Below are 144,179 nucleotides of genomic sequence, written 5' to 3' on the forward strand. Positions count from 1 at the left end.
GGCATGCTGGTGGCTCAGGGACCAAGACTGGGCTTCGCTGCACTCTCTGAGGGTTCCCTGCCAGCGGTGGCCATCCTGGGTCCATGGGCTTAAGTCCCTGTCCCTAACTGCCCAATTCCAACAATTTCCCCTTAAGATCTTTTGCTCATTTTGAGTGCTTTCAACCAGACTCCAAGTTAATGCTGGTCCCCAATCATAAGGCACTCTCTTATTGGGGTATTACTTTCCAGTGGGTCACTTTCCAATGGGGTCTGGTGGTTCCCTCTCCTTTTTGTTTATCTTATGATATCAGTCTGATGTTCCCACTCTGATTTACCTGTCCACTGGCATCTTTTGCCCCCATAGAGATCCAGAAGTGTATAATTCTAATCTCAGGCTGATTTCATGGGTGATCAGAGTTCTTTTGTAGGTAATCAGCTCACTTTAGGGGACAGGTTGAAACGGTGTGTCCTATTTCTCTGCCATTTTGTCTCCTCCCCCCTTTATCAGTGGTTTTGAGCAATTTGATTACTGTATGCTTTGGTGTAGTTTTCTTCATAATTTTTGTGCCTGGAATTTTTACATTTTTGGAGCTGTAGTTTTGTACCATTTATCAAACTAGGAAATTTTTTTTTGCTATTCTTTCCTCGAAAGTTTTTTCTTTTTTTTTGGTCTTTTCTCTCTTTTGTCCTTTGGCGACTCCGAATTTGTATATGTAGTCAATCCTCTTGAAATTGGCCACAGTTCACTGATATTCCATTCTTTTTTTCTGTCTATCTTAGTGTAATTTCTATTTTCAAATTCAATAATTTATTTCTTTTGCAATGTGTAGTCTCCTGTTAATTATATTCAGTGTAATTTTCACTTCATATAATGTAGCATTCATCTTTAGAAATATAATTTGGGTCTCAGTTAATGTATTGCATATGTTGAATTAACCTTTGGAACATATGGATGATAGTAATATTGTAATGACTTTTAGTGTCTTTGTCCACTATATCATTCATCCGTGTTAATTTTGAATTAGTTTTAATTGAATGTCTTCTTTTCTGACTTTGCATTGCATTTTCCTGTTTCTCTGTGTACTTTATATTTTTTGTAAATATTCATAACATAAAATGACCATTTTAACTACTTTTAAGTGTACAGTTTAGTGATATTAAGTACATTCTCACTGTTGTGTGCATTTTAGGTAGGTATTTTGTTACATATCATGTTATCTGTAAGGTTTTTTCCGGCGAGATAAACACAACACCAGGCAAAGTGGGTGCAAGGCAAGATTTATTAAAAACACTCTCCGGCGAAGTTTCAGGGCTCAGGAGAAGGGGAGCCAGGAAAGTTGCGCCGGGAGGAGGTGGGCACCCTCGGGTGAGGTTCCGCCACTCTGGAGGAGGGGGCTTTTAAGGGGTCTTGGGGAAAGCTCAGGGGTCTTTTGGCAAGTTTCCCTTATTTGGATATCCCGCCGCTCATCGGGATCCCATTGGTCCACAGGAGCCCGGGGCGGGGTTCTCAGATTCCTGCTTGGGCCTTTGTTCTCCTGTCCGAGCTCAGGTGGTGTGGCGGGAACTTTCGCCATCTTGGTCTTTTGTTCTCCTGTCCGAGTTCAGGTCTTGTGGCGGGAATTTTCGCCATCTTTGGTAGCCCTTCCTGCCAGCCCAACATTATCTAGGTTCAAAAATAATGACAATTTCAATATTTATTGTTATTTTAATGTTTAATTGATATAATATTAAATATTAATATATTATATTTTATATTTTCCTGATTTTTCTGTGCTTATCCTTTCCCCCTTCCCTTTAGACTTCACACAGCATTCAAAGTTCTGTTTTTATTGTACTGGAAATCACATACTGCATACCTATTCTTTGAGATTCCCCTTCAGTATATATATACTTAAAATCTAAAATTAATCAATATTATCTTACCTAAATAATTAAAATATCTTAGAATATTTTTACTCCAATTACTTAATCTTCCATCTAGGAGTTACATTATCTATTTTTGAAATTTTACGTTTTAAAAAAACATTCTCCAAACTAGATATTATTATAATGTTTTATAAAAGTTTATTTATGTATTTAACAATTTGGTTTGTTCAGCATTTCTTCCTAAAACTTAGATCTTTTTGATACCATTTTCCTTCTTCCCTTCCTAAATTGAAAGATTTTTCCAGAGTCTTGGTAGTGAGGTCTGTATTTGTTGGTAATAAGTTCTCAGTTTTTGTTTGTCTCAAGAAGAGATCTTTATTTTCTCCTCATTTGTGAAAAATATGTTTTTCTAGATAAGTCGATCTAAACAGTTATTTTCCTTCAGCACTTTGAAGATATTGGATATCTGAAGTATTTAGAATAGACATATACATAGAGACAGAAAGCAGATTAGTGATTGGCAGTGGCTATGGGTTGAGCACTTATGAGTATGGAGTTTCCTTTTAGAATGATGAAAGTCCCCTGGAACTTGGTAGTGATGATTTCTTTACATTGAGAATGTACTAAATGTGCAAATGTGAATTGTACACTTTAAAATGGGTAAAACTGGTGAAATTTAAGTTATATATATTCACCATAACAAAAAAAGTACACTTCAGTTACTTGTTAACACCTGAGAGAAAATTATTTAGGCAATCTTACAAATAAGAGAATGGAATTTTTTGGGAAGGGTTTTATTTATTTATTTGAAAGAGAGAGAAATCACAAGTAGGCAGAGAGGAAGGCAGAGAGAGAGGGAGGAAGCAGGCTCCCTGCTGAGCAGAGAGCCTGACATAGGGCTCGATCCCAGGACCCTGAGATCATGACCTGAGCTGAAAGCAGAAGCTTTAACCCACTAAGCCATCAGGTGCCCCAAGAATGGGATTTTCACTTTATATTATTATTATTTTTTAAATTTTGAGATGATTGGAGATACACAAGCCACTGTAAGAAATAAGCTAGATATGGGGCACTTAGGTCACTCAATTGGTTAAATGGTCTGACGCTTGATCTTAGCTTAGGTGTTGATCTCAGGGTTTTGAGTTCAAGCCCTTCCTTAGCCTTGATGAAGTCCCCAAACTTCATTTTTGCTTTTGTTTCCTTTGCCTTTGGAGACATATTTTGAAAGAAGTTGCTGTGGCTGATATCAAAGAGGTTACTGCTTATGTTTTCCTCTAGGATTCTGATGGATTCCTGTCTCACATTGAGGTCTTTTATCCATTTTGAGTTTATCTTTGTGTGTGGTGTAAGAGAATGGTTGAGTTTCATTCTTCTACATATAGCTGTCCAATTTTCCTAGCACCATTTATTGAAAAGACTACCTTTTTTCCACTGTATAATTTTTTCTTGCTTTGTCGAAGATGATTTGCCCATAGAGTTGAGGGTCCATGTCTGGGCTCTCTACTCTGTTCCACTGGTCTATGTGTCTGTTTTTATGCCAGTACCATGTTGTCTTGATGATCCACAGTTTTGTAGTAAAGCTTGAAATCAGGTAACATGATGCTGTCAGTTTTATTTTTGTTTTTCAACATTTCCTCAGCAATTTGGGGTCTCTTCTGATTCTAAATTTTAGGATTATTTGCTCCAGCTCTTTGAAAAATACTGGTGGAATTTTGATCAGAATGGCATTAAAAGTATAGATTGCTCTAGATAGTATAGACACTTTAATAATGTTTATTCTTCTGATCCAAGAGTGTGGAATGGTCTTCCATCTTTTTGTGTCTTCTTCAATTTCTTTCATGAGTGTTCTGTAGTTCCTTGATTACAGATCCTTTACCTCTTTGGTTAGGTTTATTCCCAGGTATCTTATGGTTCTTGGTGCTATAGTAAATGGAATCAATTCTCTAATTTCCCTTTCTGTATTTTCATTGTTAGTGTATAAGAAAGCCACTGATTTCTGTACAATGACTTTGTATTCTGCCACGTTACTGAGCTGCTGTGGAATCTCTTAAAAAAAGAAGAAATAATCTAGAGATCCTATGCACCTTAGCCCTGTTTTTTCCAATAGTAACATTTTGTAAAACTATATTATAATAATTACTATTTTATTTTATTTTTTTAACATCTTAATTTAATTTTATTTTTTCAGTGTTCCAAGATTCATTGTTTATGCACCACACCCTGTGCTCCTTGCAATACATGCTCTCTTTAATACCCACCACCAGACTTATCCATTCCTTTACCCACCTCCCTTCCAAAACCCTCAGTTTCTTTTTCAGAGTCCATAGTCTCTCAAAATCACTATTATATTGACATTGACATTGATCAAGATATAAAGTAGTTCACTCGTGTTCTTTTCAAATAGGAACAGATTTCTTTTTTTCCTTTATCATCTGTAGTCTTTTTTTTTTTTCCCCTGCCTTTTTGCACTGGCTAGAACTTTCAACACTGTGAATAAGAGTTCTGAGAATAGGCATCCTTGCCTTGTTCACTACTTAAGGTGCAAAACATCCAGTCTTCAACAATTAATTATAAGGTGAGATGTAGGTTTTTATAGATGCCCTTTATCAAAATGGGGAAGTTTCCTTTATTGCTATTTTTCTGAAAGTTTTCATCACAAGTTTGTGTTATGGCAGTAGGTGTGTTGAAGTCCTATCACTGGTGTGACTGTGTTAAGAAGTAGGTATTTAGCTGTCTTAGGTCTTTAGAAGTAGGTCTTCTCCTACTTTACTTTACTTCTCCTACTTCTCCTACTTTAGAAGTAGGTTTCCTCCACAGAGAAGTAGCAGGCGGAGACGACATAGGTAGCAGGAGATCAGCTAGATAGCTTATCTAACCATTGAGAACACCTACAAATCCAATGGTAAATCAAAGAGAAGAAGAGCAACAATTCTAGGAACAGAAAATCGATCACTTTCTGAAAGGTAGGACCTGAGGAGAAGTGAATCCAAAGTGATGGGAAGATAGACCATAGGGAGAAGGTCCGGCTCCCGGCAAGTGGCGGAGCAACAGAGCACAAAATCAGGACTTTTAAAAGTATGCTCCACAGAGGGACATCGCTCCAGAGGCTAAACTGGGGGGAAGCCCACATGGGGTCAGTGTAACTCCGGGTCCTGTGGGGTCACAGAAGGACTGGGGGTGTCTGAGTGCTGCAGAGCTTGCAGGTATTAGAGCAGGGAAGCTGGCTACAGTGACAAAGTCGAGGAGTGAGCGCTCAGCTCGGGGTTACCTTGAACCTGTCACAGCTGGGTGAGCTCAGAGCACGGCCAGAGGCCACGGTGACAGAAGTGACCAGTGCTTTTCTCCAAGTGTGAGTGATTGAGTGCTTTCCTCCAAGCATGACAAGAGGCCAGGGAGACAGGGGCTGTTGGGCACTTTTCTCTGAGGGCGCACTGAGGAGCGGAATCCCGAGCTCTCAGCTCTTCTGGGTCGGAGATTGGGAGGCCTCCATCTTCATTCCCACCCTCCAGATCTCTACAGAAATCGCTCAGGGAACAAAAGTTCCTAAAAGCAAACCCAAGAGGATTACTTAGCCCGGCCCCTGGTAAGGGTGGTACAATTCTGCCTGGGGCAAAGACACTTGAGAATCACTACAACAGGCCCTTCCCCCAGAAAATCAACAAGAAACCCAGCCAAGACCAACTTCACTCACCAAGGAGAATAGTGGAATTCCAGAGGAGGAGAAAGCAAATCTTATCTGGACAAAATGACAAGGCAGAAAAACTCACCACAAAAAAAAGAACAAGAGGCAGTAACGAAGGCTGGGGACCTAATCAATACAGATATTGGTAATATGACAGATCTAGAGTTCAGAATGACAATTCTCAGGGTTCTAGCCAGGCTCAAAAAAGGCATAGAAGATATTAGAGAAACCTTCTCCAGAGAGATAAAAGCCCTTTCTGGAGAAATAAAAGAACTAAAATCTAACCAAGTTTAAATAAAAAAGCTATTAATGAAGTGCAATAAAAAATGGAAGCTCTGACTGCTAGGATAAATGAGGCAGAAGAAAGAATTAGTGACATAGAAGACCAAATGACAGAGAATAAAGAAGCTGAGCAAAAAAGACAAACAAATACTGGACCACAAGGAGAGAATTAGAGAGATAAGTGACACCATAAGACAACACATTAGAATAATTGGGATTTCAAAAGAAGAAGAGAGAGGGAGCAGAAGGTATATTGGAGAGAATTATTGTAGAGAATTTCCCTAATATGGCAAAGGGAACAAACATCAAAATCCAGGAGATGCTAAGAACGCCCCCCAAAATCAATAAAAATAGGTCCACACCTCGTCACCTGATAGTAAAATTTACAAGTCTTAGTGACAAAGAGAAAATCCTGAAAGCAGTCTGGGAAAATAAGTCTGTAACATACAAGGGTAAAAACATTAGATTGGCAGCAGACTTATCCACAGAGACCTGGCAGGCCAGAAAGAGCTGGCATGATCTATTCAGAGCACTAAATGAGAAAAACATGCAGCCAAAAATACTATATCCAGCGAGGTTATCATTGAAAGTAGAAGGAGAGATAAAAAGCTTCCAGGACAAACAAAAACTGAAAGAATTTGCAAACACCAAACCAACTCTACAGGAAATATTGAAAGGGGTCCTCAGAAAGAAACAGAGACAATATAAAGTAACAGTCATCTTACAGGCAATACAATGGCACTAAATTCATATCTCTCAATAGTTACCCTGAGTGTTAATGGGCTAAATGTCCCAATCAAAAGATACAGGGTATCAGAATGGATAAAAAAACAAAACCCATCAATATGCTGCCTACAAGAAACTCATTTTAGACCTGAAGACACCTCCAGATTTAAAGCGAGGGGGTGGAAAACAATTTACCATGCTAATGGACATCAAAAGAAAGCTGGGGTGGCAATCCTTATATCAGATCAATTAGATTTTAAGCCAAAGACTATAATAAGAGATGAGGAAGGACACTATATCATACTCAAAGGATCTGTCCAACAAGAAGACCTAACAATTTTAAATATCTATGCCCCTAACAAGGGAGCAGCCAACTATATAAACCAATTAATAATAAAATCAAAGAAATACATTGACATTAATACAATAATAGTAGGGGACTTTAACACTCCCCACACTGAAATGTACAGATCATCTAAGCAAAAAATCAACAAGGAAATAAAGGCCTTAAATGACACACACTGGACCAGATGGACATCACAGATATATTCAGAACATTCCATCCCAAAGTAACAGAATACACATTCTTCTCTAGTGCACATGGAACATTCTCCAGAATAGATCACATCCTGGGTCATAAATCAGGTATCAACCAGTATCAAACGATTGGGATCATTCCCTGCATATTTTCAGATCACAATGCTCTGAAGCTAGAACTCAATCACAAGAGGAAATTTGGAAGGAACCCAAATACATGGAGACTAAACAGCATGTTTCTAAAGAATGAATGGGTCAACCAGGAAATTAAAGAAGAATTGAAAAAATTCATGGAAACAAATGATAATGAAAACATGGTTCGAAATCTGTGGGACACAACAAAGGCAGTCCTGAGAGGAAAATATATAGCGGTCCAAGCTTTTCTCAAGAAACAAGAAAGGTCCCAAATACACAACTTAACCCTACACCTAAAGGAGCTGGAGAAAGAACAACAAAGAAAGCCTAAACCCAGCAGGAGAAGAGAAATCATAAAGATCAGAGCAGAAATCAATGAAATAGAAACAAACAAACAAACAAAAAACAATAGAACAAATCAATGCAACTAGGAGCTGGTTCTTTGAAAGGATTAATCAGATTGACAAACCCTAGCCAGACTTATCAAAAAGAAAAGAGAAAGGACCCAAATTAATAAAATCATGAATGAAAGAGGAGAGATAACACCAAAGAAATACAAACAATTATAAGAACATGCTATGAGCAACTCTATGCCAACAAATTTGACAATCTGGAAGAAATGGATACATTTCTAGAGACATATAAACTACCACAACTGAACCAGGAAGAAAAGGAAAACCTGAACAAACCCATAACCAGTAAGGAGATTGAAACAGTCATCAAAAATCTCCAAACAAACAAAAGTCCAGGACCAGATGGCTTCCCAGGGGAATTCTACCAAACATTTAAAGAAGAACTAATTCCTATTCTCCTGAAACTGTTCCAAAAAATAGAAAAAAGGAGAATTTCCAAACTCATTTTATGAGGCCAGCATCACCTTGATCCCAAAACCAGACAAGGATCCCATAAAAAAAGAGAATTACAGACCAATATCCTTGATGAACATAGATGCGAAAATTCTCACCAAAATACTGGCCAATAGGATCCAACAGTACATTAAAAGGATTATTCACCACGACCAAGTGGGATTTATTCCAGGGCTACAAAGTTGGTTCAACATCCGCAAATCAATCAATGTGTTACAATACATTAATAAAAGAAAGAATAAGAACCATATGATACTCTCAATAGATGCTGAAAAAGCATTTGACAAAGTGCTGTATCCCTTCCTGATTAAAACTCTTCAAAGTGTAAGGATAGAGGGTACATACCTCAATATTATCAAAGCCATCTATGAAAAACCCACTGCAAATATAATTTTCAATGGAGAAAAGCTGAAAGCTTTTCCGCTAAGGTCAGGAACATGGCAAGGATGTCTGTTATCACCACTGCTGTTCAACATAGTACTAGAAGTCCTAGCCCCAGCAATCAGACAACAAAAGGAAATTAAAGGCATCCAAATTTGCAAAAAAGAAGTCAAACTACCACTCTTCACAGAGGATATGATACTATATGTGGAAAACCGAAAAGGCTCCACTCCAAAACTGCTAGAACTTGTACAGGAATTCAGTAAAGTGTCAGGATATGAAGTCAATGCACAGAAATCTGTTGCATTTCTTTACACTAAAACAAGACAGAAGAAAGAAAAATTAAGGAGTCAGGGTCCATTTACAATTAAGGGTCCATTTACAATTGCACCCAAAACCATAAGATACCTAGGAATAAACCTAACCAAAGAGGCAAAGAATCTATACTCAGAAAACTGTAAAGTACTCATGAAAGAAACTGAGGAAGACACAAAGAAATGGAAAAATGTTCCATGCTCATGGATTGGAAGAACAAATATTGTGAAAATGTCCATGCTATCCAAAGCAATCTACACATTTAATGCAATCCGTATCAAAATCCCATCCATTTTTTTCAAAGAAATGGAACAAACTATCCTAAAATTTATATGGAACCAGAAAAGACCTTGAATAGCCAAAGGAAAATTGAAAAAGAAAGCCAAAGTTGGTGGCATCCCAATTCCAAACTTCAAGCTCTATTACAAAGCTGTCATCATCAAGACAGTATGGTACTTGCACAAAAACAGACACATAGATCAATGGAACATAGTAGAGAGCCCAGAAATAGACCCTCAACTCTATGGTCAGCTAATCTTCAACAAAGCAGGAAAGAATGCTGATTGGAAAAAAGAGAGCCTCTTCAACAAATGATGTTGGGAAAATTGGACAGCCACATGCAGAAAAATGAAATTGTACTGTTTCCTTATACCATACACGAAAATAGACTCAAAATGGATGAAGGACCTCAATGTGAGAAAGGAATCCATCAAAATCCTTGAGGAGAACACAGGCAAAAACACAGGTCTCTTTGACCTCAACCGCAGCAACTTCTTCCTAGGAACATCCCCAAAGGCAACTCAAACAAGGGCAAAAATTAACTACTGGGATTTCATCAAGATCAAAAGCTTTTGCATAGCAAAGGAAACAGTTAACAAAACCAAAAGACAACTGACAGAATGGGAGAAGATATTTGCAAACAACATATCAGATAAAGGGCTAGTATCCAAAATCTATAAAGAGCTCATCAAACTCAACACCCAAAGAACAAATAATCCGATCAAGAAATGGGCAGAGGATATGAACAGACTTTTCTGCAAAGAAGACATCCAGACGGCCAACAGACATGAAAAAATGCTCCACATTACTTGGCATCAGGGAAATACAAATCAAAACCACAATAAGATACCACCTCACACCAGTCAGAATGGCTAAAATTAACAAGTCAAGAAATGACAAATGTTGGCAAGGATGCGGAGAGAGGGGAACCCTCTTACACTGTTGGTGGGAATGCAAGCTGGTGCAGCTACTCTGGAAAACAGTGTGAAGGTTCCTCAAAAAACTGAAAATAGAGCTACCCTATGACCCAGTGATTGCACTACTGGGTATATATACTAACGATACAAACGTGGTGCTCCAAAGGGGCACGTGCACCCAAATGTTTATAGCAGCAATGTCCACAATAGCCAAACTATGGAAAGAACCTAGAGGTCCATCAACAGATGAATGGATAAAGAAGTTGTGGTATATATGCACAATGGAATACTATGCAGCCACAAAAGGAATGAAATCTTGCCATTTGAGATGGCATGGATAGAACTAGAGGGTATTATGCTTAATGAAATAACTCAATCAGAGAAAGACAACTATCATATGATCTCCCTGATATGAGGAAGTGGAGATGCAATGTGGGGGGTTTAGGGGGTTAGAAAAGAAAAAAATGAAAAAAGATGAGATTGGGAGGGAGAAAAACCATCAAAGACTCAATCTCAAAAAACAGACTGAGGGTTGCTGGGGGGAGAGGGGATGGGAGAGGGTGATGGGGATATGGACATTAGGGAGGGGAGGTGCTATGATGAGTGCTGCAAAATGTGTAAACCTGGCAATTTACAGACCTGTACCCCTGGGGATAAAAATACATTATATGTTTATTAAAAAAATAAATTAATTAATTTAAAAAAAGAAGTATGTCTTTAATGTGGTTTTAAAGACAGAGTCCTAATCTAATATAACTGTTATTCTTAAAGGACGAAGAGACACCAGAAACATATTTCACTCAAGCACATACACAGAAGAAAGCCATCTGAAAACATGATGAGAAGACAGCTGTCTGCCAGGAAGAGAAGCCTCAGCAGAGCCCTGCTGGTACTAAGTTTGTGATATTTTCCTATAGTAGCCCTAGTGGACTGAGACAATTGATTGTAGAAGTGATTGATAAATGCACTTTAGTTACGTGTAGCATATGGAAGAGAGAAAAAAAAAAAGAGAGAGAGAGAAACTTTAAGGAAATTTAAAGAGAAGGGAATTTTCTTTCTCTTCCTTCTTCTCCCCCTCCTTATTTTCCTCCCCCTCCTCTTCTCCCTCCTCTTCTTCCTCCTTTTTTTTTCTCCTTCTCCTTCTCTTCCTCCTCCTCCCTCCTCCCTCTTCCTCTTCCTCCTCCTCCCCTCCTCCTCCTCCTCCTCTTCTTCTTCTTCTTCTTCTTCTTCTTCTTCTTCTTCTTCTTCTTCTTCTTCTTCCTCTTCCTCTTCTTCCTCTTCTTCTTCTTCTTCACTCCGTTGTTACCAAGGTCATGCATAAACTCATTTAGGTTTTATTGCAAATTTTGATTATTCAGAATTTATACATATTTTGATGGTTGTTTTATGAACTGCATCTCTACCATTTAAAATTTTATGTTGAAAGATATTAGAATATTTTTGCAATATTTTCAAGTTCTGAGAAAGGATTAAGTATATTTGTTCCTTTGTCAAAAAATTTTAGAGCATCAGAATGACCATAACGATAAATAATGCTCTTGAATGATGATGTCCTATATGTTAGTTGGCAGCCAGAGGGCTGTTGACCACTTGAATTGTAGCTAATCTTAGTTGAGATGTAAGAAGCAGCAAATTGTGCTGGAAAATGTGGTGAAGATGTGTGTAACTGGCTATATGCAATGGTAGGAATAAAAATGGCACTATTAGCTTGGAAATGTGTTAGTTTTCTAGAGCTGCCTTAACAAAGTACCACAACTAAGTGGCTAAATCAACAGAAAATACTCTGTCACAGTTCTAAAAGCTAGAAGTCCAAGATCATGGTGTCAGCAGAGTTGCTTCTTTCTGAGATCTATTTGACAGAGTTTTCTTAATGCTGTTTTTATTTAGTTTTAATGCCTTGGTCAGAAGCCAGTTAGTTCCCCTTCTTATTAAACACTTGATTAAATCTCACCTCTCAACAACTTCCTTGCTAGAATTCCCACTCTGGGCCACCATGCACCTGCCTTAATTGTCCCAGGACCAACACCAGACAACTAGGAACAGCCCTTGTGCCCTGGAGCCAATGAAATTATTCAAATTAGCCAATTCACCAAGATAAAAATCTTTTGCACAGCAAAGAAAACAGTCGGCAAAACCAAAAAGACAACCTACAGAATGGGAGAAGATATTTGCAAATGTCTTATTGGATAATGGGGGTAATATCCAGGTCTATAAATAACTTAACAAACTTGACACCTAAGAAACAAATAATCCAGTCAAGAAATGGGCAGAAGACATGAGCAGACATTTTTCTAATAAGACATAAAAATGGCCAAAGGATACATGACAAAATGCTCTACATCACTTGGTGTCAAGGAAATAACAAATCAAAACCACAGTTAGATAGCACCTCACACCAGTCAGAATGGCTAAAATTAACAAGTCAGGAAATGACAAACATTGGTAAGGATGTGGCTAAAAGAGAACCCTCTTACAGTGTTGGGGTTTGGGAATGCAAACTAGTACAGCCACTGTGGAAAACAGTATAGAGGTTCCTCAAAAAGTTAAAAATAGAGCTACCCTATGACCCAGCAACTGCATTTCTAGGTATTTACCCTAAAGATACAGTGAATTGAAGGGGTTCCTGCACACCAATGTTTATAGCAACAATGTCCATAATAGCTAAAATACGGAAAAAGCCTTGATGTTCATTGACAGATGAATGGATAAAGAAAGTGTGAGATACATATATCTATATATATCTACATAGATATATAAATATTACTCAACCCTCAAAGAAAATGAAATCTTACATTTGTAATGACGTGGATGGAACTAGGGGATATTATGCTAAGTGAAATAAATTAATCATAGAAATAATTTATCACATGATTTCACTCATATTTGGAGTTTAAAAGTAAAACAGATGAACATAAGGGAAGGGAGGGAAAAAAAAAAAGATGAAATCAGAGAGAGAGACAAACCATAATCATTCTTAACTATAGCAACTGAGGGTTGCTGAAGGGGAGGGGGTGGGTGTTGAGGTAACTGGGTGATGGGCATTAAGGAGGGTACCTGATATAATGAGCATTGGGTGTTAAATGCAATGGATAAATAACTGAACTCTATCTCTGAAACTAATGATACACTAATTAATTGAATTTAAATATAATAATTTTTTTTAAAAAAAGAACAAAGTAGCCAATGTGTGGGAAACCAGGAAATCTAGTTAACTCTGCTCTACTTGCCATACACAAACTTCTCCCTACAGTTCTCACTATTACCCTGAACCTAGTTCATCCTCTGTGTGACTCTGTATGTCAGCCTTCTTTAATATGGAATTGTCACAGAGAGTCTGCCTTTCATCTATGCTGAGTATCATTTGTTGTGTCCCACCATCAAAATAAAAAATTTTTCAATCTTATAAATTTTTTGTCACTGTGAGCAAGAAAGCATCACCATGATTCTTGCATAGCTTCTTGGGGTCTGTTCTTGGCTTACTAATTAACTCCAAACCACCAGAGAAGAGCTTGAGAAGGAACTGTTGCCTGTTGGTGAGTGGGGACTTTAACCCTGCAGCTTGCTGCTGTGTCTGTTGGTGGTTTCCATGTCTCTCCTTACCCAGATTTTCTTGGTTTTGGAAGGTTAATAAAAAAACAAACAGTCCTCAATGGCTAAACTCCACTGGCTAGATACTAGCCCAGGTGGCAGCCACCTTGGAGCTAGGCCACTTGAGCAACACTTTCCAGGGTCCACCCTTCAGTTGTGTTTTCAGTCTACTACAGACTGAATATTCGTGTCCCCCTCATCCAAATTTACATATTGAAACCAGTTTTTCTGAAAGGCAGTATTTGGAGGTGTGGCCTTTGGGGGCTGATTATATCAGAATGACAGAGACTTCGTGAATGAGATGAATGTCCTTAGAAAAGATGTCCTAGAAAGCTAGCTCTTCCCTTCTACCATGTGAGGAGGAAATGTAAAATTGGTCTATGAACTAGAAAGCAGGTCTTCAGCAGTACTGAATGTACTGGTGACTTGTTTGTAGACTTCCCAGCATACACAAGTATGAGGAAGAAATTCCTATTGTTTATATGTTACCCAGCCTATAATGTTTTGTTGTCTTAGCCCCAACAGACTAAAATAGAAGCCATACACACTCTGATACAATAAGTAATAAAAAATGAATGAATTAATTAGTTATGTCATCAATTAAATTTGACAAAATGGGACCTGGTGACCTTCAGTGAAAATAGTTAATATGGCTCAGTGCAAGTTAAAACAGTCTCCTGATAGACTGAAACATTCTGTAAGACCTAATCATGAGAGACTATGGACTCTGAAAAACAATCTGAGGGGTTTGAAGTGGCAGGGGGGTGGGAGGCTGGGGTACCAGGTAGTGGGTATTATAGAGGGCACGGATTGCATGGAGCACTGGGTGTGGTGAAAAAAATAATGAATACTGTTATGCTGAAAATAAATAATTTAATTAAAAAAAAGAATAAGAAAAAAAAATCAGAGAGGTTAAAAAAAAAAAAAAAAGACCTAATCAATAAATAGGGGATTATTCCCACTGCTTCTGCGTTGGACAGCTCAATTTGCCTGGTTCTTAAATCTGCAAAGAATGAATGGTTCCTCATGGTAAATTATTGCGAACTTAATACCATTGCTACATCCATTAAAGGTTACATGTCCAATATCCAACATTATTAAAATTAGTAATATCATCTAGTATCTTTCATTCAGTGCTTATTTCAACAGCCTCTCAGTTTGCCTTCTTATCCAAAGGGACACAATACATCCTCACTTGACTACCCATGGAGTACTTCAGCAGACCTGCCATCACACATGGGCTTTGCATACAGGAGTCTAAGTGCATCCACCTTTCCCCATGAACACACATAGTACATTACAGTAATAACATTCTCATACAAAGAATTTTGTTTAATGTACTCATTAAATGCATAGTCAGACCAAAAGGTACGTACAAAACAGAGGTGTTCATAGAAGTTTCATTTGTGTTATTTTTGAACTGAAAAATCCAGGTCCACAGCAAAATGGATTAATAAGTTATGGCATGGTCAGACCAAAAAAACACTATACAGTGTTACAAAAATGAACTATCTAAACAGTTTCATTTATATTTAGGCAAAATGGTGATAGATGTCAGTGCAGTGTTTCTCTTTGGAGAAGGGCTATTGACAGAGAAGGAACAAGAAAGAAAATTTTGAATAGTGTAATGGTCTTACCTTGGTTTTGGAGGTCATTATCTGAATTCATGCATATGTAAAAATTCATCAAGCTTTACACTAAATATTTTTGCATTTTTCCATATGTAATTTATGTTTCCTGAAATGCTACTTTCTAAATAAATTGTGTGTTACTTCAGCACTGTGGAAGAACCAATGAATCATTAGTATTGGCTTTTTGGTTTATCGCTCAACAAAACTCAGTGAGATTTCCTGTCCTTGGCCAGTCGGCAGCTAACCACTTTAAATGCATACTCTGGGGACTTCAGCTTTGAGGGTACTGATGTCCGTCAACATCCTGGTATCTGGTAAGTCTGATGCTGTGATATTTTTTAGCAAAATGTAATGTATTTTGAAGTGCCAAGATTGCTCTTTAGCCACTCATGAAATGTGTTCTAATTTGTTCTAGTAGCAGTGATAAATTTGTATATTATCTGGAAAACCTTCATATTTACCTTATGTCATTCATACACTGACTAGTTGTCTAGCTGAGCCCAGGGAAATACTGGGGATCCTGGAATGGAGTGAAACTGAACTTGTGTAACTAGACAAAATGTAGTGTTTCCTCTAGTTTCTTGGTTTGTATTTTTTTTTGTCTCCTTGAAATCTTGTTTTTTGAACCTTATATTTATTAATGTGTAATTATTTTTTCTCCTTTGATATTTCTAATATTTCTAGCACACAGATTAAGAAGGAAATCCTGTTTCTTTTTGGGGTTGTTAAGTTTTAAAATAGGGACAAAAAGTGAATGGGTAATTTTGTTTAAGAAAATGAGGGTCAGAGAATATAAGAATATATAAATGGTTATTCAAAGTTAATAATTTCAAGTTCACACCAGAACACTTTATATGATGGATCTTATCCTGAAACATGAACAAGTAGAAGAAATGAGTAGAGCAGTCTGAATTTAGAGCAGTCATAGGCAGGTGAAAATAAGGTTGAATCCATTCTGTGTTTCCTTGCCATCATTCCAAAGAAGTTCCAAAACATTCTGAGAAAGCCTGGCTTCCACATTTCCATATTATGTCTAGTTATGAGAGAAGAGAACCAGTTCTTAGGAGAAAGAAAATTGGAAATCTAAGGTGAGGAAAAGGTGAAAGAAATTGGGAGGAGCGGGGAACACTTGGGGAGAACTCAAAAGACAGGGAATAACAGATTTGACTCATAACAAGTGCTAGAGAAATATTTAGACATGGCAGGAAATAGATGGCAACGAAAGGATGTAATTGAAAAGAGTGTCATTAAAACCTGTTAATGTCTATTTCTGGGCTCTCTATTGTTTCATAGATCAATGTGTCAGTTTTTGTGCCAGTACCGTATTGTCTTGATGATGACAGCTTTGTAATAGAGCTTGAATACAGGCAATGTGATGCCCCCAGATTTGTTTTTCTTTTTCAATATTTCTTTAGCAATTTGAGGTCTTTTCTGGTTCCATACAAATTTTAGGATTGTTTGTTCTACCACTTCGAAAAATGCTGATGGTATTTTGATTGGGATGACATTGAATGTATAGATTGTTCTGGGCAGCATAGACATTTTAACCATGTTTATTCTTCCAATTCATGAGCATGCAATGTTTTTCCTATCTTTTTGTGTCTTCTTCAGTTTCTTTCATGAGTGTTCTGCAGTTCTTTGAATATGGATCCTTACCTCATTGGTTATGTTTATTCTAGGGTATCTTATGGGTTTTGGTGCTATTGCAAATGGAATTGATTCTCTAATTTCCCTTTCTACAGTTTCATTGTTAGTGTATAAGAAAGCAACTGATTTCTGTGCACTGATTTTGTATACTGCCATATTACCAAATTGCTGTATGAGTTCTAGTAATTTGGGGATGGAGTCTTTTGGGCTTTCCACATAAAGTATCATGTCATCTGGGAAGAGAGTTTGACTTCTTTGCCAATTTGAATACCTTATCCTTCTTTTTGTTGTCCGATTGCTGTTGCTAACACTTCTGTACTATGTTGAACAACAGTGGTGAGAGTGGACATCCTTGTTGTGTTCCTGAAGCCAACATTTCTTTCAAGTCAGGTCCACTGGAATCAACTGACCTCAATTTTTGTTTGTTTGAGAAAGACTTCCATTTCTCCATCCCTTTAGAAGGGAAGGTAATTTTCTAGGGTACAGAATTCTAGTGTGGTGAGGTCTTTTCCTATTAACATTTTTAAAAATTAATTTTTTTAGTAAAAAACAGTGTCCCTATTTCTACAGAGAAGTTTAAAGTATTTAGTTTACATTTTTCTTTTATCTTTGTCTTTTTTTTTTTTAATGTAGAGTCGACACACAATGTTAAATATTTTATTTCATTCTTTTTTCTTGTCTGATTTCCTAGGAGAAGTTGGATATAATTCTCATCTTTGTTCCTCTATAAGATATTTTGTTTTTCTGGCTTTTTTCACAATTTTTTCTTTATCTTTGATTTTCTGTAGTTTCAATTAATATCACAGGTCTAAGATTTTCCTGGCATTTATTCTGCTTGGTATTCTCGAACCTTCCTAGAACTTTGGTTTGGTATCTGAGTAACTTAAGGAAATTCTCAGTCATTTCTTCAGATATTTCTAGTCTTCCTTTCTCTCTTTCTTTTCCTTCTGATTTTTTCATTACATGTGTTTACATGTTTTCATAGTGGTCCCATAGTCCTTGGATATGCTGTGTTTTGTTGTTGTTGTTGTTTGTTTGTTTGTTTTACTGTGTGTGTGTCCTCTTTGCTTTTCAGTTTTGGTGGTTTCTATTGATATACTCTCTAGCTTAGAGATTCTTTCCTCAGCCATATCCCATCTATAAATAAGCTCATCAAAGACATTCTTCATTTCTACTACAGTATTTTTGATTTAATTCTGTCAACTTTGCCTCATGTATTTTGAAGCTCTTATTAGGTATATGGGCATGTCTTGTTTTATTGTGTTTCATTTTAATGCACTTCACAGACATTGTGGTTTTAGTAAATGAAGGTTTGTGGCAACCCTGCATGGAGGGTATTAGCAAAATTTTTCCAACAGCCTTTGTTCATTTTGTCTCATTGTGTTACATTTTGGCAATTCTTGCAATATTTGAAACTTTACTATTATATTACATTTTGTGCGGTGATCTATGATCAGTGGTCTTTAATATTGCTATTGTAATTGTTTCACCATGTCACTAACCATGCCCATAGAAGTTGGTGAACTTAAGTTATATTTGTGTGTGTTATGGTTCTTCGACTGACTCTCCCTCTCTCTCTCTGTCCCTTTCCTTGGGCCTCCCTCTTCCCTAGGACACAACAATGTTGAAATTAGGCCAATTGATAACCTCATAATGACCCCTAAATATTCAAGTGAAAGGACGAGTCATATACTTCTCACTAAATCAAAAGTTAGAAGTGATTAAGCTTTGTGAAGAAGACATGTTGAAAATCGAAATAGACCAAAAGCTATTTGTGTGTCTTGTGCCAAGTATTTAGCCAGGTTGTGAATGTGAAGGAAAAATTCTTGAAGGAAATAAAAAACACTACTCAAGTGAATACACTAATGATAAGAAAGTGAAAGAGCCTTATTGCTGATAAGGAGAAAGTTTCAGTGGCCTGGAAAGAAGACCAACATTTCCCTAAACCAAAGCCTAATCTAGACCACGGCACTTATTTTCTTTGATTCTGTGGAGGTGGAGAGAGCTGAAGAAGCTGCAAAAGAAAAATGGGAAGCCAGCAGGGGTTAGTTCATGAGGTTTAAGGAAAGAAGCCATTTCCATGGCTTCACGGTAAGGCATAGTAAAGCAGGTAAAGCAGGATATGTCAATGTAGAAGCTATAACAAGTTCACCAGAAGATCTAGCTGAGATAATTTATAAAGGCAACTACACTAAACAACAGATTTTTTTTTTAATGGAGATGAAACTGCTTTGTATTGGAAGAAGATGTCATCTAGGACTTTCTGAAATTCTCCCTTTCTCATATCATTTATGTTTGTTCTTCATCCTAGTTTTCCAGTTTAAGAAAGTAGACAATGAGTAAATTGAACTCTGTTGTGTTCTTTTAATCTGCCTAGGGCTTTTAGGAGGACAGGTGGGACATATATATTTGTTCTTTTATTTCTTTAAACGTTCTCAACACATTTAATTTATACCCTATATTCAATAATTCCAAACTCTGAAGTTCTGAATCTTTTTTTTTAAAGATTTTATTTATTTATTTGACATAGAGAGAGATCAGGCAGAGATAGGTAGGCAGAGAGGCAGGCAAGGTTGGGTGGAAAGAAGACTCCCTGCTGAGCAGAGAGCCTGATGCGGGGTTCGATCCCAGGACCCTGAGATCATGATCTGAGCTGAAGGCAGAGGCTTTAACTCACTGAGCCACACAGGCGCCCTTGAAGTTCTGAATCTTATTCATCTCTTTAAGAAAAAGAGAGGGCAGCCAATAAAAAGAACATTATCCAGGAGCACCTGGGTCACAGAGTCAGTTAAGCATCTGACTCTTGGTTCTGGCTCAGGTCATGATCTCTCTGTGGTGGGATTGAGCCCCATGTTGGGCTATGTATTCCGTATGGGGTCTGTTTCAGATTCTTTCTCTCTCCCCCTCTTCTCCCCCCACCCCAAAAGAAAGATTTTTAAAAATCTTTTAAAAAGTACATTATCTGATTTTATGGTTTCTTGTTTTTTCCTGGTTTTTAAATTTTGGAATGTGGCTCACAATTGTGTTGGTTTGAGTCTGAGAACTGGTTTGAGTATAAAAACGTGGTGAAAGATCATCATCTTCCGTTATGGCAACTAACGTAAGTCTTTACTCACTGCTGTGGATTGAATGCCAAAATTCATATGTTGGAACCTATTCTCCATGTTATTTGGAGGTGGAAGTTTTAGGAAGTAATTAGGTCATAATGGTGAAGTTTCCAGATTAGGACACTTATAAGAAGAGAGCCAGGTGAGCTTTCTTTTTCTCTCTCTCCCTTTGGCCCTCCCATGTGAGAATATAGTGAGAAGGTTGCTATCTACAAGCCAGGAAGTGGGCTATCACTGGACAACATATCTGCCACTGCTTTCATTTTCGACTTCTCAGCCTCTAGAACTGTGAGAAAAAATGCTTGTTATCTAAGCCACTCTATGGTGTTTTTGTTGCAGCAGGCAAAACTAAGATACTCATTTACCCTTGATTTGATTATATAGGGCAAACCATACCCATAAATGGCAGGATTTCAGAATTCTGTCTGTTTTTGTGGGGTTGAGAGAAGACGCATAATCGTAAGACTTCCACCCTGAAGGATCCAGGAGGATGGAGAAAGTGTGCCTCTTGAAGAACAATCTGAGAGACCCCCTAGAATCTCTAGTTGGGCTAGAGTGAAGATTTTTTCTGAAGCAGCCAATCAGTAAATACTGGGGGAAGGGGGAATGACAGCTTCTACAACTGTGAAGACACTAACAGTGTAAATCTTCCAAAGGATCAAGGAAACATGATACCACTCAAGGAACAAAATAAAGCTCCAGTGCCTCATCTCAAAGAAATAGAGATCTGTATGTCTGACAAAGAATTACAAAATAGACTACTCAAAGAAGCTCAGTGAGCTACAAGAAAACACAGATAGACAATTAAACAAACTCTAGAAAAGAGCACATGAACAAAGGGAAACTTCAAGGAAGAGATAGAGATCATGACAAAGAACCAAACACAAATTCTGGAGCTGAATAATACAATGACTGCACTGAAAAATTCAATAGAGAACTTCAGCAACGTATTTGTCAGGTAGAAGAGAGAATTAGTGAACATAAAGACATAACTTGAGGGTGCCTGGGTGGCTCAGTTGGTTGGGCATCTACCTTTGGCTCAGATCATGATCCCAGGATCCTGGGACCAAGTCCTGTGGTGAGCTCCCTGCTCCCTGGGGGAGCCTGCTTCTCCCTCTGCCTCTGCTTCTCTCTCCCTACTCTGTCATGCATGAATAAATAAATAAAATGATAAAAAAAGGACATAATTTGAAACCGGCTACTAAGAGATGAAAAGCAAACAAACTAAAAGAATGGAAGTGAGTCAAGAAAGTCTGTAGGTCTTATGAAATACCAACATACAAAATAACATAGGCATGGGAGCCCCAGATAAACATAAAAGAGAAAGGAGCAGAAAACTAATTTAAAATAAAAACAAGAGACAACTTCCCAGTAGTGCATTGGCAGGGTCATAGGGAAATTCTATTTTTAATTTCTTGAGGAATCTCCACACTGTTCTCCAAAGAGGCTGCACCAACTTGCATTCCCACCAACAATGTAAGAGGGTTCCCCTTTCTCCACATCCTCTCCAACACATATTGTTTCCTGTCTGGCTAATTCTGGCCATTCTAACTGGTGTAAGGTGATATCTCAATGTAGTTTTAATTTGAATCTCCCTGATGGCTAGTGATGGTAAACATTTTTTCATGTGTCTGATACCCATTTGTATGTCTTCATTGGAAAATTGTCTGTCCATATCTTCTGCCCATTTTTTGATATGATTGTCTGTTTTGTGTGTGTTGAGTTTGAGGAATTCATTATAGATCCTGGATATCAACCTTTTGTCTGTACTGTCATTTGCAAATATCTTCTCCCATTCCGTGGGTTGCCTCTTTGTTTTGTTGACTGTTTCCTTTGCTGTGCAGAAGCTTTTGATTTTGATGAAGTCCCAAAAGTTTATTTTCGCTTTTGTTTCCTTTGTCTTTGGAGACATATCTTGAAAGAAGTTGCTGTGGCTGATATTGAAGAGATTACTGCCTATTCTCCTCTAGGATTCTGATGAATTCCTGTCTCACATTGAGGTCTTTTATCCATTTTGAGTTTATCTTTGTATATGGTATAAGAGAATTGTCGAGTTTCATTCTTCTACATATAGCTGTCCAGGTTTCCCAGCACCATTTATTGAAGAGACTGTCTTTTTTCCACTGTATATTTTTTCCTGTTTTGTCGAAGATTATTTGCCCATAGAGTTGAGGGTCCATATTTGGGCTCTCTACTCTGTTCCACTGGTTTATGTGTCTGTTTTTATGCCAGTACCATGCTGTCTTGGTGATCACAGCTTTGTAGTAAAGCTTGAAATCAGGTAACGTGATGCCCCCCATTTTATTTTTGTTTTTCAACATTTCCTTAGCGATTCGGGGTCTCTTCTGATTCCATACAAATTTTAGGATTATTTGCTCCAGCTCTTCCCTGTGGGGAATGAACATTCAGATCCATGAAGCTCAAAGAACTTGACTGACCTAAAGAAATCTTCGCTGAGGGGTGCCTGAGTAGCTCAGTCAGTTAAGTGTCTGCCTTCAGGTCATGATCTCAGGGTCCTGGGACCCTGCTTCTCCTTCTCCCTCTACTACTCCCCCTGCTTGTTCTCTCTCTCTCTCTCTCTCTCTCTCAAATATATTAAAAAATCTTACATTACCCCTAACAACAACAACAACAACAAATCTTCACGGATAAACATTATACTCAAATGGAAATGAGAGACTTGAATGAAGGAGGGGAAAGGTGACTGGTCACCTATGAAGGAGCCCCATAAAACTAGCATATTTCTCAGCAGAAATTTTGCAGACCAGGAGAGTGGGATGGTAAATTCAAAGTACTGAAAAAAAAAATCCTGTCATGGAAGAATACTTTACTTGGCAAACCAGACATAAAGTGAGATGAAGAATTTCCTAGAAAAAAAAACAAAGTAAATGGACTAGATTTGCTTAAAATTAATTCTAAAGAGAGCTTTTCAAATTGTTATGAGAGGATACTAATCAGCATAATGAAGACATATAGACAATAAAACACACTAATAAAATCAAATTTATAATTGAATTCAGAATAGTCTAATATTGTAATGGGCAAATATAAAACTGAATTCAGAATAGTCTAATACTGTAATGGTGGTACATAATTCACTTTTTACTCTAGTACAAATGCTAAAAAGAAAATCATTAAAAACAATTATAGCTATAATAATCTGTTAGTGATTACACAAACTAAAAATATGTAAATTGTGACATTAATAAAAATTGGAGAGGAGAAGTAAAAGTATTCAGTATTATATGCAAGGCACTAAGTTATAATTGGCTTAAAATAAGTCCAAGGTATTTTTATAAAAAATTATTTATTTAAGAGAAAGAGAGAAAACATGAGCTGGGGGAGGGGCAGAGGGAGAGGGAGAGAGAATATCAAGCAAATTTCCCTCTGATTGTGGAACAAGACACAGGGCTCAATCTCAGGATCCCAAGATCATGACCTAAGCCAAATCTTGATTTGGATGCTTAACTGACCCACTCAGGCATCCTTATTCCAAGATGTTTTATGTAATTCTCACAGTAACTACGAAGAAAAACATCTGGTAAATACACAAAAGATATAGAAAAAGAAATCAAAGCACACCACTACAAAAAACTAGCAAATCACAAAGGAACAGAAAGAGAGGAAGAAAATAATAAAGGGACTTCAAAGCAGTGAGAAAACAAAGAACAAAATGGGGTGCTAAGTACATAGCTACCACTTATATTAATATAAACAGACTAAGTACTCCAATCAAAAGGTACATAATGTCTGAACAGATGAAATAATGAGTCAACAATATGCTACCTGTAAGAGACTGGCTTTAGCTGTATGCATACACTAGGCTGAAAGTGAAGGGATACAAAAAGGTGTTCAATGCAAATGAAAACCAAAAGAGAGTAGAGATAGCCATATATACATAAGAGAAAAGAGACTTTAAGTCAAAAACTGTAACTAATGGCAAAGAATGTCATTTTCTAATGGTAAAGGAGTAGATTCATCAAGAGGATATAACACTTGTAAATATTTATGCATCCAACATTGGAGCACCTAAATATGTAGAGCAGATAGTAAAAGACCTGAAGGAGAAATAGACAACAATATAGGGTTTTAGGGAACTGTAATACCCCACACTGAAAAATGGATAGATCATTCTGACATAAAATTACTAAAGAAGTAGTGCACTTGAACAACACTGTAGACCCAGTGGCCCAACAGACATGTACAGAACATTCCTTCCAACAACAGCAGAACACATTCTTCTCATGCACACACAGATTATTCCACAGAATAAATCATAGTTTCAAAAAAAAAGTTTCTACAAAAATTACTTCAATACAGAATTTTTCAGAACCTGGATTTGAAGTATATTAGGAGTACTTTGATTCCCAGAAAACTTGGTAGAACCTAAATGAAGGAATGCTTGTGGATCTCAGGAACTGTGGAATTAGAAACAAGTGAGGTGAGGAGTATCATTCTCTTTCTGCTTCTGGTTCATTCTTCCCAAGATGAGTGTATTAATCAGTTCCTCAGAGAAACAGAATAACAGAGAGAGAGAGAGAGAGAGAGAGAGAGAGAGAGATGGGGAGAGAGAAAGGAAGGAGGATGGAGGAGGAATTGAGGAGGAGAAAAAAAAGAGATTGATTTTAAAGAATTGACTCACATGATTGCAGAGCCTTGGAAAGTCCAGAATCTGCAGGGTGGGCCAGAGCTAGAGACCCAGAGAGCACAGAAGTTTGAGTCTGAAGGCAATATGCTATAGAACTCACTTTCCCAGGAGGCCACTCTTTTTTCACTAGAGGCCTTCGACTGATTGGACAAAGCCCACTCACATATGGAGGGTAATTTACTTTACTGAAAGTCTACTCATTTAAATGTTAATCTTACTTAAAAAATTACTTTCACAGAAACCTCTAGAATATTGTTTAACTGAATACATGGGAACCATGTCCAAGCCAGGTTGACACATAAAATTAGCAGTCACAGTAGGAAAAATGGGGTAAAAAGGAATGAACTATTCTTCTCAAACTGGTTCCAAATTTTCCTGAAAGCAATCTCATTTGTGAAGCTGGGTGAGGCCCACCACTGGATTAAACAACTTTAATCCTGGGGATGGCACCTGGAGAAAGCACTACTCAGCCTGGCTCATAATGGGCCAAACCAGTGGCTAGGAAAGAAGTGGAAGCAGGGTTACCTTGGAGAAAATGGTGGTCAAGTATACAGCATAGTGTCCCATCAATGGGAAATCACTGATTAAGAAATTATAACGTAATTTTAAGTGTTAACGTGGTTTTTTCCACTTAAGGATGGAATAATTTCTAATTTTCATTTTGCAATGTTTTTTATGGAATTAGTTATAGTTAACTGATGTTCTATCATGATATGTGTAAGATTTGTGGATACATACTGGCTTGTGCTCCTTTTAAGCACCTAAAATTGATTTTTTTACTTTTCTCTGAATATTTTCTAGCCTCAACATTCAGTTCATCTGTGAAAGGCAAGCAGAGAAGTCTCACACTTCCTGCAGAAGGTAAAGTGATTTTTAATTTTTTATAGAGACCAGTACTAAAGGGGAGAAGAGGGGAACTTCTTTAGAAATATATCTGATGGGGGCACTTGGATGGCTCAGTGGGTTAAAGCCTTTGCCTTTGGTTCAGGTAATGGTCTCAGGGTCCTGGGATCGAGCCCCGTGTTGGGCTCTTTGCTCGGTGGGGAGCCTCCTTCCCCCTTTCACTCTGCCTGCCTCTCTGCCTAATTGTGATCTCTGTCTGTCAAATAAATAAAATCTTAAAAAAAAAAAAAAAAAAACATGTCTGATGGGCTGGTCAGGGGGCCAGCCTTGAGCCCAGTTGAAGAGTGTGGTGAACTGAATGCTGCAATGTGGGGGACCCGGTCCTCCTCCCCCAAGGCAGTTCAATTCCATGTGAAGATTTTGGAGTTCTCTCTCTATCACGCTCTGTGCCAGGTTTTGTGGGGAACACAGAGATGAACAAGGTGAGCTACACTGCCAGAGCATCCTAAGGGGCTCAGTTTTGTGGGGAGCCCAGAAATAAACACAGATGCCATATAAAGTAGGGGAGATAAGCCTTCACATCAAGTGTGCTGGGAATGTAGAGGAGGGAGCGTGAGCACCAAGGTTCTGGGAAGGCATCACGGAGGAAGCAGCATGTGAATTAGCTCTTAAAGGAAGAGGAACATTTTCATAGACAGAAGTGCTGTGCAGGCATCCCAGACTGCAAGGACCAGAGGGAAGACCTAGTTATTCAGTCATGCTTGCTGTTTCCTTTCTGAAGTGTGGGGGCGACAGAGGGGTGATAAAATTGCCAAGGTGAGTCAATTTGAAAAAGAGGAATTTCAAAGCCAGCACAAAGACATGCCAGTGTTGTCTTCAGGCAGTGAGAGATCTCTGAAGGGTGTCAGAGTGGAGGGGATCACCCCTGAGTTACAGAATCCTGGACCTGGCTGCAAGGTAAGGTGAGAGCTGAGGAGAGGAGAGTTTCGAGACAGAGAAGATGGTAGGAGCCTTCTGTAGTAACCCAGGTGTGGTGATGGGGTCTTAAAGTAGGGTATGGCAGTGAGAAGAGAAAGGAAAAGGGATTGTCTGTGTGCAGAAGGCGGCAGGAGACTGGAGGGGAGTCAGAGACACAGGATGCAGCAACGCTGGGACATCGCTGCTCTTCTGGAGCAAATATGAGAATCTACCTGCTACCCCTCTGTGAAGGGGGAGCAGAAGTCACCATAGCTGATCACAGGGCCGTGTGGAGATTATATTTGTTGGACAAGGGCCAACCCATTGAGTGTGGGGGAGGGACTGGGCATTGGCAAATTATCACAACAGGTATGAAAAAAGGAAGAAGAGGATTAGGACAAGGTGAATAACAGAAATCAGGTAAGAAGTCACACTGAGAGTGAAGGAGGAATGCTGGAGGGTCACAGAGCAGAGCATGGAGAAAGAGCAGAGACTACGCATGGTACGTGGGATCCTCACTGATGGAGCTCCTTCACAGGAGATGGTGCTCTTGTTAAAATGCATATGTTTGATCAGCTTATAGGTTCCTTTAAAATAATAGAGCCAGATCTTGAGAATAAGTATCAGGCAAAATATAAAAGCTGAAGATTGCTCACAAGCTGAAGTGCAAACAGAGAACACACTCAACCTGCTTCTCACCAGCCTCTTCTCTTTCTGGGTTCATCTTCTGCATCCTGCCCTTGAGCACCTGTGTGCTTACCCACACCTACCTCTAGCTGATCTCCAAGCCCCTGTGTTGCTGCTCACCTCTAAGCCTTGACCAAATTGCAGGTTCTGTGTTCATGAAGTAGGGACACACTTGCAGTGGGGGAAGGAACATGGATTCAAGTGCCTCTCAGGTCTGCTCTAAAATCCATCCCCACTTGCTTCCTATAGCTGTGGGATCTTGATTTGGCTGTGAAATTCAAGGGCTTGAGTCCATCACAGAAGAGGCAAATGAACCAAAGGAGAGGAGAGACCACACATGCACAGTTTAGCATTAGGAACTCCATCCACATAACAGCTTTGCTCCACCTAAGCTGGCTCTGCTCCTATTAAGGTGATGAGCTCACTGCCATTCACCCGGGTTGCAGGTATGTTGTACCTGATGAACCCTCTCTCAGCAAAGCCAGTCATGGATGCATTATGAGTATTTATGGGAGAGCTGGAGCTTCTAGATTGGAGAATAATTGTAGATTTCAGAGTTAATTTTTTACACTGAAGGTGGGCAAAAGCAGTAACCTTCTTCATTTAATCCTCATAATTAGGTTGAACATAAATAATATCTGTAAACAAAGTTCACAGTTGGACTGTTTGGCAGTCCATGAATAGGAAGGAAGGAAGGAAGGTTGGTTCATTGATTTTACTGACTTTGTGAATCTCCAAATAAAGAGTAGTTTATGAAAGTCCAGTTTGTTCAACCTGAATGTCATCCTATAGTTTTTATTTTGGTTTGTCCAAAGGGGTACCCTTTGGTAGAGGCATTTCATTCTTCTACTACTGATTTATTGTCTCTGATAAAAACTTAGGAGGAGAAAAGCACATCACCAGTTTTTCCACTTTCTGTGGAAGGAGCATGAGTTATAAGTCTAATAGTTTCTTAGACTGAAGGATTAGATGTAGATGACTTTGTCCTTTAATTTTTATTGTGTTTTCTTATTTGTTTTCAATAAAATTCCTGATGCTATTTTAAGCCCTTACAATATTTTTCACACATAAAATAAATGTAGCTTATCTAATAATACAAATATAGGAGAAAAACAAGTTTATCTTTGGATTAGGTTATACACATTTTGTACATGTTTAATTATTTTTATGTAACCGTAGTATTTTGGAATAGGATGACCAGCAAAGTCATGCGTTAGTACACTTTATGTACTAATATGTAGTAGAAAATGTAGCACTTGAAGTGTTTTTAATCCAGCTTTTCTTTCATCATTCTCCTTGTGTGTGTGTCCAGCTAACTCTTCTCTGTCCGTACTTGTGGATACAAAGGCTATGCTCCTTTGTCCTGACAACCCCACACTTTGGTGGTAACATGGACAATAAGCCCCAGAGACCAGCCTCCCTGCACTAGAGTCCACAGGAGAGACAACAATGAGACCAGTGTAAGAAGCTGTACTGATGCGAGAATATCCTGGGAGTCCAGACCTGATCAGAATCCTGCCCTTCAGATTGACCCCGTGGCCCTCACTCATGATGGATATTACAGGTGTGAAGTGGCTGCAGCTGATGGGCATTTCGGTCATACATATTACCTCCAAGTGTTAGGTAAGGAGCATGACATATTGTGGTACGTCACATAACCAGATCTGGGATTGAATCAGATGTGTCTCTGTATTCCATACCCCATGTGTTAAGCCTGAAGCATTTTCCCCTGTGTCTCTGCAGTACCCCCCAAGATGACCCTGTTTCGAGGCAGCAATGGAACCATCGTGTGCAGGGCAGCTGCAGGGAAGCCATCTGCACAGATCTTCTGGACCCCAGAGGGAGATTGTCACACTGAGGAAGAGCCGCTGGGCAATGGTACAGTGACCGTCCAGAGTACATGCCACTGGGAGGGCCGCCAGGTGTCTAATGTGTTCTGCTCTGTCTCCCATGTGACTGGCAACAAGAGTCTGTCCTTAGAGCTGGAAACAGGTTAGTAATTCCAGTGTTTGCTTGTATGTTCATTCTTTCAGGGAAGTTATAGAAGAATGAAAAAGGAGAGTGTGGAGAATTTCACTCTAGTATAGTCTCCCCACACTCTTCCTTTTGTCCTTCTCTTCCATCATTAAGAGTTATAACCAGAAGAATGACACAGAAATTTGTTTTCAAGAAGCCAGATTTTAGAATGAAATTTATTATTTAATAAAGTAAAATGAAAAATAATTTAATAATTTCGCATCCGCTGTATACAAGCAGTAAGTTGGCTTGGGTAGTGTAGTTTTAAATTAATACTTATGGATTTAGGAGAAGAATAAATTGTATTTTAAAAAAAATCTTTGTGCTTTTAGAAGAAGAATCAAGTCACTCATAAGTTTTCTTTACATATTTTTAGTTTGGTGAGATTTCTCCTCTAGGTTTTTCCTAGAATTTCTTGGCTATATTATAATAACCTCTATGATTGATTTAAATTTTACTCTTTAGTTTCCTTAAAAATATATGTACTTATTGTTAATTGTCACTAAGCTCAGTGACAAAATTAGAAAACTCCTATTAATCTTAATTTCCACATGGTCAAATTTATTGGGTAATCCATCAGTTCTATTTCTTTTTTTCTTGTAGACTTCCCTTCTTGAATTTTACATACTCTTGTTTATGGTCTCGGTAGTCACTAGACTGCACAACTATGGTCCTGGGCACTCTCTTTCCCACAGTGCTCTGCTTGATTCCATGTCTGTTTATTCTGAGTTCCTTCTGCCTTCCAGACACTTGCTAGTTTTAATCTCTTTGTTTTATGCATGTAGCATTCCGTTACTCTCTGGTAATCCTTGGCTATCCATTAATTTCAAAGTGAACATTCAAAAATGAACTTATTGGAAGCTATGTCATCTGTGGGTGGTTCTGTCAGCTAGTTAGCTTCAGTAGGCTAAAAGGAAGTAAATGAAAAAAAAGTTTTTAAAATATGGATTCTTTAGTTATCTGAAATTCTTTTCTCTGAGATTGTCCAGTTTCTGCAGAAAATAACTCTCCAGTCTATTGTCTTAGAGGAATAGACCTATTAGTGTTATGAGAGCAGGAAATAAGAGGGGAACATGTTTGTGTGTTTGTGTGTGTGTGTGTGTGTGTGTGAGAGAGAGAGAGAGAGAGAGAGAGAGAGAGACTGTTCAGAATTCAGACTTTTCTTTAATGTCTCTCTTCAGTCTGGTACTTCCTCTCCATCTTCCATTATATTTGGATCCTTGACTCTGGAATCTCTCCAGTTCACCTTTTCTGGGCAAACTTCCTGTTTCTTGAAGTTTAGGAAGGTGTGGTGACGTGGTGACCTGGCTGCTCAGGGTGGGAGTGGACTTGGCTGCCTATCTTTTCTTAATATAGACCTTCAAAGGAGTTTCCAACTTTTAACTCACACTTTACCCCTCACTTATCCCATTTAATATATTTAGACCTTCTTGATCTAGAGTCTTTTTGGTGTTCTGTGAACACTAAGATTCTTACTTATTCTACCCCAAATTATTTGCCTTCATCTGTTCATTTTTCACCTAAACACAAGTTGAAAATTTTTATCTGCTCATCTCATCCATATTCAACGTCTTTGCAAGTTTTATGGAAAAAATTTTTCTATTGGTAATTTAGGGAAATTTAAGAAGGGAGAAGAGAAAAAACCCATATATTTAAACCACCATTTTCTAATATCCATTATTAAAGTGATTTTTTAAAAAAAGATTTTGGGAGTATTAACTGAGGAGAGTAATGCTTATGTATGCAATCTGACCACCTGGTATTAGAATATGTTGTCATGTTTATGGATGCTTAGACTTGAAGGGACTGTCTCACTCATTCTCAGCCAGTGCTGGGGTCTCCTCCTGCCTCCTTGCAGGGCAGGTCCTTAGCCTGTGTGGCTATACTTCCAATGAAAGAGAATGTATTAATTTGCAAGATAAGGTTTCAAAACAATACTGTTGATTATAAGTGTAAAAAAATTTTTTTCAAATAAAAGAGAGAAATGCCATGTTTAAAAAACAAACTTTTGGGGTGCCTGAGTGGCTCGTGGCTTAAAGCCTCTGCCTTCGGCTCAGGTCATGATCCCAGCATCCTGGGCTTTCTGCTCTGCAGGGAGCCTGCTACCTCCTCTCTGCCTGCCTCTCTGCCTACTTGTGATCTCTGTCTGTCAAATAAATAAATAAAATCTTAAAAAAAAAAACCAAACTGTTGAAAGGATGTGGAGGGAGAGGACATCAGTCAACTAAGCCTCCACTTACCTCTGTCTGCTGCCCTTAGCCCCATTCAGGGTACAGCAGGAGCAAGGTCCTAGACCACTGCCTCTTAAAATGGTTGAAAGATCTAAATGTGAGACAAGAATCCATCAAAATCCTACAGGAGAATACAGATAGCCCCCTCTTTGACCTTGGCTACAGCAACTTCTTGCTGGACATGTCTCCAAGGCAAGGGAAACAAAAGAAAAAATGAACTACTGGGACGTAATCAGGATAAAAGGCTTTTGCACAACAAAGGAAACAGTCAACAAAACTGGAAGACAACTGCCAGAATGGCAGATAATATTTGCAAATGACTTACCAGATGAAAGACTAGTATATAAAGTCTATAAAGAGCTTATGAAACTCAACACCCAAAGAAATAAAAAAATTCAGTGAAGAAATGGGCAGAAGACATGAAAAGATGTTTCTCCAAAAAAGACAAAGAAATGGCCAATGGACACACAAAAAAGTACTCAACATCACTCCGCATCAGGGAAATACAGATCAAAACCGCAATGAGATACCACCTTATATCAGTCAGAATGGCTAAAGTTAACAACACAGGAACCAGGAGATCTTGGTGAGGATGCAGAGAAAGGGTGACCCTCTTACACTGTTGATAGGAATGCACACTGCTGCATCCACTCTGGAAAACAGTATGGAGGTTCCTCAAAAAGTTAAAAATAGAGCTACCCTATGACCCCCCAATTGTATTACTAGGTATTTATCTAAAGGATACAAACATAGCAATTCAAATGGGCATCTGCATCCCAAAGTTTATAGCAGCAATGCCCATAATGGCTCAAGCATGGAAAGAATCCAGATGTCCATCGACAGATGAATGGATAAAGAAGATGTGGCATATATATATGGGGGGGGGAATTACTCAGCCATCATAGAGAATGAAATCTTGCCCCTTGCAACAATGTAGATGGAACTAGAGGGCATTATGTTAAGATAAATAAGTCCGTCAGAAAAAGACAAATACCATATATGATTGCAGTTATATGTGGAATTTAAGAAACAAAACAGATGAACATAGAGGAAGGGAAGGAAAAATAAACCAAGATGAAAACAGCAAGAGGCAAACTATAAGAGACTCAATGCTGGGAAAGAAACTGAGGGTTGCTGGAGGGGAGATAGGTGGGGAAAATGGTGTAACTGGGTTATGGGCATTAAAGAGGGTACATTATGGAACGAACACTTGTGTTATAAGCAACTGATAAATCATTAAATTCTATGCTTAGAACTAATAATACAGTAGATGTTAACTAAGTTGAATTTAAACACACAAGTTGCGCCTTTCAAAGCTGGCAATTCCTTTGTTGACATCTCCTTTTATCAGACTGAGCTTGATACTGCCGCCAGAGTTTATAAATGATTGAAAGTTGCTGCCATGCGCTCATGTCAGTTTCAAGGACCTGGAAGAAAGCTGATTTCAGGATTAGGTTGTTTTCCAATTACCTCCTTTACAACTCCCCATTTACTTCTGAATGATGGAGATGAGAAACATCCTGCTATTAACTGAAAAATCTAGTCTGCATGTCTCTCCTATATGAATTCACTATTCATGAATCCTTAAAGCCACAAAAACTTTACTTAGGATGATGTCTTGCTAAACACCCTAGAATTAGAATTAATAAAGCAATTTTATTATAACAGTGATTTGACCTATTAATGAATCAAAATCTTTAAAATAAAATGACAAAAGTGAACTTCATGAACTCTGGGACATCCTTGAACATATATTTTATTTTGCAGTTATATATATATAAAATTTATATGATTTGTATTTATATTATATATTTAAATATTCATTTAATGTTATATGTTAATATATGTTAATGTTAATATAAAATACATTTTAAAAGATATATATTAGAATTTATATATATAATATTTAATTAATTTAATTATATATATAATATATATATATTAGAATTTAGTTTTCAGGGCAGTTTTTGGATCATAGCAAAATTGAGTGGAAAGTGCAGAGTTCCCATATTACCCCTGCCCCAACACACGCACTGTCTCCCCCTCTCTTTACATCCCCCATGCCACACTGGTACATTTATTTGAGAATTGATGAACCTAAGTTAACACAACATTACCACTCACAATTTGTGGTTTACATTATGGTTCACTCTAGGTGTGCATCTATGAGTTTTAACAAATGTGGAAGTGGCATCTATCCATCATAGTTTCACTCGGAGCAGTTGCACCTTTCTATAAATTCTTTATGCTCCACTTACTCATCCCTCCCTCCACCCTAACCTCTAGAAACCCTGATCCTTACTCTGTCTTCATAGTTTTGCCTTTTCTAGAATGTCATATACTTGGAAACATACAGAATGTAGCATTGCTAGATTGGTTTCTTTCACCGAGTGCTATGCATTTAAATTTCCTCCATGTCTTTTCATGGCTTGATAGCTCATTTCTTTTTAGTGCTAAATAATATTTCATTGTCTGGATATACCACAGATTAACCATACCCTTTTGTGTCTATGTTTACAGGTGACCAATTATCACTAAACTTAACTATTTTATATATCACCTCCTCTATTTCGGTTGCCTTGGTCATTGTGGGATCCATTTGGCTTTGGAGAATCGGTTGCTGCAGGTATTCAGTAATGCTTTTTCTTCAGCTTTATTGGGCTAGAAGGGGTAAGGTATATGGAATTGATGGGGTAGAATTAATATGCTAACATCAACTCCCCCATAATCAAGAAGCATGTCCTAAAGGTGTCATATTTGGACTACTCTAAATGACAAGAGGGTTTTACTTGGTTACTTAGACATATAAGCATAGTGAAATAGGACATTTAGGGCAAGATCTTGGTAGAGACATTGTATGCTAATCTGTATTTGAGAAAAGAATTACAATAATTCATTTTATGTACCAAAAATGATGTGCCACATTTATTTCATGTTTTAGGTTTCTGTTGCATAATTCCACTTCCTTTCCCCATATCCAGAATTATCTTGTTTAGGTGTATTAATTGCAGGCAACATTCTATTTCTTGTAGTCCTTTTCCGACTTATAATGATTTCTATATAAAATAAACCACACATCAATAGTATACTTTTTTGTTTCCCCACTTTTCAAAAATGATGTTTATTACATTCACCCCAGCTTATTTTTATTTTTGCAGAAAATGCTAATTAAAAAACAAACCACTTCAGATGTTGAGGAGGTAAGATAACATTAAAAAGTATTTTTGCAAACTTTTAAGACACAAAGTCAAAATATAGCCATGAAATTTATAACTTACATCAATGTTAGTATTTTATAAATATTAGTATTTTAATTAAAAAGCAAAAATTCTAATTTATAATGCTAACACTCAAGTGTACTTGTTTTGTTAATTATATACCATGTACTACTTCTACAAATTCTGAACAATATTGTAATTTCAAGAACTGTATCCTATATAGTACATAATATTTGTCAAATTTGGACTGTAACATTTGGAGAAACTGAATTGGTCTTTTCTCTGGCATGAAACCATCTCCAATCCTTGACTTCCTTTTCTCCATACCATCTTCATTTCCCTCTTGTGCTTCCCTCTCCTGTTCCATTATCTCTTATAACCAGTAACTTACCAAGTCTCTGACCTTCTCCATTGAAATACTTCACATATTACTTCATTTTTCTCCATTCCTACTGTCAAGCAAATGTTATCATCTCACACTGAGACTTAAGTAATCAGTAAATTTTTTGACAAAATAATAGAAAACAGCCTTTTTCTTATATCCATGTAAGCCCAGAGACACAAATATAAGTACTCTTATGAAAACAAAAGCTATGTGTACCTTTGAGAAAAACATAGGTAGTTGATGACTTCTGTTTTTTTTTTTTTTAATTTGATTTGACTTTAAGTTCTTTCTTAGAGTGAAATGCAGTCTTATGTCAGCTATACAGAGAATACTCCACTCAATGATGCTGTGAGCAAGTGAAGAGGTCTCAGGTGTTACAAAGTGAAGTTGAAAGGCTGTGACTTTACAGTTCTTCATAAGTTACTGGAATCTAACAGCAGGACAAATGAATAAAGGTACAGCAGAGCTACCACTTTGATTTTCTTAGATTTCTAGGATGGAAAACCCGTTTTGAAATTAGCTTTTCAAAGATTCTTTTTTTTTTCCCCCAAAGATTCTGAGAAGACAGACACATTTTAAAGGGCTTTAATTCATATTCTTATACAACTGAGAAATTTTAGAATGTTAGCTGCTTTTAGCTAGATATTGAAGAATTGATATTCATACAGAGAAAGCAAATGCTCATGATAAAATACTCAAATTTTTCAGTATAGTAGATAATGAAAACTGAGTTTCCTCACGAAAGAACTCTGCAGAAGGAACCATCAACAGCTTTTATATAATCTTCCAGAAAATTTTAGGGTACATATGTCTATACACCCCAGGTATGTATGTACATTTGTGAGTCTATTTACATATATAGCCATATGCTTGTCAAGACACGAATGGAAACATACCATGATACTGTTCTGTACTTACTAATAATATGATAAGTCTTAGAGATCTATATCAACACAAGCAAAGCAGTTTTATTCATTTTAATGATTACAAAGATTCCATTGTATGGTTATGTAATAATTAGTAAACCATAGACCTATTGATAGACATTTAGATTATTTGTTTTGCTATTATAAACAATAACACATAGAATGTTTCTTGTGGGTAGATCTCTTTGTATTTATTTGAGTGTATTTATAAAAATATTCCTGAGTGGAATTACATGGTCAAAGGGGTGCATTTTTATTTTGACTGATATTTCAAATTGTATCAGTTTTCATTCCCATCAACTGTGTTTGAATGTGCCTTTCCATATACTGTTATTTTTTTTTCTGTAATTTGACACTTCTTTTTTTAACAACAAACTAACTAATGTGATGTAACATTATAATAAGAATTGTACCAATAAAACCAGATGAATTATACCAATAAAAGCAGATTTATGATTTTCTGTCATGTTTATGAGAAAGAGTAGGACTAAGACAGAGGGAACACACTAGGAGTTAGCTTTCTGAACTTGTTATATTGCTATCGAGGTATTGATAGCTACAGCCTAACAGTTTCTCAGATGTGATAAATTGAAATTGTGTGTTTTAACGATGTACATTTTATTGTGAGGTATTTAACAAATAACAGATGTTCATTGACTGTATAAGCAGATGAATGAATATGCATTGTAAAGAACTTGGGTATCCATAAAATAAGTTCTCTGTGTTAAGACAATTGTGAAGGGATGACATGATTTTCTGTCAATTTTTCTGTGGAATACAGTCTTACAAATGTGTATATTAATTGTTTTTAATCTTATGAAAAATATATCTTATTTATGGAAGTTTATGAAAAGAACCAGTCTGCTTCTCCACTAAAGAAAAAACATTAATTTTTTAATCATGGTAGAAATTAAAACAAAATCCATTTATTTTTCCGTTTTGCCATGTGAAACATTTAAGACAGAGGTTTTGTCACTGTTTTCCTCCCTTCAGACATTTTGGTTATACTAGGCTTTATTGTTAAAAAGATTCTTAGTTTCTTTTGGAGGTAAACTAGTCTCATCACATTGAGCGCATAATTATGACCAAACCATTTTGACACCATCTGACTATGCCCCCAAACCAGTCCATTAACCTCCCCTCATATAAATATTATATGAGGGCGCCGCTGGGGGCGGTGGAGCAGGCCGGCGGCGGCGAGGCTGGTGCCCTGGCGCGGGGGCCGCGCGTACTTGAGAAAGAAGGCGGCACGGCCGGGAGCGGGGCCTTGGAGCGCGGCGCGGGCCATGCACGGCTCGAGCGGGCGCAGCTCTGCGGGGCATTTTCTCTCACACCCAGAAAAGTCAAGTCTGGGCCCCGCCTCTCCGCCATGGTCTCTCATATCTGTAAAGCGAGGGCTCGAGGCTGGAGCCCGCCCCTTCGAGCAAGCGATGCGCCAGGCTCAGCACCGCAGGTGCGCGCCGACCGGGCTCCCATCCTGCAGCCTCGGCCTCCAGCAGAGACAGTTCCAGAAAGAAGGTGGCAAGTAGCATCACCTGGGGGCTGCACCGGGCCAGCGCAGCCAGTAGCCCAAGGCAAAGTAGCGGCCCGGGTGCACTACCGAGCAGTGCACTACAATAGACATCAAACCATGTCCTTGACTTTTTATTAATTCTTCATCCATCTCTGGGCGGGACGAGGCTCACAGTTAACTGGGTTCAAAAATATATGAACCATGAGAGACTATGGACTCTGAAAAACAATCTGAGGCGTTTGAAGTGGCGGGGGGGGGGGGGGAGGTTGGGGTACCAGGTGGTGGGTATTATAGAGGGCACGGATTGCATGGAGCACTGGGTGTGGTGAAAAAATAATGAATACTGTTATGCTGAAAATAAATAAAAAATAAATTTAAAAAATATGCTTAAATATCGCTGAAAAACAAAAAAGCAAAATTGTGTTTACACCTAATCTTGATAATATATGTCAAAATACCATGTAATAAAGACTTCAAGATAGTTAAATACTAAATTATGATACACAGTAGACAAATGTATTACAGTCTTCCACTACAGGGGTGCTAAATGTGGTTGAACCTGAGAATTATGTGGGGAAATAAAAAGTTAGATAGATTACCCAAATCCACTTTAGACCTGCCGAATCAGGAGAAATCTAGAAACTAAAACGGGTGTATCAGGCCAGGAAGTGGAGGCTGAGATGGAGTTAGGAGCAATAAAGGTTATTTGGGAGAGAGGGGTTTTCTGTGTGTAAGATTAAAGGGGCAGGAAGTAGGATTGGGAAGGGAGAGGCTTCAGACCATGACACTGATCTGAATGAGACCTGTGAAAGGAAAGGGAAAGAAGCAGGATACAAGAGCCTCAGATCCAGATATAGAACTGCTAACGTCTTAGCCAAACCAATGAGAAACCCTGGAGAAAAAAAGACTGCTTCTAAGAAGAATCTTTCATGAACAGAAGTGCAAAACGTTTAATCAATGGCTGGGAAGTTTGAGCTGAGGTCTCAGCTCAAAAGCTGAAACGGATCCTGAAGGCCTTAGCAACTGGAGGGCATCAGCTGATTGCACTCCTTGCATGTGAATGGTAAGTTCTCTCTTGATGGGAAATCTGAACCCTTTACCTCCATGGCTGCCCAGTCCATCCTTTCACTAGTTAGTATTTGCTGGGTATGTTGTCACCTGTCTCTCTTCAACTTCTATGTGATGCTTAATTTTATTTTTTTATTATTTTTTTTATTGTGTTACGTTAGTCACCATACAACACATCATTAGTTGTTGACATGGTGTATAACATTGTGTATAACACCCAGTGTTCAATGCAATCCACGCCCTCCTTAACACCCATCACCAGTCTCACCCATCTGCCCAATCACCCTTCTTTCTAGGTATACCTTTAACAAAGAAACTCTAGCTTTTTAATAGACAGGGTAAAGGTGATTTTTATTAATTATTTGAGAATTTAAACTTTTAATAAGAATTTAAACCATCCACATTTGTTGTGGTTAATTACATGTATTTGGTCATATTTTTACAATTTTAATTTGTATGTCTTGTTTTCTATGTTTACTCTCCATGTTCTGTGTCACCTATTTCTTTCACACTGCTTTGCTAGAGTGGCTAATATTTTTTCTCTTTTTTTTATTTTACCTCTTGTAGTTCAAAAAAATCCATTGTAGTGGTTATGCTTTATTTTAGAACACCTAAAAACAGCTCGGTTTTGTTATTATTTTCTCAACAAATTTTTTCTGTCCCTTTTCTCTCTTCTGTCTTTTGGGTATTCCAAATTTAAATATGTAACCAGGGTATTCAAAAAATATATATGTAATCAGGCTTCTTGAAATTGGCCCATAGCTGACTGATACTCCTTTCATGTTAATGTAATCTTTTCTCTCCTTTTATCTTTGCAGAATTTCTATTATCAAGGTCAATATTTTTTCTTTTGCAGTGTATAATCTGCTGTTAGTTCTATTCAGTGTATTTTTCACCTCACATATTGTAGTACTCATCTTTAGAAATCTGATTTTGGTCTATTTAATTCCCTCTGTATGTTGAATAAACCTTTGGAATTTATGGAGGATAGTAATATAATGACTTTTAGTGTCCTTGTCCACTTATCTTTCATCTGTGTCAGTTTTGAGTTGGTTTAATTGAATGTCTTTTTTCCTCATTGTGAATTGCATTTTCTTGTTTCTTTGAATACCTTGTAATTAAAAATATTTTTTGTAATAATTCATAATATGAAATTGACCATTTTAGCCATTTTTAAGTGTACAGTTCAGTAGTACATTACTACTGTTAAATGTATAGGATTTAGGTAAGTTTTTTATTATATATCATATATTGGGTTAAGAAATTGTGATAATTTTAATATTTATTGTTGTTATATATTTGAAATAATAACATTTATATATTAACATATAATCATTTTTATTTATCCTGATTTTTCTGTGGTTATGTTTTTCCCTTCCTCTTAGACTTACTGAGCATGAAAAGTTCTATTTTTTATTGTACTGGAAATTTCACACTCTAGTTTTATTCTTTTGAGATTCCCCTTCAATATTTATGCTTGAAATCTAGAGCTAATCAATATTACTTTATTCAAAGTGTTAAAATATCTTAGTACATTTTAACTCATATTACTTCATCTTCCATCTAGAGGTTGAGACTTTATAATTTTTTTTTAGAAACCATTCTCCAAACTAGATATTACTATAATTACTAAGAGTTTATCCCTACATTTACCAATTTTGTTTGTTCCGTATTTCTTTCTGAAACGTAGACATTCCTCTTGACATCAGTTTCCTTTTTCCATTCCTCATTTTTAAATTTTGTTCAAGAGTTTATTTAGTGAGGTTCTATATTTATTGGTAATAAGCTGTCAGTTTTTGTTTGTCTAGAAGAAAGGTCTTTAGTTTCTCCTCATTTGTAAAAAGTATATATTTTCTGGATAACTAAATCTAAAGAGTTATTTTCCTTGAGCAGTTTGAAGATATTCCATGTATTTTGGCCTTCATATTTGTTGTTAAGAATTCTAATGTCAGTACAAGTGTTATTGCCTGGTAAGTAATCTGTCTTTTCTTCCTCATTGCTTTTAAGATCATCTCTTTGTCATCAGTGTTTTGTAATTTTACTGCTGTGTACCTAAATATGCATTTCTTTTTATTATTCTGGCTTATGATTTTCTCTGTATCCCAAATTTGGAAATTCTGGATTTTTAAAAATTAATTCAATACTGGAAAACTCTTAGTTATTATCTCCTTTGACATTAGGTTTCATTACTTTTTTAAAAAGCTTTTATTTATTTATTTGTTAGCGAGAGAGAGAGAGAGAGAGAGAGAGCGCGCAAAAGCTGTGGGAGCAGCAGGCAGAGCAGGCAGAGTAGGCAGAGGGAAAAGCCAGTTCCCCACTGAGCAAGGGGTCCAGTGCGGGACTTAATCCCAGGATTCTAGGTTTCATTACTTTTATCTGTTCTCTTCTTCTGGAAATCTAATGAAGTCTTCTCTATCTTCCATGACTCAACATGTTTCATATTTTCTATATCTTTGTCTAGCTATATAGTAGTATTTGTGATATTTTTCAGGTTTCTCTTAGAGATCACAAATTTTTCCTCACTTGTTTTTTATCTACTATTTGGGCTGTTCTTAGCATTTTAACTTTTAACATTAAATTTTATTTCTAAGTTCTACTAAGTTTCTTTAAATCTCTTTTTTAGTTTGAGTATCATTTTGAATTCTTATAAACATGTTAAAAATAACCATTTTCTAAATATTTTAAGTATATATTCTATAAATCTATTTGAATGTTATAATACTTTTATCTTTTTGTAAGTCTGCTTACTTTATTTTTATTTGTCATGTCCTGCTATGAATATTTGCCTTGATGTTATTTCTGTTGTAATTTTGGATCTTGTTCTCATATTTCACTAATTTATATCTGGAATCTTGAGACAGTGATATTTTCCAAAGAGGATTTTCTGCTCTTGGGATCGCTAGTAAGATGAGGATAGTGCATTTTAATTTCTGAGATTAAAGTTGCTTTGACATAAGCAATATAAATTCAACCCCTAGACCCATGTGAGGGCAGTGTGGTAACACACTCATGGTGGAAAACTTTCCATTGTTCTTATAAAAATAAGAAATAAAGGTATGGCAAGTAATTTCCTCTTTTTTCTTTTCAAATAATAAGTTATTTAAACTTTATTCTGGCCTTTATTCAGAGGAGGGGAATCTCAGTTTCTACTTTCTGCTTTGCCTGGGTCCAGTATTCTTCTGTTTCTTAAATGGGTCTTAAAATCCCAGTGTCTATGTTCCTAATATCAGTTTTGATGGTTTGGGTTAAATCAATCTTTATACTCCATGTTTGCTGATTTTCACTTTTGATTCCAGAAATTCTCCTTAATTACTTGTGAGCTTAGTTAAGCATTAAAAATTTATATATACTTAAGCTCTTATTTTTGGTGTTTTGAACTGTAGATTTTTTTTCAGGGTATATGATGAACTGTATTTCCAGAAAGAGAAGTCCTAAACAGAACTGAAATCAGATTCTACATTAGATCAAACTTTTCAACAATCAGTTGTTACTAATATGAAGATATGTAAAAGTATAAAACACACTGATAATGGTAAGTATATATTCAAATTCGGACTACCCTAACACTGTAATGCTGGAGTGTGTAAACACTCCAGAACCACTAATGGGTAAAAGAAGAAATAAAAAGGAAAATCAAAAAATATCTGGAAGGAAGTGAGAATGGAAACACAATACACCAAAACTCACACGTTGCCACAAAATAAGTTCCAAGAGGGATGAAAGAATCAATAACCATCATATTTACTGGTGAAAAAATGGAAGCTTTCTTTCTAAGATCATGAGTAAGACAAGAATGTCCACTTTTGCTACTCCTATTCAACATCATGCCAGAAATTTTAGCCAGAGCAATTGCACAAGGAAAAAAGGTGAAAAGTATCCAAATTGCAGAGGAAGACCTAGGACCAGCTCTTCACATATGACATGACTTACATATAGAAAATCCGAAGCATACTACCAATTCCCATCCCCCAATACATTTAGAGCTAATAAACAAATTCAACAAAGTTCCAGGATACGAAGTCAAAATCAACATGCAGAAACATGTATTTCTATACATTAGCAATGAATAACCTGGAAAGGAAATTAAGAAAATTGTTCCACTTACAATAGCATCAGAAAGAATAAGATATTGAAGAGAAAATGTAACTAAGGAGTTGCAAGACTTATACATTGAAAACTGTAAGACATAGCTAAAAGAAAGTAAAATATATTTAAACAGATGGACATATATTCCTATATTCATAGATTAGAAGCAATATTGATAAAACAGCAATACTTCTCAAAGAGATCTATATATTCAATGCAATTACTATCAAAATCAGAAATGATCTTATTTGGCAGAAACAGAAAATCATCTAATTCATATGGAATGTCAAGAGACCCCAAATAATAGAAACAATATTGAAATATAAGAATAAGTGTGGAGAATTGACATTCCCAATTTTAAAACTTCTACAAAGCTATAATAAAACAGTTTGGTACTGACCAAAGCCTAGACATGCAGACCAGTGGAAAATGAACTTGAGGAGTCCACAAATAAAACCACACTTTTATGGCTCATTAATTTTCAGCAAAGATGCCAAGACCATTCACAGGGAGGTAAGAATGGTCCTTTCAACAAATGAACAAACTAGATAATCACCTACAAAAGAATGAAGTTGGGTTTTTATCTGACACTCTATTAAGAAGCTAACCCCAAGTATGTTAAAGTCCAAACATGATTGCTAAAATGATCAAATTCATAGAAGGAAAGGTTTTCATTACTTTAAGATTTGGTAATCATTTTTAAGTGTGGCATCAAAGGGACAAACATCCAAGGAAAACATAGAGAAATCAGAGTTCAACAATATTAAGAGGTTTTATGTACAAAATTTTGTGTATCAGAGTACACTACACTATCAGGAGTGGAAAACAACCCATAGAATGTGAAAATATAATTGCAAATGATCTGACAAGATTCAAATATCCAGAATACATAAAATTTTTTTACTACTGGAAGGCAAACAATCAAATTTAAAAAAATGGATGAAAGACTTGAATAGGCATTTTGCCAAAAAAGAAGAACAAATAGCCAATAAATACATGATAAGATGGTCAATGTTATTTGTTATTAGGAAAATGCAAATTGAAACTGCAATGAGATAACACTTCACACTAACTAGGGTGGTTAATAATAATGAAAATAACAAGTATGGGAAAGGATGTAGAGGAATTGGAACTCTCATGTATTGCTAATAGAAATATACAGTGGTGTAGCCATGATGAACAATAATTTGGCAAGTACATAAATAAGTTAAATGTAGAATTACACATAGTTCAGCAATTCGACTTATAGGTACATAGCCAAGAGAATTGAAAACTGATGTTCAAACAAAAACTTGTACCTAATGTTCATAGCAGCACTATTTATAACAGTCAACGTAGTACTCAATCTAAAAGCTCATCAGTTGTTGGATGTTTACAGAAAGGTGGTAGATCCATATATGAACTATTACTGAGCCACAAAAAGAAAAGAAGTACTGATACATGCCACAACATGGATAAACCTTTAAAACACTATCATACATGAATGAAGCCAAACACAAAATGCTACATATTAGGATTCCATTTATCTGAAATATCTATAATAGGCAAATCCATAGAGACAGAAAGAAGATTAGTGATTGCCAGGTGGTATGGGATTAGTACTGATGACTACAGTTTCCTTTAGGGTGACAAAAATTTTCTGGAACTTGGTAGTGGTGATGGCTTCTTTACATTGTGAATGGACTAAAGGCTACTGAATTGTACAGTTTAAAATGGATAAACTGGTAAAATTTAAATTATGCATATTTGCTACAAAAAGGCATTTTATTTTCTTGTAACAACTGAAGGGAAATTGTTTAGGCAATCTTACAAATACAAGAATGGAATCTTTTTAAAAGTTTCCACTTTTATCCATGTTGATGAAAAAGTTGGATATTCATCCTTTCTGATGGCTGAGTAATATTCCATTGTATATATGGACCACATCTTTAACCATTTGTCTGTTGAAGGGAATCTCAGCTCTTTCCATAGTTTGGTTATTGTGGAAATTGCTGCTATGAACATTATGCTAAGTGAAATCAGTCAAACAGAGAAAGTTGATTATTATATGGTTTCACTTATTTATGGAACATAAGGAATAGCATGAAGGATGTTAGGAGCACAAAGGGAAAAATGAAGCAGACGAATGAAAGAGGGAGATGAACCATGAAGGACTATGGACTCTGGAAAACAAGGTTTTAGAAGGGAGAGGGGTAGAGGGATGGATTAGTCTGGTATGGGTATTAAGAAGGGCACATATTGCATAGAACACTGGGTGTTATACATAAACAATGAATCATGGAACACTACATCAAAAACTAATGATGTACTGTATAGTGACTAACATAACATTAAAAAAAAGAATCCCCCCAAATAAAAATAAATAAATAAAAATTTTCACTTTAAATTTTTTTGAGATGATTATAGATTCACAAATAGTTGTGAGAAATAATCTATAGATCTTATGTGCTTTTAATCCAGTTTTCTACAACAATAACATTTTGCAAAAGTATAGGTTTTATATCTAGGTATTTATAACAATACAACTAGGATATTGACATTGATTAAAATACAAAACAGTTCTCTCACGTAATCTTCAAATAGGAACAGTTTTCCTTTTTTCTTTCTCATTTGTATTCCCTTTATTTAGTTTTCTTGCCTTGTTGCACTGTTCACAACTTATTCAACACTGTTGAATAAGAGTTGTGAGACTAGGCATCCTTCCCTCATTCACTCTTTTAGGTGGAAAACATTCAGTCTTCCATAATTATTTATAGTGTGAGCTGTAGGTTTTTATAGATGCTCTTTATCAAAATGGAAAACTTTCCCAAATTGCTATTTTTTAGAGTTTTTATCACAAATTTGTGTTATGCCAATAGATATGTTGATGTCCTATCCCCAATGTGACTGTATTAGGAAGTGGGGTCTTTAATGAAGTCATAAGGATGGGGCCATCTGTACCCCAATGTTTATAGCAGCAATGGCCACGGTCACCAAACTGTGGAAAGAACCAAGATGCCCTTCAATGGACGAATGAATAAGGAAGATGTGGTGCATATACACTATGGAGTATTATGCCTCCATCAGAAAGGACGAATACCCAACTTTTGTAGCAACATGGATGGGACTGGAAGAGATTATGCTGAGTGAAATAAGTCAAGCAGAGAGAGTCAATTATCATATGGTTTCACTTATTTGTGGAGCATAACAAATAGCATGAAGGACATGGGGAGATAGAGAGGAGAAGGGAGTTGGGGGAAATTGGAAGGGGAGGTGAACTATGAGAGACTATGGACTCTGAAAAACAATATGAGGGTTTTGAAGGGGCGGGGGGTGAGAGGTCGGGGTACCAGGTGGTGGGTATTATAGAGGGCACGGATTGCATGGAGCACTGGGTGTGCTGCAAAAATAATGAATACTGTTATGCTGAAAATTAATAAATTAAAAAAATTTTTAAAAAAAGGATGGGGCCCTAACCTAATGTACCTGTTATTCTTTATTTTTAAAAATATTTTATTTGTTTGAGAGAGAGAGAGAGAGTAAGAGAGAGAGCGTGAGTGGGGGGAAGGGACAGAGAGAGAGAGGGATAAGCAGGGATAAGCAGAATCCCTGCTGAGCAGGGAGCCTGATGTGGGGTTCTATCCCAGGATCCTGGGATCATAACCTGAACTAAAGACAGTTGCTTAACTGTTTCTGTAACTGTTGTTCTTAAAGGAATAAACTGTTATTCTTAAAGGAAGAACAAAAGAGGCGAGAGGTATCTCTCACACATACACAGAAGAAAGCCATCTGAAAACATGATGAGAGAAGGCAGATTTCTTTCAGCCAGGAAGAGATGCCCCAATCAGATCCTTGCTGATTCTTTGATCTTGGACATCTATCCTCCAGAGTACTGAGAAATTCCTCTGAAGTCATTAAGGTTGTGATATTTTGCCTAGCAGCCCTACCGGACAAAGACAATTTGTTGTTGAATATTGTCAAATTCTTCTAAATGCTCTTTAGTTACCTGTACTAAAACCAAACCAAACCTAACAAAAATCCAAACAAAACAAAACCAAAACCAAAATAAAAACCAAAACTAAAAGAGAATGGGCTTTTCTTTCTTCCTCCCCCTCTTCCTCTTTTTTCTTCTGAATTTTTTTTTCTATGTTTCCTACCAAAATCATGTATCAACTCGTTTAAGTTCTACTGCAAAACTTGTGTAAATAATTTCAGGAGAATTCAAAATTTGTGTATGTTTTAATGGCTGTGTTATAAACTGTATATCTACCATTTAAAATTGTATGTTGAAAAATAGTTCAAAATAATTTTTTGGCAATATTTTCTAGTTCTGAGAAAAGATTAAACGTATTTGTTTCTTTAAGAAATAATTTTATCAGAAAACTTTAGAGCATTGTATTGACCATAAAAACAATTAATGCTCTAGAATGATGGTGTCCAATATGTTAGTTGGCAGCCACAAATGCTGTTGACCACTTGAATTGTGGCTATTCTGAGCTGAGATGTAAGATGTGGCAAATTATCTTGGGAGATGGTGAGTATGTGTGTAACTGGCTCTCTGCAATGGTAGGAATGAAAATGGCACTATTAGCTGGAAGTGTATTAGTTTTCTAGGGTTGCCTTAACAAAGTACCACAAACTTAAGTGGCTGAAGCAACAAAAAATTCTGTGTCACAGTTCTGAGGGCTAGAAGTCCAAGATCATGGCTTTAGCAGGGTTGGTTCTTTCTAAGAAGTATTTGATACAGTGTTGTTTTTTTTTTTTTTACAGTGTTTTTTTAAATGCTATTTTTATTTGGTTTGAGGCCCTAGTTAGAGGTCTGTCAGTTCTTCTTCTTGAACACTTGATTAAGTCCACCTCTCAACCACTTCCTTATTAGAGCTGCCATTCTGGGACACCATGCACCTGCCCTGATTGCCAGGACCAACACCAGACAACTAGGGACTACCCTTGTGCCCTGATCCCATGAAATTATTCAAACTGACCAATTCATGAGAACTCAGGGAATCTAGTGAACTCTGCTCTACTGCCATACATAAGCGTCTCCCTACAGTTCTCACTGTTACTCTGAGCCCAGTTTATTTTCTGTATGGCCCTGTATGGCAGCCTTATTTCATTTGGAATTGTCACAGAGTCTGCCTTTCATTTATTGTGTCATTTGTTGAGTTCCGCCATCAACAAACAAACAAACAAAACAACAAAAGAACAAAACTCTCAATCTTATAAAACATTTGGCACTGTGAACAAGAAAGCATCACTAAGACTCCTTACTCTTGCATAGCTTCTTGGGGCTCTGTTTTGGGCTTACTAATTTACTCCAAATCACCAGAAGAAGAGCATGGGAAGGAACTGTTTCCTGTTGGTAAGTGGGAGTTTTAACCTTGCAACTTACTGCTGTGTCTGCTGGTGGTTTCCATGTCTCTCCTTACTCAGATATTCTTGGTTTTGGAAGGTTAATAAAAAACAAACAACAGTCCTCAATGGTTAAATTCCACAGGCTAGTTACTAGCCCAGGTGGCAGTCACCTTGGAGCAGCGGGAGTGATAGGCCACCTGTGCCACGTTTTCCAGGGTCCACCCTTAAGCTGTGTTTTCAGTCTACTGTAGACTGAATATTTGTGTCCCCCTTATCCAAATTTACATATTGAAACCAGTTTTTCTAAAAGGCAGTATTTGGAGTTGTAGTCTTTTGGAGCTGATTAGATCATAACTACAGAACCTTCACAAGAGGGATGAATGCCCTTATAAAAGAAATCCTAGAGAGTTAGCTCTTCCCTTCTACCATGTGAGGACACAATGTAAATCTGTTTCTTGCTTTTCTCTTACCTTCTGGTGGTTTTCTGGAAATCTTTGGAGTTCACTGGGTTGCAGAGGATCTGCCTTGATCTCTCTATCTTTATATGGCATTTTTCCTGTGCATGCATCTGTGTCCAATTTCCCTCTTTTTATAATGATACGAGTCATTGGATTAGGGTTCACCTGACTCTAGAGTGGCCTTACGATGACTAATTACATCTGCAATGACCCTGTTCAAAATAAGATCACATTCTGGGGTACTGAGCGTTAGAATTTCAACACATGAATTCTGAGAGGACAAAAGTCAACTCATAACAGGAAGTAGTTATCAAAGCCACACATTACTCCTATCATGTGATCCTCTGGTTTTATTCCTGGTATACATGCAAGAAACAAATGCATAAATAGATTAAAAGATATGTACAAAACAGGAATGTTCATGGAAGATTTATTCGTGTTAGTCTTAAAATAGAAAATCCAAGTACACAGCAAAATGGCTGAAAAAATTATGGCATGATCAGATTAGAAAACCACTACACAGTATTTTACAAAAATGAACTATGTAAATTTCATTTATATGGAATTTAAAAACTGGAAAAATGGTGATAGATATCAGAGTAATATTTCTCTCTGAAGAAGGGTTATTGACAGAGAAATAGCATGAAGGAAATATCTTAAATAGTGGAAACGGTCTTACCTTGGTTTTTGGAAACCATTATCTGAATTCATTCATATATAAAAATTCATCAATCTGTACACTAAATATTTTTGCATTTTACCATATGTAATTTATGCATCCTAAAATGCTGCTTTCTAAGTAAATTGCTCTATAATTTATTGTGTTACTTCAGTACTGTGGGAGAACCAATGATCTTAAGTATTGGCTTTTTTGCTTCATTGCTTCATTGCTCAACAAAACTCAGTGACATTTCCTGTTCTTGGCTACTTGGTGGCTAACCACTCCAAATGCATACTCTGGGGAGGATTTCAACTTTGAGAGTAGTGATCTCTATTAATATCATCATATCTGGTAAGTATGATGCTGTAGCATTTTCAGCAAAATGTAAAGCTGTATTTCAATATTGACAAGGAGGCTCTTTAGCCACTCATAAAATGTTTTCTAATTTGTCCTAGTAGCAGTGATAAATATGTGTATTATCCAGCAAACCTTCATATTTACCTTATGCCATTCGTGCATGGACTAGTTGTCTAGCTGAGTCCAGGGTAATACTAGGGGCCCTGGAATGGAGTGAAACTGAACTTGTGTGACTAGACAAAATGCAGTGTTTCCTTCTGTTTCTAGGTTTGTATTTTTATTGTCTCCCTGAATTCTTATTTTTTTGCCTTATATTTATTAATGTGTATTTTTTCTCCTTTGATATTTCTAATGTTTCTAGCACACAGGCTAAGAAGGAAACCCTATGTTTCCATTTGGGGTTGTTAAATTTTAAAATAGAAGCAAAAATGAATGGGTAAAATTTGTTTCATAAAATGAGGATCAGAGAATATAAGAATATATAAATGATAAATAATTACTTGAAGTCAAGGATTTCATGTCTACACCAGAATATATTAGATAAAGGGAATCTTATCCCACAGCATGAGCAGATAGAAGAAATGACTAGAGTGACTAAAATTAGAGCAGTCTTAGAAGTGGAAACAAACTTGAATACATTCTGTGTTCCTTGCAATTATTGCAAAAAAAGTTCCAAAACATTCTGAAAAACACTGGTTTTCACATTTCCATATTATGTCTAGTTAAGGGAGAAGAGACCAGCTCTTAGGAGAAAGACAAGTGGGAATCTAAGGTGAGGAAAAGGTAAAAGAAATTGGAAGGGAGGGGGGAACACTTGGGAAGAACTCAAAACACAGGGAATAACAGAACTGACTCATGACAAGTGCTAGAGAAGTATTGAGACATGGCAGGAAAGAGATGGCAACAAAAGGGTGTAATTGAAGAGTGTAATTAAAACCAGTTAATGTAATTGACTCCATTCCCTGTTTGAAGGAGAATAAACATAAGGTTGCACAATGTATGTGATAAAATTAAACATCCATTTATTATAAAAAGATTTTTTTTTAAATTTTAAGACCCCCCACCTTTTAAAGGCAGTTTTATGTTGACAGCAACCTTGAGAGGAAAGCAAAAGATTTCCCAAATCCCTCCTGACCCCACCTGTGCATAGCCTATATCTCATTATCAACATCCCTACCAGACTTTTACATTTGTTATAAGTGGTGAACCTGCACTGACATATAATTATCACCCAAAGGCCATAGTTTACACAGGGTTCATTCTTGGTGGTACATTCTATAAGTTTGAACAAAAGTATAATAACACATATCCACAACTATAGTATTATATAGCATAGTTCCACTGCACCCAAATTCCTCTGTGTTCTGTGTATGCATCCTCGCTTGCCACTAAACCATGAAAACCACTAATCTTTTTAGTGTCTCCACAGTTTCTGCCTTTTGCATAATATCAGTTAGAATTTCACAGTATGTAGCCTTCCAAAGGTTTTTTTTTTTTTTTTTTTCACTTTGTAATATGTATTTCAGTTTCCTCTTAGTCTTTTCATGGCTTGATAGCTCATTGACTTTAGCTCTGAATAATATTCCAGTATCTGGATTTACCTCCATTTATCTGGCCACTTACCTACTGAAGGGCATCTTAGTTGCTTCCAAGGGTTGACAATGTTGCCATTGCATTGAATCAACATGAATAAAGTTGTTACAAACATCTGGGTGCAGGTTTTCATGAAGACATACATCTTCAATCCCACTGGATAAATACCAAGCAATGCTGTTGATTGATCATATTGTAAGAGGATGTTTAGTATATTAAGAAACTGCCAACCTATCTTCCAAAGTTGCTGTAGCATTTTTCAATTCACTGGTAATCATTGAGTCCATGCTGCTTCACAACATTGCCAATATTTGGTTTTATTAGTGACCCACTAATAGATTTTGGACATTTCTTGTATTATTGATGTCACTCATTTCAATTGTATATAAATATACTTTATCTAATTAAACATATATAAATGTATTTCTATGTTGTATATATTTATACTTAGGTTAAATATTTATATAATATATAAATATATCTGACATATTTATATAGTACATATATAATATAGAGAGAGCATAGAAGTATATACCTAAAGAATATGTCATTGTTTTATTATTTTGAATAAACTGTTATCTGCTAGATCAATTAAGAAGAAAATAAAATCTATTATTTTTCCTATACTTATTTATTCTCCAGTATTCTTTCTTCCTTCATATACATCCGAGTTTCTTGTTACATTATTTCCTTATTCCTAAAAAACTCTTAACATTTCTTGCAAGGCAAGTCCACTGGAATCAACTGACCACAATTTTTGTTTGCTTGAGAAAGTCTTTTATTTCTCCTTCACTTTTAAAGGGTAAGTTCATAAGATATAGAATTCTAGGTTGCAGTTTTTTCCCTCTTAACATTTAAAACTGGATGTTATAAGCAACTAATTAATCATTGACCAACTACATCCCCACCAGACTTTTACATAATGATGTACTATAATGGTGATTAGAAACAAATTGAGGGTTTTAGAGGGAAGGGATGATGGGTTATCCCCGTGATGGGTATTAAGGAGGGCACATATTGTATGGAGCACTGAGTGTTATATGAAAACAATGAATCATGGGACATTACATCAAAAACTAATGATGTACTGTATGGGGACTAACTTAACATAAAAAAAAAAAAAAAAGAACTGGGGCTCCTGGATGACTCAGTGGATTAAGCCACTGCCTTTGGCTCAGGTCATGGTCTCAGGGTCCTGGGATGAAACCCCACATTGGGCTTTCTGCTCAGCAGGGAGCCTGCTTCCCCCTCTGTCTCTGCCTATCTCCCTACCTACTTCTCATCCCTGTCAAATAAATAAAATCTTTTAAAAAATTTAAAAAAGAAAAAATAAATAAATAAAGCACTAATGATGTACTCTATGTTGATTAATAGACCTTAATAAAAAAATAAAATTTAAAAAAATGTTACTTCTTTCTCTTTTTCTTGCCTGGCTTCCTAGGAGAAGTTGGATATAATTCTCACCTTTGTTCCTCTATAAGATGTTTTGTTTTTCTAGCTTTGTTCAGAATTTGTACTTTATCTTTGATTTTCTGTAGTTTGAATATAATATGTCAGGCTCTGTTTGTTTTGTTTTGTTTTATTTTATGTTTCTGGACTTTTGTTGTTGTTGTTTGACATTTTGCCTGCTTGGTGTCTCCAAGTTTCCTAGAACTTTGGTTTGGTATCTGATAGTAACTTGGGGAAATTCTCAATTATTGTTTCAAAGATTTCTTCTGTTTTTTTTTTTTTTTCTTTCTTCTCCTTCTAATTTTTCCATTACATGTGTTTTGCATGTTTTCTTTTTTTTTTCTTTTTAAATTAACATATAATGTATTATTTCAGGGGTACAAGTCTGTGATTCTTCAGCCTTACACAATTCACAGCACTCCCCATAGCACATATCCTCCCCATTGCCCATGACCCTTCCCCCATCTTACCCCACCCTCTCCACTCCAGCAATGCTCAGTTGGTTTTCTGAGATGAAGAGTCTCTTAAGGTTTGTCACCCTCTCTGATTTTGTCCTGTTTCTTCCCTCCCTACACTTATGACCCTCTGTCTTTTTACTCAAATTTCTCATATTAGTGAGATCATATGATAATTGTCTTTCTCTGATTGACTTATTTTGCTTAGCATAATACCCTCTAGTTCCATCCACATCATTGCAAATGACAAGATTTCATTTCTTTTTGATGGCTGCATTATATCTATATCTATATCTATATCTATATCTATATCTATATCTATCTAATCTATATCTATATCTATATATCTCTATCTATCTATCTATCTATCTCACACAGGCCTTTATCCATCATCTGTTGATGGACATCTAGGCTCTTCCCATGGTTTGGCTGTTGTGAACATTGCTGCTATAAACATTGGGGTGTACATGCCCCTTTGGATCACTACATTTGTATCTTAGGGTAAATACCCAGTAGTGCAATTGCTGGGTCATAGGGTAATTATATTTTCAACTTTTTGAGGAACCTCCATACTGTTTTCCATAGTGAAAACCAATCCGCTTTACCACCAACAGTGTAGGAGGGTACCCCTTTCTCCGCATTCTTGCCAATACCTGTTGTTCCCTGATTTGTCAATTTTAACCATTCTGACTGGTGCAAGGTAGTATCTCACTGTGGTTTTGATTTGTATTTCCCTGGTGCCGAGTGCTGCCAAGCACTTTTTCATGTGTCTCTTGGCCATTTGGATGTCTTCTTTGCAGAAATGTCTGTTCGTGTCCTCTGCCCATTTCTTTTTTTTTTCTTTTTTTTTTTTAAATTTTTTATTTTTTATAAACATGTATTTTTATCCCAAGGGGTACAGGTCTGTGAATCAGCACTCACCAAAGCACATACCCTCCCCAATGTCCATAACCCCACCCCCCTTCTCCCAATCCCCCTGCCCCCAGCAACCCTCAGTTTGTTTTGTAAGATTAAGAGTCACTTATGGTTTGTCTCCCTCCCAATCCCATCTTGTTTCACTGATTCTTCTCCTACCCACTTCAGCCCCCATGTTGCATCACCACTTCCTCATATCAGGGAGATCATATGATAGTTGTCTTTCTCTGCTTGACTTATTTCGCTAAGCATGATACGCTCTAGTTCCATCCATGTTGTCGCAAATGGCAAGATTTCATTTCTTTTGATGGCTGCATAGTATTCCATTGTGTATATATACCACATCTTCTTGATCCATTCATCTGTTGATGGACATCTAGGTTCTTTCCATAGTTTGGCTATTGTGGACATTGCTGCTATAAACATTCGGGTGCACGTGCCCCTTTGGATCACTATGTTTGTATCTTTAGGGTAAATACCCAGTAGTGCAATTGCTGGGTCATAGGGCAGTTCTATTTTCAACATTTTGAGGAACCTCCATGCTATTTTCCAGAGTGGCTGCACCAGCTTGCATTCCCACCAACAGTGTAGGAGGGTTCCCCTTTCTCCGCATCCTCGCCAGCATCTATCATTTCCTGACTTGTTGATTTTAGCCATTCTGACTGGTGTGAGGTGATATCTCATTGTGGTTTTGATTTGTATTTCCCTGATGCCGAGTGATATGGAGCACTTTTTCATGTGTCTGTTGGCCATCTGGATGTCTTCTTTGCAGAAATGACTGTTCATGTCCTCTGCCCATTTCTTGATTGGATTATTTGTTCTTTGGGTGTTGAGTTTGCTAAGTTCTTCATAGATTTTGGACACTAGTCCTTTATCTGATATGTCGTTTGCAAATATCTTCTCCCATTCTGTCAGTTGTCTTTTGATTTTGTTAACTGTTTCCTTTGCTGTGCAAAAGCTTTTGATCTTGATGAAATCCCAATAGTTCATTTTTGCCCTTGCTTCTCTTGCCTTTGGCGATGTTCCTAGGAAGATGTTGCTGAGGCTGAGGTCGAAGAGGTTGCTGCCTGTGTTCTCCTCAAGGATTTTGATGGATTCCTTTCTCACATTGAAGTCCTTCATCCATTTTGAGTCTATTTTTGTGTGTGGTGTAAGGAAATGGTCCAAATTCATTTATCTGCATGTGACTGTCCAATTTTCCCAACACCATTTATTGAAGAGGCTTTTTTCCATTGGACATTCTTTCCTGCTTTATCGAAGATTAGTTGACCATAGAGTTGAGGGTCTATTTCTGGGCTCTGTATTCTGTTCCATTGATCTATGTGTCTGTTTTTGTGCCAGTACCATGCTGTCTTGATGATGACAGCTTTGTAATAGAGCTTGAAGTCCGGAATTGTGATGCCACCAACGTTGGCTTTCTTTTTCAATATTTCTTTGGCTATTCGAGGTCTTTTCTGGTTCCATATGAATTTTAGAATTATTTGTTCCCTTTCTTTGAAAAAGATGGATGGTACTTTGATAGCTATTGCATTAAATGTGTAGATTGCTTTAGGGAGCATAGACATTTTCACAATATTTATTCTTCCAATCCAGGAGCATGGAACATTTTTCCATTTCTTTGTGTCTTCCTCAATTTCTTTCATGAGTACTTTATAGTTTTCTGAGTATAGATTCTGTGCCTCTTTGGTTAGGTTTATTCCTAGGTATCTTATGGTTTGGGGTGCAATTGTAAATGGGATGGACTCCTTAATTTCTCTTTCTTCTGTCTTGTTGTTGGTGTAGAGAAATGCAACTGATTTCTGTGCATTGATTTTATATCCTGACAGTTTACTGAATTTCTGTACAAGTTCTAGCAGTTTTGGAGTGGAGTCTTTTGGGTTTTCCACATATAGTATCATATCATCTGCAAAGAGTGATAATTTGACTACTTCTTTGCTGATTTGGATGCCTTTAATTTCCTTTTGTTGTCTGATTGCTGAGGCTAGGACTTCTAGTACTATGTTGAGTAGCAATGGTGATAATGGACATCCCTGCCTTGTTCCTGACCTTAGCGGAAAAGCTTTCAGTTTTTCTCCATTGAGAATGATATTTGCGGTGGGTTTTTCATAGATGGCTTTGATGATATTGAGGTATGTGCCCTCTATCCCTACACTTTGAAGAGTTTTGATCAGGAAGGGATGCTGTACTTTGTCAAATGCTTTTTCAGCATCTATTGAGAGTATCGTATGGTTCTTGTTCTTTCTTTTATTGATGTGTTGTATCACATTGACTGATTTGTGGATGTTGAACCAACCTTGCATCCCTGGAATAAATCCCACTTGGTCGTGGTGAATAATCCTTTTAATGTACTGTTGAATCCTATTGGCTAGTATTTTGGTGAGAATTTTTGCATCTGTGTTCATCGGGGATATTGGTCTGTAATTCTCTTTTTTGATGGGATCCTTGTCTGGTTTTGGGATCAAGGTGATGCTGGCCTCGTAAAATGAGTTTGGAAGTTTTCCTTCCATTGCTATTTTTTGGAACAGTTTCAGGAGAATAGGAATTAGTTCTTCTTTAAATGTTTGGTAGAATTCCCTCGGGAAGCCGTCTGGCCCTGGGCTTTTGTTTGTTTGGAGATTTTTAATGACTGTTTCAATCTCCTTACTGGTTATGAGTCTGTTCAGGCTTTCTACTTCTTCCTGGTCCATTTTGGTAGTTTATATGTTTCTAGGAATGCATCCATTTCTTCCAGATTGTCAAATTTGTTGGCGTAGAGTTGCTCATAGTATGTTCTTATAATAGTTTGTATTTCTTTGGTGTTAGTTGTGATCTCTCCTCTTTCATTCATGATTTTATTTATTTGGGTCCTTTCTCTTTTCTTTTTGATAAGTCTGGCCAGGGGTTTATCAATTTTATTAATTCTTTCAAGAACTAGCTCCTAGTTTCATTGATTTGCTCTATTGTCTTTTTGGTTTCTATTTCATTGATTTCTGCTCTGATCTTTATGATTTCTCTTCTCCTGCTGGGCTTAGGGTTTCTTTCTTGTTCTTTCTCCAGCTCCTTTAGGTGTAGGGTTAGGTTTTGTACCTGAGACCTTTCTTGTTTCTTGAGGAAGGCTTGTACCGCTATATATTTTCCTCTCAGGACTGCCTTTGTTGTGTTCCACAGATTTTGAACCGTTGTATTTTCATTATCATTTGTTTCCATGATTTTTTTCAATTCTTCTTTAATTTCCCGGTTGACCCATTCATTCTTTAGAAGGATGCTGTTTAGTCTCCATGTATTTGGGTTCTTTCCAACTTCCTCTTGTGGTTGAGTTCTAGCTTCAGAGCATTGTGGTCTGAAAATATGCAGGGAATGATCCCAATCTTTTGATACCAGTTGAGTCCTGTTTTAGGACCGAGGATGTGATCTATTCTGGAGAATATTTCATGTGCACTAGAGAAGAATGTGTATTCTGTTGCTTTGGGATGAAATATTCTGAATATATCTGTGATGTCCATCTGGTCCAGTGTGTCATTTAAGGCCTTTATTTCCTTGCTGATCTTTTGCCTGGACGATCTGTCCATTTCAGTGAGGGGAGTGTTAAAGTCCCCTACTATTATTGTATTATTGTTGATGTGTTTCTTTGATTTTGTTTTTAATTGGTTTATATAGTTGGCTGCTCCCACGTTGGGGGCATAGATATTTAAAATTGTTAGATCTTCTTGTTGGACAGACCCTTTGAGTATGATATAGTGTCCTTCCTCATCTCTTATTATAGTCTTTGGTTTAAAATCTAATTGATCTGATATAAGGATTGCCATTCCTGCTTTCTTCTGATGTCCATTAGCATGGTAAATTCTTTTCCACCCTCTCACTTTAAATCTGGAGGTGTCTTCGGGCTTAAAATGAGTTTATTGGAGGCAACATATAGATGGGTTTTGTTTTTTATCCATTCTGATACCCTGTGTCTTTTGACTGGGGCATTTAGCACATTAACATTCAGAGTAACTATTGAGAGATATGAATTTAGTGCCATTGTATTGCCTGTAAGGTGACTGTTATTGTATATTGTCTCTGTTCCTTACTGATCTACCACTTTTAGGCTCTCTCTTTGCTTAGAGGACCCCTTTCAAGATTTCCTGTAGAGCTGGTTTGGTGTTTGCAAATTCTTTCAGTTTTTGTTTGTCCTGGAAGCTTTTAATCTCTCCTTCTATTTTCAATGATAACCTAGCTGGATATACTATTCTTGGCTGCATGTTTTTCTCGTTTAATACTCTGAAAATATCATGTCAGCTCTTTCTGGCCTGCCAGGTCTCTGTGGATAAGTCAGTTGCCAATCTAATATTTTTACCATTGTATGTTACAGACTTCTTTTCCCGGGCTGCTTTCAGGATTTTCTCTTTGTCACTGAGACTTGTAAATTTTACTATTAGGTGGCGGGGTGTGGACCTATTCTTATTGATTTTGAGGGGTGTTCTCTGAACCTCCTGAATTTTGATGCTCGTTCCCTTTGCCATATTGGGGAAATTCTCTCCAATAATTCTCTCCAATATACCTTCTGCTCCCCTCTCTTTCTTCTTCTTCTGGAATCCCAATTACTCTAAAGTTGTTTCGTCTTATGGTGTCACTTATCTCTCGAATTCTCCCCTTGTGGTCCAGTAGATGTTTGTCCCTCTTTTGCTCAGCTTATTTATTCTCTCTCATTTGGTCTTCTATATCACTAATTCTTTCTTCTGCCTCATTTATCCTAGCAGCGAGAGCCTCCATTTTTTATTGCACCTCATTAATAGCTTTTTTGATTTCAACTTGGTTAGATTTTAGTTCTTTTATTTCTCCAGAAAGGGCTTTTATATCTCCCGAGAGGGTTTCTCTAATATCTCCATGCCTTTTTCGAGCCCGGCTAGAACCTTGAGAATTGTTATTCTGAACTCTAGTTCTGACATATTACCAATGTCTGTATTGATTAGGTCCCTAGCCTTCGGTACTGCCTCTTGTTCTTTTTTTTGTGGTGAATTTTTCTGCCTTGTCATTTTGTCCAGATGAGAGTATATGAAGGAACAAGTAAAATACTAAAAGGGTGGCAACAATCCCAGGACAATATGCTTAACCAAATCCAAAGAGTTCCCAAATCGTGAGGGGGGATAAAGGGGATAAAAAGAGGTTCAAAAAGAAAGAAAGGAAAAAAAATAAAAGAATTTAAAAGAAGAAAATGAATAAAGAAAAATATAAAAAGGAAAAAATATATATATTAGATAAACTAGTTAAAAAACGTTAAAAAAGAAAAGTGTAAAAATTAAAAAAATTTTTAGCAGAAGAAGAAAAAAAATGAAAAAGAAAAAAATTAACATATATATATATATATATACACATATATATGTATATATACACACAAAAGATAAGGGTAAGTATGATAAAGGGATGGAATATGACTGTAAAGATGAAAATTGAAAAATATTTTTAAAAAGGAATTGATAAGAAGTTGGTTGAAGAAAGAAAGAGAAACTTTTTTTTTTAAGGGAGAGAATGTGTTCAGGCAGGAGCCTAGAACAAAGCCAGACACTAGATTTAGGGTATATTTTGGTATGTTAGAAAAAACTGTATCCCTAAAATCTTTAAGAATGAAAAACTTGCATATATATAAAAAAATAAGATCAAATGCAATGGAGGGATATAACTTGACTGTAAAAATGAAAATTAAAAAAGATTTTTAAAAAGAGTATTTGTAAGTTGTTTCTTAAAATAGGAAAGTGGAAAAATTAAAAAAAAGAAAAAGAATAAAATAAAGAAAATTTAAATATTTACTTTTGAAAGACTAAATAATCATGGGATAAAAAGCTATGAATTCCATGTGCTGTATTTCCCTAGTGCTGGACTTTTGCAGTTCTCATTGATCAGCTGGATGCTCTTTCTGATCTTCTGGGGGATGGGCCTGTTGGAATGATTCTCAAATATCTTTGCCCAAGGTGGAATTGCACTGCCCTTGCCAGGGGCCAGGCTAAGGAATCTGCTTGGGTTTGCTCTCAGTAACTTTTGTTCTCTGAAAGATCTGTACAGCTTTGGAGGACAAAAATGAAAATGGTGGCCTCCCAGTCTCTGGCCCAGAGATGCCAAGAGCTCAGGGCCCCACTCCTCAGTGCACCCTCAGAGAAAAGCAATCAATCACTCCTGTCTCCCTGGTCTCTGGCCACACTCTGAGTTCTCCCAGTTTGTGACCAAACATTTCTATCTGGCACATGACCCCATTTGTCATCTCCAAACCCAGCAGATTCCTGCAGCACACTTTTGTGCTACTCTTCCTGGTGGGGGAAGGAGAGTCTCCCTGGATCTGACACTTGTGGGGTTCCTGCTCAAAGAGCAGTGGCCTGACTGTGACTTGGATCATGGTTTATGGAAACCCTGAGCTGAAAGCCCACTCCTTGTCTCTGTCCTTGCAGCTGGTTTCTCCGCTCTGAAACCTGGGAGCTCTGCCACAGTTAGGCACCCTTGGTCTTTCTGTGACTCCAAGGGTCCTGAGACCACACTGTCCCATCAAGGATTCCACCCCCCACTTATTCACTGGAGTGATGTCCCCCCATGGAACAGACTTCCAAAAGTTCCGATTTTGTGCTCTGTTGCCCTGTCACTTGCCAGGAGCTGGCCCCTCCCCCATGGTCTATCTTCCAGTATATCATCTCTGATTCATTAATCTGCATGTCCTACCTTCCAGAAAATGGTTTATGTTCATAGAATTGATGATATTCTTTTCTTTGATCTCCTGTTGAGTTTGAGGGTATTCAGAATGGTTTGATAACCACCTACCTGAATTCCTGGATCAGATGAAATTTAGGTCTCCTACTCCTCCACCATCTTGCTGCTCCCCTGTTTTACATGTTTTCATGGTTATCCCATAATCCTTGGATATTCTTTGTATGGGGGGATTTGTTATTTGTTTTTTGGTTTTTGGTTTTTTGTTGTTGTTGTTGTTGTTGTTGCTGTTTTTAGTGTTCTCTTTGCTTTTCAGTTTTGGAGGTTTATATTGTTATATTCTCTAGCTTAGCAATTTTTCCTCAGCCATAGCCAATTTATTAATAAGCTCATCAAAGACATTCTTCATTTTTGTTACAGTTTTTTTTAATTTAATTTTGTCAACTTTGCCTTATGTGTTTTGAAAGTCTTATTAGGTTTATGGGCATATCTTGTTTTATTGTGTTTCACTTCACTGCACTTTGCAGATATTGTGGTTTTTTAGAAATTGAAGGTTTGTGGCAATCCTGCATGGAGTAACACGATCAGCACCATTTTGCCAACAGCATTTGCACACTTTGCCTCTCTGCGTCTCATTTTGGTAATTCTATAAATATTTGAAAATTTGTTATTACTTTAAATTTGTTGTAGTGATCTGTGGTCAATGATCTATGATGTTACTATTTTAATTTTTTGTTGTGTCACTAACCATGTCCATAGAAGATGGTGAACCCAAATGACACATATGTGTGTGTGTTCTAGCTCTATCACCAACTGGTCATTCCCCATGTCTCTCTCCCTCTCCTCAAGCCTCTTTCTTTCCTGAGACACAACAATATTGAACATGAAGCTCAAAATGACCTCTAAATATTCATGTAGAAGGAGGAGTAACATTTCTCACTTTAAATTAGAAGTTAAAAAGGATTAAGCTTAGTGAGGAAGGCATGTTGAAAGCTGAGACAGATCAAAATCTAATCCTCTTGTGCAAAGAAGTAGTCAAGTTGTGAATGTGAAGGGAAAATTCTTGAAGGAAATTAAAAGTGCTACTCTAAGGAACACACTAATGATGAGAAAATGAAACAGCTTTATTGTTAATTTGGAGAAAGCTTGAGTGATCTGGATAGAGTGTCAAATCAGCCACAACATTCCCTGAAACCAAAACCTAATCTAGAGCAAGACCTTACTCTCTTCAATTCTGTGGAGGTTAAAAGAGATGAAGAAGCTGCAGAAATAAAAGTGGGAAGCTAGAAGAGGTTGGTTCATGAGGTTTAAAGAAAAAAGCCATCTCCAAACCATAAAAGTGCCAGGTAAAACAGCAACTGCTGATGTAGAAGCTGCAGCAAGTTATCCAGAAGATCTAGCTCAAAAAATTCATGAAGGTGGCTACAATAAACAACAGATTTTTAATCGAAAGGAAACCATCTTATATTGAAAGAAGAGGTCCTAAAGGACTTTGTGAAATTCTATTGCCTTTTTCTTTTCATGTATATTTGTGTTGTTCTCTCTCATTTTTCAGTTTGGGTAAGTAAAGAATCAATGAGTAACAATGAGACCTCTGCTGTGTTCTTGTAATTGGTATAGTTTTTGGGGGGTGAGAGTATGGGAAGAGAGTATATATTTTTTCTTTTTTTTTTTTAAATTCTGCTTTTATTTCTTTAAACACTCTCCATATATTTATTTTATACCCTACATTTAATAATTCTAAACTCAGAAGTTCTGAATCTTATTCTCCTGTTTAGGAAAGGGAGGGCAGCCAATAAAAAGTACATTATCTCATTTTGTGGTTGCATTCCCCCCCCATGTTTTGTAACTTTGGAATATGAACTCATAATTATGTGACTTTGTGTCTGAGAACTGGGTTATAGAAACCTGGTGAAGGATCATCATTTTCCATTATGATAGTTAACCTGAGTCTTTACTCACTGCTATGGACTGAATATGTCCTCCAAATTTCATATGTTGGAATGTAATCTCCAATGTGATGGTATTTGGAGACGAAAGCTTTGTGAGGGAATTTTGTCATGAGGGTGGTGCTTTTGATCAGTACCCTTACAAAAGGAGACCCAAGAGAGCTTGCTTTATGTCTTTCTCTCCCCTTCTGGCCCTGCCGTATTAGAATACAGTAAGAAGGCAGCTGTCCACAAGCCAGGAAGTGGGCTTTCACCAGACACCATATCTGCCGGTGATTTGATCTTATACTACCCAGCCTCTAGAACTGTGAAGAAAAAAAAAATGTTTGTTATCTAAGCCACTCTGTGGTGGCTTTTTTGCAGGAGGCAAAACTAAGATGCTTGTTTACACTTGATTTAGTTATATAAGGCAAACCATACCCTCTTTGGCTGCCCTTTCATCTTATCCCAGGTTAAGGTTTACTTAACTTTTTTCACAAATCCTTTAGGTCAGAGCCTCTTCATTGTCATTCTGGCCTTGTTAGTGTTTATGGTTATCCACTTTCCTGTGATTGTTAAGTGCTGTCACCTTGTCTTGGTACTACAGAATCGTATCACCCTCTCTATGGCCAGCACCACTATACCACAGGTGGTGTGCACCTCCTTAGTTAGTGTGCATGGATAAGAGTACTCACTTTATTCTGATGAATAGGGAGATGGCACACAACCCTGAACACTTCAGGGTAATTCTCTAGTGTAAATAAATGGAAGACTTTCAGAATTCTGTCTGTTTTTGTGGATTTAAAAGAAGACACAAAATCTTAAGACTTCTGCCCTGAGAAGGAGCTAGAGGGAATGGAGAAGGAATGCATCTTTAGGAAAGGTCTTAGAAACCTACCAGAATCACTACCTGGGCTGACAGGTGAAGACCTTTTTTTCCCTGAAGCCAGTCAGTAAAGACAGAAGGAAGTGACAGCGTCCACAAATGTGAAGACCCTAGCAATGCAAAATTCCAAAAAATTAAAGAAAGGTGACATCACCAAAGGAAAAAAAATAAAACTCTAGGGTCTAATAACAAAGAAATGGATATCTGCATGTCTGACAAAGAAATCAAAAACAGTCTATGTAAGGAAGCTCAGTGAGCTGTAAGAAAACACAGATAGACAACAAAACAAAATCTGGAAAACAGTACATGAACAAAACAAAGTTTCAAGAAAATGATAGAAGTCATGAAAAGAAACACAAATTTTGGGGCTGAATAATTCAATGACTTCATTGAAAAATTCAATATAGAGTTTCAACAGCAAATTCTTCAAGCAGAAGAAAGAATCAGTGAATGTAAAGATATAATTTGTAATCACCTAGTCAGAGATAGAAAAGCAAGAACAAAATAATGAGTGGTGAAATTCTATGGGTCTTATGAAACACCAATAAACAAAATAATGTGAGCATTATGGGAGCCTCAAATGGACATAAAAAAGAATAGAGCCCACATCTAATTTAAAGAAATAATGAGACAACTTCATAAAACTTTGGGGGCAATGGGTATGGAGAATTAACATCAAAATCCAGAAACCCAAATACTTGACTGACCATAAAGGAATCTTCACTGAGATACATTATGATCAAATGGAAAAGAGAGACTTTTAAACCAGGAGGGGATAGGTGACTCATCACATATAAAGTAGCCCCATAAAACTAGATTTCTCAGCATAGACCTTACAGACTAGAAGAGTGGGATGATATATTCAAAGAGCTGAAAGAAAAAGCCTGGCATGGAAGAATACTTTATTTGACAAACCAAAAAATAAAGATGGGATAATAACTTTCTTTGAAAAATAAAATATGACAAAATTTGTCAGTACTAGACCTGCTTACAAGAAATTATAAAGGGAGGGCACCTTGGTGGTTCAGTTGGTTAAGTGTCCCAGGTTCCTGGAATCAAGCCAAGGTTGGGGGTCTCAGCTCAGTGGAGAGTCTGCTTCTCCCTCTCCCTCTGCCTGCTGCTCCTCTTGTTTGTGCTCTCTCTCAAAAAAATAAATAAAATCTTAAGAAAAGAAGAAATCCTAAAGGGAGCTCTTCAAGTTTAATGAGAGAATGCTAATGAAGACATATGAAAAATATGGAAAATAAAACACATTGTTAAAGGTAAATACATAGTTGAATTCAGAATAGTCTAATACTGTAACAGTGTTGTGGAAAGCACTTTTAACTCTAAAACAAATGTCAAAAAGAAAAGTATAAAAAATAATTATAGTTATAATAATCTGTTAGTGAATGCAAATTGGTATATCAATAAAATAAAAAGGGGAGAGAAGTAAAAGCATTTAATATTGCATGTAATGGTAATTAAGTTGTAAGTAGCTTAAAATAACCATAAGGTGTTTCATATAAGCTTTAGTAACCACAAATAAAAAAATATTTGGTAGACACACTAAAGATATAAAAAAAGGAATCGATGCATACTGCTATGAAAAACCAGCAAATCACAAAGGAACAGAAAGAGAGGAAGAAAGGAACAAAGGAACTTCAAAATAGTCAGAAAACAATGAACAAAATGACAGTAGTATGTACTTACCTATCAGTTATCCTAATATAAATAGAATAAATTCTCCAATCATATGGTATATAGTAACTGAATGGATAAAAATCAAGAATCAACAATATGCTACCTGTACGAGACTGACTCCAGCTCTACAGATACAATAAGCTGAAAGTGAAGGGGTGGAGAAAAGTGCCCCATGCTAATAAGAATAGCTACTCTTAATTTAGAGAAAATAGACTTTAAGTAAAAAAAAAAAGTAACTTATAGCAAAGAAGGTCACTATCTAATGGTGAAGGAGTCAATTCATCATAACACTTGTAAATATTTATGCATCCAACATTGGAGCACCTAAATATGTAGAGCAGATAGGAACAGAACTGAAGGAGAAATGGGCAACAATACAGCTGTTGTAGGGAACTATAATACCCCACATTGAAAAATGGATAGATCATTCTGACATTAAATCAGTGAGGAAATACTGCACTTGAACAACACTGTAGACCTGTAGGCCTGACAGAGATGTACAGAACGTTCCTTCCAAACACAGTAGAACGCTATCTTCTAAGCACACACAGAATATTCTGAAAGATATATCATAGTTTCAAAAGAAAGGTTTTTATAAAAATCACTTCAATAAATAATTTTTCAGAACCCGGCTTTGAAGTACATTAGGAGTATTTTATCAGAAACTTTGTAGACCCTAAGTGAAGGAATGCATGTGGATCTTAGGAACTACGGAATTAGAAATGAGTGAGGTGAAGAGTATCATTATCTATCTTTCTGCTTCTTGTTCATTCTTCCCAAGATGGGCATATTAATCAGTTCCTCAGAGAAACAGAATAATAGAAGGAGAAGGAGAGAGAGAGAAGGAGGAGGGAGGAAGAATAGGGGCAGAGAGAGAGATATTTATTTTAAAGAATTGGCTCACATAATTGCAGAGCCTTGGCAAGTCCAGAATCTGCAGGGTGGGCCAGAGCTAGAGACCCAGAGAGCACAGAAGTTTGAGTCTGAGGCAATATGCTGTAGAACTCACTTTCCCAGGAGGCCACTCTTTTTTTACTAGCAGCCTTCGATTGATTGGATAAGGCCCACTCACATATGGAGGGTAATTTACTTTATTGAAAGTCTACTCATTTAAATGTTAATTTTATCTAAAAAAATTACCTTCACAGAAACATCTAGAATATTGTTTAACTGAATACTTGGGAACCATGTCCAAGCCAGGCTGACACATAAAATTAGCAGTCACAGTAGGAAAAATGGGGAAAAAAAGGGATGAATTATTCCTCTGAATCTGGTTCCAAATTTTCCTGAAAGTAATCTCATTTGTGCAGCTAGGTGAGGCCCACCAGTAGATAAAACAACTTTAATCCTGGGGGTGGCATCTGGAGAAAGCACTACTCAGCCCAGCTCATATGAGGTACCCACGATGGGCCAAACCAGTGGGTAGGAAAGAGGTGGAAGCAGGGTTATCTTGGACAGAATAATGATCAAGTGTGCAGCATAGTGTCCCATAAGCAGGAAATAATTGATTAAGAAGTTATAATATAATTTTTAAGTGTTAACATGTTTTTCCACTTAATGATGGAATGACATCTAATTTCTATTTTGCAAAGCTTTTCATGGGATTCAGTTACAGTTAACTGATTTTCTATCATGGTGGCTGTAAGATTTGTGGATACATAGTGGTTTGCACTTTTAGGCACCTAAAATTGATTTCTTTTACTTTTCTCTGAATATTTTCTAGCTTCAACACATAGTTCATCTGTGAAAGGAAAGGAGAGAAGCCTCACACTTCCTGCAGAAGGTAAAGTGATTTTTAATTTTTTTTCTAGAATCCAGTACTAAAAGGAGTAAATGTGGAATTGCCTTAGAAACATATCTGATGGGCTGGTCAGGGGGCCAGCCTTGAGCCCAGTTGAAGAGTGTGGTGAACCAAATGCTGCAATGTGGGGGACCCGGTCCTCCTCCCCCAAGGCAGTTCAATTCCATGTGACTATTCTGGAATTCTCTCTATCATGCCCTGTGCCAGGTTTTGTGGGGAGAACAGAGATGAACAAGAAGCTAGACTGCCAGAGCACCGTAAGGGGCTCAGTTTTGTGGGGGAACCCAGAAATAAACACAGATGCCATATAAAGTAGGGGAGATAAGCCCTAACATCAAGTGTGCTGGGAATGTAGAGGAGGGAGCGTGACCACCAAGGCTCTGGGAAGGCATCATGGAAGAAGCAGCATGTGAATTAGCTCTTAAAGGAAGAGGAACATTTTCATAGACAGAAGTGCTGTGCAGGCATCCCAGACTGCAAGGACTATTGAAGGAAGACCTAGATACGCAGTGATGCTTGCTGTTTCCTTTCTGAAGTGTGGGGGCGACAGAGGGGTGATAAGATTGCCAAGGTGAGTCAATTTGAAAAAGAGGAATTTCAAAGCCAGCACAAAGACATGCCAGTGTTGTCTTCAGGCAGTGAGAGATCTCTGAAGGGTGTCAGAGTGGAGGGGATCACCCCTGTGTTACAGAATCCTGGACCTGGCTGCAAGGTAAGGTGAGAGCTGAGGAGAGGAGAGTTTCGAGACAGAGAAGATGGTAGGAGCCTTCTGTAGTAACCCAGGTGTGGTGATGGGGTCTTAAAGTAGGGTATGGCAGTGAGAAGAGAAAGGAAAAGGGATTGTCTGTGTGCAGAAGGCGGCAGGAGACTGGAGGGGAGTCAGAGACACAGGATGCAGCAACGCTGGGACATCGCTGCTGTTCTGGAGCAAATATGAGAATCTACCTGCTACCCCTCTGTAAAAACGGAAGTGAGGTCACCATAGCTGATCACAGGGCTGTGTGGAGATTATATTTGTTAGACAAGGGCCAACCCATTGAGTGTGGGGGAGAGGCTGGGCATTGGCAAATTATCACAACAGGTATGAAAAGAGGAAGAAGAGGATTAGGAAAAGGTGAATAACAGGAATCAGGTAAGAAGTCGCATTGAGAGTGAAGGAGGAATGCTGGAGGGTCACAGAGCAGAGCATGGAGAAAGAGCAGAGACTACGCATGGTGTGTGGGATCCTCACTGATGGAGCTTCTTTACAGGAGACGGTGCCCTTGTTACAATGCACATGTTTGATTGATCAGCTCGTAGGTTCCTTTAAAAATAATAGAGCCAGATCTTGAGAATAAGTATCAGGCAAAATATGAGAGCCTAAGACTGCTCATAAGCTGAAGTTCAAACAGAGAACACTCTCAACCTGCTTCTCACCAGCCTCTTCTCTTTCTGGGTTCATCTTCTGCACCCTGCCCTCAGGCACCTGTGTGCTCACCCACACTCACCTCTAGCTGATCTCCAAGCCCCTGTGTTGCTGCTCACCTCTAAGCCTTGGCCAAATTGCAGGCTCCCTGTGCCCAGAGTAGGGACACACTTGCAGTGGGGGAAGGAACATGTATTTAACTGCCTTTCAGGTCTGCTCTAAAATCCATCCCCACTTGCTTCCTATAGCTATGGGATATTGATTTGGCTGTGAAATGCAAGGGCTTGAGTCTATCACAGAAGAGGCAAATGAACCAAAAGAGGAGAGGAGAGACCTCACATGCACTGTTTAGCATTAGGAATTTCATCCACATAACACTTTGCTCCACCTCAGCTGGTTCTGCTCCTATTAAGGTGATGAGCTCGCTGCCACTCACCTGGGTTTGCAGGTATGTTGTACCTGATGCCCCAAACCTCTCTCAGCAAAGCCAGTCATGGATGAATTATGAGTGTTTATGGGAGAGCTGGAGCTTCTAGATAGGAGAATAATTGTAGGTTTTAGAGTTAATTTTTTATACTGAAGATGGGCAAAAGCAGTAACCTTCTTCACTTAATACTCATAATTAAGTAAAACATAAACAAGATCTGTAAACAAAGTTCAGGGTTGGACTGTTTGGCAGTCCATGAATAGGAAGGAAGGAAGAAAGTTTGGTTTGTTGATTTTACTGACTTTGTGAATCTCCAAGTAAAGAGTAGCTTAAGAAAGTCCAGTCTGTTCAACCTGAATGTCATCTGATAGATTTTATTTGGGTTTGTCCAAAGGGGTACCCTTTGGTATAGGAATTTCATTCTTCTACTACTGATTTATTGTCTCTGATCAAAACTTAGGAGAAAAGCACATCACCAATTTTTCCACTTTCTGTGGAAGGAGCACGAGTTATAAGTCTAATAGTTTCTTTGAAAGAAGGATTAGATTTAGATATCTTTGTCCTTTAATTTATATTGTGTTTTCTTGTTTGTTTTCAATAAAATCTCTGAGGCAATTTTAAGCCCTTAAAATATTTTTCACACATATAATAAATGTAGCTTATCTAATAATACAAATATAGGAGAAAAATGGGTTCATCTTTGGATTAGGTTTAATGCATTATACACATTTTGTGCATGTTTAATTTTTTAACGTAAGCCTAATATTTTGGAATAGGATGACTAGCAAAGTCATGTGTTAGTACACTTTATGCAATATGTAGTAGAAAATGTAGCACTTGAAGTGTTTTTAATCCAGCTTTTCTTTCATCATTCTCCTTGTGTGTGTGTCCAGCTAACTCTTCTCTGTCCGTACTTGTGGATACAAAGGCTGTGCTCCTTTGTCCTCCTGACAACCCCACAGCTTTGGTGGTAACATGGACAATAAGCCCCAGAGACCAGCCTCCCTGCACTAGAGTCCACAGGAGAGACAACAATGAGACCAGTGTAAGAAACTGTACTGATGCGAGAATATCCTGGGAGTCCAGACCTGATCAGAATCCTGCCCTTCAGATTGACCCCGTGGCCCTCATTCATGATGGATATTACAGGTGTGAAGTGGCTGCAGAAGAAGGGCATTTCAGTCATACATATTACCTCCGAGTGTTAGGTAAGGAGCATGACATATTGTGGTACATCACATAACCAGATCTGGGATTGAATGAGATGTGTCTCTGTATTCCATACCCCATGTGTTAAGCCTGAAGCATTTTCCCCTGCGTCTCTGCAGTGCCCCCCATGGTGACCCTGTTTCGAGGCAGCAATGAAACCATCATGTGCAGGGCAGCTGCAGGGAAGCCATCTGCACAGATCTTCTGGACCCCAGAGGGAGATTGTCACACTGAGGAAGAGCCACTGGGCAATGGTACAGTGACCGTCCAGAGTACATGCCACTGGGAGGGCCGCCAGGTGTCTAATGTGTTCTGCTCTGTCTCCCATGTGACTGGCAACAAGAACTTGAACTTCACCTTGAATCAAGGTAATCACCTGGGTTTTTGTTTCTGTTTGCTTTTTTTTGTAGAGTAATGAACTTGATGCTTAGCATTTTCTTCCATAGATTATGAGTAACCAAGAACAAAATAAGGAAACTTGTACTAATCATTTGAAGATATTCTCTAAAACTTAACTGGGTAATTAATTCCTTAGTATGCTAGGGAAATAATTCCTATTCCTTTATCAAATAAAAGAAAGAATTTAATAACTTCTTATCTCTACATTCTCTAAGTACCTTTTATTCTGGAAGCCACAAAAATTTTGTTAACTTAGTATCTATTGATTTTTACTTTGAGATTAATATTCATATAAAATGGCAATAATTTTATATATATAACAATACTGATTCTGTACATAGACAAGAAAAATAATTATTCTCTTCTTGATTTTTATAGTTTATGTAGTATTCACCACTTTTTGTTAGTCTGAGTAGGAGACAAGTTTTTGCCCCCCCTCTCCACTGCATTCTGAAACCTATACATCAATTTATTTGCCAAATATTTGTTTATTGTTATTATGTGTTTGAAGCAACCATGTAAAGATGAAAAGACAAGGTTCATGTCTTATATCATTCCAGGCTGTAAAACCTCGTGATTAGGAGCAAAATCTTTGGTATAATATGGCTTCTCCTTTACTAGCTATGTGACTTGGAACAGTATTTAATCTCTGTTTCATGGCTTTTTAAAAAATTGAAATATAACTGACATATAATAATAAATTAATCTTAGATATACAACATAATGATTTGATATTTGTAGATATTGCAAAATTATCACTACAGTTAGTTTAGTGAACGTCTCATGATTTCTTCATTTGTTAAGGGGATGATAGAACCTACCTCACAGAGTTAACATAATAATTAAAAAGGAGAATTATATTTAGTTAACATGATAGCTATCACATAGTTGGTACTCAGTAAATTTTAGCTACTATATTTACTCTACGGACAAATGTTAGCTTCTATATTAATAAATATTAGCTATTATGTTTATTATATTAATATATATTAGCTATTATATTCACTATCATATTATTAAGATCATCATATCCTATTAATTATTGTTCATAATACTTCTCATATTAAACTTTTTTGCAACAGCTTTAGTAAGACCTAATTTATATACCTTACAATTCACCCATTTAAAGTGTACCACTTAGTGATCTTTGGCACATTCAGAGCTGTGCAATCATCACCACAATCAATTTTAGAATGTATTCATCACTCCAAAAAGAAACGTCTATCCTTTAGCCAGCACTCTATAATCCCAGAAATCCTCCAGATTTAGGTAGCCACTAATATACTCCCTGTCTAGATTTTCCTATTTTGGACATTTCACATAAATGGAACCCTATAATATAGGACTTGTGTTACTTGCTTCTTTCACTTGGGGTAATGTTTTCAAGCATCATCAATGCTGTAGCATGTACTAATACATTCACTTCTAGTCATTATTTTCGATCTTCAATTTCCCACCATCTCTACGTTCTTATTTTATACTTCTTGTCTCTAGATATATGCATTTATCTGCAGTACCACCTGACTTTCCTTTCCATAGATCAAATATTCAGCCTATACTCTATACTTGTTTCTCCCTTCCCATATCCTGAGAGACTTGGCTTCAGTAATTACCCTTGCTCTCCTTTGTTCAGTCTTTTTTATTCCACAGATCTTTTCCCTAAGGCTGACTATAGGAATCTGCCTCTTTTCCTTCTGAGTTTAAAAGTAGATGCTATGTAGTAGTACGTTATATGTTAATACATTTTTTTTTTAAAAGTAGATGTTGTGCATTCTTTAAACTCTTAGCTCTTGCCCTTCATTCACCCAAGACTCTTTAAAAAGAAGGATCTACCCTCATTGTCCCTTCTATGGCACCTCACATCCACTCCTTAACTCTCTTGCATTTCTCTGCACAGGAAATGTTCTAATGAAAAGCTAAAGATCTCTCAAATGCCAAGCAAAATATAAAATTTTAATATGTAGTTACTAATTAGCCTTGTGATATTTGATATGGTCTTTCCTCTCTTCTCACCTATTTTCCTCCCATAATCACTTGGTTCTCTTCTTAACCTTCAGTAAACTCTTAGCCTCCTTAAATAGTTTTCCATCTCTTCATTCTATGACGGAAGGCATTTCTCTGAGTTCCATCTTAAATAGGAACTGAAAAGAAAATATTTTCTTTTCACATTTACCCCTATTCCTTGAAAGACCTCATCCATACATATGGTTGTAACTGCTGCCTAATTCCTGATGCTCAAATCTCTGTTTTCAGTCCAGATTTCTCTCCTTGGCTATGCCATGAACAAAACCAATTTCCAACTGAATGGGCTTCACATGCACTTGAATGTACCAAGAGCACCTCAACTTGCATATTCCTAAAAAGGAATTCCTCTTCTCTATCCCTTCATAAGCTCCATACTTATATTTTGCTTTGATAAATGACTCAAGCCAGAAAATTAAAGATATCGTAGAATATCACTCTCTCTCTTATTTCCCATATTCAAAATTGGTCACTATGTTCTGTTGATTTTATCTTAATTTTTTTCTTAAATCTATACTTTTTTCTTTCCTTCATATTAGTTGAGCTTGTGGTCATCTCTCACCAGAATTATTACAATATTCTTGCAACAGGTCTCCTGGCCCCTAACTTACCTCCTTCTACTTTATCACCTAAACTGTTACCACATTGAGTTTCCTAAAATGAAAAACATGCCCTTCCCTACTTAAATGCTTGATCTGTCACTCTCCTTAGTCTCATGTCTTGCTAATCTTTAGCCTGTACCCCATGCATGTGGACCTCTTTGGACTCCTCAAAAGTGTTTATCTTTCTTATTCTTCTGTACATGCAATTGTACATTGTACATGCAATTTCTACCTCTTCCCCAGGTACTTCTTTCCTCATCCTCTCTTCTTCCAGTTGCTCAATTCCGATTTAAGTGGTTTTTTTTTTTTTTAAGATTTATTTATTCATTTGAGAGAGAGAGAGAGAGAGAGAGAGAGATAGAATGAATAAGGTTGGGTGGAAGGCAGAGGGAGAGAGAGAATCCCTGCTGAGCACAGAGCCTGTTGCCTGTTGCGGGGCTTGATCTCACAACTCTGAGGTCAGAATCTAAGCTGAAATCAAGAGTTGAACAATTAACTGACAGCCACCCAGGTGCCCCTCCTACTGAAGTTTTAAGGCTTAGAAACTGGGCTAAGTTTTTTTTTCACCCTGCAGTTTGGTTAGTTGCTCCTACTTTGAGCTCATGTAATGCCTCATGCATGCCTCAGAATACTTGATAGCACTGGAATAGACTGTAACTTCTCTGACTCCCACTGCAGGATAAACTCTTTGAGAGTCAGAACTATATTCTTCATTTCTATATCCAGGGTCTGACATAGAGCCTAACATACACAAATAGCTACAGAATTAGGTTCAGATCATCACAGACTTCATCTCAATGTACCCCACTCTATGCTCTACCACATTTGATTTAAGTTAATGAGTTCTTCAAATTTTTGTTCAAATTGTTTCTTTCCCTTGGGAAGTTCTTCCTTCTTTTCTTAACCTTTTTAATCCTGCTATTGGCAAGGCTCAGTTCAAATCCCACTTTACCCTAACCTCCCAGTTGGGTTTGTTTCAGCGTTCTTACTCCTGAGATGATTTCTAATCTGTAATGATCACTGAGCAATATTTGTTCTCTCATAAGTGATCTTTTCATTTGTATGGCTCTGATGGCTCCAGTTGGATTATGAGTCTTTTGAGCTCAGGCTGAGACCATGACTTCTTCTTCCCTGACAGTGCATAAGAAGGAGATTGTCTGACATACTTCTAGTTTAGTATTTAAACAACTCATTTAACAGGGTGACATGACTTTTAGAGCCAAGAGTCAGAATAATACTTAAAGTTTACTTGTGGTTGCCATTTTCATAGTAGAAATAAACTTCAGAATGACAGTCCTACTTAGTCTCATTTTACCTTTTCAACAATTCTTGGGGCCATCTTTTACAGATGAATAAATGAAAGTAAAAAGACATAAAGATGTGGTATATATACACAATGGAATACTATGCAGCCATCAAAAGAAATGAAATCTTGCCATTTGCAACAACATGGATGGAACTAGAGCGTATCATGCTTAGCGAAATAAGTCAAGCAGAGAAAGACAACTATCATATGATCTCCCTGATATGAGGAAGTGGTGATGCAACATGGAGGCTTAAGTGCGTAGAAGAATAAATGAAACAAGATGGGATTGGGAGGGAGACAAACCATAAGTGACTCTTAATCTCACAAAACAAACTGAGGGTTGCCGGGGGGAGGGGGTTGGGGAGAAGGGGGTGGGATTATGGACATTGGGGAGGGTATGTGATTTGGTGAGTGCTGTGAAGTGTGTAAACCTGGTGATTCACAGACCTGGGGATAAAAATATATGTATATAAAAAATATATGTTTATAAAAAATAAAAAATAAAAAAATAAAAAAAAAAAAAAAAAAAAAAAAAAAAAAAAAAAAAAAAAAAAAGACATAAATATTCAGTTAAAGGGTGACAACAACTCCTGACAAAATTACTTCACTGTGTGGAAAATAGCAGATAGTGCTAAAAATATTAATAATAGTACCCTAAAAGACTAACATTTACACAGGAAGTTAGAAAGCATATTTCCTTTTTTCTTATAAAGTTGGGATGTATTAGCAATATTTACTGTGCATTTATTAATTTAGAAAATATTGAAAATCTACCAGGTTACAAAACACAGATATAGTTTCTAAACTCTGTCATGAAAGAATATCTTAGCATTTGAATTGTCATCTAGAAAGTGGATTGATTACGACAGTCTGTGAACTTTTAAGAATATTTTAAATGCCTCTTTTAAACAATTGACCCTACTTTTTTCATTAGAAGGATCCTTGAAATGGCTCCTTACCTCTGCCTGTGTTGCTTGTATTTAAAGGTGTCATAACTCTGGAATTTCCAGCATCAGACTTACTGATCATTCTCTATGTGAAATTCTCTCTGTTCTTGGTTATCCTGGTCACTGTGGGATTCATCTACTTCAAGAAAGCAAATGATTGCAGGTAAGAGAGGAAGTCTAAAAAAATAAAGATTTATCAGAAAGAAATCATCATTGTAAGGCTTTAAGTTTACAATGTCCTAGGAACAGCATGATGGTTTTTTTTGTTTGTTTGTTTGTTTTTGTTTTCCCCCACATTGTTTGTTCCTCTAGCCCTTTCTTTGGTATATAATCTTTGTTAACACATGGAAGCCCAGGAAGAGATGCCTGCAGCACTGGGGCAAAAGCTTCTATTTCATTACAGTGCTTTCCTGAGAGATAGCTTGTCCTGGGGCACCCTTCCAGAATTCTGTGGGGAAAATGAAGTTCAACAGGTGCTTCTTAGGTGTTCACTCCCTAGTTTATCTGTCTCTAAAAGCTTGTATTCATTGTGCTAATTATATATTTTATGTTTTTTTCATAGTGCATGAAAATTGAAAAATCTGGAAGTCAATTTAGATTTGATGAGGCATCATGAAGATCAGACCTGGGGTTTAGCGTCTAACTCAACTGCTCCTGTTACTATTTGCTACCTTTGTGTTTATGTGAATCACTATGATAGCTGTAAAATCCTGTGTCAAACTCTTAGCAAACATGTATTTATACATAAGCCAAGGCTTGCTGCCTGCCATTATAAATGCCTGGGATGACTCATCTACCTTCCCCTTCGCCTTACTGAGTTCTTATTTGCAAACAAGAAATAGCCCAGCTTCTTAGCCTAAAGAGGAAGATGGCTCAGGAAATGGCAAATTACAATGCTTTGCAGTTTTTCTATACCCCTTTGGGTTCTTTGGATAGTGCTTTCCTTGCTTCTTGTTTCCTCTTGTTTCCTCTGCCCTTTTAAGATGCTAAATAATGTTGCAATGTCAGAAGCTACTACAAACACTGCCTTCTGGTTGACCTGTAGCCAACTTCCCATCCCTTTCTTGCTTGCTAGCAATTAGTACATGTTTGGCCTGATTATTGAAAAAATGGCCAGAAGTCATTTTTAGTAGTACCTTTACTGCTGAAGGAATTTTAAGTGGATCCTAAATAAAGAGCTCTTAGAGTCATTGGAGACTATGCTGAATGTAACCTCACTTTTAGAGCTCCAATGTCTCAATTCTCTCCTATCTGTACTCCAGGTTGGAATGAATTAATGGTAGGAAGGTTAAGAGTTCTTGGTGAAACCTCAACATCTAGGGCCACTGTAAACTGGAACCCTATCTTCATTGGTACACATGGCAACTCTATAGTAAAAAGTATCCTTTTATTTAAAGGAAAAATTTCTTGTGTAAGGTGGCAGGTGATTCAAGCAATTACTTTTATTTTTAGCAAGTCTCAGAAGGAGAAAATGAATGCATACTACAATCTGGAAGATAATATATAAGTAAGATAATCTAATTGTTGAAACAAACAACATCTCAATCTCAGTGTATTCATACCACGAAAGTTTAGTTTTTGCTCACTTCATATCATAGGGCAGGTTAGTGGATCTAGGGGAGGGAACAGGAATGGTTCTGCTCTAAGGTAGCACTTTATCCTCTAACTCTTCCCTTCTCAAAGTGTTCTCCATTCAGCTGGTGAATGGGAAAAAGAGAGAATGAGGGATTTTATATAGGAGGTTTTTATGAGCAGGGCCTGGAGTAGTAAGGACATTTGCTCATGTTCTATTGGCTAGTATTTGTCACATGGCCACACTAACTTCTGTGTAAGTTGGAGAATGTAGTGGAGCTGCCTCAGCAGAAACAGAGTCAGGGTTTGGGTACAGATAGCTAGTAGATAGCTAGTTTCTACCTATAGGAAAGGAAAGGACAAGTGTTAAGATTAATACCTATTTCATTAGTAATTGAACATGAGCCAAGAAATAAACTAGTAAATAATTTCATTTATAGCTTATATTAACTTTTCCCTCTCTCGCTCTCTCTTTTTTATTGTAACTCCTGCATGTTTAAAACAGGGCATAGAATGGAAAAAAGTCTAGTGCCATGGTTCCATTACAGACTCAAAAACACTGTGATACTGGTTGCTAGCTGCCTGAGCCAATGCTCATCTTCCCCTTTCTGTTAGTAGTAGAAGATTGCATTCTTGACTCCAGATCTTTCCACCTCCCTCTATCCATGTAATTTGTCAATAATTTTTGAGTTGGAAACATAAAGCAAGTACATGTTTCTGTAACTCATGTAATTTGCTTTAGCCAATCAAATAAGGCAGAAATCGCAGTGTACCGAGTTTTGAGCTTACATCTCAAGAAGTCCTGTGTACTTCTGTTGCTAGTCCATGAGAATATGCCTGGGCTAGTCTGCTGGAAGTTGAGAAACATGTAGAGCAGAGCTGGGTCATCCTAGTCCCATTCGCCACTTCATTGTTGAGGTCAGCCTAGATAATGCAACAGTTAGTCATCTCTTAAACAAGGGAGAAGCTCAATCAAGGTCAGAAGAGCTGCCAACCTGACCCTCAGATGATCCTAGACATTTAAGCAATTGTTGCTACAGAGGTTTTGTGATTGTTACACAGCATTATTATGGTAATAGATCCCTGATACAGTGCTTAATAACATGACTCCAGTTTTGTTTTGTAAGGAGACACACTTAACTGTAAGACATTTTTCAGTTTCCATTGCAACTGAATATGAATATACATTAAAATTTCGCAAATAAGGTGTAAGCACATAACTTGTTTGATATTTTTAGGATATCTCTTTAAAGATAAGAGATCCTCTTTTGCTTTTCCTCCTTATCTTCTGGACTACAACAGTGGTGTAATGACTGGAGATCCAGCAGCCAACGTGAGCCATGGATGACATTGGGGATGGAAGCTACTCAATAAGATGATGGAAAGGAAAGAAGTTTCCTGGGTCCTAATGCATGGACTTGCCATACTAACCCTAGAATATCTACCATAACATTATTATTTTTTTAAGATTTTATTTATTTATTTGACAGACAGAGATCACAAGCAGGCAGAGAAAGAGAGAGAGAGAGAGAAGCAGGCTCCTTGCCAACCAGAGAGCCTGATATGGGGCTCGATCCTAGGTCCCTGAGATCATGACCAGAGCTGAAGGCAGAGGCTCAAGCCACTGAGCCACCCAGGCGCCCCTTACCATCTTTATGTGAGAGAAAATACTTTATTGTGTTCGTGCCACTGTTATTTTGAGTTTTACTCAATACAAAGTTGAACTTAATCCTGCTTAACACAAGTACTTACTTTGCCAATTTCAAAGTTTGCTGCTAACCTTGCAACACATATTATATTCCATTCATGGGCATTTTTCATATTCTATTTTCATTCTTCCCATAGAGATTATGAAACAGATGTAACTTCCGAAGGTAATAATCATAGGTATAAGAGATATCTCTGTGATAGTTCCAGAAAAATTGCTGGTTGTATAAAACTGAAGGACAGTAGTGGGCTTGTTATAGGAAAGACTTGGGAATCTCGAAATGTGCAAAGATCATCTAATAGTCAACCAATCCCTACACATGTGAGGACATGTGTACATTATAGGATTGAGAAGATAAAGACACTGTTCTGGACTCTTAGAGAGGATCTGATCAGAAGAAACAGAGGAACTGAAATCTATAGGGCTTTATTATGTTAATCCTTTTTACTCTCCATTATTCCTGGAAGAGATTTATCTGAATTCATGCTTCTTCACTGCCATGATTTTCTGTGTGATATCAGACTTTAAGAGTAAAAAGCTATAGCTACTGTCTCTCAACCTCTTAGCCCTGCATAAAGATAAAAAAATAAAATTTTCTTTTCTAAATACATATATGCATACATATATACATGCACAACAAATTAATTTGTGTCCTAAACTGAGGAAAATTGGGAGCAACCTTTAGCAAAACATAATTGAGAACCACTAGATGGTGCTTCAACTTAATTCTTTCAATATTTTTAAGCAAGCTAAAATCTAGCCTCAGATAGTAATCCTGCGTTTTTTATTTAATTTTTCCATTCGACTGCTTCTACATTTATTAATTCTTTAAGTTTTCTTGGGTAATTTTAGGACAATTACAGAAGGAAGAAAACCATTGCTAAAATTAAAGAGAAAAAAAATGTTTGGTTCCCAAACTTGAATTGTACTACTCCTGCCACTTAATTTTGGTAGAAATATTTTGTTTATCAAACAAGATAAGGATGGATATTAATAGTCTAGTTTCAGGGAAAGAGGAAATGTAGGAATATCTTGGTGGTTAAACCAAGATCAGTACTCATTTATTTCTTAAATGGAGTGTTGAGTTCTTCAATCACTAAAGAACAAATAGCTGCTTGTTAGTGTTAACAGCAGCAGACAGTTTGAGCTACAAATAAAATTAGCTGCCTTCTCTACTTCTTGGGTCCAGCCCCATTTCTCATGGACCATGACTTTTAGAGGCCTATGTGGTATTTTAAAGCTGGAAGGAAGCTACAGATAAGTAGACCAACATCCTCGTTTTACAAAAAAAGGAAACTAAGACATTCAGAGTTAACGGACTGTCGGGTGTTACTAAGAAGCCAGCTGGAGTGTGGACCTGCCTTGCTTGCTGATGAGAGCACTCACACAGTGAACTTTACAGTTTGTTTTGTTTGCAGTGAGAGTTGGGGTTCAAGAGGGAATTTATGGGGGTCTTTGAAAGGGTGACAAAATGAAATAACACATGAAATATCATGAGACTATTATCTTCAAGGAAGGATTGGATATTCTCATTAAAAATTGAGCATCACCACATGTCAAGGATACCACATTTAAGCTTTCTTTCTTGCTTTTTTTTTTTTTTTAAGATTTATTTATTTATTTGAGAGAGAGGGAAGGAGGAGAGAGAGAGAGGGAGAGGATCTCCAGCAGACTCCTGGCCAAGCATAGAGCCAGACACAGGGGTTGATTACCCTGAGTCATGACCTGAGCTGAAAATCAAGTGTTGGACACTTAACCAATGAAGCCACATTTAAGGTGTCCCCACATTTAAGGTTTGAGAATACAATTGCAACGAAGAGATTTTAAAAATTGCTTGTTTAAATCTTACTTTAGTCCTTCCTACAATTTGGAAGCAAGAGGAGACAGAAGAGGAAATTTTGTCTGTTTAGTGAAACACACCAACAGATTAGAGAGGAAAGGTAAAGCTCAGGTCATAGAATGCATTGGGAATTCCAAAATAAAGGGAACTAAAATGGTCAGCATAATTTTTTTAAAAAGTGTTGCTTCTGGGCTTCAATGATGGGAGTCTGGGGACTCTTAAGGAATCAAGTAAAAGAAATAGACTAGATATTTGCTACAAAAAGAAAGTTGGGTGGTTGTAAATTCTCCATGACAGGGTAGCTAAAGAATTCTTGAATTAAGGCATTGAATTAATGCCTCTCTGTTGGCATTGAGTTAAAGTCTGTTATATACAACAGTCTTCATGTGATTAATGGTGATTTAGAAATGAAGGAAAAGGGAACCCTACCCACATCCTGGCGAAACAGTACACGGAAGGCAGAAGCTGGCAGCTCAGGTAATGAGAAACCAAGGGTGATTAAGAAACTGATCTGGATATGAGGAAGTGGTGATGCAACATGGGGCTTAAGTGGGTAGAAGAAGAATCAATGAAACAAGATGGGATTGGGAGGGAGACAAATCATAAGTGACTCTTAATCTTACAAAACAAACTGAGGGTTGCTGGGGGGAGGGGGGTTATGGACATTGGGGAGGGTATGTGCTTTGGTGAGTGCTGTGAAGTGTGTAAACCTGGCGATTCACAGACCTGTACCCCTGGGGATAAAAATACATGTTTATTAAAAAAAATAATAATAAAAATAAATAAATTAAAAAAAAAAAAAGAAACTGATCTGGAATTTAAGGTTTATAGTAAGAGATAGCAAGAAGCCAGCAAAGAAAGGCAGACCATGAAAACTTAGTACTGATGCTGTAATGGAGGTAGGTACACAGTGCCAGAGCAATCAAAGGAAGGAATACTCAATTCTGACTGAACATGTGGGTTGAAGGTCAGGAAAAGCATTGGATGAATTAGGGAGCTTCTAGCTGCAATAAACAGAAAGTAGGGTTCTAACTGAATAAAACATTTATTATCTTACATGAGAAGGTATCCAGAAGGGGAGCCTGGATGGCTCATTTGGTTAAACATCTGCCTTTGGTTCAGGTCCTAATCTCGGGGTCCCAGCATTGGGCCCTGTGTCGGGCTCCCTGCTCAGTAGGGAGTCTGCTTCTCCCTCTCCCTCAGCCCTCTCCCTTGCTCATACTCTCTCTCTCTTTCTCTCTCTCTCATTCTTTCTTTCTCAAATAAATAAAATCTTGAAGAAGAAGAAGAAGAAGAAGAAGGAGGAGGAGGAGGAGGCATCCAGAAGTAGAACCAACTTCAAGTTTGGTTGTTTCAGTGGCTCTATGAAATCTTTGAAGGGCCTGGATTTTATCCTCATCTGTGCTCTGCCATTTTCAGTGTTTGTTTCATCCTCAGACTGAAAATGAGAAGGCAGCAGCCACCCCAAGACCATAAGGCACGTTCAGAGGGAAAGGGTTGACCATGTCTTTCTCAAATTCCATCTTACTCGTGAGGACCAACAGCCCCACATTCATTTCTTCTCTTACCTAATTGGCCAAGGCCACAGGACAATTCTTTATCTAATCAGAGACAGAGATTTTCTTTGTGTTGATTTGGACTTCTGTGGAGTTGGGCTAAAGTCAGCACCTTTCACCAGGCACATATCCTAGTGGGAGAGGAATGAATAGAGACCTAAACAAAAACTGGAGCTTCAGAGAGAATGCCTGAGAAGCCTTAGTGAAAAAGATGGTAACAGTCAAGCTGAGTTCTAAAAGATGCACAGGAATGCTACAGGTGGACAAGGGCAGGGACGAAAGGGGAGAGACATCATGGGTAAAGACAGGGGCTGTAACAGAGCATGTCTCTTTCCAGGCAATGGGGAAACTGTATCATCCCACACAAGTCCTGCATTTCAGAAAGTCATCTGGGGACACAAGACTGCTATTCTATTGAGAATGCCAGAAGAGTTTTGCAGATCGAGCAAATCTTGATGAATTTATAACATTTTCTGAACAGAATGTCCAAATCTTCTGACTGATTCACCCAACACTGATTTTAAGATCAAATAAGGAGCCAAGAACATTGGCTTATACACAGTGGACAACCAAAGAAAGGCAGGGGAGCTCAGCCTAGAGAGGCAATGAGTTGGCGGGATGATGTCACTCATCTCTGAAGGGCGAGACTCAGTTTCTGAATCTGGTAAAGCTGGCAGAGTTGAGATGCTTCTCTTCATTCTGGTTTCCTCTAATGAAATATGAAAATAATTTTTGTTCTTAACCCAAGTGAAGAGAAAGTTTTGAGGATAATCTTTATAAACTTACAAATAACCTTGGGAAAAATGCTATAGAAATACAATGTCTTGTTATTAATTCCTGCTTTCAAATGTCTTTTCATGCACACATAGGAAAGTAAAAAAAAAAAAAAATGGCAATGTGCTCTGCCTTAAAACACTTCTCCTACATAAAACACAGAGACCCGACCCACAGACAACCATAGACATAGAGTTCCATTTCCAGTTGTGTCGCCTACCTTGAAGTTCCCACACATTGAGGGAAGAGATCTGTAGAGGTACAACAATCACTAGAGAGGGAGGAAGTGATCTTCTCTGCACAGGTAGGAGGAGGACATGTGACTAATCAAGGCAATTTGAAAATTTAATAAGAGGGAGTGAAAAAACATACACAGGCTCAAAATCAGAAAAAAAAATTAAATAAAATGCACTAAAAGAAAAAGATTTGTGACGTTTCATCAAATGTTAAGACTTTTAGGAGATATGAATCACCTTCCAAATTGCTGTCATGATTTGCCTATTGATAAGAATGTGCTTCTCCTGGGAAAGAGAGGTTGGCTATGAGATTAGGTATTTACTCTTGTGCCTTAACATGATGGAAATGCTTGAGTTCATCACATCCTGTTAGGTTCTCCTTTATCTCATTACCTTTATGAAACATTTTGTCTTTATGAAAAGAGACAGCAGCAGACAGCAGAGTGGTTTGTGCTAACATATGAGTTTTACTGTTTCTGAAGGGCATTTCTGTCTACTGTGCAGCTTTCTGGGGTTCCATGGGGGTCACAGAACTTGGAGAGAAAGCAGTTCTCCTCTTTTGTGGGTACTGTGAAAATAGGTCATGCTAGTGAAAAGATGATTCTGTATATTGCTAATGACCCTTCAAATGGACATATGCATCTCTGTACACCTAGCTGATGTTCTGTAGGTGATGAGGCCAGTCCAGTTATGTATTTTTTGATTGACTACAACAGCTTACAGGTTATTTACAATTTAGACACACCCAATTTAAGGCTTCTGGCCTGAGGACAACATCTATGACACAAAACCTTAAAAAAAAATCTCTCCCACAGATTTTCCTATATTCCATATAATGGAAAATTACAACACAACACCATTTACAAGACGTTGAAAACCAAGGAGTGGCCCAAGATGTCTGCTCCAAGAAACTACAGTAACTGTCTTGGGACTAGAAAGAAAGATTAAACAACTCACATTCCAGCAAGAAGCATCTGTCTTTTGTCATTCTCCCTAAAGCAACATAAAATATGCAGAGAAAGGCAGCCATTTCAATGGGGGCAAAGGAGGTCGCCTGTTTGTAACATTTTCCACCATTCCCTCTTGCAACTGAAACCCAAATCCCATTACTTTCCAATTGCCTATCAAAGGAGGGTGTTTGCTGATGCAGCCCAAGGAAGCCTAATCACTATCCATGGCAGCCCCTGTGTTCTGGAGGATGATTAAATGGCAGAGCCTAGGGAGGAGCTGGATGTGAAACCTTACGCCTATGCCAACTCCTCTCGGGTATTTCAAATTTTTATTTTTTTAATTTTTACTTTTTTTCAGATTCCAAAACATGCTTTCTTTGGCAGCCTCCCCAGAAGACTGTGAAGTCATAGTGCATAAGCTATCCAACTCCTACCTCTGCAGGATGGTAAAACAGACTCAAGACTTGCCAACTGCAGCTGTTCTCAGGCGAGGGCTGTCTCTGGCCGGTGGAAATCAGCAGACACACTCTGGGGGAGCTGCAGAGCTTCCCTCTTCAGGAGGTTGTCAAGCTTGCCGATGAGGCCATTCGTGTTCTCCCAGTCACTCCGAATCTTTGCTTAACATCTTACAGTCAACAGCGTTCTTCTTTTTGTGAATGACTACCTCTCAGGGAGACTATGAGTTGTAGAAGTTATCACTTAGTTCTTATTTATGGATAGAAGATTAAAATATTTCCACCTGACCTTTTCACTCTGGTCTTCCACGGAATTGACTCCTCTGATTCCTAAGTGAACAGCCACTCTCCAGCCTTCCCAGAAATTTCTCCCCAGCCCTTCCTGGCTGCACTTTCTGCCAGGCTTATGCTGTTCCTTCTGTGATGAAGACTTTTATCTCTCCCTGCCTTTCAAAAGGCCTGTCTCTTCAATTCTACTACATCTGTGAAATTTTTGCACATGATTTGTTCTGAGCGAGATATTGCCACACTGTAGTACCTCTTTTTATAGTACTTTGTGGATTATTAAGACCCTTGGATTTATAGATACTTGTGTACGTGTGTCCCCAACACTAAATCATGAGATCAATTAGGGCAGATGTCAGGCCTCAACTATTTTTATATTTTCCAAAGCGCCTAGTGAAGTGTCTTATATGTAGTGAGTACTCAATAAATGTATGCTGAATTTGAATTTAAAATTCAAAATAATAAAGATTGATGAAGGTATGAGTATTAAAGGTATGAATAAAATGGTAGAAAATATTTATAACATATGAAGGCAACCTTTATTAGCTTGAGTACATTAGTTCCAACAAATCAAAAGAGAAAGAAAAAAAAACCTCATAGAAATATGGGAAAAGGTTATGTATAGCTATTTCTACAAGATAGGGAATATAAATGTCTAACAAACATATGAAAACATATTCAACCTGAGTAGTAAAGGGAAGTGCCAATTAAAAAAAAAAATATCCAAGATACCATTTTTTGGATACACCCATTTGGTAAAATCAATAATTTTGATAGTATTAACTAAGATATTTACGGGGAGCAGTTTCTGATGAGAGTAAAAATCAGTATAGCCACTTCAGAGGGAAGTTTCCAGAGATGATTCAACATTTCAGTTTTTCAGCATCTACTCAAAGTACTCTCGTTCATGTGCACAAGGAGGTAATACAACAACATGGTTTATAATGAGAAGCAAATCTTTCTATCCTTCTGCAGGTCTATGTCATGCTAGGCTGTGTAGAAACTGTAAAGAATGAGGTTGACCCTACAGAGGGGTCCTCTCTACTCTTTGAAATACCACTTTTGTCTTTGCCCCTTTATCTTACTTTCTTTCTCTGTGTATATTTGACTATTATCTTTCTTCTTCTCTAACATGTAAAATGACAAGATTAGATAGTCTATTTTTCCAGTGCTATATATGTAGCTCTGGCACATAATAGGGGCTTAATAAGTGGATATTGAAAGATGAATATGGAGCTATATGTAACATCATGGACATTTCTTCAAGGCATATGAACAAGAAGAAAAAGCAAGTTACAGAATAATACAGCTAGGATGATATAATTTATGCATGTAATTATAAAACCAACTTTTTTTCAGTGTCTTTTTAACAATTCTGTTCTCTCCATAACCCCTTTCATTTCAAACTTGGCCATCTTAAGCTCATCACCTTAACAAAAAGACATATTTGGGCAGAGGGTAAGAATGTGTCATACATGGTTCCTCTTAACTCTGGTTTTCAATAGTGTAAATTCCTTTAGGGAAACAGAATTCTGAATGTTTTCCCTCTTCCCTCCCCAGAACCCAACAACAGCAACAACCAACCTTGAGCTGAGCAAAGAAGGGAAAATGGGGTATGTGATGAGAATACAGATTCTTTTAGGGGGCTATCTCACCCAGACAGCAGTCAGAAGCTGAAAGGCAGAGGGAGTTTTGGTGGAAGAAAACCTGGATGGCTTTGCAGGGATTCTCTTGTTTTAACAGGCAGTACCAGTAGACCGATTCTTACTCTTCAGTCTTGACATGGCAAGGGCAGGCTCCATTTCTAAGGAGCCAGGCAGAGGGAAACAAGGGTTTTCTCCACAAATGCCTGTGAGACAGATGACTTAGAGGACCAGATGCTTTCCTAATTGCCAGAAAATGTACCTTATCTTTATCCCATTTTATTTTCATTAACTTTTTTATTTGAGTAGAGTTGACACATGATGTTACCTTAGTTTCAGGTGCACAACATAGTGATTCCACAAGTGTAAACATTATGCTATGCTCCCCACAAGTGTAGCTACCATCTGTCACCATACAACGCTATTACAATGTCATTGACTACATTCCTTATGCTATGCTTTTTATTCCTGTTAGTTATTCATTCCATAACTGGGAGCCTCTACTTCCCACTCCCCTTTGCCCATTTTGCCCCCCACCCCCCGCCACTTCTCCTTTCTGGTAACCATCAGTTTGTTCTCTGTGTTTACAGGTTTGATTCTGCTTTTTGTTTGTTTATTTATTTTTTAATTTTTAAAAATTTTTTAGATTCTATATAAGAGTGAAATCATGTAGTATATTTCTTTCTCAGTCTGATTCATTTCACTTAGCATAATACCCTTTAGGTTTACCCATGTTGTCACAAATGGAATACTTGTATACTGTCGGTGGGAATGTAAATTGGTAAGTCAACTGCAGAAAACAGTATGGTGGTTTTTCAAAAAATTAAAGATAGGATTATCATATGATGTAATAATTCTACTACTGGGTATTTACCCAAAGAAAACAAAAATACAAATTCAGAAGGGTATGTGCACCCCTATGTTTATATGTTTATTGCATTATTTACAAGAGCCAAGATACAAAGGAAATCTAAGTGCCCGTTGGTAGATGAATGGATAAGGAAGATGTGTTATTTATATATCTATATAAATATACCTTATTTATATATCTATATATTATGGAATATATAAAAATAGAATATAATAATATATAATGGAATATTATAATATTTTGTTATAATATTATAATGGAATACAATATATAATGGAATATATATATATATATATGAGAGAATATTATGCAGCCATAGCAGAAGAGAGGAGGGAAGTGTCCAATGTACTAGGAACAATGCTTTCTATGCTACCAGAATAAGTACTCTAAATATTAATTATTTTCTTTGCAACTTAGAGTAAAGGTTGAGCATTACACTTGTACCTATATAATCCAGTAGATACATAGATAAACATCTAGAAGTTTGCAAGCATGCACAGGGGACTTGAACTGTGGTTAGCAGTAAATAGAGGCTTTGGCTTGATCTGTAATGTTTGGATTTTGTACAAAGAATGTGTTCATGTAGTCAGTGTAATTAAAAATAAAAATTTCCAAAGATAAAAGATAAAAAGACAGCCCAATATACTTTCTTGCCAAAGGTTGGGTAAGAGTTATATTTGCTGAGTCTATGTAGAGGGATTGAGTTTAGAGCTGACGGCTTCTAAGGGGAAAACCTGATAAGGCTGGGGTAGAGCTGTCTAAATCTAACCTATAGAAAGCTGTGATTCTACATTTTTACTGATTATTCATGTAGGTAATTCCTCTGGCCTCCCTAAAGATTTGTCTACCATCCTAAAAATGCCAGAATTTATAACTCAAGAATTAATCAAAGGCTTATGAGGAGAAAAATGAAACATTAAATCTAAGTTCTGTCATGGATATGGCTTTTTAATTACTTAGGAAAACAATATAACATTCTGATATTTATGACTATCTCATACTTTTATAGCTGGTTTCAATTATGTACTTAAATTTCATTTTCTACGTGTCCTTGCTCTAACTAGTATGGTTTTAAAATTAATTTTGTTTTTCATTTCTTGATGCCCTTGTTTCTTGTAGGTAATGAATGGTATGAAAAAATTTTTAACAAGTTAATAAACATGTAATTATAAAACTACTGAAGTAGAAAAACTCAAACTTTGAGAAGTGTTTCATTTATAAATCATCAGTGTTTGAGGGTCCCAAACTCTGGGTGCACTGACGCCTACCTATAATGATTTATCTTTTTTTTATATATATAATTTTTTATTTTTTATAAACATAATGATTTATCTTAAAGATAATGTGTTCCGTTAACCTTTTTCTTTCTGTATTGTAATTCAGCTTTCTGCCAATTAAGTTGTGCCTTCAAAGACTAGTTCAAGAGGCCAGAATCAAGTAACCCTCTCTCTCAGGGAGTTCCTATTGACCTTTGATGTATCTGATGCCCTTATGATTTCCACTGGACCTACCACGATACAGTATGCATAATGCATCATGATGATTATGCACAAAAGAGAACTAGTAATACCGGGTAGCTCATAGAATCTCTGTAACTGGAAAACCAGCACTGGGAAAAGGGCAGGAGCAAACCAGTCTAATGAGGAGGAGCACTGCTGTCATAACTGCGGACCACAGTGGATGCCATAGCACAATACAACCATCACTGTGAACAAGTGTGCCTGACTGGGCATTTGTCCAACAACTGCCAGACAGACTGGCAAAGTAAGTATTCTGCATTCTCTGGGTCTAGAGTGGAAGGAACATCTCACCAAGACTTGGAAGGTGGAAAAGTCAGACACAAGAGGGGGGTTCAAAGCCCAAGGAATTGCAAAAACCCATAAATGTCTATCACAGGGATTAAAGTGTAGCCTTTTTTCTTTTCCTGACCCTGAAAGACGTATGAGCACTGGATCTCTGCATATTGGGTGTTAAATGCCTGAGTGTATTAGTTTTCTGTTGCTATATAACAAATGACACCAAAAATTTAGTAGTTTAAAACCAAAAGAAGCATTTATTCTTTCACACAGTTTCTGTGGGCCAGGAATTGAGAGGCAACTTGGCTGGGCAGTTCCTGCTTGGGATCTCTTGTGAGGTTGCAGACAAGGTATCAGCTGGAACTGCGTCTTCTGAAAGCTTGACTGGGGTTGAAGGATCCATCTCTAAGGGTTCACTTACAGGCTAACAGTTAATACCAACAGTTGGAAGGAGGCCTCTGTTTCTCCCCACGTAACCTCCCTCCAGGATTTGAGTGCTTTCATGACACAGAAGCTGTAGTAAGCCAAGAAAGAGTAAAGCAGAAGTTGCAATGTTTTCTGCACAGTATTCTTCTGCTAATACAGGTTAGTCCCATTCAATATAGGAAAAAACTACCCTGGGGGCATGAACACCAGGAGGAGAGGACCCCTGGAAGCCAGATATCACACTAAACACAAGAGAAATTTGGGAACTATCTAGTTTATTTCATAATCAAAGTGGAAAATCAAATAGATTTGCTATTCATTTGACTCTCAGATATGTAGACACAAACTTGGAATGAGGGTATCATAGTTATTTGATTTGAAGGCCAAAAACTTTTCTGAATCTATTAAATTATGATGATTAAACAAAAGCCAGAAATTAAGAGTCTCTCACAAAATAGATTCAAGAATTTTTTTTCAGTTAAATCCAGTTTAGAATTTCTTCATCAAAAGATACTTCCTGTTACTCTTCCAAAGCTGTCAGAATAAAATAAGAAATGAGAAAGTTAAGGGGGTTTGTTCTTCTTGGTGCATTGTTTGGCTGGAGTGCTAACTGATTGGTTAAGTTCTTAAATTGTTTAAAATATTAGATTCTCTTTACCTGGAATTATGAGCAGTTATGCAGTGTTGGACATGAATGGTAAAAGATAAAGATAAAGACCACTATTTTTCATGCTAGGACATGTCTAAACCTTTTTCTTGTTTAACTCTCACAAAGTTGACTCACTTTTTTCTTATCCAGCTGCTCCCACAAGATCAGTTGAGAAATGGAAAAAAATCTAACAAGTTTTTCCTTCTTTGGTCCTAAGTGAAATTATTTGTAGGTATGTCCCTTTGGGTTTAAATAAATATCACTGCACTTGAGATGGAAAGAAAGAGAGAAAAAAAGAATTAATGAAAGAAAGAAAAGAAAAAAGGAGAAAGGGAGAAGGAGAGGGAGGGAGGGAGGGAGGAAAACTTCCAGATTACCAACTTCTCAAGTGCAGAGAGAATGAGTCACCATCCTCAGGAGGTGAGTGAATGTATAATCTAATCCTGGAAGGGCTGGAGAACAGATTGAGCATACCCATACAAGGGTATGTCAATAACTAGCACTGCAAAGGGGTAAAAAATTAGAAGTGTCCCTCAGCTGAAAGAACGAGATAGTAGAATGTCCTACAAAGGTTGATAGGGTAATACAGAATACAGAGGAAACCCCTCCCATCCCAATAAAAGAAGGAACATTTGGCCAGAATCTGTACTAGCCATGTGCTGGAGCCAGCTCTTACTAGCTTGTGAGATTTAATACCAAATATTCAGGCAATTTGGCAATTGGTTGTTCAGGAAATTTTAGCAATTGGTTACCAAGCTATTATTGGTAGCTTGAAGTAGGCCACAGTAGGAATACTTGCATCATGGTGCAACTCAGGGCTCCCTCTTTAATTCCCTGCACCTTCTGAAAGAACCAGTTGTTACGGGCTGAATTATCTCTTCCCAAAATTCATATCTTTTTTTTCCACCAAAATTCTTATCTTGAAACCTTAACCCCTATACTTCAGAACACATTTATATTGGTGATAGGGCCTTTAAAGAGGCAGTTAAGTTAAAATGAGGCCCTTATGGGGGCCTCATTCCAATTGGAATGGTGTCCTTATAAGAAGAGGGAAATGGACGCAGAAAGAGACACCAGGGATGATGGATGCACAGAAGAAAGACTATGTGAGGACACTGTGAGAAAGTGGATATTTGCAAGACAGGGAGAGAGGTCTCAGAAGAAGTCAAACCTGCCGATCTTGATCTTGAACCTCCAACCTCCAGAACTGTGAGCAAACATATTTCTGTTGTTAAAACCACTCAGTCTGCAATATTTTTGCTATGGCAGCCCTAGAAAACTAATTCACCAATTTCCTGGTACCTATAGGATGTTTATAATGGAGACACCCTGAAAAGGTGGTACCATGATTTAGTTTACAACAGTAGGTAGTAGCGGTGGTGATAGTTATTTAAAACAAAACAAAACAAAACAAAAACAAAAACAAAACTGAGCTTCATCTGGAAATAAAGCTGGTTGGTCCAAGTGGGGCAATGCTCACAGGACAGAAAAAACTGGTTCAGGGATATATTTAGAATCTAGAACCCCAGAAGCTTTTTTGAGAAGTAAAGGTAACAACTGCAGATCAGCATGTGAAAGTGTATAGCCTAGAGGAAGAATTTAAGGTTTCATTAGGAAAAGGAGACAGATGCTCATACTTATAAAGGCACCAGCTTTGAGTGCTATAATCATTTCATCAATCTGCCCAGGAAGGCAGTTATTAATGATTTTATCTATTTTACAGTTGAGAACATTGATGCTCTAATTAGTAAGTGGTGGAGAGCTAAAGTTCTAACTCAGTGTTGTCCCACGGTACTGTTATCTCCCAGACCTTCCTCAAGCAAATTGTGAACAGGGAAAGGAAGAAGTAAAATGATTTATGGACCAGAAATCTCCAGAAAGAGCAGAAAAGTATTTCCAAGTTAGTGAAGAAAGACAGGAAGTTTAAGGGAGAAATATCTGAACAGACAAAACCTTCCTCATCGAAAGGAGCTAGGCTGACCTATGAAATGGGTTTTTCATCTAAGTTTCTGCTGTAGAGCCAGGAAACTATGTGCATGAATAGGAGAACTGCATTCTTGTAGGAGCCAAAGGAAAGTTTTTATAAATTAGACCTGAGCCATCATACTCAGTTGGCAGATCTATAGCCCTTATTAAAGGGCTCAAAGATAATAGGTAAGGATTTCTCTTTGGCTTGGAACTGACCTAAAAGGGACAATGCATTCCTCTTCAGGTTATCTTTATTCTACCTTTTTTGAACCTCTAGTTCCTTAAACTGGTATTTACTATGCATGAAGAAGGGCATTGAGGAATGAGACTATTTTCTCTCCAAAATGATTATATGCTCCTGGAGGACAAGAAGTTGGTTGTCTTCTTTGGTATGTTTCATGACAGCATGGCACATGGGATGAACAAAAATTACATTTTAATAAATGTGTTGAACAGACATCCAATGTCTCTGCTGAAAACAAAATTGGTTTCAGGTTCTGTAGTTCTACCTCTGTGGTCTCACTGCGCAAACATATGTTTTAGATCTTAAGCTATTCAAGACATGTGTTCTGACTTATTATTTATAACAAGATGAAATAGAAAATGCAACCAAAAGGCTTAAAGAATTTGCCTGAGGACTACAAATGGAGTACATGCAGGTTGTAAGATGGAAATTTGGGGACCCCAAGAATAAGCAGGAATTATTCATTCCAACTACGTGGCTCATGGCCCTGTAGTGGACTTTTCCATTCCTGCTGTGTAACTTACCCTGCAGAGGTTCTGAGGCCTTTGATCCAAACTTGGTTAAAACCTCAAGCATTGTATTTTTGTTTTGTTTTGTTTTCATTCTGGCTCAAAATCCAGAAGATATTGAGACAAGGACAGCCTTGTTTGTCACTCCACTCTGCCCAGCACTACTGAGGTAAAACTGACAAATAAAACTGTAACATATTCACGTTAGACGATGTGATGATTTGATATACATACACATTATGAAAGGATCTCCCACGTTAATTTATAATACATCACCTCACATATTAAGTTTGTGTGTTTGCAGAAAGTTCTACTCTCTTAGCAAATTTTAATTATGTGGTACAGTGCTCCCTATTATGGTTGACCATGTTATACGTTAGTTCCTCAGACCATATCTTATATTTGAAATTTATATCCATTTACCTACTTCTCTATATTTCCTCCAGCTTCTGATAACCACTTTTTTTTTGTTTTTTCTATGAGTTCAACTTCTCTTCTCTTTCCCTTCCTCCTCCCTTATTCCCTCCCTTTCTTTCTTTCTCTTCCTTCCTGTCTTCCTTCCTTCCTTTTCCCCCCTGGCCTTTCCTTTCCTTCTTTTTTTCCTTTCTTTTCTTTCGTCTTTTCTTCCTCCCTTCTTTGCTTCCTGCCTTCATGACTTCATGACTTCTTGCCTTCCTTCTTCCATCCCTCCCTTTCTCTCTCTCTTTCTAGATTCCATATATAAGTGATGACTCATTTCATTTAGTAGAATGTCCTTCAGTTGCATCCATGTTGTCACAAATGATAAGAATTCTTCTTCTTTTTTTTAAGGTTTATTTATTCATTTGAGAGAGAGAGAGAGAGGGAGAGAGCACGAGCATGAGTAGAATGAAGGGCAGAGGGAGAGGAAAAGAATCCCAAGAAGACTCCCTGCTGAGTTTGGAGCCTGACACAGGGGTTGATCTCATGACCCTGAGATCATGACCTAAGAAAATTTAGACTTGGTGGCTTAGCCAGGTGGGCCACCCAGGTGCCCCAAGAATTCTTCTTTTTAAAGGCTGAATCATACTCCATTGCATGTATATACCACATTTTCTTGATCCATTCATCTACTGATGGGACACAGGTTATTTCCATACTCTGAATAATGAATAATGGTTGTATCTTTTGAGTTGTGAATAATGCTACAATGAACATGGGAATACATTATGTCTTAGATAATGATTTTGTTTCCTTTTTGTATATCCAGAAGTAGAATTGCTGGGTCATATGGTAGTTCTGTTTTTAATTTCTTGAAGAATCTCCATACTGTTTTCTATAGTGACTACCAGTTTATATTCCCAATGACAGTGTACAAGCATCCTTTTTTCTCCACATCCTTGCCAGCATTATCTATCTCTTGTCTTTTTGATAATAACCATCCTAATAGGTAAGAGGTGATATCTCATTATTTTTTTGATTTGCATTTACCTGATGATTTGTGATGTGAGCACCTTTTTATGTATCTGTTGGCCGTTTGTATGTCTTCTTTGGAAAAAGTTCTATTCAGATCTTGCCTATTTTTAATTGGGTTATGTTTTTACTCTTGAGTGGTAAGACTTCCTTGTAAATTTTGGATAGTAATCCCTTATAAGCTATGTAGTTTCCAGTATTTTTCTTCCATCTCAAATTTTGCTTTTTTAATTTCGTTTATGGTTTCTTTTGCTGAGCAGAAGCTTCTTAGTTTGATGTATTCCTATTTGTTTATTTTTGCTTTTGTTACTTTTGCTTTTGGTATCACATCCAAAAAATCATCACCAAGACCAATGGTAAGGACTTACTTTTTATGTTTTCTTCTAGGAGTTTCATAGTTTCAGGTTTTATGTTCAAGTCTTTAATTCACTTTGACTAGATTTTTCTGTACAGTATAAAATTGGAATCCACTTTCATTCTTTTGCATGTGGCTATCCAGTTTTCCCAACACCATTCACTGAAAAAACTATCCTTTCCCATATGTATGCTTGTGGCTCCTTTGTCATAAAGTAATTGTCCCTGGGTTTATTTCTGAGCTTTCTATTCTGTTTCATTGATCGATGTGTCTGTTCTTATGTAATACCATACTGTTTCAATTGTTATAGCTATGTAATATAGTTTAAAATCAAGAATTGTGATGTATCCAGCTTTGTTTTTCTCAAGATTGCTTTAGCTATTCAGAATATTTTGTGGCTCCATATGAATTTTAGGATTTTTTCCCCTATTTTTGTGAAAAATATCATTGGGATTTTGATAGGGATTGCATTGGATCTGTAGACTGCTTTGGGTGGCATGGATAATTTAACAATATTAACTCCATGAACATGGAATATTTTTCTATTTATTTGTATCTTTGTCAATTTCTTTCATCAAGGTTTTCATTTTCAGTGTAAAAATCTTTCATGTCTTTGATATTAATTTCTAAGTATTTTACTCTTTTGGATCCTACTGTAAGTGGGATTGTTTTTTTAAATTTCTCTTTCTGATAATTCATTGTTAGTGTATAGAAATGCAACTGGTTTTTGCATATTGATTTTTTATACTGCAACTTCACTGAATTCTGTTATTCTAACAGTTTTTAGGTGGAATTTTTAAGGTTTCCTATATGTAATATCATGTCATCTGAAAACAGAGATGATTTTACTTCTTCCTCTCTAATTTGTATGTTTTTTATTTTTATTTCTTGTAGAGTTGCTCTTAATGTTTTTCTTCATTAAATATGATGGCTGTGGGCTTGTCGGATGTGGACTTTATTATGTTGAGTTATGTTCCCTCTATATTCATTTCTTTGAGGGTTATTATTATGAAAGGGTGTCAAATTTTGTCAAATGTTTTTTCTGTAATAATTGAGAAGATCATGTAATTTTTATTTGTTAATGTGGTGTATCACATTGATTGATTTGTAGACGTTGAACCATCTTTGCATCCCTGGAATTAATTTAGTTGATCATGATGTATGATTTTTAAAACAAAAATACTGTGAATTCTTGCTAATATTTGTTGAGATTTTTACAACTATTTTTTTCAGGGTTATTTGCTTTAATTTTCTTTTCTTTTAGTGTCTTTTTCTGGTTTTGGTATTAGAGTAACCTGGCCTCATAAAATGAGTTTGAAAGTGTTCAATCATGTTTAATTCTTTGGAAACTTTTGAAAAGGATTGGTATTAGTTATTCTTTAAATGGTTAGTAGAATTCACTAGTGAAGCCATCTGATTCTGGGCCTTATTGTGAAGTTTTTGATTAGTGATTCAATCTCCTTACTATTAATTGGTCTGGTCAGTTTATCTATTTGTTCATAATTCAGTCTTGGTAGGTTGTATGTGTTTAGGAATTTATCCTATCGTAGGTTGTCCAATATGTTGGCATAAATTGTTCATTGTTGTCTCTTGTGATCTTTTCTATTTCAGTGGTATCAGTTGTAATGTCTCCTCTTTCACTTCTAATTTTACTTACTTGAGTTTTCTTTCTTTTTTTTCTTGGTAGGTCTAGCTAAAGGTTTATCTATTTTGATTATCTTTTCAAAAAGCCAGCATTTAGTTTCATTGTTCTTTTCTATTGTCTTGTTTGTCTCTATTTCAATAATTTATCCTCTGATCTTTGTAGTTTTTCATCCTTCTACTAACATTGGACTTCAATTGTTCTTCTTTGTCTAGTTCTTTGTTGTGTAAAGTTAAGCTGTTTGAGACCTCTCTTTTTTCTTAATACAGGCATTTATCACTATAAACTTCCCTCTTAAAATCACTTTTGCTGAATCTCGTCTTTTGGTATGCTGTGTTTCAGTTTTCATTTGTCTCAAGATTTTTTTTTTTATTTTGACTGATTTATTCTTTGACACATCAGTTTTTCAGGAGTATGCTGCTTAATTTCTACATACTTGTGAATTTCCTATTTTTTTCCTTTAATTGATTTCCAGTTTCAAACCACTGTCAGAAAAGATACTTGATATTATTTCAATGCTCTTAAATTTATTAAGACTTGGTTTGTATCTTAACACATGGAAATCATTCCATGTGGGCTTGAGAAGAATGTGTGTTCTGCTGCTATTGGATGGAATGTTCTATAAATGCCTGTTAGGTCCATCTCATCTAATATGTAGTTTAGGTACAACTTTTCCTTGTTGATTTTCTGTCTGGATAATCTATCCAGTGCTGAAAGTGTGTTATTGAAGTCACCTAGTATTATTCTATTGCTCTCTTTCAGGGTAGTCTTAAATATGTGTTTTTCCAAGAGTAGTTACAAAAACTTTGAAGTTTGTGACACAGGTCAATCTATGCTTGTCCTTTGTCCAGACAAACAAAAGTGTTATCAGGTAAAACCACAGAGCTGTTGAAATCCAGTGTTCCTGTACTTCCCAGCTGAGAATACTGAAAACCAGTGTGTGTTGGATCTTGATCAAGGGAAGAGCTTGAATCAACTTTTGTTCCAGGGGAGTCCTCATGAAACTCAAGACTGCTCATTCCAAGCATGTTTGCCCATCTTTGCTTATAGATGCAACACTATTCATGAAGTACTTGAAACATTCAATAGGTGGACAGTAGATAAACAGAATATATTGCTGTAACTGAGGATGTCCCTATTTTCTTTGTCTTTTTCACAGAGCCAGTGTGAAAATGTATGACTACTGAGCTTTAACTTTTGTGTGTTCGGTTTTAACTTAAACAATTTTGTTTCCCTTTATTTAAGAGAATAAATAAATAAGAGAATGGAAACAAAATTAAAAGTCTGGCAATGAGTTCTCAACTCTTTTGCCCTTCCAGGTGATTGGTAGGGCTAAAACACTAGAGTTTGCTTGTGAAATGTTGCCATTATGTAAATCTACATGGTTTAGTGGAAAGAATCCAAACTGAGAGCCTGTAGACCTGTGTTCTAGTATCATGTCATAGATATTTAGCTTTCCCATACCTTAGTTTGCTCATCTGTAATGAGGAGATTAAATAGATTATTCTACTTCCCCTCTAATAGCCTCTGGCATCTGGGTATAATTGCAGAACTTTAGAGGCAAAGGCACTAGACCCAAAAATCTGGGGTTTAGATATGACTTTGTACATTTTGTGGTTTTATTTCCTTATTTCTAAGAAATAAAGAGTAATAGCTATCTGTTGGTCACAGGTGCAGTACATGATTAGCTACTACCTTGCATATATGTTTATAAAAAATAAAAAATTATTAAAAAAAAGAACATAAAAAAAAGAAGTTTGCAAGTAAAAACATTCATGAAAAAGAAGTCTCTCCCCTGAAGGTTTAAAACATATTAAATATCTAGATTAAACACATGTTCCATCTTTGTAGAAAGATGAAAATAGATTAAAAGAATAGAATAAAGTACAGAAAGAGCTTATACTTACATTAGCAGTAGTTTATTTAAGAGAAGGTACAAAAAACCCATACATTCATTAAAAATGCTCAGTATTGCTATCAACCAAAGAAATACAAATAAAGACAACAATGAGATACCATTTTCCTGCCATTAAGCAAGACATTGAAATATTGTTATCAAATGTTGGTGAAAGTATAGGGAAGTGGTTACCATGAAATACTGCTGCTTAGAGTATAAACTGGCATAAACATCTTGAAAGATAAGTTGACAGTGCTATAATTTTAAAAGTATATATCTTATGATCAGAAATTACTTTTTTATATTTACTCATATGCCTAAGAACTCATTATTGCAGTTATAAGAACAAAGCATTTGAAATGACTCCCTTGTAAGTCAATAGCTAAATAGTTAAACAAATGAGAACACATTCACACCGTAGAGTATTATGTAATAGTTAAAAAAGATGAGGCAGATAACTGCGTACTGACATGGGACTGTCTCTAACATACATTGGAGGTAAAAAGCTAGTTATAGGACAGTTTGTATATTTATGGGCAAATACACACCAAAAAACTATGTGTTTCTATAAATATGTTACATATTAAGAAACAGGCAGAGAAACTATGTTAAAAGGATACACAGGTGAACCTACTAGCTCAGTCATTTAAGTGTCCAACTCTTGATCTCAGCTCAGATCTTGATCCCAGCGTCATGAGTTCAAGCCCTGTATTGGACTCCATAGAAGATACACAATGAGGGGCAACTGGGGTCAGTTAAGCATCCAACTCTTGATTTCAGTTCAGGTTCAGGGCTGTGAGATGAAGCCCCATGTCAGGCTCCATGCTCGATGTGGAGCCTGCTTGAGACTCTCTTTCTCTCTTTCCCTCTGCCTTTCCAACAAGATCTCTCTCTTCCTCTCTCTCTAAAATGAAGAAATAAATAAAAAGTAAATCTACACAGTGTACTGATAATAGTGCACAATGCACTCAAACTTACATTTGAGAAGGGAAATGGTGATGCAAGAGACTGCAACTTTAAAAGATTTACATTATTTTTCAAGTAAGAATACATTCATGTATTGTTTATCAATTAAAGAGAAGGTGTTCCCCCCCCACACACACACAATGAAAGAAGAGAACTTAACTCGAGCATTTTTCTATTCAACTAAATTAAATCAAACTCAAGCTATTGTCCTCTGGGCAATGTTATGTAACTTCCATGCATACCCCATTTTCTAGAATACTGCCCAGTTCACTGGGTCTGAATCTTTGATGAACTCAGGCTTTCATTAGGCTTATTCTTTGATCTATCCAACAAAACAGCCAATTGGCTGTAAAATTTGATTTGTAGAGTGTTCAGAAGTGAATATTCAGACTTTTAGTAAAGGTAGTTCTGAGATTGAAATTATCATGAAATTACTCCATCTTATTGAATTTGAAAGCATAATGTCACAGAAGGTGGTGGCATTTCTCCAGAGATGGGTAATTATCTTAACCACAGCTGTTAATAGTGTTCTGCTGTGCAGTTACTATTCATCTATGCATATAAAGTCCTTCCTCAGAAAAGACTGTTGAATTCCAGAACTCAACTGTAATTCTACCACTGGATTTTTTTTTTTTTTGAAAGCTATTCATTCCATTAGAAGTCAGTATTTTGAGAAAACACAAATACACACTTAACAATGATTGTTACATTTAAGAACAGAAGGGAAGGAAGAATCTGAAGGTTGGGGATACAGAGAGACAAATTTTGCCCCCTCAGTAATCCTAGAAACTGCAGAGTGGAGATATTATTATTATTATTATGTCCCATTTTTCACATTAAAAAAATAAGATTCAGGGGACACCTGAGTGGTTCAGTCAGTTAAACCTCTGACTCCTGATTTTTGCTCAGGTCATGATCTCAGGGTCATGGGCTCAATCCCCATGTTGGGCTCTGTTCTTGGTGCAGAGTCTGCTTGAGATTCTCTCTCCCCCATCCCCCTCCCCCACCCATGCACACACACTCTCTCCCCCCTCTCTCTAAAATAAATAAGTCTTTAAAAAAAATAAGACTCAGAAAAGTTTAGCAATGCCAAATCCACACAGTGAGTAGTAAGTACAGTTTTTTTTTCTTGATTCAAAGTTTAACACTTTTTCCACTCCATTATTGTCTCTTCCTTCATGAAACTAGGTTCTGAAATTTGAAGATACATATTCAAATTGATCTACAGAGCAACTAATATTTCCCTAACATTTGTTGGATGTTTGCTGTAGATTCATCTCTGTTCCAAATTCTTTCATAATAATCACTTAAATCTTACTAGAACACTGTGAGATACATATTATTATCTCTGCTTTACAAATGAAGAAATGACAGCCTAGAAATTAAACAGTTTACTCATGCACGTCACCAGGAAGTAGTAGAATAAAATTACAAATGCATAATTTCTGACTTAAGCACGTACTTTCCTCATTAGCATTACGATTTTATTATTTGCAAGGAGCTCTCATCAGCAGACATGAACCTTGAACAAGGTTTTTCCTAAATAGACACATGTTTTTCAGTCCAGTTAACTACTTTTGTTGTGGGACACTTGTCAAACAAATCAGTGTGGGTTAGAATTTTTTATATATGGCTGGGAACCATCTGGTGATATTAGCAAAACAGCTATGTCTAAATAATGCCATGTGTGAGCCAACAAGAGATCCATTCTTTCAATCCTCAAGGGACCTCCCAGCCTCCTCTGTAAGAGTGGGTGTTAGGGCTCCCCCTTACACTGATCCAGAGTAATTTGTTTTAATAATGTCTGAGATCTCTGAGGTAATGGCCTCATGATCTCAACTAGTGCTTTTAAGGAAGAAAGAAATGTGGATAAATAGAACATTTCAATTTTAAATTCAGAAATACCTAGAAAATGGACTATCCAAATAATGAATCGGGATGCATGTTACTATAAGCCTCAGGAAAGTGATTTGAATGAGAATATTTACCTACATGGCAAACTCCAAAATGGCAGGCATCTGGAAGAAAGTGAGAGCAAGAAAGAGAACCAGAACAACTTTCTAGCCTCGCAATTTCTGTAAATCATGATGACATTATTTGTGAGTGTTTATTTCACTGTGGGCACTTTTCATGTGGTAATTAATTCCATCCTCAACAAAAGTTCAATGAAGTGGTTTATTAGTTCCATTTTACAGATGAAGAAACTAAGGCCAGAAAGTGGCAAGCGTGGAATTAAACCTAAATCTAGCTTTGTTTTGAAAGTCAGTGTCCTTGCTACACTGGCTCCAGGCAGAGGGCAAGGGCGTGGAATCCATACTGAGTTTTTGAGTTGTTGAATAGACCACAGATTGTAAATTTGAGACAGCTTCATATTCTTCCAGAATGGGATCTTCTAAGCTGTCTGCATTATTTCATCTGAAATTAAGTTCTCAAAAACTCAATCACAGCCATGATCAAAAAAAGGTAATGTTTTCCAAAGGAGATGAGCAGGACTTTTCTTTATTCATGTTGGTCACTGAGGAACTTTTAAAAGTATGAATTTTTCAAAACACCAAAAGATGCAAATAGTATAAGAGAAATATCTCAGCCATCTCCCAGTTTAAGAAATAAAACCTGACAAACAAACCCATTTAAAGCCCTCCATATACCCCACCCAGATTTCATTTCCTTCCCTCTCCTCCAAAGACAAATCTGGGTCCTAAATTAGGAGTGTATCATTGTCATGAAAATCTCTACAACTTTCACATTTGTTTGTATTCTTATAACATATATTTAATTTTACACACTTTAAATTTAATGGAAATGGATGCATATTTGTGTATTCCCATGAAATATCTGTTTTACTTCTCATTATGTCCACAATATTCATCCATGTTAATGTGTTTAACTCTAGTTCATTCATTTTTACTGCTCAATAGTATCCTGTCATATGAATATATCACAATTATTTAGACATTCTACAATTGATATATTTCCCCACGTTTTGACTATGACAAATTATGCTTCTAATTCTTCCATGTGTTTCATTATGTATATGTTGAGAGTTCTGGGGATAATCTGCAAAATGAAATTGTTAGGCAATAGGTTTATGTATTTAATTTTAATAAAATACAACCAATTGTTCTAACTGGTTGTGTAAATTTACACACGAAGAGTTTTATTTTTCTAAATTATCTCCAGTGCTTGTAATTGTTGTTTTTACCTTCCGCTAATCTGAATGTTTTAAGAAATATTTCATGATTTTAAAATGCATATTTTTGATTATTAGTGAAGTTGAGTGGCTTTTTATATGTTCTTAAGCCATGTGTTTCTCTGCTTGTTCATTTTTACGTCTATATTTCTATTGCATTATTGTTTTTTCCTATTGATTTATAGGTATTTTTGTATATTATGGATATACATTATTTTTGTCTGTGTATGCACTGAAAAAAGTGATTTATCTTTTTTTTAATATTTAAAAAATTTTTTTTTAATTTTTTATTTTTTATAAACTTATATTTATCTTCTTGACCTTAGCATTGGTAATATCAAGCAGACAAAACCAATCACAATTTCGCAATTTTGGGGGCTACCATTTTTACTTTCCTAGAACATCCAAATAACATTAAATGTGTCTTTAAATAGAAACATTTAAATTTTCATGTAATTTTCCTTTTGGACAAAATAATCTTTATGTGATTAGCTCAGAATTTTTTACATGTGAATTAATTTTGATCTAATTTTATGTGTCTGGGTTGTTCTTTTTAATGTCCCAGAAGTTGAAAAAAGTAGTGTTTCCTTCAAGGAAATTTATTTTAATATCTTTTCTTCCTCCAGTAGACCCAGCAGAAAACTGGAAAAATAAAGACTGTGCTTATGGAAAGGAGTTCCCTTCAAAGTGAACATTAAGATTACAAGTTTACTCTAATTTGGAAGGATGGATGCTCACAGATTAGTTCTTGGTTCTCTAGAACCTACACCTACCTCTCCTACATGGGTATCATTTCCCTTATATCAAATTGCGAGGCAGTGTGCCCAATGGTAAGACTTGGGAGTCAGAAAGACTTGAGCTGAGATAAGAAAGTTTCATTACTTTTTATATCACCTTTGTAAGCAAATTATTTAAAACCTCTGAACCCCAGTTTCTGGTTTGAAAGTCTGATAAATGCTGCCTTTGTCCTGAACCTTCTTCAAGATTAAATGAGATCATGTTGGTATGGTACTTCTTTGTAGTGAGTGTTCAATTAATCTTTACTAATTAATGTTCAATTAAGTTACTATTACATGGTCCTAATGAAACCCTCATCCAATTGAAAAAAGTGCTTTCAAAATGTTATAATTTGTTAAAAAAAAAAAAATCTCTCCGCCCCCTTCTTTAGAGGATACTTTGAGGACTAAGATTCTTTCTGGAAAATATGCAGTTCTTTGCAGGGAACTGAACATTATCTCCTCCTGTCTCAGCTCCCCAAATGCCACTGTTGGTCTTACTGAACAGCCTAAGAACAGAGTTTATTAGGTTGGCCTTGAAGGTCAATAGCACCTGAAAATATAACCTGTTCATACTGAAATGATAGAAAGCTAACCATGTTGCCCCTGGCAGAACATTTTGTTTGGCCACAATGTTTTTCAAAGCTACAGAATGCTCTAGTTGTTCTGTTGTCTACAATGTGCTTATTCTTTGGCTCTTTCCAGCTCTATATTAAAGCTTGTTTGTGTACCCGCTGGATCCTTCTAACACACACACACACACATACACACACAATATACACACTAATGCTTAAATTGAGCTAATGGTTCATAAATAGAAAGCAACTTTTTGTAAAGCAATTGACAGAACTGTTTAGACTTCCTTTGCCAACTGTGATCTACTGGTATCTGCAGAGACAGACAATTTACTCAGAATTTTGTTAATACTTGTCTGGTTTTCCTAACACGGATTCAACCCCTCTTAATGCTAGGAAGCTTCAGTCTTCTTCAAGCATCTATCTTAAAAGAACAGATAATCCTAAAAATGTTTTGGTGAAATATTCACCCAAAAAGACCACAAATGGGTAAATACAATCAGAAATTTTAGCTTGCAGTCCTGGACTATATTATTTACTAGATATGAGATCTGAAATGAGTCATTTAATCCCTCTGAGCCTCAGTTTACCTGATCTGTAAAGTGAGGCTGCTAAAAGAAATAAGAAACTGGAGAGAAGGTCTTCAGCTGATGGTTGCCTAAGCAGAGTGAAAGGCAAAAAAAAAAAAAAATGTCCTATGAAAAATATAACCTTTGATTTTTTAGAATACCTCTCTTAGTTTGGATACGAAGATCTATATCCTTTTAGACTTCTAATTTTACCATTCTTGGATGACTAACAGGGGGTTTCAGTAGAATTTTTCCAAAGTCACATGTCAGCTTTAACAGCTTCATTGACACCAAGCAGTGGATCAAGGTATCTGCTACTGAAGATCATCTGCCCCCTCCCTCAGTAAAGAGGGAAATAGCAACAGCTCCTTGACCTTATTTCCCCTTCTCTGTGCTGCCTGTAAACAAGTGGTGTGAGGGAAGTAAGAGGTCTGCTCAGTGCCAGGGTCCTATTCCTTCCTTCTGACACAGAAAGCTATTTTCAAAGGGAGTTGCCTCTGGCAGGAGTCAGGTAAGGCAGAGCCTGCCTTTTGGCTAACTAACCCAGAATTATTGCTGGTGTTCTCCTGGAGGGTAGGGGCTGGGATAGGAAAATATATTCCTAAGGACTGTGTCCTCACAGGCATGTCTCCTCTGCCAAGGGGCAACCCCAAGAACAACATCCCTAAACTTAGGATTTTTTCAAATGCATTGTGCTTTGAAATTTAGTGGACCCTGTCTGGAGAGGGACCACTGCCCAACCCTGAGGAGTATTAAAGGACCCATTTAAAAAGTCCCCTTCCTTTGAGTAAAAATATTACTGCTTCTGCAGTGTCTCCTTAAATACATATTGGGGTATTTTGTTGAAACATCACTTTGTGTTTTCTTTTTGCAACATGTTTTCCTCTCCCTCTCCCAAGAAGATAGTTTTACTCTCTGAGCCCCTCCCTTGACTCTGAGGAGGTTTGTGTTATGGGTACGGGAAGGAAAAATGAGATATGGACAGTAGCAGAAGAGCTTCCTGGCTTTTATGTTCCCAGAGACCAGTGCTTGAGAGGATTGTGTTAGGGAGATGGGAAAGAAGTGAGTTTTCTTTGGGAAAGGAGACCTCCCAAGACTGGAGGGAGAAACTCTGCATGGAGAATCTTGCCCCATGAAGGAGACTCAGGCTGGAGACAGGACTAGGAATGCTGCAGTTGAGGAGACTGAATCCTAGAACAGGGATCCTGCCTTAGCTGTAATATCCATATATAGCGGAGGAAACTATGGGGTCACCAGACTGCAGAGAGCAACAGAACCTGAACAGTGTCTATCAGCAGGTTAAGAGGGACGGAAGGCTCACACTTTCCCCCTCTCTTTTGAGGAAGCACATCGAGCTCTTAATTTATAATTGGAAACTAAAAAGGAAAAGACTTCTCTCTACCAATAAAAATAATGACAGAAGTAGACTTTTTCTACAATTTCAGGAGGGAAGAGGCTCAAACTTGGATTTAATTTGAAAAAAGTAAAAAAAAAAATGATATCATTTCCTCCTGCCCAAGTTTGTGGGGCAAAGTTCAAATAGGCTACAGATAAAATGCAAATGACTCAGGGAACTAAACTGAATAAAATAGACTCACTTATTGCCAGTTATTAATTATCAGTGCAGATTTGTTCATCAGAATAGAACACATTACAACTTGTTCTCAAAAATGGGGCAGATAAGAAGAAAGTTTTTAAAGGGTTGAAATTGATAGCAAGAGACAAAGCTCACTGTTAGCTGTTGGTAAAAGCATTGGGACATTTTTATGCGACTCTGGTAAATGACCCTTTCTGTGTATCAACAGCTCAACTTTTCCCACAAATTTCTTCCTCAAAACTAAACAACTGTTAGCACTGGGAAAAAACAAAGCAAAACAAATAGTAAACAATGCTCGGGAATTCTTTTGTGTACCTGTCCTTTTTTTGCAATTTTTAGGGGACAACAGTATGTGTAAAACTCTTCCTTTAAAATGGGCCTTCTGGGGCATCTGGATGGCTTAGTAGATTAAGTGTCTGCCTCTGGCTCAGGTCATGATTTCAGCGTCCCAGAGTCCTGGGATCAAACACTGTATCAAGCTCTCTGCTCTGTGGGGAGTCTGCTTCTTCCCCTCCCCCTGCTCCTACTAGCACTCTCTCTCAAATTAAAAAAAAAAAAAAAAAAGACTTTAAAAAATTAAATAAAATGGGCCTTCCATGACTGGGTGATAGCTAGAGTAAATTATTATTTTTTTTATTAACATATAATGTATTATTAGCCCCAGGGGTACATGTCTGTGAATTGTCAGGCTTACGCATTTCACAGCACTCACCATATAGGGTAAATTATTTTTTGACAGTTTTCTTTCTCTTTTCAAAAAATAATTTTTCACTGTTACATCCTTCCAAATATATGGGTACCCTAGCTACCAGCTCATGCTATATGGACTCTATTTTTCATCCTCTTGCTAACCTGAACATCTCTTTACTTCTCTAGATCACTAGCAACAAGAGAATTATTGAGCAACATATTATTTGCAAAAACCCTCATAAGGTTGAAAAGGGATAAAATTTTCCTTATACATTCAATAGCAAACTCCTTTAACACACTGTTAAATATCTCTGTTCCCCAAAGTTCTCATTTTGGTTACTCAGCAAGCAGGGTGTTCTCCTTTTCATTTTCCCAAATATGGTCCATTTCCCTCTGTTTTGCTAAGCAATGCAGTTCTTTTCCTAAACTTGAAATGTCCTCTCGGCTAGGTGCTTAACAAAGCAAAAAGGTCTACTACAGTGAATAGGGCTCCCCCTCCCCCCAAAAAAGGAAGTTCAGCAACTACTTATTACTACTTGAACATGAACTTAAATGTTCAGCAACTACTTATTACTACTTGAATATGAACTTAAATGTCTCTTTCTTCCTTATTCTCATCTCATTCCCACAATTCAGTGATCAAAGAGTATTTTCCCAAATATAGAGAGCAATCTCTCTTAGAAGAGTTGTAGTGAATAGAATTTTCTCTACTTGATTACATAATATAACTGCTTGTCAGAGCCATTAGCTGTTAGAAAATTCTAAGAGCAGCAGGATGTTGGAAGATTCAGGGTCAAGTGTCTCAAAAAGAGGCTCCTTTCTTGAAGGTGGTCAGAAATTTCTGATGTTCTTAAATTCTAAAATAGTTTGCATAATAGGAAGTAAAAGTAATTCTGAAAATATTCTGTTCTGGCTGCTATTGTTGCATAATAAATTATCCCCTAAACTTAGTAGCTTAAAACAGAAATTTTATTTTGCTTATTATTATTATTATTATTATTTTGAGTCAGGAATTTGGGAAGAGATTGGCTAGATGGTTTTGGCTTGGGGGTCTCTCCAGTAGTTGGAATCAGATGTCATTGGAGCTATTATCTGAAAGCTAGATGGGGCTGGATGTTCAAGATGACTCACTCAGAGGGTTGACAGTTGGTATTTGCTGGGAGTGTCACAGGGACTGTTGGATGCAGTACCTACTTGTGGTTTTTTCATGTGGTTTGGCTTCCTGATAGCATGGTGACCTCATGGTAGTTGAACTTCTTACATGTCAGTTCCAGGCTCCAAGTATAAGTATTCTAGCAAACAAGACAAAGCTTCATTACCTTTTATGACCCATCTTGGAACTCACACAGCATCACTTCTACCGTGCTTTAATAGTAGAAGCAGCCACAAGCTCTGCCCAGATTCACACCAAGAGGAATCAGACTCCCTTCTTGATGGGGGGGTGGCAAGGTCTTATACTAGAAGAGAGAGAAGAATGGGGGATTTTATAACAACCATTTTTGAAAGTTTAATCTCTCTGGTTACATGGGGGCCACAGCCAGAGGCTCAACCACTCTGCTTTTATAGCCACAATGTGAGTGGACAAAAATGCAACATGGAATTGAGTTATCATTGTCCTTTCAGAAGAGCCAATTCTATAGCCCTCTTCCATTGCCACTGTCTTGTACTAAATCACTCATCACTGCACTGTAAGAAATGCACCCGAGGAGATGTGGCTTGAGTTTCATCTGTCAGTAGAAAGATACGGCCATCTGAGGATATACAAGAGATTTTTTTCCTTGCAATTGAGGTTCATAATTTTACATATAATTGGAAATTATTTTTTTCTAATGTAATATTTTATTTTATTTATTTTTTTATATATACATATTCTTTTTTTTTTGCCTAATAAAACATTTTTGTTCAGAATCTTGGTCTTCCTTCCTTTCTTTTTTTTTAATTTATTTTTTATTTTATTTTATTTTATTTTATTTTTTATTTTATTTTCAGCATAACAGTATTCATTATTTTTGTACCACACCCAGTGCTCCATGCAATCTGTACTCTCTATAATACCCACCACCTGGTACTCCGACCTCCCACCCCCCACCCTTTCCAAACCCTCAGATTGTTTTTCAGAGTCCATAGTCTCTCATGGACTCCCCTTCCAATTTCCCCCAACTTCCTTCTCCTCTCTATCTCCCCATGTCCTCCATGCTATTTGTTATGCTCCACAAATAAGTGAAACCATATGATAATTGACTCTCTCTGCTTGACTTATTTCACTCAGCATTATCTCTTCCAGTCCCGTCCATGTTGTCACAAAAGTTGGGTATTCGTCCTTTCTGATGGAGGCATAATACTCCATAGTGTATATGGACCACATCTTCCTTATCCATTCGTCCATTGAAGGGCATCTTGGTTCTTTCCATAGTTTGGGGACCGTGGCCATTGCTGCTATGAACATTGGGGTACAGATGGCCCTTCTTTTCACTACATCTGTATCTTTGGGGTAAATACCCAGTAGTGCAATGGCAGGGTCATTAGGGAAGTTCTATTTTTAATTTCTTGAGGAATCTCCACACTGTTCTCCAAAGAGGCTGCACCAACTTGCATTCCCACCAACAGTGTAAGAGGGCTCCCCTTTCTCCACATCCCCTCCAACACATGCTGTTTCCTGTCTTGCTAATTTTGGCCATTCTAATTGGTGTAAGGTGATATCTCAATGTAGTTTTAATTTGAATCTCCCTGATGGCTAGTGATGATGAACATTTTTTCATGTGTCTGATACCCATTTGTATGTCTTCATTGGAGAATTGTCTGTCCATATCTTCTGCCCATTTTTTGATATGATTGTCTGTTTTGTGTGTGTTGAGTTTGAGGAGTTCATTATAGATCCTGGATATCAACCTTTTGTCTGTACTCACATTCTGTGAGTTGCCTCTTTGTTTTCTTGACTGTTTCCTTTGCTGTGCAGAAGCTTTTGATTTTGGAAAACTTCCAGACTCTTTCTATGAAGCCAGCATTACCCTGATCCCCAAACCAGGCCAAGACCCTACCAAAAAGGAGAGTTTCAGACCAATACCACTGATGAATGTGGATGCTAAGATTCTCAACAAGATCCTAGCAAACAGGATCCAACAGCACATTAAAAAGAATATCCACCATGACCAGGTGGGATTCATCCCTGGGCTACAAGGATCGTTCAACATTTGCAAATCAATCAATGTGATAGAACAAATTAATAAGAGAAGAGAGAAGAACCACATGGTCCTCTCAATTGATGCAGAGAAAACACTTGACAAAATCCAGCATCCATTCCTGATTAAAATGCTTCAAAGTATAGGGATAGAGGGAACATTCCTGAACTTCATAAAATCTATCTATGAAAGACCCACAGCAAATATCATCCTCAATGGGAAAAAGCTTGCATCCTTCCTGTTGAGATCAGGAACACGACAAGGATACTCACTCTCACCACTCTTGTTCAACATAGTATTAGAAGTCCTAGCAACAGCAATCAGAAAACAAAGAGAAATAAAAGGTATCCAAATAGGTAATGAAGAAGTCAAACTCTCTCTCTTTGCAGATGACATGATTCTTTATATGGAAAACCCAAAAGACTCCACCCCCAAACTACTAGAACTCGTACAACAATTCAGCAACGTGGCAGGATACAAAGTCAATGTACAGAAATCAGTGGCTTTCTTATACACTAATAATGAAAATACAGAAAGGGAAATTAGAGAATCGATTCCATTTACTATAGCACCAAGAACCATAAGATACCTGTGAATAAACCTAACCAAAGAGGTAAAGGATCTGTACTCAAGGAACTACAGAACACTCATGAAAGAAATTGAAGAAGACACAAAAAGATGGAAGACCATTCCATGCTCTTGGATCGGAAGAATAAACATTGTTGAAATGTCTATACTGTCTAGAGCAATCTATACTTTTAATGCCATTCTGATCAAAATTCCACCAGTATTCTTCAAAGAGCTGGAGAAAATAATCCTAAAATTTGTATGGAATCAGAAGACACCCCGAATCACTAAGGAAATGTTGAAAAACAAAAATAAAATGGGGGGCATCACATTACCTGATTTCAAGCTTTACTACAAAGCTGTGATCACCAAGACAGCATGGTACTCACATAAAAACAGACACATAGACCAGTGGAACAGAGTAGAGAGCCAGATATGGACCCTCAACTCTATGGTCAAATAATCTTTGACAAAACAGGAAAAAATATACAGTGGAAAAAAGACAGTCTCTTCAATAAATGGTGCTGGGAAAACTGGGCAGCTATATGTAGAAGAATAAAATTCGACCATTCTCTTACACCGTACACAAAGATAAACTCAAAATGGATAAAAGACCTCAATGTGAGACAGGAATCCATCAGAATCCTAGAGGAGAACATAGGCAGTAATCTCTTCAAATCAGCCACAGCAACTTCTTTCAAGATATGTCTCCAAAGGCAAAGGAAACAAAAGCAAAGATGAACTTTTGGGACTTCATCAAAATTGGAAATTATTTTGTTTTAAAGTGATTGATTGGATCTAGTCCTATGTGGGTGGGCATGGACCTTGTATTTCACTAGTTTGTCCTACTTACAACTAAGGCAGAATTAGATCTTTAGTCTATGGAAATCTACATAATACAGCCACCTCAGCCTATCTATAATATTTTTCTCAAGCTACCTATCACCAAGCCCACAAAATACCATATGCTTCTATTAGGCTAAACTAATTGAATCTCAAAATGGTTTAGGGCTCCTGGGTGACTCAGTTAGTTAAGCATCTGCCTTTGGCTCAGGTCACGATCCTGGAGTTCCAGGAGAGTCCTGTGTTGGGGGATGGGGGTCCCTGCTCAGCGGGACTCTGTTTCTCCCTCTGACCCTCCCCTATCTCAATGCTTTCTCTCTCTCACTCTCTCTCTCAAATAAGTAAATAAAATCTTTAAAAAAAGAGAAAGGTTTAGACTTGACTTTACAAAGCTTTCAAATTGTCCCATATTCTTAATAGTTCTCAATAGTTTATCCATTGAAAAACTTTAGACTTCATTAATAATCAAGTAGACTCCATGGCTAGGATACAGAAAATGGCAAAGTGTGTGTGTGCACGCACGTGTGCGTGCATGTGTGTGCGCGTGCATGCTTTGAATATGTATTGCCTTTTATCCAGTGGAGAGACTTTAGAATTTCTCCTTCTATCATATCCAGGTTTCTGAATTATGGAGGTCAACATTGTTTAGTATTTGGACAGTATTTTTTTCTAAATAAAAATATAATTCCAAATCACACTGAGCAGTCTGTTTATATTTCTGCATAACTGAAGACCTCAACTTTATTTAATGGGATCTTTGAGCTCAACATAGTGAGAAAAACAGGATACTCTCTCTGGCAAAGCTATGTAGCAGTTCTGCAAAATAAGCTCCTGATAAGGCTATAATCCCTTTGTTGGCTTAACCATGATTAGATTCAAGACTCTGGAAAAGTCCACAAAGGACTTTCATGTAACATGGGTAATAAATTTATTACTCACATACTCTGAAGGGAACCAGAGAGAGGTGTTAAGGCCTTTGTTCAATGCATGATTTCAGGAAATCTTTAAAGTCAAATTGGATGTACCTCTAATTCTGAGAATTCTGAAGACCTTGCCCTATTCCTAGTCCTCTGAGGGACAAATACCTGTGTTTGACACAGCAATAAGGGAAGAGGTAGCATATCTTTCAGGCCAACCTGATTTATGGGGCAAAGATATGTTCTTGTGATTTAATTCTGAGTTTAAGTTCAATTAGGCTGAAAGTCATATCCAGGAAGCAAATAGCAGATTAGAGGGATTCATCCTTGGCCCACTAATACTACCTATTGTTGGTTAGTAGGAGGAAAGAGAGGCTTTGATCAGTCTTTGTAGTCTTGACTCATATCTGTGAGGTTTTATATTGTTGGAAAGTGAGACATGTGGGTATGCTCGGGTAGACTTCCATCCTTAAACTGTAGTTATCATTTAAAGAAGTGATTGGCAAAGCCACAGACTGCCTCATATGGCCAAAACCATATTCACTGGCACTCTTTCAAATCCTGCTTCCCCATCCTCCAGAATCTTCTGGTGTGCAGGCAGGGGGTCTGGACCTCAGATGTGGCATTCCACAGGAGTGGGTCTCAGTTTTGTCTACAATGAGAAAAACCAATGAATGAGAAAATGATGAATGAGAAGATTCTGATCCTAAGCTTACCTAACTCGATTAAATCAGAAATGCCGAGGACCAGGGCTTAGGTATTAGCAGTTTTTAAAGCTGCTGAGGGGTTTCAATATGCAACTCAAGTTGAGAACATTGTTTTCAAGTTCTACATTCAATGCTGGAGAATCAGTATCCTCTATCTCCTAACCTGTGGCATGTGGGCTTTTTTGGAGGGCTCCAGTAAACTCTGGGGTAATGTACTATACATAGAAGTTTGGGAATTTAGGGTAGGACTGATCTTCACTATAAATTCAATACAGCTGGAATCAGCTGATTTCACAAACTTCATCAATAGCTATCAGTTCACAGACATTAAAAAATTATAAAAAAGCCAGGCTCCATGGAGCTGAGTGTTGCCATTTTTCTCCTCCTTTCCATAATAGTGTTCTATATCCTTCCATTTGCTGCCCATCCCCAGACTGCTGTCTGGCTGTGTTTTTATTTTTAACTAAGAAAAATAAATTTGTGGGCTGTGCTGACCATTCTTTGCCCCTCTGATAAGGCAGTCAGCAGCTGTGTTCACAAAATGTGGAAGGTGGACTTGTTCCAATAAGCAGTTGAGGACAATAATGCTTTGAGCTTAAAGAGATCACTGAGCGAGGGTGATAAAGTCTGTTGTATTTCCTTTTTGAAACTGGATGAAGGGATATGAAGAAAGGGAGCAAGGGTGCTATAGGAAGTGATATACACAATTTTGTTGCTACTTATCTCCTAAATTGAAGATAAAGAGCTTGGAAAACAAGGGCCTTTAGAATTGGAAGCTCTTGTGTTGTCTCTGACTAGTTCCTTGAGGCTGGCCCCTGATAAACTCAATAATGGGCAGAACTCCAGTCTTCAAGTGCCTTTGCTGTAGGTCCTGGAACACATCTGTTATCTTCCCATCTATTTCACCCAGGAAATTATCTTTTTCAGGTACAGAGGAAGAAATAGTAAACAATTCAAGATCCAAAAAATTTATATACCACACATGATGAAAATCCTATGCTAAGCAGGCTAGACAGAAGTTTCAAGTGGAAGTAATTGCTAAGATTCTTGCCTCTCCTAAGAAGTCTGGAGAAGGTATTCTACTCTGTTTTTAACCTCTCCCGATTATAGTGCTAAAAGCACAAAACCGTGATCCTGTTCTTGGAAAACTTACACACCTAGCTGTTTTTGCATATGGTTGTGGTCTTTGTGGGATGTGATATCTGGGGAAACAATTTCTTGAGTTGTGCTTAGCTTTACAATTGTTTGCTCAAATTTATTTTTGTATGTTCAGGAAAACAGTTTCTTATGTGAAATGATTTAATCACTTGATGAAAATGAATTAGTATATATATCACAAGTATGAATTTTACCAAGGAGAACAATATATGTTTATTAAGAAAAAATACACAAAACATGTTTTGTTTGAAATTTCTTAGGAAAAATTATCAAAGTAAGCAGAGTTCAAGATTTTTCTTAGTCTTTTGTTCCTGTAACTTCTGCTAGTCAATCTGATGCACTATAGGATAGTGAACTAGCTACAAGATTTGAACATTCCAATCCTGGCTCCGTCACTTAACTGGCCAGGTGAATTTAAACAGTTTATTCAGCTTTTCCACATTCTAATTTTAACAACTATAAATAGGATTTAAAATAGTACTTACGTGATAGGGTGTTTGTGAAAATTAAACCAGATCATAAAAGTTAAGTTAGTGTTGTTAGAACAATTTAAGATCTCACTTCATTTTAATGTAGAAACTGCTTTTTACTTTTAGAAGGAATATTGATTCATTGTTTGTTTATAACACCCAGTGCTCCATGCAGTATATGCCCTCCTTAATACCCATCACTGGGTAATCTTGATTTTAAAGACCAATGTGATGTTAACTGAACTTGAATTTTCCCACATTAAAATTTACAACTGCTTTTGAAAATTAGGATTTAATTTTTATTTCTTTGTGAGCACTAATAAAAATACAGCACATCTTCTACAGAAAAATCGAGTCTTATCAACTGCAATATAATCCAACTGTAGATTTTTAAAAAAAATTTGCTCTAGATTTTAGAATCCTGGAGTATTAATGCTAAATTGAAACTTAAAAAGCATTTTTTTCAGGTGTAGCTACAGAGTCTGACATATTTAAGTGTTCAAAATGAATACCCATGAAGACATGATCTCTTGTGCCACACCCTCAATCTCTTTCTCTGTGTGTGTGTGTCTCTCCTCTGAGAATTCTACTTCCAAAATCAGAGATTCTCTCTGATTCCCTCCACTTAAATCCTTTTTGCATCCTGTGTGCTCTAGATGCCTCAGTCTGGACTGGTTGCTCATGAGGACTCTTCAACTTAGATGTTGTTGACTATGGTTGGGGGAAGGTTTGGATTCTAGTCAGTGAAAAAAAGCAAAAGTGGGGGCTCCATTTGATTTTGGTCCACCTATCATCAGGAGTTCTAGTTTGTTTTCTTGCTGATTTGCCCTGAAAGCAAACATACCTTGCCAGGATGAACATTCATTTTAGGAGAAGACAACAAACATAATCTCATCTCATAGGATGAAAATAAATATTGATATTAAGGTTTTGACTCCGCTTTTTGTGAAAATAGTACTTTAATAACCTTAAATAACATGATCTGTTGGCTGTAAGTGGCTCTTTTTACCATTCTGGACAGTCAGAAACAACTCTTTGAGAACAGAGTGTAGGGACTTTTCTGTTGTGTTACCTGCTATATCACTTGCATATAGAATAGGGCTGAACACACAAAAATAGCTCAATATATATTGGTTGAAATAATGAATATATTTATGCTCCAAACTTCCTATGCTTCCCACCACCCATTAGAAGGAAGGACTTCTAAATTCATCCTGTAGTAAGTATGCACACCCACAAACATGCATGCATGCATACATGCACTCACAGAGCACAGAGTTTGGATCTTTCTTTGCAGGGATAGCAGGCCAGAGGTTTCTAGGTCCAGGCTGCTTTTGGTTCCTGCAGACCATTGGTTTTAGACAGAGCAGCACCTCATTTGCTTTATGGCTGTTGGTGACCACAGCCAAGAAAATAAGTGGGAAGGTCATACATATACATATGTTATAAATCTTAAGGGTAGAGAGGGTGAATCAGGGTAGAGCCACTGGGATAGAGTGAGTTAGAGATCAAATAAGAAAGGGTATTCCAAATACGGGGTAGGAAAGTCAAATTTCAGAATAATTCTCAGATTCCAGGCAGGGAGCAACCATGACTTTTACAAGGTGACTATTACCTCAGTGTGGGTGAGGAAAGAGTAAAGACTATGATTTGGTATGGTAAGATATATTATAAAGGAGGGTGGTCTTCACTAAAATATACACATCCACTATTTCTTAAGGTGTGAATCAACATCAATTCAGGAAGTGATTTTTTGGGTAAGGGAAAGTCTAACTAAGGTTCTATATCAGTCAGGATCCAGTCAGGAAAGCTCAGTCCATGCCAAGTAATCTAACATTAATAATTTATATGAATGGATAGAAGAGATGTGATACATGCACACACACACACACACACACACACACACACACACACAGAGTAATATTACTCAACCATGAACATGAATGAAATCTAGCCATTTGCAACAACATGGGTAGACCTAAAGGGTATTATGCTAAGTGAAATAAGTCAGAAAGAGAAAGGCAACTACTGTATGATTTCACTTATAAATGTGGAATCTAAAAAAAAATGATCAAATAAAACAAAATAAAAACAGACTCATAACTACAAAGATCAAACAGGTGGCCTCTAGAGGGAAGGAAGGCGGGAGAATGGATGAAATTAGTGGATAAGATTAAGAAGAACAAACTTCCAGTTATAAGATAGATAAGTCATGGGGATGTAATATACAGCATAGGGAATATAGTATTCCCTAATAATATTATAATAACTTTGCATGGTGACAGATGGTAATTACACTTATCCTAGTGAACATTTCATAACATGTATAAAAGTGACAAATCATTGTGTTGTACACTTGAAACTCATATGATATTGTATGTCAATTATACTTTGATTTAAAAAGGTAATACAATCTCCAAAGGGTAATACAATCTCCAAAGGTAATACAATAAATAATAATTTAATATAGAGAACTAGTTACAAAGGGGTTGGAAAAGCTAAGAAACCAAATAAGGTGTTTCAAAGAGTAATAGCTCAAAGACTGGTAAAAGTGGGAAGACACCACCACTCACAGGGATTCAGGGACAAATGAAAGAGATGATGCTTACTCTAACTTAGGAACCTTTGCCACCTGGGGCTGGATCTAGAAGACAGATGCTTGAGGAAGATGGGACCATGGAAGAGGAATGATCATCAGGAGTTAAGATTATGGAGAAGATACAGCTAATGCTAGGAATATAGCCTAAAGCAGAGGAACAGATGGAGAAATTCTCTGGCTTCTCCTTTCTTCTCATTTTTCAATCCCCTGCTAGCCTGCCAATGGCCTATATTTAGTTGGACATTAGCTGGCAAGAAAATTTGGAAATAACACTTAGAGGAAAGGATGTACAATAAATTTGAGAATAAAAGGTAAGTAACTAGTACAGTAGATTAAATAAGGAAAATTTAATTTTCCTATTTAATAAGAGATCCCGAAATAAATACCTGTTAGTGTTGGTTCAGTGTCAATGAGGTAAAAGCAGGTGACCCTGAAATTCTCTTGGTCTTTCCTTAGTCACTTGAGATGGCTGGTGCGGTTCCATTTCTTATGTCATATGTGCAAGACAAGAAGGAGAGGGAAGGGTCATGCAATCATTTATGTCTCTACTTATCAGAAATTTAATTTTAATTTTCTAGCAATATGTCTGGTTGACTTCCACTTGAGTTCTTACTGATCAGACTGAAAGACTGAGAAACTGGGAAAAGGGTGGACACAATTGGCTTACAACAACTATGGTTCCATCTCTGAAGTTGTGTATAATGTCAGTATAAACAAAGATAGATTTCAGATGGCAATTAAGAGTTGGGAATGGAAAGTGGTTAGTTAGCTAACAGTGTGCGCCAGAGTCAAAGGTCTTCTGGATTCCCACTTATTAACTGACTTGCCTCAGGCTTTAAAACTTTAGGGTAGGGGGAGAGTCCAAGATGGCAGAGGACTAAGGAAACTTAATTTCATCTAGTCCCAGAAATTCAGCTAGATAACTATCAAATCATTCTGAACACCTGTGAACTCGACCAGAGATCAAATAAAAGAATAGCTGCACCTCTATGAATAGAAAAGTAACTACTTTCTGCAAGGTAGGAAGTGTGAAGTTAATCTGAAGTGATATATGAGAAGATAGACTGCAGGAGGAAGGGGGCCTCCATCAGGCAGCTAATGGCAAGTGATATAGTGGTGGAACACAAAATCAGATCTTTTAGAAGTTTGCTCCATTGAGGGACATCACTCAGGTGGCCAAGCAGAGTGAGAACCCTAACTGGGAGAATGTGGTTTCAGGACCCTGGGGTCACAGGAATACCAGGGATGCCTGAGTATGGCAGAGCTCTGAGGCACCAGATTGGGGAAACAAACTGCAAGAGAACCCAGGAGTGGGTTCTCAGCTAAGGGTTACAATATACCATGAACCATGGTATGGTCACATGATTGCTCTCCACATGCAGGGCCCACAAGTGACAGAATTCATGAGACTCCCCCCTCCTCTCCAGAGAGGAGTGGGGGCAGGAACACATTTTAGGAGTCTGGAAGTTTTGGAAACTCAAAAGGGGGTCATGTTCTTGAGATAGAAACACTTGGTCATAGTCTGAGTGAGCACTGAGTGTGGCTGGAGACCTGGGAGAGCGGAGTGACTGATACTTGAGCTCTTGGCTCTAGAGCTGGAGTTTGGGAGGCTGCCATTTTTATTCTCATCCTCTAAACCTGTGTGGAAAGCCTTCAGGGGACAAAAGTCACATAGAGCAACCAGGAGCAGCTTACTTAGCCTGGCCCTTGGCAAGAGCTGTACAATCCTGCCTGGGGCAAATATACTTGAGAATCAACACAACAGGACCCTCCCCCAGAAGATCAGCAAGAAAACCAGCCAAGACCAAGTTTACTGATCAATGAGAACTGCAAAACTCCAGAGCTGGAGGAAAACAGAATATAGAATTCACAGCTTTTTCCCCATGATTCTTTAGTCTTTCAACTTTAATTTTTTAAAAAAATGTTTTCTTTCCCTTTTCAACCAATTCTTATTTTATCAACTCTTTTTAAAAATCTTTTTTAATTTTCATTTTTATAGTTATATTCTACCCCCTTCCTTGTATTTAATCTTATTTTTTTGTATATATATGTAAGCTTTCCTTTCTTTACAATTTGGCAGTGCAGTTTCTTCTAACAGACCAAAATACAACCAAAATCTAGTGTATGGCTCTGTTCTATTTTTCTGTCTGATCATAGTCTCTTTCTCTCTCTCTCTTTTTGTTGTTGTTGTTTTTTTTTCCTTTCTTTTCTTTTTCTTTTTCTTCTTCTTCTTCTTTTTTTTAATTTTTATTTTTTTTGCTAAAGACCTTTTGGTCTTTACATCTTTCACCTTTACAGTTACATACTGTGAATAAAACAGTAGGTGATTAAATAAAATGAAGGGAATACTATTCCCTTCCTTTATTTGTTGTTGTTAGTTTTTTTCTCATCTTTTAATTTCTATTTTAATAGTTACATTCTATCCTTTCATATATGTAATTATATTTTTGTACATATATTAATTTTTTCTTTATAATTTTGGGATCTAATTTTCTAAAAATAACAGACCAAAATACACAGAGAATCCATGTTTTGCTCTATTCTGCTCATCTGTCTAATTATATTCTTTTTTTTTTTCTTTCCCAGTTTCAGGACACATCGGATTTGTTTCATATATATTTCCCTGGGGTCATTGTTGACATTTTAGTATTTTGTTCTCTTATTCATATTCTCTAGACAGAATGACAAGATGGAAAAACTCACCTCAAAAAAGAGAACAAGAGACAGTATTGACTGTCAGAAACCTAATCAGTATGGACCTAAGAAAGATGTCAGAACTAGAGTTTAGAATAACAATTATAAAGATGCTAAGTGGGCTTGAAAAAAGTATAAAAGACACTAGAGAATCCCTTTCTGAACAAGTCCAAAGCAGTCTAAACAAGTCAAATTCAAAAAGATTATTAATGAGATGTAATCATAAATGGAGGCTTTGGTGATATAGAAGACCAAATGATGGAGAACAAAGAAGCTGAGAAAAAGAGATAAACAACTACTGGATCACAAGGGGAAAAACTGAGAAATAAGTGATATTGTAAAGCAAAAACAATATTAGAATAAGTAGGATCCCAGAAGAGGAAAGAGAGAGGGGGCAGAAGGTATATTGAGGAAAATTATAGCAGAGAAATTCCCTAATCTGGGGAAGGGAATAGACATCAAAATCCAGGAGGCATACAGAACCTCCCTCAAAATAAATAAAACAGGTCAATACCCCAACGTATGATGAGAAACTTAAAAATCTCAGAGACAAAGAGAAAATACTAGAAGTAGCTTTGACAAGAAGTCAGTAATGTACAGGGGTAGAAACATTAGACTGGCAGCAGACCTATCCATAGAGACCTATCAGGCCAGAAAGGACTGGCATGATATAATCAGAGTGCTAAATGAGAAAAATATGCAGCCAAGAATACTTTATTCAGCTAGGATAACTTTCAAAATAGAAGGAGAGATAAAAAGTTTCCGGACAAACAGAAACTTAAAGACTTTGTGATCATCAAACAAGCCCTATAAGAAATATTAAAAGGAATGCTCTAAGCGAAAAGAGAGCCCAAAAGTAACACAGGGTATCAGACTGGATTTAAAAAAAAAAAAAAAGCAAGCCTCGTTGATATGTTGTTTGTGAGAGATTCATTTTAGACCCAAAGATATGTCCAGATTTAAAATGAGGTGGTTGTCCCCAGGGGTACAGGTCTGTGAATCCCCAGGTTTACACACTTCACAGCACTCACCAAAGCACATACCCTCCCCAATGTCCATAATCCCACCCCCTTCTCCCAAACCCCTTCCCCCCAGCAACCCTCAGTTTGTTTTGTGAGATTAAGAGTCACTTATAGTTTGTCTCCCTCCCAATCCCATCTTGTTTCATTGATTCTTCTCCTACCCACTTAAGCCCACATGTTGCATCACCACTTCCTCATATCAGGGAGATCATATGATAGTTGTCTTTCTCTGCTTGACTTATTTCGCTAAGCATGATACGCTCTAGTTCCATCCATGTTGTCGCAAATGGTAAGATTTCATTTCTTTTGATGGCTGCATAGTATTCCATTGTGTATATATACCACATCTTCTTGATCCATTCATCTGTTGATGGACATCTAGGTTCTTTCCATAGTTTGGCTATTGTGGACATTGCTGCTATAAACATTCGGGTGCACGTGCCCCTTTGGATCACTACGTTTGTGTCTTTAGGGTAAATACCCAATAGTGCAATTGCTGGGTCATAAGGCAGTTCTATTTTCAACATTTTGAGGAACCTCCATGCTGTTTTCCAGAGTGGCTGCACCAGCTTGCATTCCCACCAACAGTGTAGGAGGGTTCCCCTTTCTCCGCATCCTTGCCAGCATCTGTCATTTCCTGACTTGTTGATTTTAGCCGTTCTGACTGGTGTGAGGAGATATCTCAAAAAAAAAAAAAAAAGAAAAGAAAAGAAAAGAAAATACATAAAAGAAACGGAGAAAAAAAAATTTCCCCAAGCTTTTTTTTTTTAAACCAGATGTTTCTAACTGTTTACACTCTCCTCTGGATGCCTCTGGCATTCATGAGTATGTTTTTCACCTTGTATATTTGTACTTGTTTGCACTCTGCTTTGGAGTGTGTGGAGAAAGCTAAGAATCCCATGATTTTTATGTACAAATAGTTCATATGTTTGTTAAAAAAAAAAAAAAAAAGACTACAGAGTTGATAGTTACAAAACAGAGTCAATGTACCAAATGCTACTGAATTGTATGCCTTAAAATGGTTAATTTATGTTATGTGAATTTTATGTCAATTAAAACAATGTTGAAAAAAATAAAATAAAAAAAATAAAATGAGGTGGTTGAAAACCAATTTTCATACTAATAGACATCAAAAGAAATCAAAACCACATTGAGATACCACATTACATCAGTTAGAATGGTCAAAATCAACAGGACAGGAAACAACAAGTGCTGGAGAGGATGTGAAGAAAGGGGAACCCTCTTACACTATTGGTGGGAGTGCAAATTGGTGCAACCATTTTGGAAAACAGTGTGAAGATTCCTCAAAAAATTAAAAATAAAGCTACCCTATGGCCCTGCAATTGCACTACTGGGTATTTACTCCAAAGATACATAAAAGAACTGAAAAGAAAGACTATCTCTACCCCAATGTTCATAGCAGCAAGTCCACAATCACCAAACTATGGAAAGAACCAAGATACCCTTCAACAGATGAATGGATAAAGAAGATGTGGTCCATATATACAATGGAATATTACACCTCCATCAGAAAAGATGAATACCCAACTTTTATATCAACATGGATGGGACTAGAGGAGATCATGCTGAGTGAAATAAGTCAAGCAGGGAAAGTCAATTATCATATGGCTTCACTTACTTGTGGAGCATAAGGAATAAGGTAGAGGACATTAGGAGAAGGAAAGGAAGAGTGAATTGGGGGAAATTGGAGGGGGAGATGAAGCATGAAAGATGGTGGACTCTGAGAAACAAACTGAGGTTTTGGACAGGAAGGGGTAGGGGGGATGGGTGAGCCTGGTGTTGGGTATTAAAGAGGGCATGTATTGTATGGAGCACTGGGTGTGGTGCATAAACAATGAATTTTGGAACACTGAAAAAAATTAAATAAAATTAAGATGTTAAAATAAAAAAATAGAAAGCTGGGGTGGCAATCTTTATATCAGACAAATTAAATTTTAAATCAAAGAGCTGAGGAAGAACACTATATCATAATTAAAGGGTCTTTTCAACAAGAAGATCTAACAATTATAAATATTTATGTGTCCAACATGGGAGCAGCCAAATATATAAGCCAATTAATAACCAAATCAAAGAACATATCCATAATAATACAATAATAGTAGGGGACTTTAACAAACCCCACTGCAATGGAAAGATCATATAAGCAGAAAATCAACAAAGATAAAGGGCTTTCAGTGACACACTAGACCACATGGACTTCATAGATATATTTAGAACGTTCTATCCTAAAGCAACAGCATGTACATTCTTCTCTCATGTGCATGGAACATTCCCCAGAATAGATCACATACCAGGTCACAAATCAGGTCTCAGCCGATATCAAAAGACTGGAATCATTCCTGCATATTTTTGGACTTCAATGCTTTGAAACTAGAATTCAGTAAGAAGAGGAAATTTGGAAAGAGCTCAAATGCATGGTGGCTAGAAAGCATCCTACAAAAGAATGAATTAGTCAACCAGGAAATGAAAGAAGAATTTAAACAATTCATGGAAACAAATGAAAATGAAAACATAACTGTTCAAAATCTTTGGAATGCAACAAAGGTGGTCCTAAGAGGGAAGTAAAGAGCAATACAAGCCTTTCTCAAAAAACAAGAAATTTCTCAAATACACAACCTAACCTTATACCTAAAGGACCTGAAGAACGAATAGCAAATAAATTCTAAATAAGAGAAATAATAAAGATCAGAGCAGAAATCAATGAAATAGAAACCAAAAGATAAGTAGAACAGATCAATAAAACTAGGAGCTAGATCTTTGAAAGAAATAATAAGATTGATAAATCCCTGGCCAGACTTATCAAAAAGAAAAGAGAAAGGACCTAAGTAAATAAAATTATGAAAGATAAGAGATAACAACCAACACCAAAGAAATACAAACATTGTAGGAACATTTTATGAACACCTATATGCCAACAAATTAGGCAATCTGAAAAAAGTGTATCCATTCCTAGAGATATGTAAACTACCAAAACTGAACCATGAAGAAACAGAAAACCTGAACAAACCCATAATCAGCAAGGAAATTGAAGCAGTAATAAAAAATCTCCCAACCAAACCCCAGGACTTTTGGGCTCCCCCCAAAAGAGCCCAGGGCCAGATAACTTCTCAGGGAAATTCTACCAAACATTTAAAGAAGAATTAATACCTATGCTTCTGAAGCTGTTTCAAAAAATAGAAATGAAAAGAAAACTTCCAAACTAATTTTATGAGTCCAGCATTCCCTTGATCCCAAAACCAGACAAAGACCCCACCTAAAAGAATTACCAACCAATATTCCTGATGAACATGGATGCAATACTTCTTACCAATATACTAGCCAATAGTATCCAACAGTACATTAAAAAGATAACTCACCACAACCAAATGAGATTTATTCATTGGCTGCAAGTTTGATTCAACATCCACAAATCAACCAATGTGATACACCACATAAATAAAAGAAAGAACAAGAACCATATGATACTCTCAATAGATGCAGAAAAGCATTTGACAAAGTAAAGCATTCTTTCTTAGTTAAAACTCTTCACAGTGTAGGGCTAGAGAGAACATACCTCAATAACATAAAAGCCATATATGAAAAGACAGTGAATATCATGCTTAATGGGGAAAAAAAGAGCTTTTCCTCTAAGATCAGGAACAGGGCAGGGATGTCCTCTCTCACCATTGCTGTTCAATAAAGTATTAGAAGTCCTAACCTCAGCAACCAGAAAACAAGAAGGAATGAAAGGCATCAGAATCAGCAAAGAAGAAGTTAAACTCTCACTCTTTGCAGATGACATGATACTCTATGTGGAAAACCCAAAAGACTCTACTCCAAATTGCTAGAATTCATACAGGAATTCAGCAAAGTAGCAGGATATATGATCAGTGCACAGAAATCAGTTGCATTCCTATTCACTAACAATGAGACTGAAGAAAGAGAAATTAAGGAGTCTATCCCATTTACAATTGCCCCCCAAACCAAAAGATACCAGGAATAAATCTAACCAAAGAGGCAAAGGATCTGTACTCAGAAAACTATAGAACACTCATGAAAGAAATTGAAGAAGACACAAAGAAATGGAAAAATGCTCCATGCTAGTGGATTGAAAGAATAAATATTGTTGGGGAGAGGAGTCAAGATGGCAGAGAAGTAGCAGGATGAGACAACATCAGGTAGCAGGAGATCAGTTAGATAGCTTATCAAACCATTCCAAACACCTACAAATCTAACAGGAGATCAAAGAGAAGTAGAACAACATTTCTAGAAACAGAAAATCGACCACTTTCTGAAAGGCAGGACCAGTGGAGAAGTGAATCCAAAGCGATGGGAAGATAGACCGTGGGGGGCGGGGCCAGTTCCCAGCAAGTGGCAGAGCAACAGAGCGCAAAATCAGGACTTTTAAAAGTCTGCTCCACTAAGGGACATCACTCCAGAGGCTAAACTGGGGTGAAGCCCATGTGGGGACACCATGGTCTCAGGTCCCCTGGGGTCACAGAAGGATAGGGGGTGTCTGAGCATCACAGAGCTTGCAGATATTAGAACAGGGAAGCCAGCTACAGAGACAGAGCTGAGGAGTGAGCTCTCAGTTCTGGGTCAGCTTGAACCGTAATCCATGGCACAGGCCACTGATCTGTGAGTGGGGTCCCCACAAGACTAGAGAGACACCCCCCAGAAGAGCTCAGGGATCTTCAGGGTTTGGAGAATCCAGACAGAGATGCTTGGTCACAGGCTGGGTGAGCTTGGAGCGCAGCAAGAGGCCAGGGAGATGGGAGTGATTGAGCATTTTTCTCTGAGGGTGCACTGAGGAGTGGGGCCCTGAGCTCTCGGCTCCTCTGGGCCAGAGATTGGGAGGCCGCCATTTTCATTCCCGTCCTCCAGAACTCTACAGAAAGCATTCAGGGAACAAAAGCTCCCCAAAGCGAACCCGAGGGGATTACTTAGCCTGGCTCCTGGTAAGGGCGGTGCAATTCTGCCTCAGGCAAAGACACTTGAGAATCACTACAACATGCTCCTCCCCTAGAAGATCAACAAGAAATCCAGCCAAGACCAAGTTCACTTACCAAGGAGAACAGTGGAATTCCAGAGGAGGAGAAAGCAAATCATGGAATTCATGGCTTTCTCCTTGATTCTTTAGTCTTGCAAAGTTAATTATTTTTTTTTAATTTTATTTTTTTTCTACTGCTAATTTTTTTTAAACTTTTACCCTTTCCTCTTTTAACGTTTTTTTTAACTAGTTTATTTTAACAATACCTTTCATTAAAAAAAATCTTTTTTGAACCTTCATTATTATACTCATATTTTATCCTTCATTGTATCTAACTTCATTTTTTGTATACACATAGGGCTTTTTCTTCTAAAAAATTTGGGGTACAACTTCTTCTAATAGATCAAAATACACCCTAAATCTAGCACCAGGCTTGTTTTACTCTCTGGCCTGAGCAAATTCTCTCCACCTTCTTTTTCTTTATTCTCCCAACCAACTTACCTTATCAAATCATTTTCTTAGAAATTAAAAAAAAATTTTTTTCATCTTTGTAGTCATATTCTATCCCTTCATTGTCTTTACCCTTATATATGTTTTTTATTCTTTAAAATTTGGGGAGGTAGTTTATTTTAAGAGACCAAAATACTCCCAAAATTAAGTGGGTGATCCTGTTCTAGTCACCAGTCTAATATATATATTACCCCAAATTTTGGCAAAGGGAGCAAGCATCAAAATCCAGGAGGTGCAGAGAGCCCCCCTCAAGATCAGTAAGAATAAGTCCACACCCTGTCATCTAATAGTAAAATTTACAAGTCTTAGTGACAAAGGAAAATCCTGAAAGCAGCTCAGAACAAGAAGTCTGTAACATACAAGGGTAAAAACATTAGATGGGCAGTGGACTTACCCACAGAGACCTGGAAGGCCAGAAAGAACTGGCATGATATGTTCAGAGCACTAAATGAGAAAAATACACAGCCAAGAATCCTATATCCAGCTAGGCTATCATTGAAAATAGAAGGAGAGATAAAAATCTTCCAGGACAAAACAAAACAAAACAAAACTGAAAGAATTTGCAAACACCAAAACAACTCTACAGAAAATATTGAAAGGGGTCCTCTAAACAAAGAAATACCCTAAAAGTAGTAGACCAGAAAGGAACAGAGACAATGTACAGTAACAGTCGCCTTACAGGCAATACAATGACACTGAATTCATATCTCTCAATAGTTACCCTGAATGTAAATGGGCTAAATGCCCCAATCAAAAGAACAGGGTATCAGAATGGATAAAAAAAACCAAAATCCATCAATAGGCTGCCTACAAGAAACTCATTTTAGACCCAAAGACACCTCCAGATTTAAAGTGAGGGGGTGGAAAACAATTTACCAATTTACCAATTTTGATGCTAATGGATATCAAAAGAAAGCTGGGGTGGCAATCCTTATATCAGATCAATTATATTTTAAGCCAAAGACTATAATAAGAGATGAGGAAGGACACTATATCATACTCAAAGGGTCTGTCCGACAAGAAGATCTAACAATTTTAAATAACTATGCCCCAACGTGGGAGCAGCCTACTATGTAAACCAATTAATAACAAAATCAAAGAAACACATTGACAATAATACAATCATAGTAGGGGACTTTAACACTGAAATGGACAGGTCATCCAAGCAAAAGATCAACAAGGAAATAAAGGCCTTAAATGGCACACTGGACCAGATGGCCATCACAGATATATTCAGAACATTCCATCCCAAAGCAAGAGAATATATATTCTTCTCTAGTGCACATGGAACATTCTCCAGAATAGATCACATCCTGGGTCATAAATCAGGTCTCAACCAGTATCAAAAGATTGGGATCATTCCCTGCATATTTTCAGACCACAGTGCTCTGAAGCTAGAACTCAATCACAAGAGGAAATTTGGAAAGAACCCAAATACATGGAGACTAAACAGCATCCTTCTAAAGAATGAATGGGTCAACCAGGAAATTAAAGAAGAATTGAAAAAAAATCACAGAAACAAGTGAAAATGAAAATACAATGGTTCACAATCTGTGGGACACAGCAAAGGCAGTCCTGAGAGGAAAATATATAGTGATACAAGCCTTTCTCAAGAAACAAGAAAGGTCTCACCTAAAGGAGCTAGAGAAAGAACAACAAAGAAAGCCTAAACCCAGCAGGAGAAAAGAAATAATAAAGATCAGATCAGAAATCAATGAAATAGAAACTAAAAAAACAATAGAACAAATCAACACTACTAGGAGCTAGTTCTTTGAAAGAATTAATAAGATTGATAAACCCCTGGCCAGACTTATGAAAAAGAAAAGAGGAAGGACCCAAATTAATAAAATCATGAATGAAAGAGGAAAGATCACAACCAACACCAAAGAAATACAAATAATTATAAGAACATACTATGAGCAACTCTACGCCAACAAATTTGACAATCTGGAAAAAATGGATACATTCCTAGAGACATATAAATTACCACAACTGAACCAGGAAAAAACAGAAAACTTGAACAGACCCATAACCATTAAGGAGATTGAAACAGTCATCAAAAATCTCCAAACAAACAAAAACCAAGGCCAGATGGCTTCCCAGGGGAATCCTACCAAACATTTAAAGAAGAATTAATCCCTATTCCACTGCAACTATTCCAAAAAATAGAAATGGAAGGAAAACTCCCAAACTCATTTTAAGAGGCCAGCATCACCTTGGTCCTCAAACCAGATAAGGATCCCATCAAAAAAGAGAATTACAGACCAATATCCTTGATGAATACAGATACAAAAATTCTCACCAAAATACAAGCCAATAGGATCCAACAGTACATTAAAAGGATCATTCACTATGACCAAGTGGGATTTATTCCAGAGTTGCAGGGTTGGTTCAATACCCACAAATCAATCAATGTGATACAATACATTAATAAAAGAAAGAACAAGAACCATATGATATTCTCAAAAGATGCTGAAAAAACATTTGACAAAGTACAGCATCCCTTCCTGATCAAAACTCTTCAAAGTGTAGGGACAGAGGACACAAACCTCAATATTATCAAAGCCATCTATGAAAAACCCACCACAAATATCATTCTCAATGGAGAAAAACTGAGAGCTTTTCTGCTAAGGTCAGGAACATGGCAGGGATGTCCATTATCACCACTGCTATTCAACATAGTACTGGAAGTCCTAGCCTCAGCAATCATACAACAAAAAGAAATTAAAGCCATCCAAATCGGCAAAGAAAAAGTCAAACTATCACTCTTTGCAGATGATATGATTCTATATATGGAAAATCCAAAAGACTCCACCCCACATCTGTTAGAACTCGTACAGGAATTCAGTAAAGTATCAGGATATAAAGTCAATGCACAGAAATCAGTTGCATTTCTTTACACCAACAACAAGACAGAAGAAATAGAAATTAAGGAGTCAATCCCATTTACAACTGCACCCCAAACCATAAGATACCTAGGAATAAACCTAACCAAAGAGGCACAGAATCTATACTCAGAAAATTGTAAAGTACTCATGAAAGAAATTGAGGAAGACACAAAGAAATGGAAAAATGTTCCATGCTCATGGATTGGAAGAACAAATATTGTGAAAATGTCCATGCTATCCAAAGCAATCTACACATTTAATGCAATCCCTATAAAATACCATCCATTTTTTTCAAAGAAATGGAATAAATAATCCTAAAATTTGTATGGAACCAGAAAAGACCTCAAATAGCCAAAGGAATATTGAAAAAGAAAGCCAAAGTTGGTGGCATCCCAATTCCAAACTTCAAGCTCTATTACAAAGCTGTCATCATCAAGACACTATGGTACTGGCACAAAAACAGACACATAGATCAATGGAACAGAGTAGAGAGCCCAGAAATAGACCGTCAACTCTATGGTCAGCTAATCTTCGACAAAGCAGGAAAGAATACTGAATGGAAAAAAGAGAGCCTCTTCAACAAATGGTGTTGGGAAAATTGGACAGCCACATGCAGAAAAATGAAATTGGACCATTTTCTTACACCATACACAAAAATAGACTCAAAATGGATGAAGGACCTCAATGTGAGAAAGGAATCCATCAAAGTCTTGAGGAGAACACAGGCAGCAACCTCTTTGACCTCAACCGCAGCAACCTCTTCCTAGGAACATCACCAACTGAAGCAAGGGCAAAAATAAACTATTGGGTTTTCATCAAGATCAAAAGCTTTTGCACAACAAAGGAAACAGTTAACAAAACCAAAAGACAACTGACAGAATAGCAGAAGATATTTGCAAGCAACATATCAGATAAAGGGCTAGTATCCAAAATCTATAAAGAGCTTATCAAACTCAACACCCAAAGAACAAATAATCCAGTCAAGAAATGGGCAGAGGACATGAACAGACATTTCTGCAAAGAAGACATCCAGATGGCCAACAGACACATGAAAAAATGCTCCACATCACTCAGCATCAGAGAAATGCAAATCAAAACCACAATGAGATACCACCCCACACCAGTCAGAACGGCTAGAATTGGCAAGTCAGGAAATGACAGATGCTCATGAGGAGGCAGAGAAAGGGGAACCCTCCTACACTGTTGGTGGGAATGCAAGCTGGTGCAGCAACTCTGAAAAACAGCATGGAGGTTCCTCAAAAAGTTGAAAATAGAGCTACCTTACAACCCAGCATGGGTATTTACCCTAAAGGTACAAACGTAGTGATCCAAAGGGGCATGTGCACCCAAATGTTTATAGCAGCAATGTCCACAATAGCCAAACTATGGAAAGAACCTAGATGTCCATCAACAGATGAGTGGATAAAGAAGAAGTGGTATATATATACAATGTAATACTATGCAGCCATCAAAAGAAATGAAATTTTGCCATTTGCGATGACATGGATGGAACTAGAGGGTATTATGCTGAGTGAAATAAGTCAATCAGAGAAAGACAACTATCATGTGATCTCCCTGATATGAGGAAGTGGAGATTCAACGTGGGGGATTTGGGGGTTAGGAAAAGAAAAAATGAAACAAGATGGGATTGGGAGGGAGACAAACCATAAGAGACTCTTACTGTCACACACACACACACACACACACACACACACACACAAAACCTGAGGGTGACCGGGGCGAGGGGGGTAGAGAGAAGGTGGTGGGGTTATGGACATTGGGGAGGGTATGTGATATGGTGAGTGCTGTGAAATGTGTAAACCTGGTGATTTATAGACCTGTACCCCTGGGGCTAATAATACATTATATGTTTATAAAAAATTAAAAAAAATTTTTAAAAAGAATAAATATTGTTAAAATGTCTATGCTTACTAGAGTAATCTATACTTTTAATGCAATCCGTATCAAAATATCATCATCATTTTTCACAGAGCTGGAACAAATGATCCTAAAATTTGTATGGAAACAGAAAAGACTCCGACTAGTCAAAGGAAAGTTGAAAAAGAAAACCAAAACTGGTGGCATCACAATTCCAGACTTTAAGTTCTCTTACAAAGCTGTAACCATAAAGACAGCTTGGTACTGGCACAAAAAACAGACACATAGATCGGTGGAACAGAATAGGAAGCCCAGAAATGGAACCTCAATCCTATGAGCAACTAGTCTTTGACAAAGCATGAAAGCATATCCAGTGGGAAAAAGGCAGTCTCTTCAAGAAATGGTGTTGGAAAAATTGGACAGCCACATGCAGAAGAATGACTCTGGACCATTTCCTTACACTATACACAAAAATAGACTCAAATGGATGAAAGACCTCAGTGTGAAACTGGAATCCATCAAAACCCTAGAGAAGAACATAGGGAAAAACCTCTTTGACCTCAGCCACAGCAACTTCATGCTAGACCTATGTTCAAAGGCAAGGGGAAGAAAGGCAAAAATGAACTATTGGGACTTCATCAAGATAACAAAATTTGCAAAGAAAAAAATCAAAGGAAACAGTTGACAAAAGGAAAAGACAACTGAAAGAATGGGAAAAGATATTTGCAAATGACATGAGATAAAGAGGTAGTATCAAAAATCTATAGAGAATTTATCAAACTCAACATCCAAAGAACAAATAATTCAGTAAGAAAAGGAGCAAAAGACATGAACAGACATTTTTCCAAAGACCTATAAATGGCCAACAGACACATGAAAAGATGCTCAACATCACTCAGCATCAAAGAAATACAAATCAATGGGGCACCTGGGTGGCTCAGTGGGTTAAGCCTCTGCCTTTGGCTCCGGTCATATCCCAGAGTCCTGGAATCGAGCCCCGCACTGGGCTCTCTGCTCAGCAGGGAGCCTGCTTTCCCCCTCTACCTGCCTCTCCGCCTACTTGTGATCTCTTTCAAATAAATAAATAAAATCTTTAAAAAAAATACAAATCAAAGCCACAACGCAATACCACCTCACATCAGTCAGAATGGCTAAAATTAACAAGTCAGGAAATGACAGATGCTGGTGAGGATGAAGAGAAAGGAGATACCTCCTACATTTTTGGTGGGAATGCAAGCTGGTGCAGCCACTCTGGAAAACTGTATGGAGGCTCCTCAAAAAGTTGAAAATAGAACTACCCAGCAATCTCACTACTGGGTATTTGCCTATAGATACAAAGATAGTAATCTGAAGGGGCACCTGCACCCCAGTGGTTATAGTGGCAATGTCCACAATAGCCAAACTATGGAGAGTCAAGATGTACACTGACAGATGAATGGATAAAGAAGATGTGGAACATATACACAGTGGAATATTATAAAACAATAAAAAATGAAATCTTGTCATTTGCAAGGATGTGTATGGAACTAGAGGGTATTATGCTAAGTGAAATAAGTCAATCAGAGAAAGGCAATCATCATATGATCTCACTGATATGTGGAATTTAAGAAATGAAACAGAGGATCATAGGAGAGGAAAAAACAAAAGATGAAACCAGAGAGGGAGATAAACCATAGAGACTCTTAATCATAGGAAACAAACCGAGGGTTGCTGGAGGGGAGTGGTGTAGAGAGGTTGGGTAACTGGGTGATGAACATTAAGGAAGACACATGATATAATGAGCACTGGGTTTTATATAAGGCTGATGAATCACAGGCTTGTAACTCTGAAACCAATAATACATTATATGTTAATTATTTTAATTTAAATAAAAACATTTTTTAAAAGAGTAAAAAACAATACTATACATTAGATTCTTCTAGAAAATAAAAACTAAAAAAAATAAAGCTTCAGAACAACTTATAATCTTGGGGCTCACTAAATTTCAACTCTTGGTCCTTCTCTGTTAGATATTTCACTACTTGCTCATAAGTAAGTTTGAATCACTCATCCCCTTAACACACTTACCTTCCCTACTTGGTGTGCTGTCATCTAGTTCTGTTTACATAGGGCTCACTGAGTAAACATTCAACACGAATTTATTCAACATCTAACCTTTACCAGGCACTGTTCTAGGATGTTGGGATACCTCAATGAAAAAAACTGGCACTCAACATTAACCCTCGTAGAGCTTACATTCTGCTGAGAAAAGATAGACAATAAAAAATAAAGTCATTTGAAGGAGATAGTGCTATGGGAAAAAAGCAAACAGAGCAAAATCCAGGGATTGGAAGTTCCAGGGCAGTACTAATTTGCAATTTTAAGTAGGCTGTCCTGGGGCAGGACTCTTTCATGCTGTAACCTCATCTGACTTTACTAGCATGGTTCTATTTCTTCTTGAACAGATCAAGCTGGCTTTTGTTATTCTTTGAGATCTTCACACTTCCCCTGGATCTAGGTAAAAGCCATTAGAGGGTTTGCTTCAGAATTTCTCTGTCTTTCAAAGTAATAATTCTCTGTTCTTTGAAGCTAGAATTTGTGTTATTTTGTTCCAGATTGTGAAAGAGAGTATATTAAACAACTAAATCATTCAAGATTTAAAAAATAAATCTGCTTCTACCAGCAGTTTTAGGGTTTGGTTAGTTTCCATCAACATGTTCCTTATTGAGACATTTCTGAATTAGTTTTTAAAAACAGATATGCTAGTGTGAAATAGATATGTACCTTAAGAATTTCCAACCACCAACTTCACACGAATTTTGTGCTTAATTACATAACTTTTCTGATCTAGAATTTTGATTTTTTTTAAGATTTTATTTATTTGAGAGAGAGAGAGCACAGAAAGAGAGAGAAAGGGAGAAGAAGGCTCCCCGCTGAACAGAGAGCCTGTTCTCTGTGGGACTCAATCCCAGGACCCCAAGATCATGACCTGAGCTGAAGGCAGATACTTAACTGACTGAGCCACCCAGGTGTCCTAGAATTTTGATCTTTAGAGTACAGTTGTTTTCCCAAGAAGGTGGTATAAAGATGACTACTCAGTTGCAAGACTGAATTTTTATATGGCTATACATCCTTTACCTGTTTTTTCTACTTCCTTTCATCAACTCCGATTGGGCCAGCCCTCACCTGCCATCCTGTTCCTATCCTACCTAGAACACAGAATTGGGTCTAGAGCTAGGTTCCCAAATCTGCTCTACATGTTCTATCCCGGATAAGTAACAAGCTGCCTGCTCCTGCTGGAGCAGGGTAGCTCAGACTAGCATGAATGCATTCTTCTCTTAGAACATCAAGGGCAACTTTTATATAAATCCAATGCCATGGTGTTATCACAATTGACTTTGTCCTCTATTTACTGAACACTGTCTTATTTCTAAATACACTCTCTCTTTCCTCAGACTTCTTATTAGGAATATTCTTCCTTCTATAACCCTAATAGTAAGTTAGGAAAACTTGCATGTTTTTAGTAATCTGGAATTTGTGTTTAGAGATAAAAACCAAAGTAATTCAAATTACTGTTCTATTATTCTAATGTTGGATAATTTTTAAAAAACAGGACTGTTCCCTGAATCTTCAGTCATCTATGTGCTGATAACAGAAAAAGGCTTTGCTATTTCAATAGCTCATAGGGAAGACAGTTGAAGAATTCACTGGCAAGCTTTGGGTGTTGATTTTTACAGTATTTAATTATGAAATGTAGACAATTCATTGCCAGATTATTGCTACAAAACTGCAATAATCTCAAAGAATTTTTACACAAGATTGTAAATGTGAGGAGACATCTGAAGAGAAAGATACACATAAATCAACAGAATGTTTATATGTGGTGCCATGTGGGGGAAGCCTGATATAGCATTAATCCCTCTTGAAATGCACTGAATTTATGGAATGTGGAACATTTTGTTAGAGTGTGAGTATTCATTCTTAATATACCACCACCACCTGTCTGAGACTAGAGTTTGCTTCAGTATTTACCGTGAGACTATAATATTACCAATGCAATGAACCATCGAATGGATTTATATCAGAGAAAAGCTATTAGCCAGCCAATGAAAAGTTTGAACACTTGAACAAATGTTTATTGACAAAACTACTATGTATCAAATACTTTTCATACAGATATGAAAAAACACACTCCCTATTTTGGGGAGAAATTTGCAATCCAGGCTACGAATTGCATACATAGGCTTGTGCTCCACTACTCCTTCATGTAGCATTCCTGGAAGACATGACACACTCCCTTCCGAACCCAGCTGCTCAGTGGACACACTCTTCCATATAGCCCTCCAGGAAGCCATCACCAAATGATTTGTATTTGCATGTGAGAGAATATTAATACTATTTTATTACTAATAATTATGGGTACTGACTTTATAGCCAGGGCTCTATGCCATGTCTATGTATTAGCTCATGTTATTTCCACAACAGTTTCAATAGGTAGCTATTATTTTTATTCCCATTTTACAGATAAGAAAATGGAGGCTTAGAGAGACTCACTAATTTGCCACATTGACATGACTGGTAAACATCAAAGTCACCATCTGAACCCAGGCAGTGGGAATCAACTGTTCATACTACCCAGTACTGCCTGTTATATTCCATCTCTGATTAAGCCCATCAACTGTTTTAATATTAAATCCTCTTACATTTTTTTCTTCTTCTTTTTTTTTTAAAGATTTTTTATTTATTTGTGAGAGAGAGAGAGGGAGAGAGCCAGCACAGGCAGACGGAATGGCAGCAGAGGCAGAGGGAGAAGCAGGCTCCCTGCTGAGCAAGGAGCCCGATGTGGGACTCGATCCCAGGACGCTGGGATCATGACCTGAGCTGAAGGCAGCGGCTTAACCAACTGAGCCACCCAGGCGTCCCCATTTTTTTCTTCTTGAAACAGAAGAAATTGTTATATTTAGCTTTTTAGATTTTCTTTTTCAAATCTTTAAGTCTGTTAGATTTTTTTTAAAGATTTACTTATTTTAGAGAGACAGAAATAAAGCTCATGAGTGGGAGGAGTAGAGGGAGAGGGTATCTCAAGCAGACTCCTTCCTGAGTGTGGAGTCTGATGAGGGTTCAATCTCATGACCTTGAGATCATGACCTGAGCTGAAACGAAGAGTTGGTGTTTGACTGACTATACTACCAAGGTGTCCCTGTTAGACATTCTTTGTATTCATGCATGCAAAAATTGCTGAACAAACACTAAGTTCCAAACCCTGGGCTAGTCATTAAAAAATAGCAGTGAATAAGGTGAAGGAGTTTCCAACAATGTGGACCTGTTATTCTTACCTGTCTCAATGAGCATCCTGTTTTTTAACTCTAGAACTCTGTTCTGGAGACTTTAGTCTGTGAATTTTAGGAACAGGTGTGTCCCAGGAACACTGCTTGCAGAGGAACTTGCTGCAGTAGGATCCAGCTATGTGTCCACCACTCATTGTGGCAGGTGCCATGTCCCACAGCTTCAGAGAGAAGCTGGCTTTGGCCATCGTGACTGAGGATCAGGTTGTTCTTTAGGATGTCACAAAGACTGGTAAACATTGGAACTTCAAGACAAGACCACATCCTTAGAAGGATACACACACAAACTCTTGAGTCTGAAGGTAGGAGATTTACATCACAACTATTATTGTAGACCCAAACTGATTCTATGGTCCATGAAGTCACTGTGAACTTCAGTAAATAGAAAGGAAGTTTCCTAGGCAGGCAGGCAGAGAGAGAGTGGGGCATTAGATACAATAACTCAACCATGTGGCAAGGGGTTCTTACTTAGGTTGTCAACTCCTGACTCTTAGGGAAGCCGTTATAGATTTTTTCTTCTGGAGAAAAAGGTAAAAATCTCATTACCGTGGTCCATATACACTATGGAGTATTATTCCTCCATCAGAAAGGATGAATACCCAACTTTTGTAGCAACATGGACGGGGCTGGAAGAGATGATGCTGAGTGAAATAAGTCAAGCAGAGAGAGTCAATTATCATATGGTTTCACTTATTTGTGGAGCATAACAAATAGCATGGAGGACAAGGGGAGTTAGAGAGGAGAAGGGAGTTGGGGAAATTGGAAGGGGAGGTGAACTATGAGAGACTATGGACTCTGAAAAACAATCTGAGGAGTTTGGAGGGGTGGTGGGTGGGAGGTTGGGGGAACCAGGTGGTGGGTATCAGAGAGGGCACGGATTGCATGGAGCACTGGTTGTAGTGCAAAAACAATGAATACTGTTATGCTGAAAATAAAAAATAAACAAATAAACAAACAAACAAATAAATAAATATAATCTTTAAAAAATCTGGTTACCTTTTGTGGTTCATCTTCCTGGGAGCATGTATATTGTAAAATTTGGAAAAGATCAACCAAAAGCATTGACTATGAAAACGAAGCATTCTTTGTGTGAAAAGTTGACTTGCTTTGTTAGAAAGTATATGACACAGGAAGATGCTTTTTGCAGATTCTGTATATAATTTCTCTGACACCTCCTGGTTGACTGCCCTGGGATAAGACTGACTAGACATGTGTCGGGCATATATAGGAGAAATTCAGCAAGAGCAAGTTAGGGCCCCTATACAGGAGGGACTTACAGTTCAGGCAGACCACTGTGGTGAGGCTGGGTCTCTCTAATTGAGACCCAGATTCAATTAGAGGCAAATCGTTAACTTGGTTCATAAGTTTATAAAGCTGTAAATCTTTATAAGTTTTATAATGGCCCAGTCCTCAATTTGGACAATAAATTCATGTAGTCACCCAGTCATTATATGGCTCTTACAACTGGAGTCATGTCTTTCGTCCTTCTTCCATAGTCCACTGTAGCATCAGCCTTATTGAATCATATTCAGGTCCTGAAACCTGTTCTGCTTTCTTTAAACGTTAGGCCATTGAACTTATTGTTCCTTCACCCAGCATCACTGCCCCAACCACACCCATGGCCCTCTTCTTTGCTGGGTGCAGGTCTACTTATCTTTGCATGAGGGTTCAGTTATCACTTCCCCTAGGAAGTCTTTCCTGTCCCACCCTTCCTCCCCCAGCTGGGGTTAGCTGCCCTCCTACATGTTTCTATTTCCCCATCCCAGTATTTATCACAGCTTGCAACTTCCTGTATACTGGACCCTGTCTCTCACTATCCTGTAGTCACTGCGAAGCTAGGCCAGTAACTTATTTGCAACTTTATCCCTAGTGAAGGCCAGAATGCCTTGTTCATAGCAGGGGTTCCATAAACATTTTTGAGCTAAGGTTGAGGCCCAGTTTTCAGAATTGAAGGTCAAAGTCAGGGAGAGTTTTGAGACCACAATAATTGGGGCCAGAATCCAGATGATGGCTGGGCAGGACTGGCTTAAATTTCTCCTTTTAGGTCAGGGCAAACCTTTTGATGGGGATTGAGGAACTTGGGAGCCCATGGGAGCTGGGACCCAGAAGGGCCTGATTCCAGAAAACAGAGACACTTACCAATATCAATTTGGCACCGAACTGGAGAGACAAAATCTCAGAAGATGCATCCCTTCCTTGGATGTAATTCAGCCCTGATGTCTGCATATAGAAGCGGGGGTAGGGTAGAGAAAGAATATGTTGTAGGGGAGAAAACACGGATAAAGGGAAATGAAAAAAACCTCCTTCTCTGGTCTCTAGGTCCAGTTCTCAAGACATGACCTCTTTTATTCTTTGTTATTTTACTCATCCAAACCTCTCCCAACTTTGGACATCTGGTTCCTGCCCTTGCCCTCTGTGCCCAAACCCCACCCCTGATATCGGCTTCCAACCTGGTTCTTCTAACAGATGCTTCCTGTTTAATTCATCCTTGCCTTTGCAACATTAGTCCTTGCCTTTTAAGAGTTTATTGTAAGCATGGTCATTCCTCAGGCTGATCCATTTCCTAACAGTGGACTCCACAGGGCCTAGGCCTCTCTTCCTCTTGAACCAGCTGATGATCTGGCCTTATGGTCACTCAAACCCCATCCAAGCATGCTTCCTGCTAGCTCTTTGGCTGGAGCTAGACCAAACTTCACCTGGCATTTTTATATCATAGACTAGTATTTTTTTTTATTTTAACCAATATGTGCCTTATAGTATCAAGAGATTATGTGGAAAGGTGAAAGTCATCTCAGCCTGAGTGAGATCTGAACAGAAGAGCCATGCTGTGCAATGACCAGCCACTCATGCAATGATATTTACTCAGAACCTACTGGATGCCAGCTATCGATCCATACAAAAAAATTACTTAGAGCAAAGAGTAATAAGAAAGATATGAACAATATTTAAAAATTAGTTACCTATTACTATGGCAATTTAAACCTTATCTGCTCCAGCATCCAAAAATGTGCTTCACCATTCACGCACACTGGCAGACACTGCGGAGAAGAGTGTGTGAGCTTCCAGCCAAAGGCCATCACTAACCATTACTACACACGGCAGGAAGCTGCCTGCCTTTCACCGGTGCAGAGCCTCCTTCTCTGCTTCTCTCATGAAATTGGATCCTTGTGGTTTCTTTTCAGAAGGAGAAAGGAGCCCTGGGTAAGAAATAGCTCACCAGTGGGTGAAGCAATGGGTGAATTACCTGCTTTCTGCTCCTGAAGTTTAATAAACTCTCATTAGACACAGAGGGGAAAAAAACTTTACTGACTTACCTCTCTTGAAAAGGGGTATTTGGGGGGCCTTTGGGTTCCAGACCTAGATCTGGGATTACTGGTAGCTAGCTATTAAGTGTGTACTCTTTAGCATCTTTATGATGGTGTAGGTGCCAAGGTGAATTTAAATGACACCCTTAAACGAACCTCAGGATCTCCTCTGGAACTGTACTCACTACCGCGGTGGAGCCAAATGCATCTCCTAAATTTAGCAGACATTTCTCACACCTGGCCTGCCAAATGTCCAAGTCCCTCAGGGACTCCTGCTTAGATGTTTACACCTTCTGGTATTGGCAGGCATTGAGCCATAGGTAATAGAGGTCAGGTGATATAGAGCCCAAGTAACGTGTTGACAGTGCCTGATCTTCCAGAGAAAACATGGGCTTAATTTAAAAGCCTGAATTAAGTAGTGTCATTTCCTTTATTATCCAGGCTAGAGAGAGATCTTTAGCAATAGGAGAACTTTCTGGACAAAGGGATCTTCCAACTCCATCAGGTTGTAACGATAGTCTCCAGCAGTTCCAGGGCCTAGGGCCACTGCAGGCTTACCCTTCTTCTAGTGGTTCTCTACCTTTTGTCCTGTGCTAAAAACATCTGTCCATCAGCAGCAGTGGCTCCCAGAGGCAGGGACTCTTACCTGGGGTTAGAGAAAGGGAGGTACATGGTCCCCTGGGGTGTGTGGGCCAGAATCCCATAGGGAAGCACTTTGAACATCCCCCTCCAGGATGATTTTGATGTTCCCTGAGGTTGTGAGCCTACTATTTGATAATCACTATAGGTCTTAGGACTCTGGAGTATGGAATAGGACAGACTCCAAAATCAGCCACGTGTCTTAAAGCTGTTTCTCCACCCAACTTGGACAGAAGTCTCCCAGACAGATGATGTCAGTGCAACCAGAGAAAAGACTTGTTAAAATCTGTGCTCTCACTGGCTGAGAAAACTTTTCCCGGAACCCTCAGGAACTGGTGGTGGGAACGTGGACTGGGGCAGTCATTCCGGACAGCAATTTGGCAGTAGTTGGCTAAAATAAGTGCACACCCTATGACCCATCAGTCTCTGGAGTCTACGCCCCAGAGAAACTCAGGCCTGGATCAAATAGGGATGTGTAGGAGGGTGCTCTCTGCGGTAGTGGGTGCAGTAATAATAATCATGGTGGTGATGATAATGATGGTTACCACTTGCTAGGAGCTTATGTGTGCCTAGCATTTTACATGTTCTCAGCACTGTGCACAAGGTAGATACTACAACTCTCTCTGCTTTAGAAATGGGAGGCTGAAATATGGGAAATTGAGTGAATGGGCTCAGTTCATACTGTTGGCAAATTGGAACGACACCAACCAATCTGGCTCCCAGACACCCCAATCATGTGTTTTATGATCTACCTCTGTGTCATCACTGACAAACGAATGTGATACACACATAGGTAGATAAATATTTAAAATGCATACAAAGACAAAATAACATCATAAAATTTCAAGTGTGTAAGTGTACACACACATCCAAGTACATATTAGTGAGTATCTGGAGTGAGGGCAAATGGAGGAAATGTATAAGACAAAACCAAATAAAACAAGAAAAGGCCTTGCCTGGATGGTAATGATTGGGTGCCATGTGTTAGGGAGGTTCCCTGGAGTTCCTATGGCCCCCCTCCCCCATAATTCTCTTCATGAAATTAGATGCAAAGCTCCTTCCCAACTTTAGAGAGGGTCAAAGAAGACAAGATCATTCTCATTTTCTTCCTCAGGTCTCCCTCCTTCGAGTAGCTGAACCCTGCAATATGTGTGCGTTCTAGTTGGTGTTTTACTTCACCCTAAAAATCTAAGTCTACTTCCTTCCATTTTACAGATGAGAAGAAAAGCAGTTCAGAGAGGTAGTGACCTTGCAGATTATCAGTGGAACTGGCACCTGACCCAAGTTCCTAGTGTGGAGGTGTGGTGTCCTGTGGTTTATAACTCACCCATTGGTTTCCTCTGTAGAAATAGCCACTGTTTCCATGAATCAGAGGAATTTCTCTGGCATTGTTTGATGGAGGCCTCAAAGCAAGGTCTATACATTCAAGGATGATAATAAATTATTCTTTAAAAATATTCATTTGTTTTAGGGAGAGAGAGAGAGAGAGCACATGAGCAGAGGGAGGGGCTGAAGGAGAAGCAGGCTCCCACTGAGCAGAAAGTCTGATGTGGGACTTAATCCCAGGACCCTGTGATCGTGACCTGAGCCATAGGCAAACACTTAACCAACTGAGCCCCCCAGGAGCCCCAATATTAAAATTATTTTAATTAAATTTTTCCTAGGGTGACAGAAGAACAAGGTATTATTGCAAACCTTTTGAGAAAATTATTTATTTACATTTCATATGTCTCTGGAAGTGGCTGATCCTAACAGTTGTCGTTGTTTAGGACCTGCCCACACGCCATGGAATGCTTGTCTGTAAGTGAGCATCTCAGCCCATTCCTGTCGGAGCATCTAGAAATGTGAATTCCAGTGTTTCCAAGGGAGTTAAATATGTGCATAGCTCACATTATGGCATATCATTATTTCCTATGCAGATGGAGAATTAATTCATAATTAATGATGTAATCAGACAGACTTCAGGGAATGATTCAACAGGCTGTTATTTGGCAAATGCGCAATGACCATAAAGTGCAGTTACCTCATTCATCCTGTTTGGAGAGTCGCATTGGCATGGGAATTCAGTTTCTTTGAACCTAGAATTTTTTTTTTAATCTTTTTTTTTTTTTAAGATTTTTATTTATTTGACAGACAGATCACAAGTAGGCAGAGAGTCAGGCAGAGAGAGAGAGAGAGAGGAAGAGGCAGGCTCCCTGCCGAGCAGAGAGCCCGATGTGAGGCTTGATCCCAGGACCCTGGGATCATGACCTGAGCAGAAGTCAGAGGCTTTAACCACTGAGCCACCCAGGCGCCCCAAACCTTGAATGTTTTATTCTCACAACAGTTATTTATAGGTTGCCCATAATCTATCTGACATTGACAGAAGACACAATTCTGATTGGGGGACCAATTAGCTATGAAACTAACCAAAGATACATGAGGAAGCACCTATAGGATTGTGCTGCCCAAACTGGGGTTGCTGGTTAGAGCAAGGCTCTTCATAAATTATGTGAGGAGGCTATATCAGGGTCCTAAGCAAAGGGTAGATGGGGTTTGGAGAGGAAGAGAGAAGAGGCAAGAAGGCAGGGTAGCACTCCCTGAGTTGTGAAGGCAGAAGTGAGGAAGGAGTGAGAGGTGAGTCAGGGAGACGAGAACAGTGGAGAATGAGCTCTGAAGGGGAGAGGGATAACTTGGGAGGTGAGGGTCCAGGCTTGGCCTGCACCATGGGACTGATGGTGACATGGCTGAATGTGTGACTCATGCTGGCTCATGCTCACTATGGGTCTGAAAGCCTGAGTACACGGATCTGTGCTTTCAGCTCTCTTTAAACACTCGAGGCAGAGAGGAGTGCCAAGTGGCAGAGAGTAATTTCTCTGGGAGCAGCTGTCAGGATGCTCAGAATCAGGTAATACAGAAAGATGCCCCAAACGCACTGAGCACTCCCATCTGTAAGTCTTTCCACAAATCATTCTGCTTACCTGGATGGTCCTCCAGGTCTCCTCCCAGACCTGGGGTGTCTAAAATGGGGCTCCTAGCCACATATGGACTTGAAGTGTAGATGTACTGTAAGTGTGAAATACCTACAGGACTTCAAAGACTTAGTGTTAGAGAAATGGTATCATCCAGAATTATTTTTATATTTATTACATGTGAAAATGATAGGTTTTGGATGTATCAATTTAAATAAAATATAGCATTAACATTAGTTCACCTCTTTCTTCTTTCTTTTTCATATGTGGCTCCCTTTGCATACCTGCTGACAGCCCTGTCTTAGAGTTCATGGATACTTCAAGAGGCTGCACAGCATAGGAGCCAAGTTTCCAAGTTCTGGAGCCAGGTTTTTGGAGTTCAAGGACTGGTTTCAGACCTTGCCACTTCATGGCAGGTGCCTGGGGCTGGGCACTTAACTGCTGCTGTGCCTGCCTCTTGGGGAAGTGCAAGGCTCAGATGCAGTCTCTGCTGCCTCCTTGAGGCCCTCCCCTGCACCCTGTTGCATAAACCTAGGAGGACGCAGGGCCCTGGCGGGCTGGTAGTGCTGAGCACACTTGGGCTGAAGGTATATAAGCCATTTCATTAATTCACAGAGATTCTCATGGAGTTGTGCCTGATTCATACCTCATTGCCCTCCTGATCTTTCTGCCAATGCCCTGGCATCATGGAGGAGATGATGGGTCCCTTTCCCACCAGGGCTGCAGAGTTCCACATCATCTGACAAAGTGATTGGACACACAGTGCCACATCTCATAGGTCACAGTGATGCAGTTTTCTTTTAGGGGTTACACAGTGGGGTGATGGGCAAGTTCTCCTTCCTTGGTTTATAAGTAAACTTATTTTTTATTAACCTACATATAATATATTTGGAAAAATATAAAATTCCCAAGTGAACAAATCAGTGAGTTTATAAAATTTTTATAACCTTCATAAAATCAAGAAATAGATCATGAAAATCTTTCCAACAGCCCCCTTATTGTCCCTCTCAGACATCTCCCCCTCCCCTAAAGATGATGACTGCCTTGCCATTGGTCATCATTTTAACTTTATGTAAATGCAATAGCACCCTTGTGTTGGACTTCCTTCATTCAACATTCTGTTTGTGAGATCCATCCATGTTGTTATGTTAGCAGTTGTCTGCTCACTTTCAGTGTTGTATAATATTCCACTTCCATAAATGTATCACAATTGGCTTGTTCATTCTATTGTTAATGTGTATTCAGACTGTTTTAGTTTGGGACTATATGAACTATGCTGTTCTGACTATCCCACACCCTAAGGAGTGGAATTTGGGATTATAGGAAATGTATGTGTACAGTGGCAGAATTTCCAAGGTGTTTACA

The 144,179-nt window shown here is 37.5% G+C and overlaps 1 protein-coding gene across 2 annotated transcripts; it reads left to right on the plus strand.

Annotated features, from left to right (window-relative positions):
- Positions 1-15,386: 15,386 nt before the first annotated feature.
- LOC131825132 (cell surface glycoprotein CD200 receptor 1-like) lies at positions 15,387-78,893 on the plus strand. Of its 2 annotated transcripts, none has more exons than XM_059164123.1 (6): positions 15,387-15,500; positions 25,390-25,449; positions 69,412-69,726; positions 69,847-70,095; positions 75,043-75,166; positions 75,566-78,893. In XM_059164123.1, exons 1-6 carry the CDS (start codon positions 15,440-15,442, stop codon positions 75,570-75,572), a joined length of 816 nt encoding a protein of 271 aa, XP_059020106.1. In that variant the 5' UTR covers positions 15,387-15,439; the 3' UTR covers positions 75,573-78,893. The 2 variants fall into 2 exon arrangements, with proteins under 2 accessions (XP_059020106.1, XP_059020105.1); XM_059164122.1 differs by lacking the exons at positions 15,387-15,500; positions 25,390-25,449 and adding exons at positions 49,243-49,322; positions 66,609-66,668.
- Positions 78,894-144,179: the final 65,286 nt, after the last annotated feature.

The sequence above is a fragment of the Mustela lutreola genome, chromosome 2, assembly GCF_030435805.1.
Source record: "Mustela lutreola isolate mMusLut2 chromosome 2, mMusLut2.pri, whole genome shotgun sequence".
Lineage (NCBI taxonomy): Eukaryota > Metazoa > Chordata > Mammalia > Carnivora > Mustelidae > Mustela > Mustela lutreola.

Coding starts and splice junctions, on each gene's coding strand:
- LOC131825132 (XM_059164122.1), top strand. CDS start 49,259: ATGCATACTCTGGGGAGGATTTCAACTTTGAGAGTAGTGATCTCTATT. Junction 69,727..69,846: donor ATATTACCTCCGAGTGTTAG/GTAAGGAGCATG, acceptor GCGTCTCTGCAG/TGCCCCCCATGGTGACCCTG. Junction 70,096..75,042: donor GAACTTCACCTTGAATCAAG/GTAATCACCTGG, acceptor TTGTATTTAAAG/GTGTCATAACTCTGGAATTT.